The 126,222-nt window shown below is 39.8% G+C and overlaps 1 protein-coding gene across 8 annotated transcripts; it reads left to right on the top strand.

The window, feature by feature from the left end:
- Positions 1–15,254: 15,254 nt before the first annotated feature.
- Positions 15,255–125,605, top strand: kcnh5b (potassium voltage-gated channel, subfamily H (eag-related), member 5b). 8 transcript variants are annotated; one of them, XM_079370254.1, is made up of 13 exons: positions 15,255–15,456; positions 20,112–20,235; positions 23,616–23,722; positions 26,380–26,508; positions 33,209–33,324; positions 39,210–39,602; positions 50,621–50,778; positions 52,347–52,618; positions 80,386–80,585; positions 84,752–84,811; positions 87,140–87,332; positions 99,056–99,252; positions 123,333–125,605. In XM_079370254.1, the coding sequence occupies exons 1-13, from the start codon at positions 15,384–15,386 to the stop codon at positions 124,431–124,433; spliced, it is 3,123 nt and encodes a 1,040-aa protein (XP_079226380.1). In that variant the 5' UTR covers positions 15,255–15,383; the 3' UTR covers positions 124,434–125,605. The 8 variants fall into 8 exon arrangements, with proteins under 8 accessions (XP_079226380.1, XP_079226381.1, XP_079226387.1 ...); XM_079370255.1 differs by lacking the exon at positions 15,255–15,456 and adding an exon at positions 18,263–18,542; XM_079370261.1 differs by lacking the exons at positions 15,255–15,456; positions 20,112–20,235; positions 23,616–23,722 and adding an exon at positions 25,331–25,793.
- Positions 125,606–126,222: the final 617 nt, after the last annotated feature.

Here is a 126,222-nt window from a genome sequence, read left to right as displayed (position 1 = left end):
GCACTGCAGTTCCTCAAATGTCCACTTGAGGCTGGCTGCAAAAACGGAGGAACCCTATTAGATCCTGCTTTAAAACGCTTGTTGTTACAGCAGAACACGTTTTCTGCCCGGTAAACAAACAGTTTTTAGTCTCTATAGTTAATTTTTTTATTTTTGAAAATGGGGGTGCATGGGTTTAGAAAATGCGCGAATGCATCTCTTTTGATTTTTCCAATTCAAAATGTTTTACAAAAGTAAAGTTCAGTTGAGAACAATACAAAAATGAAAATTATTATTTTAAGGCTGAGAGTTATTCATAATTGAATATACTGTATCTGGTCTTGGCTGAGGTGTTTGACAGATGGGTTCTGTAGTTGTTTTTTCATGGATCCTTAAGGCCTGCCTCAACTTCACGTCTTTGTCTGATTTTTAAACTGATGAAAGTTAGATGGAGATATAACATCTTTCATAATTGAAGTGCTGCTTCAGAAATATGAGGGTGATATTACTGATTCTATGTTCATGTTTTATACAATATTGTGTTTCCTTAAGAAGTTTCACCAGTTTTTTTGGGGTGAATTAACTACTTCAATGCCCCTAATTTGTTATCATGCAGTGGTGATGTAAATTCGTGAAGGAAGAGTCTGTAAGGAAGGAAGGAGAGAAGGAACTGGGATCAGTTGCCTATTAAAAGAAAAACTTTTAGATAGATTTCTCTATAGAAAATCTGCTTTTAAATGTTTGTTTGTTTGTTTTTTTAATCCTTTTTATGCTCAATAACTGCTACACACTCCAGTCCGGTAGTTATTGCACCTGTAAATTAGTTTGTCAACAGTCAATAAAATCCAAAGAAGAAAAAGCATGTTCTGAGCAGCGAAGTTCTCTCGGCCAATCAGAGAGAAGGAGGAGGAGGAGGAGGGGTCCATACAATCAATGGAGTTTACACAGGTGATCAGAGGAGCTCTGCAGGGCCTGGTATGGTCGGAAAAACACGACTGCTTAAAGCTAAAACTGAGGGAAAAATGAAGATTTTGTAAGATGCAGATCTTGTAAATGGACTAAGGAGGGGCAGATTGCAACGTTTCTGTGGACGTTGTGATGTGTGGGTTTTTTTTTAAAACTGCTTTAGAATCAGCTTTATTGACCAGGTATGTTCAACACATAAGGAATTTAACTGTGATCTCGCTGTACAATGTAAACGTTAAATATTAACAATTAACTAAAAATATAAAAAAAATTGTTGGCATCAAAATATAGCCCTTAAGCTGCACCTCAAACAAAAATAGTAGAAAATAACATACATTAATTCTATGATCTCTGATATGATTTTTTTTTTTCCCATTAGAAGACAAACCAAAGAAAAACAAACGCTATTTTATTTAAGCAAGCCTAGTTGTTGCTTTACGAATAAACCTATCAGTAGAGCTTATTGGACAAAAATCAAACTCTCGGTTCGTGGAAGCAATTTTTTAAAGCTGTTTTTGAGTGTTTCTTTAAACAGATGACTTATCTTTAAATGCTGCAACTTATTCTTGTTGGACACATCTGCAGAGCAGTATATCAATCTGCCACCAGAGGTCAGCACAGGCCAGCAGTTTAATAAGCTATCATGCCCATCTGCCCATCAAGTTCCCAAAATGATCTTTAAAAACATTCCTGAATGTTTGGTGATAACCTTCTTAAACATCCTTGTTAGAACATTATGTATGAATGGTCTTTTCTTCTAAGTTCCCAGAATGTTAAAGGAAATGTTTTTTGTTTGGTGATGCTCTTGGGAATGTTTTTTCACTCGATGATTGTTAATGTCATTGATGTCTTTTTTTTGCACTTCAAAATAAAATAGAAATACTCTCCATAAAAATTGGAAATACACAGGGGGGGGGGTGATCCGGTACACTAATAAATGATTCTGTAGTCATGTACATTTAACTTTATCTATTTATTTGATGTTCAAGACATCAGTCCAAACTTCTATAATATTTAAAATATCTGAAAAAATGTATCCACTATAAATGCGTCATTGATTTTGTGGCAATTATTTAAGTAACTTTCAAACAAAAATGTTTAAGATAGTGTCTGATTATTTTGGTTGCATTAAATATAATGTTTATGTAATTATTAATTAAGAGATTTTTTAATGAATCCAATTCAATAGAATTAGCCAGTTTTTAGTTGACGAGCACTTTGTGCCTTTTTTCTGCTTTTGAATTCAAAAGCAGAAAAAAAGTGCACAACCAAAATAATCAGATACTATCTTAAACATTTTTGTTTGAAAGTTACTTAAATAATTGCCACAAAATCAATGACGCATTTATATTGGATACATTTTATCAGATATTTTAAATATTATAGAAGTTTGGACTGATGTCTTGAACATCAAATAAATAAATAAAGTTAAATGTACATGACTACAGAATCATTTGTCCAATTTTCAACACTGAAATACTGTTTTGATCTAAAACAGTTAAGAACTGTAGTTAGCAATGCATTATGATGCTCACCTTGAAGCAAACTGACAAAGGCCATAAACAGTAAACTGATGTTTTAAATTACAGGACACTACAGTATTTTTTTTTTTTTTTTTTTTTTTTTAAAGAGGATGTTGCCTTGAGAACTTGGAGCCTGATCATTAGTTTGGTATGTTAGGTTGTTTGTTTTTTGTTTATAAAAAATATGCTACTGCTTATTTTTTCTCAGTTTTTTTAATTAAACTACCCAAAGCCATCAACCCATGAATGCAGAATCTTTGGAGGATCATTTGAATAGCAGTTTTCATAACCTTTTAAATAACATTTTTACTAATTATATTCATTTTTTCAAGGAACAAAGGAGGGCCTACAGGCCCGGTGAATACCCCGGAAAGGTAAGTCAGCAGAGGTGTAAGAGTACTAAAATATTACACTCAAGTAAAAGTACTGTTGCTTAAAACACATTTACCTAAACACAAGTAAAAGAACCAGTTTAAAAATGTAGTCGTATAAAAATACAAAAGTAGCTCAAATTTAAATACATTTTAAACCCCCCCCCCCCCCCCCCCCCCCCCCCCTTTTTGTTATCAGAAGTGTGTTTTAATGATGGATAATTTAATAATTAAGGCTTACTGTATAATGTTAAACTAATCAGCTTTTTTCATCAACTCAACCTGAGATGAAATGTAATCCCTTTATTGTTTGTAAAATGAGCATGTTTTAGTTTGTCGGAGTTGTTTTAAGAGGAAACTGTGTGTTCACCTCTTCGCATGCACAGCAAAAAATTAAGAGTTGAAATTTCAGGGTTAAACATTTCAGAGTTGATTTTAACTCCCAATGTGTTGTTATTCATTCTGAATTAAATGGTGTTTAGTGTTGGAGTGGTTTCAGTGTTGATCCGTTGGTGTTAGGCCCCGTTTACACCGAGACGCTGTGACAGACGCTGTTAGTCTCACTCTGCACAGAGTTAAATAATAGCTTAGCTCTGCCAGGTCTCCCACACATTTCCACATTGTCAGTTGGAGAGACAGGGGAAGAGTTGAGAAAGTTTTGCTCCTAAGAAGTTCTACATGGTAAGTAAAATAGTCTAATTTAATGAAATAAAGTATATTAATTCTCCAAGCTACTGTAAAATTTTATATTTGTGCAGAATATGTATGGGGTCAGGAGAGGTCGCGCAAAAAGAAATAAAAATATGTTTGCATAAAATTATGTACATTTCTTTTCTTTTTTTAATCATACAATTACAAATTTCCTCTAACATGTCTGTATTACAAACTGTACTTTATTTAAATGTTAACTATGTTTTGCCAGATTGCTGTTGGAGTTTTACAAACGCTCAGCAAGTGTCATCCTTGTCCTCTGATTAAGTGTCGAACTAACATGTCTTGTTGATTTGGTTCAAAGGTTTCCCAAGAAGACAGATGTTATTGTCCAGAAGTATGTTATGATGAATATCCATAACACACTTGACTATGTAACACCAGAAGCATCTCTCAAACATTGCATTTTAGTAGTTTAACGTTCTTTTTAGTCAGTCCGTCAAAGGCTGTTGCAGTGTAAATTCCCATCAATCAAACCCAATCACACCATTGTTTCTTTATATTTTAATGGTTTACTGATAAAGAATGCAACATAATTTGCATCTATGATATGTTTTTTTTTTTTTAAATGATGTGTGCCTCAAGTGGGGGGGCACAAGCATTTATGTGAGCGGGCCCGCTGATAGTGACGGGTGTGCATAGACGTATGCAAACATTTTCACTACTTGTTAATTCATTCAGTTTTTTTGGGACTGTTGTTGATTTTAGGAAATCCCTCTTACACACAGAGACATTAAACTCGTCACAGAAGGAGACTTAACAGAAAACCTCCCTGACATTTTTTTTATTTTCTCTTGTTTTTTATTTTCTCGTTTTTTATTTTCTCTTGTTTTTTATTTTCTCTTGTTTTGTTGTCTTCAACAGGCTGAGTCATATCCCCTCTGTCGCCCACTTTATATTTTTGGAGTTCACCTACTTCCCCATCTCCTGTTTTGGAGACTCTCGCTCCCCCCTCTGCTCTGTTTTTTCCCCCCCCGTCTCTTTCTCTCTTTCTGCAAAATCATTGTAGAGACAGCTTCCTCTGCTCTACCCCCTCCTCCTCTTCCTCTGATTTCACTCTGCATCTCTTATCACCCATCTCTTTTGTCTGATTTCTGTATTTTCCCCCCCCACTTGTACCCCTCTCTCCCTTCCGTTTCTTATTTCCCATTGTTTCCTCACAACATCTTGCTCTTCCCCTTCTCTCTCCTTTACTTTTCTTTTTCTCCGATCCCATCCTTTCCTCTCCACCCCTATCTTGGCCTGTCTCCTTACACATTTTCTCCTCTCCTCTCCCACTCAACTTCTGGACTCCTACCCATATTTTCTTCTGTTTCTTATGATACCTCTCTACTTCCCTTTTGTACCTCGCCTTACTCCATACCTATTTTTTCTTCCTCCTTCAATTTCCTCCTTTCTTCTCATCTTTTCTCAATGAACCTCTTTTACTGATTTTTTTTTTTGTACCTCCTGTTTTTCTCCCCTGTTCACTCTTCTCCTCTTTTCTGCATCCTTGTTTGATTTCCTCCTTTCCTTTCACTGACATGTTCACTCCTCACTAAAACCATTACACAGTCATCTTTCCTCCCATCTCCTTTACACCTCCTATGTTGTCTCTCTCTCTCTCTCCACGCCTCTCTCTTCACCTTATTCATTTCATCTCTCGTCCTGCACCTTAATCCCCATGAAGTAATGAAGGTATATGAATGAATAAATGCATGTATATCGATAGAAGCCTCTTAATCCCATATTGCTTTGGGCTAATCTTTGACATTTTATTCTTCTCGATATAAAAACAAGAGACGCAGCAAAGAGTTCTATCCACATTAGCTCTCTGTGAGCAGAATGCACTGAGGACATCATCGCACAAAGAACGTTCTTGTAATGATAACGCGAGCTGAAAAAGTCCTGTTGTTTGTTTGACAATAAGATTACTGACATAAATGCTTTTAACCTTTTTTTTTTGTGGTCAATGATTGTACAGGAACGTTTTAGAACGTATGCAGCCTCCCACTCACCTGTTATAAATAATGCTGCCGAAGGAGCTACGAGCCCACACACACACACACACGCAGGCAGCGCTGAATGCACAATCTGTCATATACCAGCGTGTTTGTGTGGGACCCCATGGCTTCTGTGTTGACACACACATGCATGAAGCACGTCAAGCTTGACTCGCATGGCACATGCTGTTTTGTAAAACCCTCTCCTGTGGCTCAATGGGCAGACGTGTATAAATGTTTCGGAACATTAATTTACTGCTGTGTCCGGGTTAAAACTGCACAGTTAATTAAATATGAAAATGTTGTCCAACTTATAGGCCACCAGTACATGTTGCCCATTTAGGGAAAATTGTGTATTTTTATCCTGCCACATAAACATGATCCTTGTGTAAAACTTCTGTATTTCCCTGATATGGATATTCACTTGTCCGTGTGTTTCTAAAAAATGGATTACTAACCAATAAGATTCAGGAGTCTTAGTTGATTGAGCTCAGCTAGATTGTAACAAGCAGGGTTTCTTTCAGCATGACTGGACTTTCTTTAGAATAAACAAAATTCAAAAGTCCAGACCCAAAGCTGTTCACTCTTATGTTTATTAGACATCTATCCAGTCAAGCACTTATGCTGCTTCGGTGTGGGGTTAACAAACATGCATCAAAGAGTCAAACGTATGCCTTAAATACTGTAGTCTGTGTGTGAGGTGCCTGCTCTGCTGCCTGAGCTGAAAGGGTGCACAGTGGAAGGTCAAAGAGTTATGTTGGTTGGATGTTTTTTTGTTACCGGCCTAATTAAAATCTTTCTCTGACTAAGCTGCATGGATAGGCTGATACAACTGTTGGGAAAGAGCAGAAGACAAGATAAAGAAGCAGTGGCTCTTTTTGGCAAGCCCAGCTTTGATTATTTGTCTCTTTTGTATTTTCTGTCTGTGAAGATGAGGATGAACGAGCCACACAGTCGTTTGTGCTCGAGACCATCTCGCCACTTGTATTCAGATCTATTTACTTGTTATGTAATCGGTCACGAGGCGTCTGGAAACCAAGTGCAATCTGGGTGTGTGAGATAGTTGAGCAGGTGTTTAACCAGCAGGGGAGTAAGATTTTCTGTCGCAGATTATTCCATTAAAAAAAACAGCCTTCATTCAGACTGGCTGATTATTGCTGTTGTGTGCTTGTATCTATTTGTGACAAACTGCCAAATGGTCTTTAACGTGTCTTTTTATAACCACATGAAGACAAAACAGGTTAACTGAAGGGACATGTGAATACATACCTGACATTTTTTTTTAATCACACTTAGTTGGTAATAAACAGTGGCCACACATATTGGGGCCAATGAGATGTTGAGGTACGAGTCACAGGCTTAGTGGGACAAACATCCATCTGTTTTTTAACTTCATTATGTCGTCTGTAAAACCATTGGAAAGGATTTTGCCATGATGTAAACTCTCTATTCAAAAAATTAGATCATGTTAGAGATTGTCAATAAATCCCAGTGGTAAAAAAAAAAAAAAGTCCACATATATGAAAACTGTTGATGCTTTTTAGAGTCAGCTCTCTTTGATTCAGCACCACAGAAAGATCCGACGGCCATGAATGAAAGACTTGTTGATTTTCAGAGTGGTCAAGCTCAAACTTAATTTCAGTAGCTTTTCCGACGCTTGGGATTTTGTAATCAGGGGCCGTTGGAACAAATGCATAGCAATGGTTTTGCTCCTTGATTGTATCTCTGAGTGCACCATCGGACCGGCCTCAATCACATTTTTGCAAACCCCGGGTTGATATTAAAATCATTAAATACAACATGACATACCCAAAATACTCTTTGGGTGTAACGCTACAGTAATGTTAAAAATAGATACAGTCAAACTCTTGTTGGGCCATCTATTCTCCATGCTGCCTTCTTTTTCTTCTAAACCTTCTTCCCCCTCATTTCAACCATTTGAAAGCAGTGACAGACACTATGAAAGGGTTTCAGATGATGACACGAGTTGGGTCTTCTCATCTACTGATTCAGTGCAACCAGCACGCCATTTGAAGTCGTCTAATTCCTGTGTGTAACTTTAGCACGCCTCATGTTTATATCCGTCTGGATGAGAGGAATATCTGAATTGCCTCCTCCATATTTCATCAGCGTGATATTAGATCTGAGTGTGCGTGGAGCACACAGATGTTCAGAGACAGAAAGAAGAGTAGCGCCCTCCCACGCATTTACAAACAGCACGTCTGAGTCTATTTTGCTTTAATAAACAGCATGTTTTATTGCCAACAAGCTTGGATCTGGTTTCAGACGTTAACAATTTATTTTCATTTTCACTATTACAACCATAAATGCATAATTTCTAGATGATAGCAATCTGGGGCGTCTTAGTGGCTGTGTTAATTAAATTTAATTGTGACAAGCTTCCTTGGAATCTGATTAGTTCACATCTTGTTCTTTCTCACTTTGTCTCGTTAGTTCACAAAAATAAAATCAGCTAAATTTGGCCTTCTGCTTTCCTACATTCTCCTAAAAGTTTAATTAGGACTGAATTTATGTATCACTTCCTCGCCAACCGTAGCATATCCTCGTATGTTTCTGTGGAGTTAATTAATCCCAGTAAATGTAGCAGACGCTCTGACAGGAGTCGGCCTGTTTATAAGCAAAGCATGCTGGTGAAACCAGGATGCAGGCCAGGAGAGGTCAGCAATCCACCGAGGACTCTAAACATCCATTTTGGCTGTTTGGAAGCAGTGCTGCTAAATATTTAACTCGACTTAATGCACCATGCTGAGAAGCAGACTGTCAGAGCTCCCCTCCCTCGCACGGCGACTCACGCTCCAAATCCCTGACCAAGGTGGCGGAGCGTTTTAAAAGCCTGATTTCACTGTCCTGAAATAGTTATTTATTTTTTTTACTCTCATTGCTGCCACCAACACAAAACCTCCTGACCCATAAATCCAGAGGTTTGTTCACGCTCGGGTGCACACGTTTGGACAGGTGCAGGCTATGAATGGGGCCGTGAGGTTTCAGGTAGTTTGGTAGATATAATTATCTGTTGTTCTCTGACAATATACGTATACATGTGAGGGCAATGATGGAACTAAGTTCTGCTTTAAAATGTTGAATTCATCCAGTCTTTTGTGTTAGGATGCGGTTTTCTGTGATATTTTATCCTCATGAGGTGTCATCTGCTGCATATTGCTTATCTCAAACAATCACACATCCAGAGGTGCAGCGGTGTTTGGAGAAGTGGGTATAATCAGCAAAGGATAACCATCCTTTGTTATAAAATGTAAGACCACTCGTGCATATTTAGTTCACCTGCAATGCGCTTTTAGAGTTCGCACATTGTCACCAAACTGCTTCTTGACCTCAGGGCGTCACGAACATTGTGGAATTAAGATTACTTGCTGAAGAGGAGCAGATGTTTGCACATTTCGCTTAAGATAAAAACTGCAAACGTCCTTTTAAGGTCGGTGCAGCCGACAGCAGAACATTGTTTAAAGCAGACACTCAAGGTTGTGGAAAGTTCAGTCACTCTTGTGTTAATGTTTTGTATGTTTGTTCCTCATCCACTGCGAATCCAATGCACGCAGCAAAAGCAGCAGTCACATTTGTCAACAGAGTGCATTCACACACCCCTTTTTATCTAACAAGAAACCATGTTTGGGGAAAGTAAATGGATGTGTTTTGATTTTAGATTGACCCTGTGAGTCAGGGCCAATGACCTATACTGCAGATCGTCAGCAGGGGGAGCTCTAAATGTTTTGGTTTCACTTTGAGGGGACGCTGTGATGTTGTCTATCGTGATATAAAGTTGTGATTTATGACCACATTCTTCCATCTTCATTTTAGTTTAGCTTTGTTTTCCCTCTTTTTTTGCTCCTTTGTTTCATAGTTAACAGTTTTCTCTCATTTTGATCGTGTCTCATCTCCAAAAAAGTAAATAGTGGAGTGTCACTTCTTCTTCATCATGTCCTGTTTTCAAGTACTATTGACTTCCTTTAAGTATGTTTGCATCATCTCATTTAGCATACTCGCACGTGACTTGGCATCTTGTCTTCTCGTACACAGGACAATGAAGAGAAAAATGATCAGTGACTCTAGTCTCCATTCTCACCTTTCCGTCATGCACCTTGTTACTGTCCATTTGAACACCAGTCGTCCAGTTGACATGGAAACACAGCCGTTAATAGCCTGTTGTGGGCAACAAGGTGACTCACTGCATTTTCATGAAAAACTTCTCCTTGTAGTCACAGATTTTGTTTTTCTTGCTTCACATATTCATCACTGCCTCGGGTAATGTATTTTAGAACTCAGTTGTCATTTATTTCATCTCAAGACAATTGTAACGGTCTTGTGTTAATTTTCACTGTCTCCATACTGGCACAGTTACTTCAAAGACAACCAGGGATATGTGACAGTAGCTTTAAAAAAAGAACTCTTTCGCCTACAGTGTCGTGAGTTTGTCACTGAGGGAGGCGAGGCTGGATGGTGAGTCACCCAAAGGTCTCTTTAAGCAGCACGTCTGTAGAAGAAAGGTGTAGGTTTCTGTAACAACTACTTCATCTGTAACTGCTATTAAGATGCAGGGAGAAGGCAAAATGTTTGTTGAGGTCAAAAACCCAGCACGAACACCGTTTACTCAACAACTTAAATGTTAGAGAAATGGTTGTGAAATTCTATTTACTGTGGTGTGTGCTAGCTTGATGCTAGCTCGTCGAAAGGAGTCCGGACTGAAAGAACTGAATTTGAAATGTTACAGATATCATCAAACATAAAAAAAAAAAAAAAATTTGATTTGAAATTCATTACTTATAATGGCACAGTTTTTAACAAGTACTAGTCCTGGACTTGTTAGGGTTAACCTCTTTTTAATATTTCTGATATCAAGAAGTCACTGAGCATCGTCATCAAAAAGATTATAATTTGCTCAGTGGTTTTAAGAAATCTTTCCTCTGATTGCAGTGTATGATTGACAGACATACGTTATGCAACGTATAAAACTGCCATCGATTTCAAATGTGATTTTCTTTCTGTCAGGAATGTCAAAAGATCTTGCTTTTTTAGTGAGAAAGCAGCACATGTTACTCTTTTGAGTCTCTAAATGTGGCTCTAATTTTATGCAAAGCATTTATTTCCCCCTCCTCAGGTCTTTAATGAACTGTATCCTGTGTGTGTCTCCTTATGCCACTGGTACTCCAAGAATAGAGAGTGATTTGACTAAAAGCTACAAAATTACAGTTTCAAAAATAAGCCAGTTCAAACTGCAACATTTTTCGCCATTTAGATGGAGAATAATCCAGAAGAGACACACAAGGCACATGGAGTATTACAATTATAATTAGGGAGGAAAAGTGATCAGACAGGTTACCTTATACTGTATCCCTCCTCCAGTTAGTTGGAAGAAAAAATACCTTTGTGTTTTTAAGATAAGTTGCACACAGCAGGCAACAAACGGCAAACATGAATGTTTCTCTCGTCACTGGGCAAAAGGGCAAAAAATAAAAAAATAAACCCCAGCCCAGCTGCAGGTATGCTGTATACATTGGGGGGAAAAAACAAGGACGAAAGTAAGGGAAGTAAAGTGTATCAGGAGCTCCTTATTTAAAAAAACCAAAATTCTTATTCTCGCGTTGTCAGGCGGTTTGGGCTGAGCACTTATGTTTCACTTCCTGAGCAGTTGAACCTTTGCTTATCGCTCCTAAAAATACTTCTGTTGATGATTTCATTGACCCTTTAAAAATGAAAAATAGTTTCTCATCACATCTTACTCTACAGTTGTCATTTGAAACTAATGCTTTCTTTCTCATATGTGCGACAGCCACCGTCTGACAACAGTACCACATTACAACCAGTGCCAGTAAAAATGATGTATAATTTCAAGATTACATAAGTCACTTGAAAACTTTTTTTATTTAATTGATTTTCATATTAGTAAATAAGTTTAGGTGGAAAAAAAAAGGAAAAGATGGTCAAAAGGGGCCCAACTGCAAATGTTTTCCCTGAGGCCCCCTAACATGTTAATCCAGCCAAGAGAGCAGACTTTATCCATGATGGACTGGAGTGTTTTTACTTGACTGGACTTGTACAATATAGACCTCGGGCTGTTCCCCTGGCTTTGCAGATTTGCAACACAACTGACACATGCCTGTAGTAGACAAAACCCATTTACCACTCACCCCCCCCCCCCCCCCCCCCCCCCCCCCCCCCCCCCCACCCCGCTCTGCTACTCAAAGACTCACTGCAACCCTTTAGACATTTAAGACTGACTTCTCCATCGCCAAATGTCCTACAGACTCCCCTAGAGAATGAACCCTGTTTTGGAGCTCTCAGCCTGCTGGCAGTACAATGAAATCTGGTCTGGTGTTTAATGTTTAGGAGGTCAGCTGAGGCACTGATGTTGGTGTTTAGTTGTGTGTTCAAAGCTTTGACACTCAACCTCTCTCCTTTATTTCGGACCGGTGTGCAGACAGTCGACACTGGTGGAAGCTGGACTAATTAATACTTCGATCAATACGAGGGGGATGCAGCAATGTCTCTCTCCAGATGTGGAGGCGGTGCATTGATCAACTCAGGGGGGTTCAATACCTCTTTACCGCTTCCACTCCACAAATGAGGCTTCATGTCCCAGCGCTGCCTTTGATCTTCAAGTGATATGAACTCCTTTTCTAATCAATGTCCAGCTAGTAATAACTGATGCTAAGATTAAAGTTACTGAAGAAGCAGGACATCTGCGTTACAACTTGACATTGCAGGAGTTGTTTTTGTGAGTGTTTTTATGCTGACGATGAGGTGATTTCCACAAGTTTCTTGGTTCCTATTGTAGCTACAAATAAGTTCATCAGGCTAAACGTCTGGCATGTGGCTCTCTCTGAGGCTGGTGGCCATAAGCGCCTGTTCCACATGAACAATGTCGGCCCGCCTGCTGAATGCTGATTGGGTATAATTGGGGGTTAGTGATGTGGAGTAATTAGAGTGATTATAGTCATCAAATCCCTGGAGGGAAGGTCTTGTTGTCCTATGCGGCTGGTCTGAGACACGTGCAGCATTTTTCTAGTTAATTGCAAAAGTCTGAAGTTAACTCGGCGCAAAGGTACTTTAGTTTAGTGCTATTCATATGGGATCATGAACACAACAAACTTCTTATTACATTTGCTCCACAAAAACAAACACTACAACAAAAATGCAAAATTATATTTAAAAAAAAACAACACTCAACTTAACCTGGTTTGGTTTGGACTCAGTTGTGCTTCTTTTCCTTTTAAAAATATTGATTGCTTTTAAATAGCAGCCTTTATATATCCTTATAGGACTGACCAAAACAATAATTTTCATGAGAGATGATGATTTTCTAATTTTGTTTAGGTGAATAACTTTATCTCCAAGACAAACACACATGGAGTCTGGCACTTTTTTGTATTTATGTACGAAAAGTGCATTATGACTGCACAAAGGTGTGGGGGCCTACAGGGTGTAAGACCTGTACATCCTGAGCACTTTAATTCAATTCAGTTCATTCAACACTTTATTAGCAGAGAAAATGTCAAATGAACACATTACACAGGATCATAATAGCAAGTTAATCGTAAAGAAGATGTTTCTATGAAATGTTAACGATTCTAAAAGAAAGATGAAGAACATTAAAGGCAATTTTTTTTTTCAATATTCAAACAATTCAAGACAACAATCTGTAACCTACTTTTAACGAAGTGATCAAGTCTGTGAACTAGCTTTTGTTTCGTTTTACAGGTGAAGCTGAGGGTGAGTTTTGACTTGTCATATTTCTTGTCTCAGTTTAAGTAGTTCTGATAGCTGGTGTAGATTCATTGTCAGCCTTTCATTAACCTGGAAGTCCTCTACACTTTTACAGCTTTTTGGGGATACCACCAAACCAAACATGGTGCTACCTTTATCTCAGACTGAGGGTTTGTAAGTTTACAACAGTGAAGAGTGCGAAGTATACTGTGTCTATGACCATCTAGGACCATCCATAGCAATAAAACCAACTCCATCATTATATCAAAATCACTTTGCTTCTATACATTAATTCACACGGTGAGAGAGGGAGAGAGACGTTCAGTTCATGTAAGAGAGCGTCTGCAGAGATGAGCCTGTAGAGCAGATGGCAGCTGTCTGACCTGCACTGTCACATATGTTTGATACCCCATGATGCAACTGGGCCAATTAGGAGCGTCCCGCAGGAGCGTTTTGAAGCACACACACACACACACACACATACACATGCTGTATATCTAAAGGGAGGGGATGTCGGCAGTCTGCTTGACGGCATCTGATGGGAATCAGCAGGTGTTAACAGGTGCAAAAATGAGATGAGAGGTTTGTGAATAAGACTTTGAGATTCACTTTAACTTCAGAGCAAGGGTTGTCAACTGATAATGTTCACATAATATTTATCTTTGACACAATGGTTCATTTTGTTATTTCTTTTTAGTATTATGCCGTAGGCCTATTTAATCCTAATGTTTAGTAATATCACAACAAATAAATCCCAATTTTGGAAGAGGGGGCCGGGTGCTACCGAATAAAACGCATACGAGACTAGAGTTTTATAAGACTGCATCATCATTCTATCCTCAAGTTATTATCTAGATCCTCTTGTCTAAAGTAAAATAAACAGTAAATAAAATGTGTTGATGACTTGCATGGAGCTCTGGCTGCTGCCTTCGGCTCTCAGGGGCCACGTTAACCCTTCATTCACACTAATTAGGATTCCTGAGGGATCCCCGCTCAGACTGTTTTTACTGCTTCATGGTAGGAAACAGTGCTATTTGTTAAATACCTCTTGAATCAGGAGCTTTTGCTTTCACATGCGGTTAATGTCTTAAAGGAGTTGCTAGCCATGAGAATTTTGCTTTATGATAATATATATTCTTTGTTGATATGAGATAGGTTGATGCCATGTATGTGCATTTATAATGACAAGGAGTCAGGACAAAATTAGGTTTTTCACTGGAAGCCGGGGGATACTGATTGCCTCGCTTTGTCTTATGTTATAAAATACACGTGTATTCATTTTGCTGCACATGTTTCATAAAATATCAATATCACTGTACCAGACTATAAAGTTATATGAAACCTCACTTTATGTTCTCAAGAGTTACACAGCATAGACACAACCATTAATAATACATATTAGTGACAATGATAGGTTATCATGGAAATCAATCTGTTAAACTGCAAACTGCATTTTTTTTGTCTTTCTTAGTTCATTAGCATAGCATAACTCATTCAAGATTGAAGGAATCATGGTTGATTGAATTATTTATTTACCACCTGAAAACGCAAGATCTTATATAAAGCAGTATCACTATAATACTGTTTCAAATTACATGTTAAATGAACTGAAAACAGCTTTACAAAGGCAGAGTTCAAATGTATCAATCAGTTATGTCACGTTGGTCACGTGGGTTTAAATAGAACCCTTTTTCGTGTTTTATAGTCACACAAACTACAATGATCCGTATATTTAGGTTATTGAATATTTTAACCCGTTTGTGAAGAACAAAAACGAAATTTTAAATTTTTCATAAATGTTTTGACTGACATGAAGAAAACAAACATCTTAAACAGTTCATCCATCGAGCGTCTCTTCACGCAAAGATGCCACATACAGCACGTAATTATTTGGGGAACCGAGCCCACAGCGCATGCGTCCTGGCGCTCCAGTGTGGCAGCGGAATGCAGCGCCTCCGCCTTGGCTCAGTGCGCCCCGAGCAGCCAGAGCGCACGGTTACAATGAGCTTCTTCTCCATCGGCCCGACTGAGAGCCAGCGTCAGAACCGACCACAGAGCAGAAGACACTACGACACAGACCCGGACCGACACCAGCTCCGCCCGCCCGCAGCAGGATGCCCGGGGGAAAGAGAGGGCTTGTGGCACCGCAGAACACTTTCCTGGAGAACATTGTCCGGCGTTCAAGCGGTGAGTCCGCGCGCCGGAGAGAGACTTATCTTTGGGGGCTTTGGTTTCACGATGACTCGGACTCTGCTGGAATACAATGTTATAGCCTACCAGGAAGAAACCTCATAATATTAGTTTGTGCCCACATTGATTTTTTTTAATGTGGGCACAAATCTCTGTTCACCAGCGTTTATGGCTTTAAACACTTAAATAAGTTGCCTTTAAACTAATCTTAGTTTTAACAAGGAACTACTTTCCAGAGGAGAAGCGCATATTTCAGTTTTGAGGGAAACATTTAAACTCTGTCTTCATATTGACTGTTGTTTCCTCAAGATGCCCACGCCAGGACTTTACGCACCGCTTTATTCCCAATAGAATTGTCTTTGACTTCCAAGAATTAAATGACGTGATTTGGCTCTCCATATGATGCTAGTTAATCATTTGACAGCGGAAAGACGCGCTGATTGAATAGCAAAATTGTAGTTTTCTGTATGTATTTTAAAACCGGTAGCTGTTCAGCCAATGGAGCTGCAGCGCTCTGATACCATTGAATTAACCGCCTCTTCCTGCCATGCCATAATTTATAATAAACTGTCTCTATGAGGAGGTAGGCATTATTTAAATAACCTGCGTTAGTTCTAAACTTTGTTCTGCAGAGCTACGTTTTATGCAAACAAAGTGACAGGCTGAGAAGTAATTGAGTGATTTACTGAAGAAATAAAATATTGCTCACCTATAGGCCTATTCATCACCCAAATGTGTTCAGTGTTGTACTCGGATGGTCAATTATTGGTATTTTGTTATGTGGGTCCATCTGCCATATAGCTACTGCGTCAGATTTGGCACCAGCCTGAGAAACACGCGCTCTTAACTCTGATTAGATGGATTGCTTTCTGTTGTCTTTCCAGAAAACTCAACGGAGTATGTTGGCTGGAATAAAAGTCATGCAGGGCTATGGATGGGGTGCGAAGGCTTGCTTAGTGCTTGGAGATACGGTCAAAAAAAAAAAAAGAGACTGTTCTCGAAACATGTCTGTTTGTGTCATTGTGGTGTTTGTGCCTCTGGAACAGGCACGGGGCTTCTGCGCTAATTGGAGAGCCACTGGCTGGAGTCATAGTGATCTGTTGTTTTATTGTCTGCCTGAGAAGTCACAAAGCAATTAGCTAGATGTGAACAGTTCACAACATCCAGACTGAAACTTTCTGGTGGCCTTCGATCAGACCCTGAAGTCTGAGAGGTTTTGTAATCTTTGGATTTAAATCATTGATGTGGTCTGTAGACGTTTGTTTGTCCTTTCTTTGTGCTCTAGGATATTTTTTTTATGGAAAGATGATGTTTTACATAATTCAATAGGTGTCATAATACATAAACGCAGAGTGAGACATGTTTTTTTAAGGTTTTATTTTTATTGTTGGGCTTTTTATGCCTTAAATTAGAAAGAGGACATGGAAACTTTACATAGATCCCTGTTGTAATTTGACAAGCAGGGCCGGATTATTCTAAAGAGGGCCGGAAATGACCTGTGGCCCCCTTTTGGCCACCTGTATTTATTCAAACACAAATTTCTCCATGAACATGCCACTAAAATCGGTCAGAGAAGGCATAATAGCTGTTCTTGACATTGACATTTTACAAAAATGTAACAAGTAAGTATAAATTATACAAATATGTTGGACTCTTGAAGATTGGCATCAAAAGCAGGGAGAACACAAGAGATTCAGTTGCATTAATGGTGGCTTACTGTTTCAGAGATGTCTACACTTCTTTAAAGCAGATATCAATCTTCGTGCAGCCTGAATGGTCAAACCTTGGTCCATGTAAATAATCGGCTGTGCAGAGAGCGGGGCAGAAAAGGTCAAAATGACTCTGGAGTTTTTTGTTTGTGTTCACCAAACAGTACTGAAATCACAAAAATCCAAAAACCAGAATTATTTCAAATAGTTGCTGCTTTAATTTCAGAAAGTTTTGGGCCATATAATCTTTGATATTTTGGAAGCAGCTAAATAGCGGTCGTAATAACTTAGGGCTGTGGGATATAAGCAGATACATTCAGGTGTTATCTTTAAAGTAGTGATCTGAGAAGCTGATCCTTATAAGAGGACCCAGAAACAAGTGTGTATAGAAATAACATGAGGCACCAAAACAGAGCCATGAGGAACCCAACAGGTAAAAGGGGTCACTCAGTTTCTGTTTTTTCTCCACAGATGGGAAAAAGATCTTGTGATTTAAAAAAAAAAAAAAAAAAAAAAAAAAAAAAAAGTTTAGTGTGCTGAATTACATTTTTATCTTGCAACCCCCCCCAAAAAACATGTCCAGCTAATGACATAGAAACATCAGTCAGTCAGATAATGAGCATTTCTATTCCACGGTAACAAGATAATTCCTTGATGATCTTAAGAAAATGGCTGCTCTTTTCTTAACTGTTAAATATACAGATCTATCCTGGAATCAGCAAGGGAAAACATAGCATCTTGAAATGTACAACTCCACACTGTAAGGATTGGCTCACATTTCATCAGATCAAGATGGATTTTGTTAGATTATCTGGCTGCATACATGTGAAAATTCACTGAGCTGATGTGTGGTTTATTTTCAGTACAATACTGTCTCAATTGATTGATTTGTTAGTCTTTTGGTCAAAGCACAATGAGAATGGTTTGAATTTGAAGTGCATCTAAATCAGGAGTGTCGAACTCCAGTTCTCGAGGGGCCAGATACCTGAGACTTTTAGATGTCTCCCTGCTCCAACACACCTGCTTTAAACCAATGCCTTGTGATCGAGCGCTGCAGAAGCCAGGTAACGAGTCGTTCATGGGATTCAGCTGCGTTGGAGCAGGGAGACATCTAACAGTCTGAGGAAACCAGCCCTCCAGGACTGGAGTTTGACTCCCCTGATCTAAATGAGGGTTTTTCCAAGTTTGCCACTTTTAATTTCTAACACATTTTCACCCCGTGAATAGCTGTTTGTCGCCACAGTTGTTGACATGAGTAAAGTGGGGTTTTTTGGGGGGTTTTTTTAAAAACTTTTTTGGTGCTCATTGCTCGTTGGGAAACCAGCATGCAGTGGGTGGCGCAGAGCAGGAGTGAAACAAGAAAGAGGATTTAGGGTAAGCAAAAGTAGCCTCATTCTCTTGAAGAGCCATTGAAGATATTCTTTGACATTATCATCATAGTGTCATTTAACGCTCAGAGAACACAGAAAAAAATAAAATGAACTCTAACCGTTATTCCTGTGAGCCCCCTGCCACACCTTCATGCTGATAATTAACACTACATTAAAGGTCACTGTACTTGTATGTCCTAAAATAACATGCAAGTTTTTCCCAGTCTGTGCTCACTTGGCCTATAAAAAGAAAAAAAACTGGTACTTTTATGAACAATCAGATATCCTTTGAGCTGTAATGTCCATTTCTAGTATATTAGAAGTTTTTCCCCTGACTTCAGCAAGAACATTTTTATGACAGTTTTTTTATGTCATCAGTTTGCTGAGCAGTGAAATCAATGGACGTGTTGTTCTGGAGGGTTTCAATCCTTACTCTTTAACCTGAAAGTCTTCAGTTTTATTGCAGAAATGTTGTGCATTTCCATACTTAAAATGCTGTTTCAGTTGATTTTCCTCCCTGTTGTAAAAAACAAAACAGTGAACTGTGGGAAATGCTGCATGCTTGTGATGTTTTTGGGCATCCACATCGTCAAACCTGCAGAGCTTTTTCTGTCTTTTCATCCTAAAATTCACCCATTCTAGGCAAGCCAGCTCGGCTCTCGGAACACATCTCGACGGTGTTGAAGAACATTTCAGGCAGTTTTCTTTATCTAATGCATTGACCTTGCATATCTTTCAGCGAGACTGTTTTCTAAAACAGATTTATTTTTGATCAATAACTGTAGCCTATAAGTAGAACTGCCTAAAGTGTTCCTTACTGGTATTTCTCGTTCTTACCGAGAATCTGAACAAGCTACAGGAAATTAAGCTTAAACTTGTTGTTCCTTATGTTTGTATGTTTTCTTTGTTTTTTTGTTGTTGGGGATTTTAAATGACACCCAATCTGAGACTTATTGATTCAGTCGCTGAAGTCTTCTGGCTTTTCATTGTTCCACAGCTTACAGTTGTCAACTTCTTAACTTTCCTTAAATGCTCCGAGAAACCACCTCTGTTGTTCTGCCTGGTGACCAAAGCTACCACCGTGCACAGTACATTCAATGAATGATTAATAATCAATGTTATTGTCAACAACAGAGGAAAAACAAACATGCTGAATGTTTCCCTGCAGATGTTGTCCTGTGCTCAGGTCAACTGTCCGTTATGTATCCTACTGCAGCTGCTTGTAGCTCGTGCATAATAGGTCACTAGAGTGGTTAACACTTTGACAGTATGTTTAAAAAAAAAAAGCTTCAGAAGCATCCATCTAGAGGCCACTCTAGCTATGATGGCACTGTATTGTAGCTTCTCTTACTTGTTAGGCTCAAAAGGTGTCTTTCGTACAGTAATGTCCGTCTCTCCTTGGTATTAGTGGACCTCTCGAGCTTTCATAACCCAAACACAAACTGATCCAAAGCGCTTTTACATGTCTGTGTGATCTTCTCCAGAGGCTTACATGCTTTGCAGCCTTTTGTCGGTATTTCATAATTGATCACTGTTAGCTGATTTCTTCTCTCTGTCCGTCTCTGTCTTTCAGAGACCAGCTTTCTCCTGGGAAACGCCCAGATCGTCGAGTGGCCTGTAGTGTACAGCAATGACGGATTCTGCAAACTGTCTGGCTTCCACAGGGCTGAAGTCATGCAGAAGAGCAGCACATGCAGGTGAAGTGCATGATATTTCTTATTTTGTATTCTTAATGGAAAGCAGTGTGACTTTTCACTGTTGTACACTTGTTCTGTGTAAATCTGCCGGAATAAAGTCTAAGTGTGTGAAGGTAGCTGTAATGACTCCATAGTGTTGTTGCTTTGAGGCAATTACATTTAATGCAGTGTAACTAATTTGTATTCCATCCATAATAGGCATATGTCTAAAGTAACTCCTGCATGTGTATTGGACAATTTTAGTGCTTAACTAAAACTGACAAAAGCCAACATATTATTTTTACAACATCACTTCCTCATGAGTTAAAACCACACCACAGCACCCATGAGTCATTATTATTAAAACTTAAACCATGTCCTCCATTTATCCTGCAGTAATCACTGAATACGTCCTTTTTCTTATTCAGCTTCATCCATTATTCAAACACAGTTAAGATGAAAGTGTGACAAGTTTTTTTTGTGCCTTCCTGCTTCTGTCGCAACATAAAAGACCACGCTTCAAATCTCATAAAAAAAATGTCAGTTGTTGAATATTTAATATTGCCATTACTGTATGGTATCATAGCATATAGTTGTAACACACTGTGCCATACAGTTCCCTGTTGTGTTATAACGTACATTAATGTACAGTAGCTCGTAGTCAAAATTACAGTGCTGCACTTCAGAACAGTGCACGAGTCTTCCTTTGTAAAACACCACAGCAGCTCAAATGTCATGCTAAAGGAATGAGGAGTTTGGCAGAGAAAAACTGAAAAAAGGGACGGATAAAGCTTCTAGCATTTCTACTTGGGCTAATAAAAGAGAGAGGAGAGAGGGAGATGGTCTACTGCTCAGTGAGACTCTGAAATGAATCCAATTTAGAGCTGCCAGGGGAGCTCTGTTCGGTCCAGCTCGAGGACAGTGTCTTCCCCGCCTGTCAGTCAAGACGTTTTAAAAATTTGACTCCAAAGGACAACTCCTCTCCTCAGGCACCCCTCACACCCGCAGGGGGGGTGACGGCCTTGACTAGCCAGCGGCTGAAAAGGCTCCCTGGAACACTGAGCCGTGAGAGAATAGGAAAGGGGCTGTGAAAATGATCCGTCCACTCCCAGCTGCTGCTTTGGGCGGAGGAGGACTCTGAGATCGTACAATTCACTCAGACGTGACTCTGAGAGGATATCAGAGCCCGCTGAGAGCTTAAACGTACAGGCTGCTGCCAAAGTGATGAAGGAGGGGTGCGTGTTAACTGGGCCTGCTGCCATGTTGGGGAGTAAATTCTGCTCTTTTGACAGCAGTACAAGCGTTTGACTTTGTTGTACTGATGCAAAGGAATTAGAGTTGTCCCATGCCAATTGTTTAAAACTTGTATATGATTCTAGTAAAAAACAAACTATGAATACCTGTTTCAATACCAAGTCAACAGAGACGGTGCCAAGTTTTTACAAATGAAGACAAGCTCTGCACACTGTCTAAATTTCACAAATGTTGCCAACAGAGGAGCTCTCTCTCTTCACTTGTGGAAGCTTTTAGTAACAAAATATGACTGAAGATTTGAGGTTTTATTTTAAACTTGTGTTGTTTTAACCGCATTGCATCGATAAATGACAAACCTAAAATCATCATTCCATAATCTGAGACTAGCCAGAGGTCCTAAGTGTGCACAAGAATCATGAAACAGATTATCTGTTTTGAAATTCTTGACGTTCTTAAAATTAATTATCCAGGAGGAAGGACGGAAATACCAGTGCTCTGCTCATTGGTATTCATTTTCTTCTAATATTTACTTTATCAGGTGAAGCATGAGGTGGCTTTAACGGTTTGGACCTGAAATGATTCCAGTCAGGAGAGTTTTGAGCAGCTCATTCGTTAGTGGAAGAACGGAACACAAACATCCGCACAAACTAATACTGTTTTAAACCTGCGATGTTGGCCCATAAAAATCCTTTCACAGTTTTTTTCTTTTTGGTCTTTTTATGAAATTATTTTACCAATGCAGTCGTAGGATGAAAAGATAAACTTTTTCAACAAAACGCTGTAAACTACTTCTCAAACTATAACCTCCCTGTTACAACTTTCATTTTTGTAAAAAAGTAAAGATGAACTCCTCATACTTTGTAATAGTGTCCCCTGATTTCCATCCTACTTAATGTTAATGCCAATTGAAACTTAAGGTCCAAAATTTAATCAGGAAGGCTTGAATTATCATTTTAATTTTAACATTTCTCTAGGGCTCCAGCTCTAAATTGTCATCTAATTATTATACTGGGCTGTGTTCATATTCTCCACCCATTAGCCTGTTAGCTGAAGGATATTTAAAGTTACCACATCTTTCTTCTGTCAGCTGTAACTGCTGTTTATTTTCATACAAATAAACTAGCTATCGTTGCTCATCAACAAATTAAAGTTTCTGCTTTTTCAGACTGAAATGTTGACATAAGAATTCCTCGACTCAATCTGACTCATACCGAAACATTTTATCACCAACCAACAACAATCAAAAGGGGCTGGACTTACAGGGCTACCAAAACCAACCTGTCACTATCCTAGGGGAACATTTCGTAACCCAGCAACAATAAACTCCACTGAGATGAGCTCTCAAACAGCTGTTTGCGGCTGCAGATGCAAAAAGTGCCGTCAATGGAATCAGGCCCTTAATGGAGACAATTTACCAAACATACATTAATTTCACATGTAAAATTAAAAACAATTCCTGAGAATTTAAATCCGACAATAAATATTTGAAAGCCAACAAAGAGTCATGATATGAAATAAATTACAAAGCAAATGTTTTTTTCTGCAGTGGTCACATCAGTTCAGGAAGTGGTCGGAACTTTAGTATCATAAATGCACTTAAAGATCCAATGTGACTGCACACAGTGGTCGAGGATGATTGGATTCCTCATATAATATTAAACGAGTATACTACAAACACATTAGGCCAGTTAAACAAGTTAATGATTTTTTCTTGAAGCATTTTTTTGTGATAACACCAGAAAATATTCCAATGTTTTTGTGTTCCATTTAATTTGACAACCTTTGTGTCTGCACGGGTCCTCGAGGACACTGAGGCTGTTGGGAAAGAATCTAATCACTCAGACTAATTATTAAGCGTAAATTAAAATGTCCTCAGCCCGTTGAGGAATAATAATTACAACCATGCCAGGAAATGCCGACTGCACCAATTCCAAACCGATTCTCAGTCCTTCACTGTGAGTGGCATTTATGCTGCTGTTGTGACTCTTTACTCTATAAAGCAAACATAAAACTTAATGGACATGGTTACGGTAAGAAAACACATTGACAATGCCATTAAAAGCATGTGTGATATACTATAACAGAGGGGTAGGGATTTAAACTTGGTATTGATCGCTGCTGTCTTTTTTTTTTTTTTTTCTTTCTAGTTTTATGTACGGAGAGCTGACCGACAAGAAGTCCATCGACAAGGTCAGGCAGACGTTCGACAACTATGAGTCCAACTGCTTCGAAATCCTGCTCTACAGAAAGAACAGTGAGTGTCCATTACCTGACATTGGGTCTCCTCTGTCCTGTGTTTGTAAAAGTAGTTTATATTCATGAGAATAAAGTTAAGAGCTCAGATATAGCATTATTTTTAAATGTCAGAAACTAGTGAAAAATGCTGATCAAAACTTACACGAGCCAAAACATTATCTTTTATAGTGTCCAACCCACTCTTGAGAAAGCTCGTCGTTGCAGATAGTGTATTTTTTTTTAATGTGGGCAGTTACTTTATTTTCCTCTCTGGTGCCTGGTCGTGAAAATTAGTTGCACTGATCTCCAGTGGTTTAAACAATCCAGATTATATTATTGGACTTTCAAACGACTTCTTTTCCTAGGTCTCTTGGTGCTGCCAGGGTTTGTAACTGTAACACATTTAACTTTAAGAACAAAAAATGAAAAGGTATAATTGTTCCGCTTCGCTGGCACCTGAGCTATCTGCAGTCTAGCTTCCCAAGTTTTCTTGTAAAACTAAGTTAAACGTTACATTTTTTTATAAAAAAAAAAGAAACCCCTTTAGTGTCCTTATGCCCTGTCGACACTGTAGTTTCCTTCCCAAGCTTGCTTAAGCACCGCTTCTATTAAATTTCCTCCGGCTTTAAGTTGTATTTAGATGAGAATTTAGCAGATTTATTTAGCCATAGGAATAATGATAAAGAATGATTAATGAAAAAAAGTTCATACATTAATTCATCAGGTGCTTAATTTATTCATAATGCACCTTTGTTTGAAATGTATAGCCTTTTATTATTCATAAGCGTTTTGAGGTAAGACAGATTTGAACCATTGCCATTATTGAGTACCACATAACAGATGGTTTAAAATCTTTAAGGGAAAATGCTTCTAATGCAAATAAAAGAAGAAAAAAAATGAAGCATTTTTGGAATATAACATGAACTGCACAATGCAGGTAGAGACACATTCTTCTGTCCAGTGTGGTCGTGCAGCAAAAGAGTGAGCTGTGAATTTTGGATCTGTAGCATCAGAGAGGAGCACAACAGACAAAGGGTGCAGACAAAAATAGTTCCAAGTGTTCCTGTCTTCAAGAGTGATCACCCACAAGAGCAAAATGCGAGGCGGAGGAGCACGAGGCAGAGAGGGAGGAACAGTAAAATGTGAAAAGATCAATTTTGAAATGGCTTAAACTTGCTGACAAATCAAGAGAGTGCAGGCATGTATAGAGGCTGGATATAAATGAGATGGATGATGACTACTAACAACTTGTATCCACAGAAATTATGACATTAATTGTGCAACTTTGCAGAATATTTGCTCTGCTAAAAGTGTAAGGAGGTTATAAAGTCCCAAAAACCTCAACTGGTATGAGCAGAATTTGGGAAAATAAAACTAAATCTATTTGAGGGCTATTAAAACATGATGCAAGAAAAAAAAATAACTTGAAAAGGGAGGAAAGGTAGGATCAAAGTGTTCTTTATGAAGATTAAAAGGGAGATCAGATAAATCTCGCCAGCTGCTTGTACTGTTGGTACAAAATGATCTGTACTACAGAACGGAACAGATGAACGATTAATTTGTCATAGAATTTATCTCAAAACGTCTCAACTGTTTAAAAGGACACATGAACTCTCATGGTTGGTCATGTCATTTCATACTTGCAAACATTTCTGCTGTTCTGCACACTAGCCAAAGCTCCTAATCCAAAGCATAAAAGAAAATGAAAGCCAAGACTATAATGTCAAAATAAACATTGCTTATCTTTCCTACCTTGTAGAGAAGTCAATCTAGGCAGACTTTAAGTGCCCATACAAGGTTTATCAGGAGCCTATTACAAATCAGAGGAGACTCACACGCAGAATCAAAGGGCAGAACTGTGAATTTACTTAAGTTTTTAGCAAAGTACAGTTCAGTCTGATCCACAAGTCAAAACCAAAAGTCAGGAGAACCTGGCTGAAAATCAGGCAACAATTTCAAAAAGTAAAACAAGCACAGGTCTACCAATCCAAAAGGGCAAATGAATCAGGCTGGACACAAAGCAGGCAGGAGAACAAACTTACAATCTGGGAACAAGCAACGCTGATGGTTAATGAGCTGACAAGCAACAGGTGTGTGGCAGAATGTAGCAGGCTGGCAGCTGATTGGCTGAGGGACAATACAGGAAATGGGTGGAGACTTGGAACTGGAGGGAAAAGCTGGCAGGTGCTGAATAGAAACTGAGCAGAGGGGTGTGTGCAGGAGGAAGGGCTTGATGAGGAGCAGGAAGCTATCGCAGAGTCTAAGACAGCTAGCTTAAAATATATAGCTTCTTGCATTTTTATGCATACAACTCTTTGTTCTCTTAGAGGTCTGCAATGTTAGTCCTTAAGTTCCACAGCATACATTGACAAAATTTACCAATACTGACAGGATTGGCATGTTGTTGTATTGCTGTATTGGATTGTTGTAAACATTGATTTACAACAATTTTTGGAAAATTTTTATTCAAATAAAATTAGAAACTATTATCTGTTTTAAGCCCCTCAAGTCTGATGATTTGTGACTCAACATCAGGCTTATGAAATGAAATGTTGAGTACCAAATCAAGATGTTTGAAGATGTCAACTTGTCAGGTCATTCTTCACTGTTTTCTCACTCTGCACATCGACACATTTCAAATCAACAAAGCTGAGATTGTCTCCTGTTTTTTTACAGGAAGTCCAGTGTGGTTCTACATGCAAGTGGCTCCCATCAGAAACGAGAACGACAAGGTGGTCCTGTTCCTCTGCACTTTTAAGGACATCACTCTCTTCAAGCAGCCTATCGAAGATGAAACGACGAAAGGTGAGTGCGTCACTGCCGCAGGTCGGTTATTTTTCCTCAGAGAGGCTTCCCGAGAGCTTCTGTGCGCGAACAATATCTGTCTCTGTTCTTCTGAAGAGTAGTTTTTGTGCGTGGTTGTTTTAATTATTCCATAATTCACAACAGAGTTTTAGAAAAGAGACGTCATCAAGAGAATCATGTGTGACCTCATGTCTTTGAAATTAGTGAATTCATATCCATCATTTTTTTTTTTTAATCAAATAGGGCAAAGTAAAGAGTCACAGGGAGGTGTGCTTACATGTGACAGATTTTGAGTAGGGCGCAATGAATACATGCCTGGATGATCCAGGATTTATGCAAAGTACTGAAATGCTAGCAGTTAGTTGCAGTTCTTCCACATCTCAACTTCAACATTTCTCTTTCTACCTGTCACTTCATCTGATGCCTTGAAATGAGCTTTCTCTGTCTTTGTATTCTCCTCCTCAGCCTTTATGTTTCTTTTTTTTTTTTCCTTTTCTCAAAGTCCCAGTCATAGAATGTATAAAACGAACATAATCTCAGTGACGTCACCCACTGGTTGCTGAAGGGACACGATGGATGTCACCACATTAAAAGCGCCATCTCAACCAAACATTGGGTCTTTAACAGACAAAGAGGTGGAGCTGAGGTGGGCCTTAAGTCTTCTGGCATATGCTACAATGTGACCCCTAACAGTAAAATCAGTCATGCTGCTTATTTTGCACAACTTTTATCCGTCATAAAAATCAAAACGGATAAGTTGCTTTCACCCCCTTCCTCTATATTAATCGTGCCATCTTCCTACTGCTTGTCCTTAGACTCTATCTTCTTTTCTTCCCCTACCCCATTCTACCCCCCTTCATGCTATTCATTACTTTCCCTCTCACTATGAACTCTCAGATTTCTTTTTTTCTACTCCTTACAAATGTCCCAGTCATAGTGCGGCGTCGTTCTCGGCGCCGCTGTATGGTTGTGTTTGCCCTTTGACAACTCCCCCCCCCCCCCCCCTCCTTTTAACATACACACACGTGTTTGCATGTGTGTACACGTGTTGCAAGATGCACCCCCTCCTCCCCCCGTCACAGAGACCTGCCCTGAGGTGTGGTGTGATTTGTTTCTTCAGTCAGTATGTTTGCTCAGCCACACATGAATAACATGGGATGAACATGCAATTAGAGCTTCACTTGAACTTCTACTGTGACATCAATGTTTCAACATTTTTCCAGTTAACCTTTGCTCAAGTTGTCTTTTCAAGATCGACTTCCTTGATCGCTCATGATTTTGATTCTTCGAAGTATGAATATATTAGCAAAAATTACCATGAATTTAAATGCTTCTTATTGATTAAATCCATTTAGAATATCAATCAATTAGTCTTTATCTACACTGAAAAATCACAACAAATGTCAACAAAGACACTTGTTCTTACAAAAAGACCTTTATATGTTCTTTCCAGTAAGTGTTTTCCCATCATTTTTGTTAACGTGTGCAAATCTAATTTTGGCCACCTCAGAGCAGACAGCCCCCCCCCAGAGAAATTTAACATGAGAGCAAATCATGAACCAGTTTCCCCCTGGATGCCTTACAGCTGATCTTCTACATGCACACTTTATTGAATATGTCCATTTGCTTAGTCATTCGGTGTAACATGAGAGGGAATTCAAACGATCTGCTTATTTGTTGAGAACATTTCTACTTTAGTTTTAGTCTGTGTATAAAGTCACAGCCTTTTAGCTAAAATCTGTATTCTTCAGGTTTTAATAAGGTTTTCTTTTTGTCATAGAAATGTGCAACTTAGGGTCAAAGTTCCTCTGCTCTATACGTCTAACATATTTAGACTGGATTTGATTGAAGCATCAAGACAAGTTAATTTTTCACTAAATCTCATTTTCCACTGCCTGCTTTCTGAAATTGGCCTGCAACAGCAAAAAAAAAAAAAAAAGAAGGGAAAAAAAGAAAATGTCACCTCCAAAAAGCCTCCTTGTTCTTGGAAGTAATCACTATATTTTCGGTTTTAAAAGGCAAAATCTGTTTAAACTGTTTTGGTTATAAGGTTGAGTTCTGACCCATGTATTGTCTGATTCTCAGACAGCCCCCCCCCCCCCCCAAAGAAAAAAATACCATTTGAAAATCTACTGGATTTAACTCACCCAATGATGGAGAAACGGCATTAAAAAAAAAATCATGTTTGTCTTTGCAATGAGGGACTCACTGACATATTACAGCCTGACCAAAGTTAGCCAAATCACTACAGCAGTAAAGCCTTTATTGTGTCACAGAGCAGTGAACAAATGGCAGCATTTTGACCCGCCTGGCGGTTAGCTGTCCATTTGTGAGGGAGGGAGATTTGTCGCTTCAGGCGTCTGCAGCCGACTTTTCTCGTGCTGCAGACCAGAACTTGCTCCCAGCTTCGTCTTTGGCTGCTCCTAAGGATTATCACGCCACAGCACGTCAGCATCAGCTGAGCAGGAGAGAGATCACAGTCAGCTAAAAATGTCCATCCTCATCTGAAAATAGCAAAATAAATGCTAAATGTATTATCTGCACCTTGTGACCCTTTGAGTTAGTGTCCTCGGTGTTGCCTTTTGAAAACTGACATTTTCTAAGAGAGCTCCTGAGCTCCTCAGGACTGGTGGTGAGGATGACCTGCCCAAACAACTAATCTCCCCCTTTTCCTATCCTATCCTTCTTTCTGCATTTTATCACATCTCCCCCATCCCATTTTCAAGCCAAGCTGCTGAAGATTTCTGCCTGTTAAAGGGAAGTTTTTTTCTTGCCACGCTAGGACGGATTAAGCTGGGCTCTTGTCATATATAGCAATATGTAAGGTCCTTTACCTGCTTTTTGTGAACATAAAAATGAGCATGGTCTTTTTACCTGCTCTTTATTTAATGATAACGGACAAAGTCCTTTACCTGCTTTTGGTAATGTGTCTTGATGCTATACAAATCAAGATTGATTGATTGATTTTGTGATTCATTAGGCAAGCATATAGAGTTGAAAGATCTTTTTTTTTTTCTTTTTTTTCTTTATCCCACTTTAAGATCAAGAATCTTTTCATTCTGAATAATATTTTCTGCACACATGGCTGCTGGTTGAGCTATTTAGTTTGAGGGACTTGCAGCAGAGTAGGAACAGACGAAAATATTGGCATCACCATCGCAGAAAAAGCACCATGAAAAGAAAGCTAAACATGTGGCAGAGCACAAGTGTTGAAGGGGGGTGTATTTTTGTTGTCTTGCAGAGCTGCAGTTTTGACTCTTTGCTTTGTCAGCACCTGTTAAAGACTCACAGATGGCTGTTAGCCTCCGCCTCAGGTGACACATCATTTCAAGTAGGCAGCTAATAGGAACTAGTGAGGAGTGCTGAGGAAGAAACACAACAGCTGTAAGGTCACAGTTAGCAACTTAACCCTTACCTTCAGGCATTGAACATTTGGATCATACAGTTTGTCTTTCACTATCAAAGTTAACTTGATTTGAGAAAGTTCTCAAAATCTCAGCTAAACCACCAGCAAATCAACCTCGGCAGATTAAACATAACCTGTTGTTTGCACGTCGTTCTCCTTATTCTTGTGTTATCTTGTCGTCCTCCCTATGATCTTGTGAACCTGCCATGCTTATGGCTGCCCCACGCTGTGCCACACTTTACAAATGGACCCAGAAGGTTATGGGCAATGTGTAGGGCAGTGAAAAGTCTGAACAATAGGCACACAGATCCTGAGAGATCTGCAGGTTAGGTTTGTTACTCGCCTTTAATAAATAGCAGACGTGTTTGACCCAACCCTTTTCAAACCTGAGCAGCAACTTCTTGTGTTGAAAATAGCAACTCCAGTTCCTCACTGTCCACTAGGTTTCAGGCTCAAAAAGCCCTGTAGGTCACAAACACGGCCCAATCTAGAATGGCGTATTACAGCCTTGAAAACAACTGATTGAAGTTCTTGTTTTTTTTTTTCCGGCACACACGGTACAGGGGGTTATTTTATTTATTAGTCATTGGTTTTATTGAGGACTTTGGCGTAACAGATATGACTACAACGGGGATTGTTGTAGCTGTTTACCGGCCACATATCTACCTCCATTGTCTTCTACTATTTAACCAAAACTCAGGTTGAGACAGTCTTTTCAATATGCCGACCAGTAATGGATTGGCTTTAAAGAACATATGTAAAATGTAAGTATTACATGAATGATTTTTATTGTAGTGTCCTACTTTGTCGGGTCTGAAGCTGTGTGCGAGCACTCTTCGATGCTGATCAAAATCTTAATTTATATTTTACTTTTTTTTGTGTGCTAACCAGTTCAGCTCCTTGTTATTTTTAGCACAGGCTTTTTTACCTTCCTGTTATTCAGCCTCGACTTCCATTGAGCACCAGTCTGAAAAATCAAGCAGTGTTGCTTTCTTTAGGAGAGCCACGGCTTGAGCATTACCCTTAATGATGAAAAAGACCTCTTATTAACTTGTCCTGCATTTTCTCCTGGCGCTCTATGTGAGGTCCTTTTGTCCTTGTGTGTCAGCATGTATTTACATGAGTAGCACCAGGACACATTCTTCTAGTTTGCTTCATGATGAAAGTGGTTCTGGGTCTGAAAGAGAACACATTGGCTTGCTTTCTAAGCCGATGGAATGCTATTATTAAACACATCGAGGCATGGTACTCCTTCATAATGCAAGCACACTATACAGTGAATTATGCAACGGCAGCCACTGAACAGACAGTAAAGAGAAACACTCTTGACGTTTGTTTAAAGAAAGGCAATTACTTTGCCAGTAGAACTAATTTTCTACATCAGAAAAGGAAACAAGTATTTACAGTGAGCATCTGTGACTTAAAGAAAAACAGACCCAGACGCAGACTGTCAATGTTGAACACTGTTAGTATCCTCATGGTGGACTCATAACTTGTTAAAATGTTAGCGTAAAACGCTAACCACAATTATTTAAACTGGCTGCCATATGTCTTTTCCACACAAAATAAAACATGTGGCCACCCAAAGTAACTTCAAGTTCCAACATATTCAAGAGTTTGTTGCTCTAAAGAAAGCGACACATTGCACATGTTACATTGAGATTAACACAAGTACAGCTGCAGCAGACTCCTCTAGGAGAGTTCCAGGAAGTTCTATTTAGGCTAAGAACAGCAGGGCTTATTATCTGTGGTGATACAACACTGATTTTCCATATTACCATACAGAATATTAACGTAAAAGAAGCCTCTCTATGCACCTAAAATTGAATAGGGAGTTATTAAACAGCTGACACATCCGTTTTCCTCAGGGGAAATCCAGCTATTGGTTCTCAAAAAAAGAGAGAAAAAAAACTCTGAATAAAAGACATTATCTTTAGACCATCACTCTATATGGGTCTTAATATAGTGTTGTATTTGGCTTTTTTCACACCAGTGCACACAGAAAATGAATGGCTGAATTTGCCTCTAGAGTCTAGTTGAAAAAAGAATGAAAGGGTCGGGGGGGTATTCAGGCAGCTGGAGGCTTCAGGGTTAAAAGCTATTTCAAAGTCCACTTTCTATGCATAACGGTCTCTTCAAAGAGCCGGGTCGATCACGATTTGGGACTACTATACTTGGTGGGTCTCTGTTGTGCTACTCTTTGCCCTTTCAGGCATTTGATTTTATTTTTAGAGCAGGCTCATCTCAAACTGTGTTTGCTTTCATTCAGCAGCAGGTTGGTGAGCACCATGGTGGGAAAATGACCACTACTAGAAAGGCCATGTGTTTGAGGTTGACGGCTGACACAGTGATAGTTTCAATGTTATCCTACAAACTGAAACCAAGATTGTGCATAGAAATGGGAAATGGGAAAAAAAAGGCTAAAAAATTATGACTAAACATAGCAGTAAGTACTCAGTGGTTTATGTATATAGCAGTTTTTGAAAAACAGTACCAGTAGTAAAAAAAATAGAATAGTCATCTTTGACATTGTTATGAAAAAGGTCAGAGAGGAGACACATTTTTATCTAATTGTTATTTATTTTATTTATCAGGATTGTGTGCAATGACATTGATCATTTATACAAAGAATAATGTAACAAAGCGTAATTGTCGGTGAAACAGCATTGGTTTATTAAAAAGCTTTATCTTCTCCTTTTATTGAACAAACAATTCAATGTTATGGATTTAATCTCAGCTCATGGAAAGCCAAATTATTTGGTTTTATATATAATGTGATTTTTTTTCTTTGTTAGCAGTCTAGAAATGTAGACAGTAGCTTTATCCCGTAAGCGTGGTATTTATAAGTCAAACATATGCTAAATGTCCAAGGATTCCTGTGGTATTGGTCCCCTAGCAGGAGAAATTCCCTTTCATCTACTGTTTCCACACAGAGATCAGAGCACATCAGACAGCTATTGAGCAGAAACCCTGCAGCTTCTGGATATTCAGTTGTGTTCAAGGACACTTTCTGCAGGGCTAATCCCGGCCATAAAACCCAGGGCTTATGCTGCATTCACATCTTGTCAGGTTTATTGTGAATATGACCCACCAACCTGGAAAAACACAGTCCTCTAGTGACACGCACAATTGGAAGCTGTGGGAATATTGTGTAACTTCAGCATGTCCCTGTTGGAGACATGAACTGGAGAACTGTGTCAACAGTAGTGGCTGTTAGCCGACTGCGTTCTCGGAGCCGGTTTGGTTGTAATAAATGTGATGTAATTTTCTCTGCTTAATGTCTGCTCTCTGTAGGATGGACAAAGTTTGCACGGCTAACAAGGGCGCTCACCAACAACCGCAACACGCTGCAGCAGCTGGCACCCATCAGCAAACCTGAAGTCAGCCATAAACCGTCCAGACTGGCAGAGGTGAGTACGCACACACACACCGATACATGGACAGTTTTAAACTGTCGCTTTTATAGCAAATATATCCAAAACAAATTAAACTACACATAAACAGAGCTAAACTATAGCTATTATAATCACTTAACCCATCTTTATTTAATGAGCTCAATTTATTTTCTGGAGTGCAATAAACTAAAGGTTAAACAGTTTTTCACTTAATTAAATTTACATTTCATACAGGTTCTAGATGAGCAGTTAAGTGATTTGTCTTTCAACAAATCGTTTTAACTCAGAGGCCTCTGCTAGATTATTGATCAATTGATTATGCTTACATCAAGGTTTGCGCAGTATTCATTGTGTCGTATTGTTTTTTCAGAGCACAATAATTATTAACTACTGTCAGAACTGAAAGACAATTTCAACCAAAATCTTAAAAGTGTATCTGGAGAAAATGACCTACCCTGCCTTTAAGCTGACAACAACATCAAATAAAAAGAAGGCAAAAATCAAAAGCAGGTCGAAGCTGACATGCCCCGCCATTGTCTGACAGCTCATTATCTGAAATCCTACGAGTCTGTATCATTTCCCGACGGACTGACGGCCCATTATCCCAACACGAAGCCCAATAGGTTAAAAAATGAACGCAATAAAACAAAGCCTCATTGCTCATTCTCCCTGTAGGACTAGTTGTTTGCTCATTGAGTTCAGTCCCTCTCCATGGTGCTGAATCAGCCGGGACTAGCTCCATATCAAAACATTCTGCGTGTTCTTTAGAAGAGGTCGAATCATGGGCTCAATCACTCAAAACCTGAGACTTTAAGGGTCTATATGTCTCTTTTTAAGTGAATGAGTGCCTACTTCAGCAGATACAGTCATATTAAATGACCCGCCTTTGATATTTTTATCAAACTACAATTCAATTTGTGTCATAGCTAAAACAGCTCCCAACATGAAAATGTTTTATTGCAGCTGCAGAACTATGATTTATATAATTACCTATAATTGGCAAACATGTTACCACCTGCTAAGACTGTTTTCATCAAAGTAATGACCTCCATATTTAAATTCTCTGGATCCGTTGTGTTATTCAAATCATCAGTTTGATTATGTTACATACAGTATCATTTGTTTTGTTGATGTGCTTTCTAAAGAATGAGTTATATGAATTTAAAAAACCCAACAATAATAAGTTTAAGCGTTTGCCTCTTAAAGTTAAGATTGCAGGAGTAAAATAATCTAAAAAGAGGAAACGGAAAGTAACTGCATTTGAAGTTTGTACCTCTTTGCATACATTACACAGCATCTCGCTGCTCTTTACATTATTTCTGCACAAATAAACCCTCTTATAAAACATTATAATATTATTATAATATTATAAGTGCCACATCCAATTCATTTGACTCATGCTGAAGTAAAGCCGCCACACAACCAGACAAATGTATTCATGGATTTACAAAAGCATGGGAGCAGATTGTACTTTGTCAAACAGAATACAGAATAGGTCCGCCCTCCCTGACTTACTGTACAATTTTCTGCTAACTTCCCAGCAGTTGTTTTAGCCAGTGGGGCTTGTATTCCCATGGAAAGGATGTCATTAATATGTCATGTTGGGCGGACTGCGAAAGAAGGGAGCTGTGTGGGCACTCCCAATGATTGTGACAGCTTCTCGAACTTTAGCTAAATTGATTTCGTAGTGTGGGGAGAAGATGGCTCAATGTCGTCTATCACCATCCCTCACCCATCTGTTTTATTCATGAGGGTCTGAGTGAGGTGTATCATCTTTAATCAGAATTTGTATGAGTTTCAACCCCTCTTAGCACACAAGGCAGGGGACTTTTGTGGGTTTTTAGCAAAACTGTTACTTTCAGGGTGGTTTAAAGGTGATGAGGGCAGGGGGGAGCAGTCAGAGGAGAGAAGGCGAGAGACTTGGCGGAAGGGGGAGGAGGGAGGATTGAATGGAAGAGGAGCACATATGAGATATGGGAAAGTGCAAAGAGAGGTAGCTGAATAAGAGGAAAGAGGGAAGTAATGAATTAAGTAAAGAGGAAGTGGGAACCAAGAATTAATAAGGGAGGTGGGAAAAGAAGAAGGACAGAAGGAAAGAATTCACCCCGAAGAGATATAAAACTGAAGAAATGTGAGACCTATCTGGTTTTTGGGACTTGGTTCTTTTTAGCGGGTGTGCTCAGAGTTAAAAACTGGTGCTCCAATGAAAATGTAAAAGTTGAATTATGCACGAACTGAACAAGTAGTTCAAGAATTTTATCTGCACTTTAAAAGAGGAGTATCATGCTATTCAGTGTAAGATTATCGTATTACACATTGCCAAAGTTTCAAATTTGAAGATTAATCTCTTATTTATTTTAGTCAACATAGTAAACTGCTGAAACACCAAGTTTTGTATTGTTTATTCTACCTTGGTAAATTTGTGACATTAAAAAGTCTTTGATGAACCCTTTTAATGTGAAGCACTTTGTTTGCTCTTGAAAGGAACACTGCCTGGCCCCTCTTTTGTAGATGAAAATAAGAATTAGCCTTTGAACCAATTCGGATACATTTACGTCTGAATGTTGATTTATTCTTCTTCAAATAAATTCAGATGGTTAATCCTGATTAACGCTGACAGCCTTCTTATAGATATTATATAACCTTAGAATCTCTTGTCTTTTTACAATTTTGTCATGGAAAAACTCCCCCAAATAAGTCAGTTTGATTGTTGATCAGTCACTTGGAAGTAGTGAACTAGAGAAACTGAACTTCTTGTCTTACTTAGGCTTTCTGTTAGAGAGTATGTTGTGCAGACAAAATGCTGGGGGTAAGATTGAAAAAGACAGAAGTAGCATGTACAGTAAGAGAGAGATAGCTGGTAGGAAAGAATAGAGGGGAGCAAAGGAGAGTAATGTTGGCAAAGGAGAAAGGGAAAAGGGAAAACGCATCATCACTTACAAGCCAATACACACCCTCTTTGCTACTGCAGCCTTAGTTGCAGAATGTTCTGAGCATGCTCACTAGAGTTTGCAGGTGATACATCGGCTCTGCAGCCTGAAAGGGACAGCTGGCTTCTTCCGTCGAGGACGCTGTCGAGTGTCACATAAGCAGGGATGTTTTAATTTTTCTCCTCATGATGCCGCTGGGCTGCTAATCGGCAGTCACATTCTAAAGAGGCTGTGCTGTAGTTGACCTGGGTCTGTTTGATTGGCAGCTCTGATGATAAGATTGAGATCAGATGCAAGCTGTGAAAAAAGCCTGCTGTTAATCCTCTGTGTGACTTCACATCTCACCCTGTCCCACTGTGTGGACAAATAAGGCTAATCAAGGCCATCCAAACGGTGCTAGCATTGTGTGTTTTCTTAATTTTAGACTTATGTTAGTTTGAATTTCCATTGAAGTGATCAGTCAGTTGAATTAGAAAAAAACTGTAGCGTTTGTAAAAATTAAAACATAGCTAAATAGGCATCAATGTTTATAGCATTATGGCTATATAGGGGTAAAAGTCGAAGCAGCAACATAACTAGTACAAGCTAGAGCAGAACTACAAGTAGTAGAAGCAGCAGTTATGCGAGTATTAGAGGAGAAGAAGAAAGCTTACTATAACAGCAGGGAATCTATAGCAGTAGCAGGAATAGTAGAGAAAACATGCATCAGCACAAGTGGTATAAATGATATAAAACGCAATACTGGGCGTAGTAGTGATAGCAGTAGCCTGCTCGATGTAGACCTATATCAATAGCATTGTTCTGCAAACACTGTGTCACGAACAGGTAAAGAGACGTGACACACTGAAAGTATCAGATGCAGGTTAAAGTGGCGTTCAGGGGCAAAGCAGCATAAAGTAAAAGAGGATATACTGCAGCAGCATCATGCAGCAGGATGAACTATCAACAGTAGCACCTAAATGGATTTCAGTAGAAGTAATTTAATCGTCTTCATTATTGTCAATAGGAGCAGTAGCTCAGTATGAAAGTAATAAAAACTTCAGCTGAAGTGGCAATAACATTTAAATATCAAATATATTATCAATATTATGTCTACCAAAAGCAGTCATCATCATTTCAATCTTTTATCGTATATATATATATATATATATATATATATATATATATATATATATATATATATATATATATATATTATGGAGGCTTTTTTCTATTGAACAGCATAAAGCGCTGTGATTATTACCATTTAGGGAAACTATAATCATGGATTATATATTTTGCTCTGTAGACAGTATCGCAGTTTACCTTCTGTAGCAGCTGGACACAACCAGAACAATGTGCCATTGAGTGTGAGACTTGTTGAAGGGTGAATGTGTGATCTCTGCAGATGAAATTAAACCACCATTAAACCACACATATAATAGCTGTTTTTTCATGCCTCTTTTTTGGCGAAAATCTTTCTCCATCTCATCTCATTTTTTTCTTCTTCCCATTTCTGTTCTAAAGATTCCTTTTTTCTTTTTACAAACCAAATTTGTTCATTATGCTGTTTTGTCACAGAGAGCTTCAAGGGAACAGCAAAAATGTGAGAACAGATGAAATTTGCAGAAAAAAACATTGTAGACGTGATTTACTCTCCTCGCTTTATGTCCATCTCTCTTTAGACGTACAGGGGACAAACATGACAAGAATAAAAAGCTAACTTTTTCCTTCTTAAACTTTGTCATCGGTTTACTTTGTTTTCTTTCCTTTTTCTGTTAATCCTAAGAGACAACAATCCGTGGTTGGTTTACGCAGTAGAAAAGATTTTAAGAATAAATACGAAAAAACTCTGATTCTCTGACTTCAAGAAAAGTTTGCTGGTTCATTAGAAATACAGTATATAGCAGGCTGAAGAGACAAAAACTGCCTCATCATCAAACTACAACTTATGTTTGAATTTATCAATGGATCTTGCTTTTATCTAGCGCTTCATTTAATCCATGGAAGTAGCTGCCTTTTTTTTCTACTTTTTTCTGTTCATGTGTAAATAAGTAATATTGTGGTTATTTGTCAAGGTTCACTATTGTTACTGTAACGTGTTCGCCCTTTGAGGATTTTTTCCGAGGGGAAAGTGAAAATTCAGAGATTGTACTGAAAAAATAAAAACAATTGGTTTGTAATGCTTAATGTGCTTTTCCTTTGGAGGGTTACAGGGCGACTGGAGTTGGACTCAGCTGTCGTTGAGGAGTTCACCTGTCACACAGAGCTGACACAGAGAGAAGGACAAACTGACAGGCTCACATTCACACCTAGAGGCAATTTAACTCCACACAGAATAATCCCTCACACCTATGTGGAATTAAAACCATTTGAATTAAAACCAAAACTGTGAATCAACCTTCGTAAAAAAAAAGAAAAAAAAAGAAAGCATTTTAATGATTACATTTCGAGAAACAGTTACTTGTAGAAAGGTGTATTTCTATTATGATGTTTTTATGCTTTTATTTGAAAAAAATTGTTTGCATGTAAAAGTTTCATATTCACCTGTTATCTTATAAAACAAGTATTTCTTTATTTGTAAATCATTAAAAAAAAGGGGGAAATAGGACATGCTATGAAAGAAGGTCATTTACACAGGGTTTCAGAAGAACAATGAAATGTATAAAGAGACAGATGGTAAACACAAGGAAGTAAACAAGATTCAAAAGTTGGCAGGATCAAGTGCTGATGAGGACTTTTAAAGAATGATGGTTCTGACTTGGCAGCTCAAGGCAGGCAGGTCTGTGATCAGCCTAAAAAACATGATATTCAGTTCTACAGTGAATCTGAAAAAGAAGCATCTACAGTCATTTGTCAAATCCTTAAATTGCATGCTTTTCTAATGTTGATAATGTTAATGATTTTTTTTTTAAATAAATGCATTTAGTTAAAGGAAACCTCAGAGACAGATTTGTTGACTTAACGCTCGGTGCTCTGTCTTATCACCAGGTCTTACAGCTGAACTCAGACATCCTCCCAACGTACAAGCAGGAGGCCCCCAAGACTCCGCCCCACATTATCCTCCACTACTGCACCTTCAAGACCACATGGGACTGGGTTATCCTCATCCTCACCTTCTACACGGCCATCATGGTGCCCTACAACGTCTCTTTCAAGACCAAACAGAACAACATTGTGTGGCTGGTGCTGGACAGTGTGGTGGACGTCATCTTCCTGGTTGACATCGTCCTCAACTTCCACACGACCTTCGTGGGGCCAGGCGGAGAGGTCATCTCCGACCCCAAGCTCATCCGCATGAACTATCTGAAGACCTGGTTTGTCATCGACCTGCTGTCCTGCCTGCCCTATGACATCATCAACGCCTTTGAGAACGTGGATGAGGTATGCTTGGGTTTTTGGTATTTTTTATTTTAGTTGTGAACTTAATTTGTAAAGGAGGTAATGTTAGGAACTATTGTCTGGACTGTGGCGATGGTGTGGAAAAGCTATGACTATGACAGACATTTTTAAATATATTTAGACTGTTGCAATGTTTTCATACTGTTAATCAATTTAAACCATCTTGCTTCTTTTGGTTTTTCGCCCACACAGTCTGTAAATATTTATAGATGAATGAACAGTCAGTTGTTTGGATGCCAATAGGAATCCATTGTAGGTTGACAAGGGGGCTCTATGTTCACAAATTGCCTAACTGGAGGGACGGACCCGAATAATCCTGCTTGACGTCACATTTTAGTACAAAATGGAATTGCCAAATTGCCAAATTGCCAAATTGCCTTTTATTTAGCTTGCTTACATCCCAAAGTGTAACGGGTAATGCTTGTTTCTGTTACCGCCTCTGAGTTTTCTGTTCCATCAAATGGCATATCTGCCAAGAGAGAAGTAGTTGAGGTGTTGAGTAAAACCAGGGTAGATGTTGGGTTATACATTCTTACACTCCGTCCCATACTGACAAAATAACATGCGTTTCTTCACCCACTTTTTTTTACTGGTGAGGCTGTTGGGTAATAAGCGTGGGTAAGGGGTAGAATGCAACTTTGATTTGAAACAGGATGAAGCCAATAACTTAGTTTTACCCACAGATGATTTGACCTTCACTGAGACGACCTCAAACCTCTTCTTACACCTGTCAGGACAAACACAGCAACAGCTCTGGAAATTATTTAAACAAGCATCTATACAGAAATAATTAAACCTGAGTAGTTTCTAATTGAATCTAAGGCAGATTATAGGTCACAGCTCTACAGAATTAACAGTGTGTTATATCCAGATTGCCTGGATTACAGTCAGTAGTCTCAGGAGGGGATGATTCATCATGTCATTATGATAACTGCTTCCTGCAGTTTGCTGATTGTCCAGCTTCCAGCTGCTGGCCTCAGAAGACTCTCTGTGGATGTCTGTGACCCCATTTAGCCTTGCTGTTAACATGTGGCAGCTTATCTGGACCAAGAAAAAAGTCAGGTGGACAAGGTGGAAATGCATGCAGAATGAATGTAGAGTGGGGAAGACGTCATCCTAGTCTTACTCGCATTAGACGTTGAAGAAGTCTGTTGAGTGTGGCCACATTTTTCAAAGCCCCGTAAGGAGTTTTTAACTAGCTTATGAGATAGACTAAAAATAACTGTGGCGCTTCTTAATGACTTACAAAAACAAATGGGACCATCAGCAACAAGATGATCTGTTTCTATATTCAACATTTTAATGGTTATAATTGCTGGCATATGATGTTTGATGTCCATACTGGGGGAAAAAAAACAAAAAAAAAACGTCTTTGACATTTTTCAAAGAAACAAAAAACAGGGTTATGTGCTTGAATGTAGGATGAGAATTTGTTATCAGTAAACACTTCCTTTGCATGACGTAGACAAGACAAGCAAAGAGTTACAATGTATTGCATATGATTGAAAAACTGACATCTGAGCAGGTAACCTGAATTCAGACTACAAGAATGCTGTCTAACGCCATCTAATGGCCTTTGAACTATCAATCTGAGACACCAGTGGGACAAATATCTTAAACTATGATTCAAAATGTCTCCAAACATTAGTCTGCAATAAAATATGATAAAAAACGGTAACATATTTTCCACAAGCTGCTGCTTTGTCTAAATATACGCTGTTTTATACTCTGGTTTATGTCAAAGACCAGCTAAACTATTGGCGCTTCATCCATACAGTACTACACATTTTTTTCTAATCCAATTCTTCAATTATATGGGAAGTGTAGTTAATCTACTCAACAACAATGCATTATCATGTTCAACTGATGTTTTAAGCCTGGTCCAGAGTTGCATTACTGCGTGTACAGAGTCACAATCACAAATCTGGTAATGTGACTGTTTGTCTCTTGTTTGGCTGTGCGACACAACAGCAGGTTCTATTTTTAGTAAATAAGCTCGTAAAGCTCCTTGATTAATTATTGATGGTGCACTGCTTTTTATTCAGGCTGAGATAATGAAAGGCAGCTTGCTTGTGAAGTGTTGAGGAATAGAAATCGTAAACTTTCCAGCAGTCTTGCTGTCCAGGCCCTGTTAGCGTTGATTTAAAAATTCATTATTGAAATACGTCAAAAGCTGATTCCACATGATTATTCCTGGTCCTCATTTTGTGTTACTGTCCCTCTAAACCTTGACCCCATGACATTTTAATGGTAATTGGACTGCAGGTATGATTTATTTTTTTCCCCACTGTGGCTGAAGTGTCTTTAACAAAAACAAAAGTCGCTGCTGCTGCTCGTATTCTGATCGAGGTTTTGACTGTGGAGGAGAAATCCAATTCTTCTGCTTTTTCTAATAAGCCCTGAAAGAGCACATTGATTTGGAGAGGTTTAGTTTTCTTTAAGCAGTTTAAGAAAAGGTTTAAGTTAGCCCCTCTGGGGTTCGGGGTTTGAGAGTTTTTCTTTTAGATCATGACCCTGCCGTTTGAATTCTAGGAGAGGTACGCGAGGGATCAAGCCGACTCTCAATGATTTTCACGCCAATTTACACCCGTCAGATATCGAAGAGTTATATCAATATGGCCTGAAGTCCATTATAGGTGCTTTTCTACTTGATTTCCCGCTGAATTAATTAGACCTCAGCCTGAGTAGAAGGACCGGTCTGTTGGGTCCAAAATGGGGGGGAAAAAGAACAAATGCTGTCTGGTCATGTTGTACTCTTGCTCTTCTCTGTTTTTCATGTTTAAATGTTTAATCTTTTCACGAGTGGGTGCAAAAAAGCAGACGTGTGTATATGCACATGCTTGTGAACACATGGTGTGGGTATGTGCCTGTGCACCGACAGGCTTCATTGTGTTCCTGTGTGTGTGTGTGTGTGTGTGTGTGTGTGTGTGTGTGTGTGTGTGTGTGTGTGTACCTGTCTGTATGCCAAGTGGGGGCGTAATCACATGAGTTTTTGAGTGCCAGTAATAATAATAATACTGTAATACCAACATTTAAGCTGCCAACGGCTCAATTTCTACCATCTATTAATGTTCCATGCCAAACATTAATTTCACTCCTCCACCAGAATGGAAACTCTGCTTTGAATAACAGCAGATGCAGAACAATGCACATAAAATAAATATACTTCATTTATTCATGTTTCTATATGAAAACATGAGTCTGTGCTTTCAGGACGCTCGCTCGACAAAACCAACCAATCCAATAGTTACACTTACATGTATGCACATGGAAGTAAAAATTGTTTTTTGCTGACTAGTGTCAGCGTTTTCCTTCTAATCACAGGAATGATGTGGAAAAAAAATCTCCTGGCATACAGATGATGTGTTATGTAGGCGAGGTAAAGCTTTGTTTTTTTTTTTTTATCTGGTACAGAGACCCTGTTCTTCTTAGCATGTGGTTGCGTGCCAGCCTCGCTTTGTGCACTCAGATGAGCTGCTTCAGTGTGTCTTAATAATGTATGCCAAGGAATACGTGCCGTTTGGATTTCAAGATTTGGAAGTGTCGGCCAACGTGGTTGAATAAATTCATCAGTTAATATAAGTATCACAGATACACGCAAAGAGTGTATTGATTTATTTAAAACTTGGGATCTATAACCAGCCACAGGACTGCTGTGCCACACGGTCTCTGGCACAGTGAGGTCTACTGTTTATTTATGTACAGCTACGTACGAACCAGGAATGTAAAAGAATAAAGGACTTCTTATTTTCGGGTCTTTAAGCAATTAGGCGAAAAAGATTTAAGTGTTGCCCCTGCACTTTTACTTAATAAAGCTACAAATGACACCATTACATTAATTTGGAATGGGGTCCTCACCATGACCTCCCACTCCCCCAAAATAAAGACACAATTGAAATGACCATCTCCTCTTAATAGTATATATTGAATATTCTGTCCCCTCATATTGACAGCAGCTTTGGAATGACAGACATGCAGCTGCTTTGTCTTGTCAAGTATCTAAAGTATGTCAGGAAAAACACCAGTAAGAAGATACAGATGTTTTGTCTCGGAGACAGAAGTTCTGTTTCTGTTATTTCCTGCAGTGAAATAAACACTTAGCATGGAAATACAAAATCTGTTCCCCAGATTTGTGTTCAGATATCTTTTTTCTTCAACATCAAATAAGTTTACCAGCACTGCTGTAATATTAAGCATTGTGAATGATAGAACAGGAACCGTCAGGCCTTGAAAGAGTTTATGTTATGACACTCCTGAGGTTTCAGAAAACGTTATTTGGGGAATAAAGAAAATGTTGAGAGAATGTGGCTCAAACCAGACAGACGTGTTTAAAATATTAATATTTAATTTTTGGACTTTAGTGAAGCCCGTAGGTCTCAGTTTATTCGTAACTGTTTAAACCTGCTCCGCTTCATGTTTTCGTGTTTTCTCCTGCTGCTGATACCGTTTACCCCTTACTGAATGGCTCATTGTAACGAGTCTTATTCTTGGTTCAGGTGTTCTCGATGCCAGCCACTCTCTGCGGGCCGCTGATGGATTCGATGCGTCCCCGCTGGGTGGAGTTTTCCGTCCCTGTCTTTTAAACAGCAAGCAGGGCGAGACGGGCTGAAGTGAAATCAATGGCACATAAATTCCCTGCAGATAAACAGGACTGAGACAGGGTTTCTCTTCCCCTCTTTTCTAAATTGACATTTTCTTTTCTGCTTTCCCGTATTAGCAGAGCAGAAGAATAGATGGCTGCTGACTGAGGACAGTGTGTGGGAAGCTTTAGGTGCAGTGTGATAGAAAATAGCAAAGATTATTATAGACTTATTGCGGACTGAATTCTCTCCGGTTCCTGTCTGTGATGGCTGAAGTAGGCAGGAAGTATTTTTGGTCATGTTTTAATTCAGCTTGGAAGAGTCTGCCAAGCTGGTGACATGCAGGCGCTGCCAACTCCGGGACCTTGATGTACATACATATTCAATACCTGTGAGGACTTAGAAGTCATTACCAAGTCCTAACTTGTAATTTCTCTACAGTGGAAGACTTTTTATTTATTTATTTATTTTTTTACAGCTGTTTTTTGTGTGTGTTTTTTTTCAACAATCACGTGGTGGTGGGGTAGTATTTTACAATTCAATTCAAGGCCACCAATTATTTGTTAAAATAATCCTCTAGTGTGTGAAGCCAATACATTTATTTTACTGCCCCAGAATGAATCAAAGCCTCCCTCATTTGGAAATCTTACATATCAAGATTCCAGACGATGCTGCCTCAGACGGAGTACGTGTAATAGTCAATGAGAGCAAGCAGTCTGGGAAGCGGTGCCATTGGGTTTAGCATAATTTTGAAAAGATTGAAAATGAAGACCAGCTTGTGAAATAATGGAAACAACATGCATGCCTTTTTATAATGTCCGAGTACCGCAATAGCAATGAATAATATTGACCATGCTCCATGTTTATTTTTTCTCTGAATTCAGAATTGATCATGATTGGTCTGTGGAATCACCATTGTGAAATCTGTACTACAAACAGCAGGAGAGTGGTCTGGCCGAATCGTCTAGTGCGTGAAAGACAAATAAAATAATAACCCCCCCCCCAAAAAAACAAAAAAAAAAAACAACTCAAGACCAATCATAACATTTCAACAACTTTAAAGGGTGTTTAAACGGTTTACATGGGTTACTAATAGTATGAATAACCTAGTCGATGACAGTCAGCTCATTGTCTGTTTGGAGGCCTAGCTCAGTACTAGCACAGTTGCTAAACTTTGTAGTACTATTTAAAGGGCTGTATGGCAAAACTTTAGGTACCTAAGAAATGCCCTCCATGTAAATAAAACATAGTAACAATGTATGTTAAATAGTTCTATATAAGTTACTTTAGCCAAAAAAACGAGAACAAACCTTATCCACGTTATACATATTTCTCTCTGTTACTTTCTGTTGAAATATTGGACTTTGGTTTTTTATATCTCAGGAGCAGGAACACCTACGCTGAGTCACATACAGGTCAGCTGGCACATCAGCACAACAACTGATGTACCATAGTTTAGCTTTGGCTGTAAAACCGCAAACAATGATGTAACATTCTCCTGTGGAGTTCTGTTGGTGTTGCTTTAGGTTACAGCAGAGATAGGGTGAGGAGATGGAGCGTGTGTGTGGTGGTGGGGGGCTTGTGTTTGTGTCAACGAGGGACCCCCATGGGTCCTGATGCCACCTGCTGTCACCGAGGATCCTGGCAGGCTGAGGGGAGCTCACAGTGCATGTCTGCAGGCGCCACCGTGACTCGGAAAGGTCTAATCCAGGATGACCTTTCTGTGTGCCGTGCTTGTTGCCACCGCTGTGGCCTTCCAAGCTGGGAGGAAGCTGTGCAGCTTTGGGCGTGGTAATAACACTCCTTATGTTATCCTGTTAACACGAAGAGAGGCCAGGTATGATGGAAGAAGAAAGATGGAGTTGAATGTGTCCTCTGATTGCGTTTGATAGTCCAGACGAGATGTCGGGATGAAAGAAGACAGAATGATCGGAGGTAGTATTGTCAACCAAAATGCCTCCCAATGCTACCAGTCAGACTAGGCTAAAGGTTGCTGGTTCCAACATTTAATCAAGCAGGATTTTAGTTCAGCATTGGTCTAGACTTGACGAACTGCAGGATCTTGCACTTCTGTATTGGCTTCATTTTTCACCAGACCATAATTTGCTGATGGGTTTGGTCAAACCTTAATCAGGGCAAATGGTATTCCATCTAACCCAGAATGGGCCCAGACGACTTTCCCAGAGCAAATAAAAAAATACCTTTCAGATCTATAAAGATCCCAGGATACATATGTCAGTTTTTTTACCGTATCATTTCATGCATCTTTTCACTGTTTGCAGAGTTTTCAACAGCTATCTTCATCCCTTATTACTTTTCACTTTGTCTGTCCACACCGACTCATTATTGTTGTGATTACTCTGCTGCCACAGACATTTTCTTTTTTAAGGAACAATCATCTCTCTCATCATCATGCCACGGATGATTAATACCAAAATAGCAGAATGTTCTGTCTGTATTTTCTTCTCTATATACCTTGCTGTGCATTCGCTTTGGATGAAGCTCTTCTTCTTCTTAAGACATGCCATATGGTTTGTCAAAAATAGCATAGCAATGAAATTGTTTCAATGTGTGCTCAATGTACTCCATCAGAGCTTAAAATATAAATGCTGTGTTCAGGTGATGTATAGCGTGGGATAATACATAACGCCTCAGGGGTTGAGTGGCCCTTTTATGTATTAGGCTATTCCACCTTTTTTGCTGATATATACAATATAGAACAATAGAATGTTCTTTTTTTTTTTACAGAAGATATTCTGTTTTCTCACAGCAGGTGTAATTAATAGCTTTATTCCATTAAGGTGTGCATAGTTCAGAGACCAGGTATAATGCATTGTGGTGAGCTGTGGCTCCTTTCCTGCACATCATTCCCTTTAGAAGGATATATGCCGATATAAACATTTTGTCCCACCACTAATGAAAGGGCACCTAAATGAATCAAAGCATGAAATGATTGCATCTAGGAAAATGTGCAGGAGTGGAAAAACAGTCCGGATTAGCCTGAGAGAAGAATGAGAACCAATGGAAACACCAACTCTGGAGATGTCAAGTCCCTTGGAAACTTTGCTCTTGGTCCCCTGCACATTTTCAGTTTCATACACTGTAAAGGATTTTTTAAAAAAAGAAAAGTTTTTTGTGTGTGCTTTTGCTTCTTAGTGATGGTCCTGCTTTTGGCTGCTGTTGCTGCTGAGTGACAATTTAACCGAATTGAGGCATAGCACTCTTTCGCTTAAAGTTGAGACATTTTCAATGATTTAATGCTTGCCGGATTGAGTGCTGAAAACACGTTAAGCTCCCAGTGCTGTCAGGAACATGCAACAGTGCCTTCTGCGCTTTGAAAATAATGAGAGAAAAAGCCGGCGCTGAGAAAGGAGCTTCCCGATGGACGTGTAATCTGTCTGTACGCCGTTTCACTTCGCCGGTCTCTGTTTGGATAAACAGGTGCTTATGAGCCATGATTTTACATGCGCTGTGCAGAGCGACTCATGCTCTTTTCATCAGCGTTGCTCTGGCCTGTGGCGACTTAATTTAGAGGCATCTACATATGAGCTGGGAGCTGTCCGAGTCCCATGGGAGGCCTTTGAAGCTGCTGCTGAGAGAGGTGGAGAGTGCTGGCTGGTGTGACATCAGGAAAAAAAACCTGCATCAGGAGCCTCAGACAAGGCAAAAGCACAGTAGAGATCTGCTTAAGAATGACATGAGTTAAGAACAATTAAAGATAAAGAAGGGTCTTATTAGACAGCTACACCAATTACCAACAACAGATTCAGTTCATTTAAAGGGATACTTCACCCATTTGCATGAAGCTTTGTATCATTAGAAACATGGTAGTAGTGTTGAATGGTCGTCTATCCAACCCTCATTTTGCCCTGAGACGAGAAAAATATGTTTTTCTTTGCCTGGAAGTTTACTTCATGTGATGCAAAAAGCGTCATATTGCATCACATGAAGAAAACTTCCAGGCAAGGAAAAACATATTTTTCTCGTCTCAGGGCAAAATGAGGGTTGGATAGACGACCATTCAACACTACTACCATGTTTCTAATGATACAAAGCTTCATGCAAATGGGTGAAGTATCCCTTTAAGTCCTTACCAGGGGCTTTCTTAAGGCTGATTCTGTGGTATAGTAATGGCTGGCAGCAGGACTACTTGTTTGACAGAACTCGGTCTAAAACCTTTACTGTGCATTGTGGGAAGCAGCTCACCCTGTGGTTCATTTGGCAGGGGTTTAGACTTAAAAATAGATATTTGGGACGATTTGGGGTCTGAATCTCCCTTCTCACAGAGAGCCTGGCCCACGAATTGGAAAATGTTTATGACCTCACACATGTGAAGAAATACCCATAGATCTTAAAGTTTTGCTTTATAGAGTTTGAATGGCAACGCTGCACACAACACTGTAAAGAGTGGCGTACACGGTACCATTTTTGGCCGATTTTTTTGACAAGTTTGATATTTTGGTAGTAAGACTGCACCAACCTGCACAGTGAGAGCAACAGCCATGAACCATTTTCCCGGCTCTTTGTTGATTTTTTCTAAATGTACATACACAAACTAAAAGACTGCATCCAAAATCACCATGGCAACAGCTGGCAAGCCTGATTAATCAGGCTCCCTCCTCCGATTAAGAAACGTCGGCAGGAAACCTCTGCAGACCTCCAGCTGACGGGTTAAAGTTTATTATGAATTAGCTGCGTGCGTGCGTGCGTGCGTGCAAAAAATCCGGCTTTCTATATGTACAGCAGAGTATCGTCAGACTTTTTGAAACTGCAGGAGGAAATCTTGTCTTGATTTGTTGCAGAAAAGAAACACTTACTGAGGTTGAAATAAGGTCAAAATGAGATGGAGAACTTTGTGGAGCAAGTTGATGCAGATGGAAACATTGAGGCTGAAAAAGAACATCAGCATGGAGGTGAAAGCTGAGCTGAGAGTGAGGAGCTGGAAGGAAGCTGCAGAGAGCACCACGCCTCGGCCTCAGCAGTCTCCTGCTTTATTACATAACACCAGAGCCTACAGCATTAGATAACCCTGCAGGTTTTGTTCTACAACGTTTCTCTTTGTGCTCCAAGATGAGCAAAGTATTATTATTTTTTTTTAATGTGTGTAAATATTGAGCTTCTGAGTGTACTGCGTTAAACCTCTGCTGCTCTGAGCGCTCGGCTTTGTTAATTGTGTTAAATCGTATGGTGCAGAGCATGCCGACGCCTCGGGGTGCTGCTGCTGCTCCTGTGGTTCTAAACAGTCTGTTGTGTTTATTTTTAGTGGCTCTCTCAGCTAACTGTGTTTGAGGAAGTTTGTGGTTTACAACGGTGTTATACTTGTTCAGATGATCATCTCACCTGGAGCAGGAGGCTGTGGCTCAGTTGGTAGAGGCAGTAGGTCGGGGGTTCGATCCCCAGCATCCATTGGATCGGTCATTTCTGATGGTCACTTTACACTGCGACCTCTGCCATCAGCGTGTGATTGGGTAAAGTGTAAAAAAGTAGTTATCTTTTTCAGAGTGCGATTCCACAACATCACTTTAAAAGTGCTCCATCATTACATCTTTTTACATCCATATTGATGATAACAGTGGGTCTGAGTCTTTGAATTCACATTACGTAACAACTTCATGAAAGTACGATGTGTTGCACACACACACACACACACACACACACACACACACACACACACACACAGAGTGACGTATGCACATGCACACACAGCGTTCTCCCTTTGATGGTTCCTCTGATCCCATCTGGCCCCTGTACTGTTACAATCTTCAATAGCAGGAGTATATAGAAGTATATAGGATAACTTCATTTCCCCCTTTATGAACGTGTGTCATTCTTAAAGGTCAGAGAGGCGTAAATATGGAGCATTGAATAGGCAGTCTCCAATAGGGCTAAGACTGTATTACGCCAATAAAGTCAAGTTTCTCAGAGTTCGTTTGTGTGCGTTGGTGAGTTTTGTTCTACATGCTTTCCTTGTAGCCATGTTTCAATGCTTAGATGGCTTAGAACACATCAAGGCTGAAAGAGAAAGGCCCAACATGTCCTCTATATCTGCTGAGTAGAGCACTGGTTCTTTTTGTTTCTTTATCCTATTCAGACGCTCTGACATGTAACATAAGGCACACATGTTGTTGACGCCCCAGGCCTTGCACTAACACTAAATCTGGATAGTGACTTTTTAACAACTCCAAGCACACTAACCTTAATTCTTTTTTTTTTTTTTTCTCTCCTTCACTTCTCCTACAACCTCCTTCCTACATGTCTCATTCTCCCATCTCCTATATCCTCGTCTCCTCTCTCTATGCTTCACCTTTTCTCACTTCTCTTGTTCTCCATTTCTTTTTCCAACCCCCCTTCTCTCCACTGCTATTCTATAAACGTATCTCTCTCCATTCTACCCTCCTCCCCTCCCTTCCTCCCCCTCAGGGCATCAGCAGCCTGTTCAGCTCTCTGAAGGTGGTCCGCCTGCTGCGTCTGGGCCGGGTGGCCCGGAAACTGGACCACTACCTGGAATATGGAGCAGCTGTTCTGGTGCTGCTGGTGTGTGTGTTCGGACTGGTGGCTCACTGGCTTGCCTGCATCTGGTAAACTGTTCTTTTTTGTAAACAGTCATTAAGAGACTGTCGATTTTGTGACATTAAAAATCTCCTGCTGGCTGCTGTGATTCAACTTGTTTTTCCAAACTGTTCCTAATTAGTTCTGTATGCTAAACAATGTCCCCCCCATCTGTACAATCCAAAGGATCGGCTGCTGTTTTCGCTCAATACAAGCGCTGTTTTTTTTCTCTTTCTTTTGTCTTCGAACATTCTGTGGTTTAAACGTTTAGTTCAGTCAGGACCACTCTGTCAAAATGGATACTTTGATGCAATTATTTATGTTTGGCTGTATGACTCATAGGGATCTCCCTGCCTTTCCACCTGCTTACGTGGAAAGCATTTGGCAGTAACAGCACACTCCCCTGCCCTTCCCATGTATACACCCAAAGCTATAAAGCAGGGAGATAAGGAGCAACCCCCCCCAATCAATGACAAGCATGCATGACGTTGATTAAGCCAGAGTAGCATAAATGGAGGAGGAGGAGGAGGAATGCAAATGCACTTGTAAATGCAGCATGCAGAGGGAGCAGAGAAGCATAGGTGTGCTCGAGCGGTTTAAATACGGCGGCATAAGAACTATTTGGCCAATAGGATGCTTTCAGCAGATCAGCTGGCCATCAGCTGATGAGGATTGAGTGAGATCAGCTGACACAAACTCTGGCACAATATTAGAGCGTGCCTCCGTGGCATGCCTGAACGAACGCGAGGCTCCATTAATTGCTGGTAACAAATCATTTCTGTTCCTACAAAAGAAAGCCAAACCCATTTTAATCATTCTCTCATTAGACAACAATGATATGTTTGTTCTCCTGCTTTGAGACTGAATCTGAGGTCAAATCTGCAGTTTAATTTCACATGAATGTCCAAACAGAAGAGTTTATTTCATCCCCTAAAGCTGTTTAAAGTTTTCATGTTATGATGAATGTGAAAAATAAATTACTTTAATAACTGAATATGAGCCTTGACAGACCAAAGTGAATTTTCTTTCTGCTCCTCCATCTGCTCTTACCTAAATGATTAATGGTTTTAATAACCAGATTTAAGATCACTAAGTAGCTTGTCACATATTCGTAAAGCAAATGAAGAGACGGAAGGATTAAGACATTTTTTTGTGTTTGAGTTGGCGTTTTGTCCTCTAGTTACAAGGACGTGCAACAGAGAACTGCTTTAATGCACTTTTTTAAAAGAAAAGGTAACGTTGCCTCGTCTCATCTATTACTCATTTGTTTTTCCAATTAAATTTGAATAAGAAACATTTTTGGCAGGAATGTGTCGGGTTACATCATGTGACTGCCGGGAGGTTTTCACTTGTTATGAAACAAACATAATACTGGCTGTGTCGAGTGAATGTTCATCACTTTGTCTGACACCTTCCCTGGCTAAGTAGTTTCAGGGGTATACATAACTGTAGAAAAACAATCAGTCTTAAAGCTGATGGTATTGTTTGCTTTAGTTAGTCATGAAAGTATAAAATCTAGTTTGTTTCATTATTAGGAGCTTTAAACTTCCATCACACCTGTTAAGCAGACTAATTCTTCTGATGATGTCCTCAATAGGTACAGCATAGGAGACTACGAGGTCATCGACGAAGCGACCAACACCATAAAGATGGACAGTTGGCTCTACCAGTTAGCTATCAACATTGGATCACCTTACCGCTACAACGCCAGTGGATCAGGCCAATGGGAGGGCGGGCCTGGGAAGGACTCTCTATACATCACCTCTTTGTATTTCACCATGACCAGCCTGACGACCATCGGCTTTGGAAACATAGCCCCCTCTACGGACGGGGAGAAGATCTTCTCTGTGGCCATGATGATGGTGGGATGTGAGTAGGAGATTTTCAGATTTTCTTGCTTTTTAAATGTGTTGCAGCTGTGGCTTGCTGGAGGCCAGACCGTATATGTTGTTGTGCGTTTGGTGCATTGGAGAGCGTGAAAAATGACACGAGGTCAGGTCGATTCAGAAGATAACACTGTAATGCTGTGCAATGTTGAATACTGAGCAAATCCACTGAGGCAGCTCCCTGTAGGGAATTCGGGTGGTGGAGTCTTTTATGATGTGTTGATGTTTGACGCAGAATGTTGTGCTGTGTAAAAGTTTTACTTCATGCTGGTTGTGTTGTGTGACCACTGTAGCCTACAGTTAAAATGTTGGTGTGTCTCGATTGGCTCAAGAGTTTGAATAGTGAGTGATACATTATGCAATTTCCACTACAGTACATGAGGTTCTCAAAACATTATCTACAGAAGGAGCAAAACGGTGAATTTCAGCTGCTGTCTCTTTAAAGTCCTCCTTTGCGCCCACTTTTCTTCAAATGGCCAGCTCCTTTTGCAGCCGCAGGGAAAAGTGCGATTTTTGGGTGGGCGTGTCCTACAACTTTGCTCCATCTCAAGGAGTTCTTGTGATGTCTCGTTGAGAGCAGCAGGAAAATATTTCCTGGGATTATGCCAACAAATGTGTATCTTCTGTTTAAAAAGACGTTGCTAAGGTTAAGTGTGGACATCCAACATTGTAACATGTTTTTAAATAAGGGTCAGAATAATTGAACTTCTTTAAAGATACAACGCATTTTTTTTTTTTTTTTTTTTTACATTATTCATTTTACTATATGGAAATGATCCAGCGGGATTTAATGGAGCCTGTTAGCTGGAGCGTTGTTGTTAATTCAGTTGTACAGCACACAGAGGCTGCACACAGATCTGCACAGCAGGAGACTCCTCACTGACGATGAAAGAAGCTGAAAACTGAGCGGAATAACAAAAGAGAGCAAGTGACAGACATGATTAATGGCAAACTGAGCTGCCTGCGGTTAATCTTAGAAATAATTTGAATCTGATTTTACTCTTTTTTAAAATAAATGTCAGTGTCTCGAGTAGGAAAAAAAAACCCCTAACTTCAGTATATTGTGTTACAAAAGATAATGTTATTTATCAGGGTTCATCTTCCAGTTTGTTGCAAAGCTTCACAAATTACATTTGTGCGGTAAGACTGGAGTTCTCATCCAGTTCCAAACCTGCAGTTAAATAGTTTTTTTCCCACAACCATTATCACTCCTCCTCACATCTACTTCCAATCAAATTAGATGCAGGTCCACGCAGTTGTTTTTATGAGGGCTTTGATTGGTGGAAAAAAAAATACCAATAAATTGTTTGTATTTGGACTGCAGTTTACATTAGAGACAAAACAATAAATTAATTTCTTCTGCCGTCCTCAGATTCATATTTCTTTAATAATGGACTTTATCGACTCTTACTCTTAACATTTGAAACAGCACCTCCATTTTGATAAATGTTGCAGGTTGGTTCATATTGCAGTTTGCAGATCCATGCACATTGAAGATTTTCTAGCCACAGACGAGAGTCCCTCCTGATTAGTCCTAATCTCATAACCACCTGTGTAATATTGTGTTTGTGCCCCTCTCATCATACCCCATTCGATCGTTGAAACTGTCAGGATCTTCTAGTGGAAATATCAGGCGATAAATACTTAATGCTCTTAACAGTGTACAGTATTTGCTGTTTTATGTCTTGTAGTGATGGTTTTACAATCTTTCATAATGGAACACTTGCAGTCGGATTTGGGAGATTTGTTTTTCCAAAAGTGGCAAATTTACAACAGAAGTGTTTCTCTCTGCTGGCCTGATGGAGCTTGTGTCTATATCCTGCAGGAACACTTGCTTTCAGTGCATCAATTATTTAAGTTTATGTAGAGTCTGCAAGGCTCAAAGTACATAATCTGACTTTGAGTACTTCCTTTTTTTTCCTACCAAGTGCGCTCCCTTGAGGCTTTCACAGAGGAAAACAAACAGAAAAGTTTTTTTTTAAGGATCAGTTCAAAGTTGAGGAGAGATGCAACTGCATAGATGTCTTTTTGAAAAAGAGGATTGAGGGTTTGTTGTTATGTCATTGATAAAGATATGCCGTTAGGTCTCTGCGATAACATTTCAGTCACCCTTCCTTTTTACAGTTCAGTTCCAGCTTTCTTACCTCGAGATGTTTTACTTCGTAATGTCATGGAACCTTCATGCTACAAGTCTGCTGCTGATTGCACAGATAAGTGATCAATAACAGTCAAGAAAAGTACTGATTTATTTCTTCATAGTTTAAACTTTAAGAGGTAAATTAAATAATATCGGGTATGGTCAGGAACAATAAGCATAATAAACAAAGCCATTTATTGTAAATTTGTTAACATTACTCGATAAAGCATGTGCTGTTACAACATAAACCTTTGATAACTGACATGGTCTTCTTGAATTATCGGGTAATCGAGGAGACGTTTCTGTTCTTGCGTATAGTGTCCTGAAATGTACACAATGATATCTGAGTTATTGTCATCTGAAACCAGTCAGAAGTCTGCGGTACTTCACTGAACTTATCGGTAATGGAGAAGCTTTTTCTTTGTAATTCAGCTGTAGTTACCTTCTTATTTCCAGCGGTATTACAACATAATTATCGGATAATTACCCAATAAGGAAGTACAAAAGAATGGGTTACCAAAATGTGTTTTCCATGTATATCTTATCACAATAATTGTGTGCTAATGTATAAGGTATATGCCTTTTTATTACCAACTGACTGATTAGCAGGCCAGATGTACCGGCACCATGAATCTCGTACCTGTCTTTTTTTCCCTCTTTCTTTCGTCTGCGATTGTTCGTCCGTGTTTGTACGTTGTGTTTTGTCCTAGAAGCTTTCTGCCTTCAGGCCAAAGCAGCTGTACATTATTCAACACATTTAGTATGCTTGGACAGTCATGAGGAGCGTTCGCTTTTGTCTGCCAACATGCAAACCTGCTGATTTGGAACCGTTTTTAGATTTGTTGTTTTCTGCTCAATAAACTCGGAAATGATTCTGTGTTGATTGAGCAACAGGGAAATGATTCCTCGAAATCTGTTACAGCATGTGAATAGGAGCAGAGTTTCTTTTTCCATCGGTGGTTCATTTTCAGAGTTGCTCAGTGTATTGTTGTCAGAGCAAACGTTCAATCAGATTCATAGATATAATGTTTATTGGCCTGTTTTGTTTATGTCCCAGTTTTCTTTTAAAAACGTTTGTCCTTTACAAAGCGTTAAACTGTTTGTGCCTTTATTTTGGTCTATCTGCTGCTTTACACATGAGCAGCTCAGGAGTACTGCATGTGGTGATTTATGTTAAATAGAAATGTCTAAAGTAAGTGAAGGAAGTTTTATATGGTAGCAGAGCAGAAGAAAGAGGCGAGAGGTTTGTTTGCTTGATGGGATTATAACATGTCTGCTTCTTATACAACTAATGGCTGCTGGTCAATAGAGGGCGCTCGGGTGCTGATGAGCAATTACCTTACCAGAAATCTAACCGATATGATATCAACATTTGAGCATGCCACCCTGAGTGTCACAGAAACATTCAAACTGATGCCCTAACATTACCCTCAATTTGACCACTGTGCAGTTTGAACTGATTAAAAAAACCCCAAGCAATTAAGTCCAGGATGTTTCTGCAGCAGTCTGTAAATAATGTTTATTTCGGCTTTAAAGATGCATATTTTATCATGGGTCCTAATGAGGATTCCTTTGTTTTTGGAGCCAGCCTTATGCAGACAGTCACAGAACTGCAGTCGCTTGCACTTCAGCGTTGGCTTCATTTCTGAACATTAGAGATTGGTTATTTTCAAAAATATTTGATTCGTTATAATTCCGATACACACAATTAGGTCTCGATTGAAGTCTATCTTCTTTCATGTCTTTGCCGGTCACTCTTCCCACAGTGCCAGCATTCTGAACCTGAAACACTTTCAACTTTTGCCAAGTTTTGTGAAGCAGAAATCAGTGCATCCCTCTTTTGTGGCGGCTCATGTGGCTGCACAAAGTTAAAGGCTTAGTACATATAATAAGTGCCCAAAAAGAAGCTCTCTCCCATAAGACTAAACTGTACTTGCAGAGAATCCATCATAATGTCTGCATCTGCCCAGTAATCTACAAGAAAAAGTTGTAAAAACTAAACAACTTGTGAGTCGAGAAACAGAAAGCAAATAGCCAGTTTTTTATTTTTAGAGACGTTCTCACATTATTCCTTTAAGTGTTTGGCAGGGAACACCAGTGTTCCTCCTGTTGTATAAACCTTAAAGCCAATTTTCAATTTGCCAGAACTCCAGAGGATCCTCTCTGTGCAAAGTGTTATGATTAAGCCTTTTTTTTTATAAAGCACTATATTGATAAAAGATGCTGGGTGAAAACAAACGTCTTAAAACGGCCAAATCTCATTTTGGAACAAAAGTGTGTTTGTCCCGGTGCAACCTTTTTTCGGTCTTGGAGTTTAGTATCGGGCTGAGCCAGAACCTCCCTGGGCTTTTCTCCATATTGTGTGTTTGCTGGCAACTGGACAGCGAGCGGCCTCAGCTTGCTAGTAAACAATACAGCGACATGACATGCTCCTCAGTGTCACTTCTGTCTGGCTGTGACTGATAGTCTTCCTGGCGTGGACGACCATCGACAGGCTGTGTGGGCACATTTCTGATCTTAGTGACTGAGAGCTCATGTGTGAGACAGACACAGACATTAAGCTTGTTTTGCAGATTGTTCCATGACTATAAAAGTGCATATAATACAAATGAGGCTCTTTACAGCATTGTAGAGCTGCAGCAGAAATGCTACATCTGTGTTAATGGCTGATAAATCATTTACTGAAGCTCTCCTGCATAGTTAGAAGCCGTTAATACAAATGATAGGTTGCCAGGTTGTGAAAAATAAGGTTGGCTGATGTTTATCCTCCTCAAGCACGACACTTGCTTTGTCTTTATTGCGCCGTAATTTGCCAGGAGGGCCATCTGCTCATTCTGCCGTGATAAATATTAGTATGTCTCTAGGTATTCTCACTTTCAAAGTTTTTATTTTCTTCCCACATATCACTAAGCACTTATGAGCCAGCCAGCAGTTATGGGTCACCACTGTGGTACTATTGGCAACTGTGAATGTGAAACACCTACACTCAGCAAAGCCATCTTTAGCTTTCTGTTAAAGGCATTAAAACACTTCACAACATATATATATCCTCCTGCAAAAAATATTTATGCATTTAAAAATAGGACTGTCTAAAAATGATATACCTGTTGCAATTCTTAGCATTAACCAAGAATTTGGTGGAGTTTGAAGCGGGCTTGTTTGGCACCAGTAATCCTGCAGTGATGTCACAGTGACGAAAATGCATCAACCACCGGTGTCAAAAAACGAAGTCAATGTGGAACTTAAAAAAACAAAGAAACAACTGCAGTCCTACGAGTTCCCACTCGAGGCCAACTGCAAAAGCTAAGGACTCCCCATGTAAACATTTTTACAGCAGGAATAAACATGTTTACAGCCTGGTGCAAACAAAAAAACAACACCCGCTGTGATTATCTCTGCATGTTGTGGTGTTGCATTGTGGGTCAAAAAGATAGGCTTGGCTTTTTTTGCATCAAGTCTGGACATCATTGTTTCATCCAATCTCTTAGGGTTGCTCTTTAAAAAAGATTATGGGTTTCTTTCTGTCTCATCAGCACTCGTCTAAGTAAGTGAGTCATTGAAGGGAATTCTGATTTCTGCACTGCTGCACTTTCCTCGGAGAGGAGAGCGGTTATTGAGGAAGTTCTGAGCTTTAAGATAAAGAAATGTAACACTAAAAATGTTCATCTTAAAAGATACTTACTGTATATCCACAAATGTTTATAACATGTCAAAGATCTAACAAGACTCCTGATTCATTTAAAAAAATGAACTGTCGACATCAAATTTTAGCCAAAAGACTAACAATGGCCTGTGATGCTTTTTCCTTTAGTTGACGGTCATCAGGCTATTTGTAGAGCTCAATAACAATGGCAGAGGTAAAATGAAACCTTAACCTTCAGCAAATAATGTTAGAGGCTATTGTTCAGGCTGTCATCTGAAAGAACGGTGTCAGGATCTGTCAGACTCAGCAGATCACAGTGATTGATTTATCAGGCGTCGACACAATACATTCACTCTACCTCCTATCAATCAAAGCAGCATGCTGCATGTCAGAGACGGACAGAACACCTGACCAAGTTAACCAATTACGCCCTCAAATATGTATTTATTCTGAAAGAAATCCTTTTTAGTGAGTTGTCGAATATTTGGCTGAGCTTTTGCATGACGCTTGCATGAAACCGGCGATATCGTCAGTGCAACAATGAAACAAACATTCAGTTTTGAAAAAGACAACAGTTGGGAGAATGAAAACAAGAAGAGAGAATGAAAGATGGGGACCAAAGACCAAGTGTGGGTCAAGTGCTGCACGTCAGATTCGCTGCCTGTTTATACTCCTCTCTGACCCTCTTCTTCATTTCAAAGTTAATCTCGCCTGACGAATGCTCTCTGTTAGAGGCGCAAAATTCCTTAGGTAAAATGGCAGCCAGTTTAGCCCTATGACCTCTGGTTGGCCTTGTGGTTGATATTTATTTATTTTTTTGACCACTGGCACACCAATAATGGAGGCAAGAGGTTATTGAATGTCTTAACTATATTTTAAAAATAGGAACAAGGACAAATAGTCAAACCTCTTTTTTTGTTTCCAAAAATGGCTGCACTTATTCAGACAGTTGCAGGGGCGATTCGTACGCCGCAGTTAAAACCACTCTTTCAGTGATCACAAAGGCACAAAACGACGAAACAACGAAGTCAGAGATTACCGTTGTAACTTGAATGTTTTAAAATAAGGTGATTTGGATTCAGGGCACTGAATGATAAAAAAATGTCACAGCTGAGGACCACACAAACATGAACTCATGTTACAACATGATTGCTTACAACTCAAACTTCTTGGTTAACAAGAACTTCATGTAATGAGTCGTAGATGTCAGATCAGAACAGAACGAACATTCTCCTCTCTCTATCTCTTACTTCTTTATTGTGTTAACAATTTCTGTCACTACTCATCTGGCAATCCGTCCCTCTGTCCTCTGTTGTGTTCGTCTGTCCTCTAGTCAGTCTGCCTGTCCACTGTCTCCTCATATAATCGACCCAGTCTGAACCAAAGGACTGTGTGTATACTGATATCTGAATGACTCCTCTTCCTATTAGAGGCCGATCAGTACGACTCCTCTTCCATACATCCCCTCTGTGCGTCTCTCCTAGCTGTCCTCCAACATGTCTTACACCCTGTTTGTCAAAGACAGTTCAGGGATTAATGGACCACTTAACTCTAACTGCCACCATCAGCAAAAGAAATGAAAAGCTTTTCTGAGCCAACGCACAACTCCCAGTTAGAGGCCTCAAATTATATTTAGCACAAAATGTAGAGAAAAAATAACTAACATGTGAACCCTTAAAAACACACATCCATAAATACATGCACATTAACGCAGCCCATGAATAAAAGTTAACATTTAGGATCATACAATTTTCATCAGCACCGTTTAGAAGCAATCAACATAACAGCTGATGACGTGATATGTAATACATAACACCATTAGCAAGTTGTAGAACAATCCTTTTAAAGGTGTTGTGGCAACTCGTGGCTAATTCCACCTTCAGCACGTGATCACACTCAACAGGGGGTATAAAACGCAGTTTTTACAAATGATCAGTAATATTTACAGTTCACTGTGTTCCCCTCGTACAAACAGCCTCCATCTGTGCTGATAACACGTTATAGTCTAAACTGTGAATACATACATTAACACGAGAGGGTTATAACACTGTCTTCTTCTTTCTTAGCTATCTAAAGAAAGATTGCCAAATTTAATATTTTGTTTTTCGCGACATATTTATCTATATAGTTTATATATATTTATATATTTTTGTCAATAAATATTCCCTTACCAAACATTATACATTTGCCAAAAACCCCCCCCCAAACAATCCCTTAGATTGTACTCCATTCTCTTTCAGAAACAACATTAAGACTGTGCCGACATATCAACTCCAATAAAAAGAGTAAAAAAAGTGAAGTGTTTCATTTTTAAATTCAGACGTGTTTCCGATGCTTCGTTCTTTTGACAAGGTTTTCTTGGTGTTTTAAAGTTTAATAATGTTCCTTTATGAAAAAAAAAAGCTTTGATTTGAGCATTATTGTATGGAAATATAGAACTCTGCATCAAGGCAGCCCATCATACATACTGTATATAAAGAGTGTAGAACCTTCATGAAGCCGCAGAAGCCATCTAATGCAAAGGGACACCTTTTTGTTGTGCTGTAAAATGAGCAACACAAATAACAAAGGGACCATAATGCTCCTGTTCAAGCAGCTCCGCTGTCACACATAACTTCACTGTATTGTTGCTGTACAGCTTGTCATGATAGATTAGTTTCATATGTACATTCGCTTTGCTGGTGATGCTAAATATTCTGCACTGAGTAGATGCCTTTTTCCATTTAGGTTTCTTTTGGTCTCGGAATCCAGGTCCCCAAACCTGCAGAATATAAAATACACCTGCAGGATGAGTTAACCCCTGAGGTGTCTGGTGATCAGAGTAAAAAGGAGTGACATAAAGTCCACAGGAGAATAGGGATATAAATGGGATTTCTGTCTTTAGTCAATTGTGATAATACAAATATAAACAATATAGCATCTGGTACACCAGCCAACCTTCCAATTAAAGATCTAACCTAACTGACAAACAAACTTAACTTTAACTTCCAGAGGAGGAGTTAGTGATATTTCTTGTTATCATAGATTTTAAAATCACAATCATTAAACCATAATAATATTAATACCCACGATCTGTTCGCAGAAAATTAAAAAAAAGATGGTTCTGCCATCACTTTTCTTTGTTAGCAGACTGAAACTGGCACTTAAGAGAATAATAGGGACTTCAGAGCACTGGCAGAGACTTCAGTCTGGAAATGATTGCATGGTTTTTTTACAAGACCTTTTTTATTAAACTGAAATGGCTTTGTCTAATTCCTACAATCTTCCCCACTCCAGCTGACACCGCCATTTAGTGCATTTTTGTTCCTGACACTAGCACTGACAAGCTGAAAAGGTTACAGAAACACAGCTCTTGATTGATAGGTAAAAAAACACAATACTTCCAGAGTGAACTCAAACCTCCACACTGTAAACCTTCTAGTTTGTTACATGTTTTAATTGGCGGGGGAGAATTGTTTCCTCTTTTGAACTCTATGACCATGCTCTTCTCTGTGTTTGTTAAGGTGAAAGACATTTCCTCACAAATGTAGGGAGAGAGAAACAAAATCATCAACCTCTGTTGTTGCTGTCACCCTGGTTGGTTTTCTTTTTTAATAACACAGAGGGAGAACGCTGTGAAAGTGTTTTTAATAGGACACCTGGATCACAGAGGTGAGGACGGTTAAGACCACAAAGCGATGGGAAAGGCCCGCCGCTTTGATCTATCACTGCAGCAGTAAAGCTGAGCAAAGCCTCTAATTGTAGTGCAAGAAGAGAAATCCGACCCAACAGGTTATTCAGCGTACCATTGAGTCTTTCTTTTAACTCCCTCACAAACATGTCCATTGTTGTGAGACAATTCCCCTTGGTTTTATTCAAAAGTACTTTTTGCTGATACATGGACCTTAAGATTTTGTTCTTCGTAAATTTTATCCCTAACAAAAAACCAAACTTTTTATACTGGATATTTAATCCAACAGAGATAATCAGACCATCCATTTCTTGTTCATCAATAATGAAAGAATATTTGGAGACGACTGCTTGACACAAGATGATTCTTGCAACAGCAAACGGTTAACCTGCTATGAAGAAAAAAGACAAACGTACCCTAATGGTTAAGTCTTTCCTTCACTTTTTTTTATTTTTCTTTTAAAGATATGTTTTGGGCTCTTTATGGCGTAATTGTGGAGAAGTGATCGTGGATAGAGTCAGAATCAGGAAGGGGAGAGTTGGGAATGACATATGGGAAAGGAGCCAAGGGCTGGATTTGAATCTGGGCGTCCCACTTCAGGAACCGCAGCCTTTGCACACTTTTTGACCTGATTTTGAGACTTGACACCAGATAAATGACTTGGAAAGTTGGGCAATTTTTTTTTCAATATGAAAAAAAAATACCCCAATATGTTTATATATATATTTTCAATATGAAAAAAAAATGCGAGGTATGTGATGGCAGGATTTGAATACCAAACAATAGGGTTCATTTTCAGGGGCTAGCTTACAGGCTAAAATGGGAATAACCTAGACTCCAAAGGGTTTTGTGGCTCCAGTGATGTGTGCTGCTATGCGGAAGGTTGTGCTAGCAAATGTAGCCTGATGGTCTTGCATTCTAAGCGGAAAAGGCTTAACAGGCTCAGCAGAAAGAGAAAGAGGACAAAGACAAAGAAGTGGGTAAAGAAGGCCTGGAGGATGGTGTCTGCTTTGGCACTCTCCTAAGTGTTTATTTGACTTTAAACTCTGCCTGATGTTAAAAGGGCTGTCGCAAGGACCCTCCTGGAGCCTTGAGCTGTTTCCACACATTCCCATAATAAGTTTGGGTTTCACTCAGTGGATTGGAAATCCTCCAGACTAACCCTGTGCACACGTATCCAACTCTCCACAGGGAGCTGAGGAGTAGATGGGAAGGGAAGAGATGGAGGTTTGATGAAAACGATGCTGGGGTACAGGAGGAATGGGGTAAGATATTCGAGTGGGATGAAGGAAGAGTGCACATGTGGTAAACATGAATGGAAATTGGGTAAGAGAGGAGGAAAAGAAGCAGAAGGAAGGAAGGAAAAGGATGGGAAAGACGGTGAGTAAGAAGCATCTCGGAGTATCATTTTCCCCTCTGCCTTCTCAACTGAGATACTCTGATTAGTTTGGAAAGCACTACAGAGAGAAAGGGAGAAACAAATCCACTCAGAAAAAAAATAGATGGTGAAGGAGTGGAAAAGAAGGGGCTCTCTATTTTTCTGATCCTGTGGGAGTCTGTCCGGTGTGTGGTCTTTCTTTGACTGTGAGGCGATTAGTACACTAATCCTTAAAGAGCCATCTTGCGCTTTTTTTCCCTTCTACTATCCTTTTCTCACTTTTCCCCTGATCGAGCCATCCCTTTCTTCTTCCCTAATGCTTTCTCTGTATGCTTCTTACCCTTTTGTCCTAGGAAGTTCCACATCTACATCTCTCCAGCGTCCCTCTTTTTCCCATTTTCTCTCTCTCTCTCTCTTCTTTCCTCTGACTCACTTACTCTGTGGACACTAAGTGGCCAAATTCAGGAGGCACTCGGCCCTGAAATCAGATCCATACTTCCCCTCAACCAATAATCTTCAAGTATTTTACATCAATTAAATACACCTGTCTATCAACAATGTTTGATTGTAATTTAAAGAATAGGTTAAAAACAGCTGGCAAACCACAGAGATTTATTGTGCCAGTCTTCTCCAAGGGACTGTGAATGCTCTAATGCAGCAACAGTTAATCATCATCCATCTACTTCCAGGACAGTAACCAATCTGTAGAGGGTCCAGGATTTCATCAGTACCAGGCTTGATGTCGGATTTTATCAGCGTTGTGAGTAATACAATCAGCATAAAAGAACATTGTGGCTACACTGATTTTAAATCCTACACATTTAACTTGTTTCATAGTCTGCCATGCTTTGGAAGTTGCGTTTGAGCTTTTTGCAAGATTTCCAGTTTTCAGAGATGTTAGTGTATGTGTGCTGCTCTTTTGCCATGTATGGAGTTGTGTTTAATGTCTTATAAGTCGTATTAGTGTGAGCCATTTAAATAGTCAACAAAGAATGCAGTGTATTGTGATGTTGTGAATGCTAGACTAGTGCTTCAATCCAAGGACAGCTCGTATGTGATGCAGTCAAAACAACCCTACAGGGCCTCAACACTTGATGGAGGCCATGTTTTGACTGTCCTCCACTCTGTCCTCACTCACTTCACTGCAGGGATGTATGCTGTGGCAAGTAAGATGATGTAATCAGTAGACAATCCAAGTCAAGTGCATGAGTGGCATATAGGCCTGAGGAATTAGGCTATAACACTCAAGTCGCCCCCAAATGATTCGTCCATTAAAAAAAAAAAAAGTTTTTGGTTCCTTTTCGAAACACTCATTATTACATGCTACATTGGCCAGCCAAGTATGAATTAATGCTATTGTCGGCATGTCATAGTGTTTGTTTTTATAACTGACCAAAATGCAGTGACCAGATATTACCAAATATCATAAGAGGCATTGAGGTTAACCTCCTGACCAATAGTGGTTTGTGTCGCAGCCCTGCTTGACATCCTCGCCTGCATCTGCTTGACATTGGTTAAATGTTTTAGAAAGGCAGATATTTTTTTATCTGCAGATGAATTTAAAACTTTAAAGAGCATATTGCAGGTTAAAAAAAATTTGTAATTAATATTTTATATAGTTTGTTAATGGCTGTAAAATAAGTAGGTTATTTTTTTAATATGTTCTACAACACATAAGTGCTCTAATTTAGAGGAGAAAGTGGCTGTTTTAGCATAGCCGTTTAGAACGTGCTTTTTTTTCAACAACGCGTCATATGACGTAACATGAGGGAGTCCCGTTCTCTGACTCTGCTTTGATCGGCTTTATGCGTCCGTGTATGAATGAATGAATGAAGCCTTTATTGCCCCTGGGGGAACTTGTCTTGCACCGAGAGCATCAAACACTTTACAAACAAACATTTAGAAGGCAGCACAAAAGAATTAAAGCACAAAAAAACAGGCTAAAACATGATTAAAGAGGAGTAATGATACGTGGTAGTGAGTGAGAACAGACAGGATGCCTCCCTGCTATAGTTTGTAACTTGAGCGGCGCACATTCAGGTGCACAGTGTAAGTGGCTTGATTATTCATAGTGTGTTTTGGTGAATTATTCTCACAACCTCAGAAACGATCGAACAGACACGTTGAATATTTCGGTATCAGACACAAAAACGTTTCCTTATTAATGATTTAAATCTCTGGCTGTTTAACATAAAATATTATATACGCAGACAGAAAGCGTTTAATGATTTGATCTGCTGGAATCCTCTGTATATTCTCTAGTGTGAGCGTAATAGACACCGGACAGTCTGTTTTAATATATGTAGTCATACGATTTATTATAAATCCAACTCTGTTACAAGAGAGCGCGTGTGTGTGTGTGCGCGTGTGTGTGTGTGTGTGTGTGTGTGTTTGTGTGTGTGCGCAGTGGGGAAAGACGGAACGCGCAGTTTGGAAACGAAACGAAACACAACCTTTACTTCTGTCGGTCCTTTATCCCATTAAAACTTTAAACTTTTTGTAGTAGCCTAATATATGTGCACGCATTAAACTGTGGAGTGTGTGTGTGTGTGTGTGTGTGTGTGTGTGTTTGTGTGTGCGCAGTGGGAAAAGACGGAACGCGCGGTTTGGAAACAAACAGAAACACAAGCTTTACGTCGGTCCTCTATCCAATTAAAACTTTAAACTTTTTGTAGTAGCCTAATATATGTGCACGCATTAAACTGTGGAGTGTGTGCGCTGTTGTGCATGTTTGTGTGGATTACGTGCGCCGTGATCCTGCACCATACACTGTATTTTCTATAACAACGTGAGCACTGGGCTGCATGAGGAATAAACAATTAAGACATGGTGCTGCATTTGCACAGGCCGTGTAATCGGGTTTTATGTCTGTCTGTCTGTCTGTCTGTCTCTCTCTCTCTCTCTCTCTCTCGCTCTCTCTCGCGCGCGCACAGCGCGGCACCGTAATACGTTGTACAGATTTGCCGTTTTTACAAGCAGCTCCCATACAATGTAAAGGTGAATGATCGTCACTTGCACCTTCTACAAATAGTTTTTTAATTGATTGAATGTGATTACAAACTTTACATATGCTGATGTGAACACAGCACTCGCCCATATATGGCGAGCTGACACCTGTCACTCAGCAGGACGCCTGCTCCGGGTCTCTCCTCACACCACAGCTTCACTTCTCTCCTGAGGCCGTTATTCCTTTAATCCTGCCTGTTTCTGCTCTCTATCACATTTAACAGGTTCAGAATAATAAGCCAGTGGACCATTATATGTAAAGGAATACATGTCTTCTTCCTCTTTATTGACGGGAGTGACACTCGGATCCATGATTTTCTATGTTAAACAGACGGGGATTCAGCGGGACTCCCTTATGTTACGTCACAGCCGAATGCGGAAGTAAAAAGCAAAGACGTGCGAAAACGTACTAAAACGTTTCCAGGAGACCCTGTGGGTTATTAATTTCAGAATTTCTTTAAAAACAGTATTGTTAACGTATTTTCCTATGATTAGTTAAGTTTTGTCTTTAACCTGCAATATGCTCTTTAAACAGTAAAAAGGTGAATAAAGAGCTGAAGTAATAACTATTGAGTTGTATAAGTGCTTATAAATGTCTATCTCATAGTCATTTATTTGGAGTAATTGTATCTGCATCACAAAGAATATACATAAAATGGAATTGGATATTGGAATAACATGCAAGCAAAAGTAAAGTTTGGTATTCTTTCCAACTCTGAGGTTTGTTTGGGAACATTTTATCATTTACATTTCCTCCTATATTTTCAATTTTCCAGCAGTACTCTACACAGTAGTACCTAACTGTTACGCCTGGGAGTTTCTACTACAGTATACTATTGTTGGAAAGGACACTGCATCTCTCCTGGAGTTAAGTACTGCACTCATTGATGGAAAATCAGCACCAGCTTTAAAGGTTGAGCACTTCTTGATAATCCACTTTCACGTGGGCTTTTTGCATGGGCCATCCATGGATAGTCACAGTGACTCTGTATTCCTATCCTACTTTTTATTTTTTACTTGGAGTCATGATACTATAAGCTTGATCACGAATCTCCTGACTGTACGTGTATTCAATGCTTTGTCCTCTGGAGGTTGCATTGCTATTCACAGTCAGAGTCGTATTCTCCTCAATCACAAAGCCATCCTCTACTCAGCAGCTTTAGAAAGTCATGGTGGTACTTGTAACAGAATGCTAAACATGGAGGAGGGAACACACTGGGCACCTTGGCACACTGAATAATAAATGTGATGGGAGGAGTATAAGTTTCTTGCTTTCCTTACTGGGTTTTGAGTGTAGTGCTAACCAAACATGGATCTTGTCATTGAGATGCAGCATGCACCGGAGAGACGCATATCGTCTATTTTCGCTTTTGGGTTAAAGTTTAAGTCATATGTGTTTGTTTAATTCATTCATTAGTAGTTGAACTAAGCATTAACACATCGCCATTAAAAATTAGATGGACAAAACACATTTACTGTAACACTAATGAGGATGCCATGCAAAATGCTTGACATCAGGAGCAACCAAAGTCTAGTCCCATGCCCAAGATCACTGGGGTTGGAACCAAACCACTCATTGTGTAATCATTTGACCACAAAAACACCTTAGAATTAGACGTACAAGTGTAGGAATCCCAGGTTGAGGATTAAAGGCCTTTCACTTGACGCTTCGCTTCCCTTGCTGTAACTTGATTGTCTTTTGGTTGATTCTTGCCAGGTAAATCCAAACACCTTTCACACTCTTAAAACAGTAGGTTTTGATACTGTCAAATTTCATACAACTGTTTTCCTTAAAATATATAATGCGTAAGTTTGATCATGCATGTGCCATCAGAAAAAGGCAATGTATTCTGCCAATTAGACGTATTGAAGAACTTATCTTGGGAAAGCAGCTGTGGTTGGTGAGAGAAGTAGGTCAGGGTATATGAATGCTCCTAAACACAAACTGAGGAAGCAGTCATTGAAACTTCCATTTTATGAAAAAAAAATACTTTAAGGGAGGTTTAGAGAATATGTGAAATCTTGTTCTTGCTTTAGAGCACACTTCCTGGAGGGATTGACTTGACCATTAGTGTAGCCATCCCTGCTGCGCTCTCAGCTCTCTCTCTTAAAACCTGACATGCGGATATCACCATTAGAGGAAATTAGCTTACATCTACTGGCCACAGAGCAAATCAGGTCAAGTACGGTGATTCCCAGACCAGAGAAAAGATACAAGCTTTCAGGTGGATGGATAGTTGGGCAGAAGGATGTCTGCTCAGCCTCCTCAGGCAGAGTCGGGCTGTCAGGAAAGTCTATTATCCAAACATTTCACTGCAGAAAGAGGGGAAATCTCAGCCTTCTTTCACCCTGACCTGCCTCACTTAACTTGTTGACATGGCAACCACAGAAAGTACAAGAGCCCACACTGAGACTCTATTGCTGCTGTTGAGTGAAAATGACCCTTATCTTACAGAGTTTATTACTTCTGTGGAAGGAGCGAGTTCTGGGCTTATCAAACATTTTAATATATTCGTCTATGAAGTTAAAACTGCATCTGAAACTATCTGCAAAATCATGAAACGTTAAAGCCAACAAAGGGATAAAAACCTAAATAGGTAGCTGTATTGCATGAAATCTCTACGCCAGTCACTGAAATGTTTTTTTTTTTTTTAAAGTGTTTTATTATGGTCAATCTAAATCTGGAAATACAGATATAATCAGCCAACTTTCTCAAGCATTGTCAATTGATAGTACCACAAAGCTCTATTTTAGGACCAATTTTATTTTCTGATAACCTTTTTTTAGAAATACTTTGTTAATCCCTGAGGATATATGTTAGCGACATGCTTCTCACACACAATGGAGAGAATTTAAAGTGGAGCTGCTTTGCTATGCAGGGAGCACACCAGAGCAGTTTTTGGGTTCAGTGCGTTGCTCAAGGGTACCTCGGCAATGCTCGAAGTCCCCTGGAACCTCTTCAGCTACCAGACCAACTCCTGTATTTTTGGTCCATACCGGGACTTGAACTGACGACCCTCCGGTTCCCTACCTAGGTACCTACAGACTGAGCTACTGCCACCCCCATGATTTCATATCTTTGCTATGCAAATGACACTAATCTGTACTTGTCCTGACACTTTATTTAGTTTACATGTTATTAAAGACTCTAGAATTAGATATTTTAGTATTTGAAAGATGAATAAAAAGTGTTACTTGAGCTTCAGCAGTTACTGTCTGGACTACTGTGTTTTTACCAGCGGTTTACACGGGTAAACACACAACTACGCGGCTACATGGGATCCAAGATGCAGCCGTCAGAAATTGACCTAATCACAAAAGCATGATCATATTTCCCCTATTTTAGCTCCTCTTCTTCACTGGATGTCTGTCTGCTTTAGGGAGTATCTTAAATTTCAGTCGTGACTTTTAATGGCTTCAGGCTTCTTGCTTCTTGCTGAGCTTCTCAATCTCTACTCTGCCTGAAGCTTGATATGCTCACACAAGGCCCTCTTAGCTACCCCCTGAAAAAGACTGAAGACTATGAGAGGGCTTTTACTGTAAAGCTATTTGATTCTGGCCGTTTGGAAGGGCTTACAAGACTTGATGTATCTAGATGTATCCCTAAATAGTAATTGTTTTATGAAGAAGATCCTTTAAAAGTATTTTGCAGATTCACAAAGCTGAATGTTGAATTGTTGACACTGTCGGCCTTGAACTGATGAATCTCTTCTCTTCCTGAGTTCGAAGCCTTTGGCTGTTGTTCTCAGTTATCATACAAAAGTGTGTCTATATAAGGTAATACACAGAGGTCACTCAGGAATGAAAAGAAAAGCAGAAATTCAGAAGTAGTTGTATGTATGTGAACGTGACTTCCAAAACTTTTTGAGCCAGTCTGAAGTGGACACTTGAGGAACTGCAGCTTTTTACACTTTTACATTGGCTTCTTTTTTAATTACATCAGAGGTTTGAGTTTAAGTCTGCTTGCTTTAGTGTGCATCTGAAAGTGTTAATGTGATGCTTTTACATTTTACTTCTGCATATTTACAGATTAGCGAACCCTAATTATTCATAAATGGATAGTGTATTTTCATTTATTTATGATGAGCAAGCTTGTGCATATACAGTATGTGTGAATACTGTATATAAATGCACATTCATTGGCTCATGTTTAAAAGTGTGCTGAGTCTCAGCATGCTGTTCGTGCCACTTTAGAAACAAAATACTGAAATTATAACCAGGCATGAATTTCACAGCATTACACTCAGCCATAAATAATTAACGTCAGCTTTATCTGTTTTATGTGTACTGTGAAAATCACCCGGGGTTAGGTTAGGCAGTGATTCACACACTATTTCCATTATAATCACCAGTTGCAATTCTCCTTGCTGTGAATCCCTTCCTCGCTCATTCATTTGTGTGCCCCATCTCCCAGTAGCTCCCACAATGAAAAGCCTGTAAATGTGGGCAATCACGCTTATTTATTTTATAATTTTAAAAATCTGCTCTCGTCATCTAAGCTGGAGCTAGACACGTGGATCCTGCAGTCAGACGGGTAGCATGGGGATAATTGAATCAAGCAGGTGCCAGGAATGATAGATTGGTCCTCCTCCTGTATAATTGCTGACAGTGGTGAAAATGGGGCCAAGCTGTGATTACCCCGAGCCTCAGTGTCAGTCTAAGTTTTAAAAGTGGCTCTGTACCCGTTTCACCTGCTGATCCAAATCACAGGGGTTAAAAATCCACTTCACAGAAGCAGGGGGTGTGAATAATGCCCTCAGATGTTAGATCCCCTGACTTATTGTCTGCTAACTGGTGTCAAAGCGACCTCCTATCCACCCTGAGCTGCGAAAGTCGACTGCTTGAACCAAAGCCAGATGATACCAGGGGCTGGAAGGTCAATCAATGTGTGCTGCAGGTGTTATCCGATGCTAACACCCCATACCAAGCAGACTGAAGCCTTCTGATGGACCACCAGGGACTACTAAACAACTTGTGCAACACTTTTAGCCTTTATGATACATGCATACAACATTTTTAACCCATGACCTTTATCTGAATGAACTGCAAGCATTTAGCGTTCTTACATATTTATTTTCAGTACAGAGTAAACAAAAGAACCAATAATTAAGAATTCAGTTTAAAAAATATTTGGAAAGTGTCAGGAAAATGAAAGCAGTTAAAACCCATTACGCTGAACTAGGCTTTAAATGAAAAGTTGTAAGGAGCCCATTATTGTGCAACTTTTTTGTTGATTGCTGGTGTTGTACCAGTTATTTGAAAGGATCAATAACCCATCAAGCCCCTGCAGATATGTGTGTGAAGAATTGCATGCAAGGGTCAGACAATATTAGCCTAAATAATTTTAGTTTCAACATATCCAAAGTACACTGGGCAAGTTTATGAAGCACTTCTAGCCTCAACCTCATTAAAGCTGCAGAAGGCAACATTATTATTCGTTGGCATGGTAGCTTGTTGCAGCTACTGCATCAGGACTGCGTTGACACCGCCAAGCTCTTTAAAGGAGCTTTTTGTTCAAATTAATAAAATAACATGGCGACCTGTGGAAGTATCTGTTATGTCGACCTAATTTTTTTAATCTCGTAATATAATGGAACCTGACTTGAAGACACCGACATTAATGAGAGCTCGATACACGAAAAGAGAGGAGGGACTTTCTTTTTTCTTTTTAAATTGGGTTAGCTGACCCTTTAATCCCTGGCTGCCTGCTAACCTTTGCTCCAATCTGTTTCTCATTTTATTTGTCCATATCTGAAGACAACCTTCCGACCTCGCATATGATTGCATCCATTTCCTGACATATTGACTGGTATTGCACAGCCAATATAAGTACAGCGTCGAGCAGAGATTAAGCTGTTCCCAGCTCTGTGCCCCCTCATGAAAACCAGTCCATTGTTTACCAGGTGCTTGTGGTTCAACACAAGCAGTCCTCCATGACTTCATTACTCCTGGCTGGCGGTCCAAAGGGAACCCTGCTGGGCCCCTGGCGGCCTTGTTACCTTCAGCACTTAGACCTCAGAGGCGGGATATCTGTGCTGTATTTTAATTCCGTCCCATTAGTGAAACTGCAACACTCCTTTCTTGACTTCAAAACATTAGATGGACAAACGCCTGTTCACAAATAGCAAAAACAAGACAAGAATTCATTGGTTCTTAGAGTTTGTATTAGCATATTTTCATATTCAAAAGGATTCACACTCAGCGATAGAGTAGAATAATGAAAGGATAATCCCTCTCTCTCATTATTGCTTCACATACTGTAGTTGGCAAAAGGACAGCTGTGACCGTATCTTTAAAAAAAGCCTTTAGCTTTCCTTCATTAAGTGTTTGAAATACAGATAACAAAACCTGGAGAAATGACATTAAAATCCCTCGTCTGTTTTGATTATAACAAAGCTAAGAGTTATGCATAAATATTCCCACTTAGAGCCCTTCCTGATCTGACTGACAGGCAGGCGAGTTCTAGCCTTTAGCCAGGAGGCCGAAGGCAAGTGTGACAGTGAGTCCTGAGAGCATGTGACGCGATAGAGTGTCAGCGACAAAATCAGCTTGATTCCCTTGTTTCCTATTTTAGTGTCCTAACAGCCCATGATCGAGGCGACACGGCGTGATGCGCCCTATTTACCCCAACGCCCAATTTCTATCATTCCTATCGCTTTCACAGACATTGACAAGAAACCAGGAAAGAAGGGGCTGTACAAGACACTGGCTGTATCTTTCTTTGATCTTTCACTTTTTTTTTCTCTCAACAGAGCTTCAGAACATGTTTTACAAAGTTTATCCACATTTAATACAAGAAGTTACCGGCGGCTGTGTGGACAGTGAGCATCCAATGCTGTGTGATGCAACACCATATTTAACATATTTAAATCTCCCGCCATTCATACATCAAAACAAATGTGCATGTTTTTACACAATCTATGACTTCAATACATATATCAATTGACTGTTTCCTGTGCTGTACAACACATAGGTCACAATCTTTCCTAAATTTTAATGCATGTTGCCATAAAAAAACCCCAAAAGGGTAAAAAAACAGAGCTCATCAACATCTAAGGGAAATGAACTTCAGATACGTGATGAGCGATGAGCACCTATGCTATTATTCAGTAAAGTCCCCCTGTTGCACCTTGAGCAGTCCCCAACGCATTATTTTAATCAAGATTTATGGGTGTGATTAAAAGAGTTAGAGTGGCGATTTATCTCTGAGCTCTATGTGTTTGTCGTCAGACATTGAGATGCAATTACACCGTTACTTCTAATTGACTGGAGAACTTGTTCATTGTTGTTTATCAGCCATTGACTGCTGCTCTTGTCTTAACGCCTTTAAAGTACCGCCGAGCTTTAGGTTGAGGATTTGAATGTCTCATACTCATTTTTTGAGATCCCAGCAAGAATTCTTTGGGAGATTTTTATCCTCATAGAATCCACAGACCTATAACCTCCATAATATCTGGAGTGTAATATACACTCAACAAAAATATAAACGCAACACTTTTGTTTTTGCTCCCATTTGTCATGAGATGGACTCAAAGATCTAAAATTCATTCCAGATACACAATATTACCATTTCTCTCAAACATTGTTCATAAATCTGTCTAAATGTGTGATAGTGAGCACTTTTGCTTTGCTGAGACAATCCATCCCACCTCACAGGTGTGCCACATCAAGATGCTCATCAGACACCATGATTAGTGCATAGGTGTACCTTAGACTGTCCACAATAAAAGGCCACCCTGAAATGTGCAGTTTTGTCTCACAGCAAAATGCCACAGATGGCGCAAGCATTGAGGGAGCGTGCAATTGGCATGCTGACAGCAGGAATGTCAACCAGATCTGTTGCTCGGGCATTGAATGTTCATTTCTCCACCATAAGCCGTCTCCAAAGGCGTTTCAGAGAATATGGCAGTACATCCAACCGGCCTCACAACCGCAGACCACGTGTAACCACACCAGCCCAGGACCTCCACATCCAGCAGGTTCACCTCCAAGATCGTCTGAGACCAGCTACTCAGACAGCTGCTGAAACAATTGGTTTGCATAACCAAAGAATTTCTGCACAAACTGTCAGAAACCGTCTCAGGGAAGCTCAACTGCATGCTCGTCGTCCTCATCGGGGTCTTAACCTGACTCCAGATCGTCGCCGTAACAGACTTGAGTGGGCAAATGCTCACATTCGATGGCGTCTGGCACGTTGGAGAGGTGTTCTCTTCACGGATGAATCTCGGTTTACATTGTTCAGGGCAGATGGCAGACAGCGTGTGTGGCGTCGTGTGGGTGAGCGCTTTGCTGATGTCAATGTTGTGGATCGAGTGGCCCATGGTGGTGGTGGGGTTATGGTATGGGCAGGCATCTGTTATGGACGAAGAACACAGGTGCATTTTATTGATGGCATTTTGAATGCACAGAGATACCGTGATGAGATCCTGAGGCCCATTGTTGTGCCATACATCCATGAACATCACCTCATGTTTCAGCAAGATAATGCACGGCCCCATGTTGCAAGGATCTGTACACAATTCTTGGAAGCTGAAAATGTCCCAGTTCTTGCATGGCCAGCATACTCACCGGACATGTCACCCATTGAGCATGTTTGGGATGTGCTTGACCGGCGTATACGACAGCGCGTACCAGTTCCCACTAATATCCAGCAACTTCGCACAGCCATTGAAGAGGAGTGGACCAACATTCCACAGGCCACAATTGACAATCTGATAAACTCTATGCGAAGAAGATGTGTTGCACTGCATGAGGCAAATGGTGGTCACACCAGATACTGACTGGTTCTGAGTCCCCAGACCCTCAATAAAGCAAAAACTGCACATTTCAGGGTGGCCTTTTATTGTGGACAGTCTAAGGTACACCTATGCACTAATCATGGTGTCTGATGAGCATCTTGATGTGGCACACCTGTGAGGTGGGATGGATTGTCTCAGCAAAGCAAAAGTGCTCACTATCACACATTTAGACAGATTTATGAACAATGTTTGAGAGAAATGGTAATATTGTGTATCTGGAATGAATTTTAGATCTTTGAGTCCATCTCATGACAAATGGGAGCAAAAACAAAAGTGTTGCGTTTATATTTTTGTTGAGTATATATTTTTTATGCTCGGGGTCTAGATGTAAGGAGCAATTTGTCACACATCATTGCCCCGCTACCTGCATCCCAGCCCACTCAATCTGAAACCTATTATCATTCCTGAATGCCAATAAAGACTCTATTAAGCTGACCTAATGAGCAGTAAACATTGGGATGTTGCAGAAAAAAAAAAGTGATAAAAGAAGCTTATTTACTGAGTTAGAGTCACAGTAACAGAAATGATCCCCCCCATAACACTGGGATGCTTCTGCCCATTTTTCGGTCAATAATAATTTGAAGACAATCAGCCACAATGTTTTTACTCACCCAGAGAGCTCTTGATGCACAATTACTGCTTGTCAAAATAGATTTATACAATTCCTTTTTTTTCTGGGGCTTTGGACTCAGCTGACTGGCTCTTTCAGTGTTTGGCTGGGGGAGTGCAGTGTCCCGTCCCTCTGTAATGTGTTGTGAAGCAGCCTGGACTCTGACTTGGCTCACTGAGCAGCAAATGGACTGGGCTCAATGGCTCGTGATGGAGATGGCTACTCTAAAGGGCCTTGGCTGCTTTGTGTTGCTATTTCCGTTTGTTTGCGTCACCAAGGTGTTTTAGGCTTTTAGGTATTGAGCTTCGCAACAAAAGCTTTCAAATGTGCAGTGTCCATCTTCTGAAACGGAACTTCAAAATCATCTGAAGTCACAAAAAGGAAGAGCTGAGTGCTCAAATCTATTGTGTTAAGGATTTTTTTTTTTTTTTTTAAGGTTGGTGTAAAAGCTGTAAATCAAACAGTTATAGTGACAGGAAAGAACATCACATGTGCAATGTTCTTTCACATTACTATTGCTGTCGTGCTATATACAGTACATTTTCAGTGTGATCACAACCTGGACCTTGGGTCTGTCTGAACCGTCAATACTTCCAATAATCCCAGTACTGGTGTACTTTGCTTACTCTGTAACTTATTTATTATACCTCTATTTATCCTTCATGGCATAGTAGCCACTTACAGTAAGACTTAATAATACAAACATCATGTTTATACTGTATATTTCACTTTAATGCTCTTTTGTGTTACCCATCTTTTTACTGTATGTCATTTGGCATTATTACATTTCCATCCTCTGTGTTATCTTACACAGACGGGCAAATTTAGGAAACGTTAAGAACTCGGGAACATTTTTTGGAAAGGAGTGTCTGTTTTTAACACGCAGTATGCAGAACTCGGCGTACGCAACTCAGTAATGCAGTTGATTCCTTCTATGTGTTGGATATTCACGTTTGTTTAGCTTCTAGTCAGAGCGCTGAGTCTGTGTCTGAAAACGTAAATCAACAAGGGGCGGGCTCAGGGTAAATTAGGTGAAGGTAAGCTACATGCAGGTCTGTGTGCTTCAAAATCTTTGCAACTCAATGTCTATGTGTGAGTAGTACTTCTTGTGTTTTTTTTTTTGAATCGTGGAGTGGAGTTTTGAGTAGGGAGTCTTGTGACATCAGTATTGTTTTCAGACCTTAAATAGCTTTTAAAATATTCTAACGTTTGTTTTCAGACCTATATTTCTACTTATTGCAAATGACACAAAAAATATCACAATGACTTACACTCATCATGAAGAAACAGCAAATTAATATAAAAGTGAGTAGTGTCACTTAAATGAGATCAGTGCCGCCACACAAGGCCAAAATGTAACTGAATGATCGTTTTGAAAAAGAAAAATTCACTGTCACAGTCAATTTGGAGTCAAACTTCCTGCAGAGATTCACACCCTACTCGCTCTGACAGCTTCTGGTCTTCCCTCCCCCAGGGCTGCAGCTCCATCATTTTATAGATATGTGGTAAATAAACTTTTCATCTGCCCTCCACCACCACCCAAAACTCCTAAAACAGCACCTCTCTCCCCCCCCCCCCCCTCTCTCTCTCTCTGGCCACCACTTGGGGAAAAAAAGAGGGATCAAAATAAAAATTTGCCACAGGGGACACATATCAGATTTGAAGTGTAGTGTTAAAATGACAGCTTGAACTCCAGCTGGGGTACTCTGACTGAACTGTCCAAACTCATTGGGTTCTCTGTGGGACTGGAAAAGTGTACTGCATATGCAGAATGGTGCTTATATGATGTAAACATACTTGTACCCAATCAGCAGCCCTTCAGAAGTATTTGAAGAACCACTTGATATTTGAAAGTTCTACCCTGTCATTGGGAGTCTTTCATTTGCTGTGTTTTTTGTATTTGAACAAAATGGAGAGCTCCAAAAAAAAAAAAATTCGAGTGTGATGACCCTTTTTTGCAAGCAGAGTTTGTACTTTCGAGTACAAGTAGTCTCTTCACATGAGGTGCACAACATATCTGACGGGCTATCTGGCGCCCCTCGATGCGTGGTTTTGACGAAAAAAAAGTTAGCAAATTGTTTTGAATGGCAAAACCTTGGAAAATCCAAGACTCAAATTGAAAGGTGCTCCATCCATTCCAAGAAATATTCACAAGATGCCCATTTTGCTCTTAATTCCCCATTTAGGGTTGGAATCTAAAACTTAGTTGAAATATTGTACCTATGTTTTTGCAATTTGGCCCTCCATTAATGTTAACCTGACTAATAGAAAACGTACAGACACGTAAATGTAAGACAAATGTTTGTAAAACAATAGTCACTTTTTAAAGGTCAAAACATAACATAACCCATTAACTACTTTCATATTGGTAAAAGCCTTTTTTGCAACAGCTAGTGTTAGCATTAAACAAGTCCCAAGAATTCTTTTCTACCTATTTCGGGATAAGAATACTGTTAGCCAGCATACATTATTAGCTTTTAAATGAAACATCATGGTTTAACTTGGACATATTGAATGATGTCCTTGATTTTCGTTGTCTGTTTCAGTGTACTGTAGATTGATCTTTTAAAATTGAAGCTGAGAAGCTATAAATATTTGCGTAGCATTCAGGCATCTCATTTTTGTAACCTTAAGAAGTAAGTACTACTGTTCGTTCTCGTTGAAATTTGGTCTGAACATTTCTAGATGATGTATTTTGGGTTTTTTCTTGAACGTCGATGGCTGTGTTACACTTTAAAACAACAACATTTTGCACGATTTAGGAGTGTTCTCAGTACAGTTGTTAATGGTCTCCTTTAATATCATTAAAGAGACATAGAGCTGCTTAGCATCATCAGCTGGAATGAGCGAAGCTTCGGTTGAGAATAACGAGGTTGCTAGAAAAAAACCTCCAGCAGCTGGAATATAAAAAAAGGCTGATCATCTTTCCATTTCATTTGGCCAACTTTTGCAAATGTATGGTTTTGTAGCTTTTCTATCACAGCTCTCCCCATAGCGCTCTCACTTGGATGTGAGAGTAAAAGGTTTTCTTTGAGTTACCTCCAAACTTTTCTTGTTAGTGTCTGACGCTCACTTTTGCAGGTGGCTACGTGTGGTTTCTAACAGCTTAGTTCAGACTTCTTCCCGGATAAAGTAACTGAACTGAAAGCTGATTTGCAAAAGAGTTAGAATTTACCACTTCTAATCCTGACAAACGAGAGGTCGTTTCAGCTCAGCAGAGACGCTTCCATGGGGGTCAAACATCAGCCGTTCTTTGTACTGATGTGTGACAGTGGCCGGCCGCTGAGCCACCAAATCACCCAATTAGGAATCTTGTGTTTGTGCTGTGTCTCTGAGCTTTCAACTCAAGTTTTGTGGTGTTGTCAGAGTCCTTCTTTACCAGCTCAAAAGGCCCTGGAAAGGTCATTGAGAGTCCTAGAAGGTGGCTGAATTTCTGAGAACTAAACTGGATAGCTATTTATTTCTAAGGCTTACGTGATACATTTCTCAGTCGGTGGTTGAGGCTTTGCCTTTTTCTCTTTGTCCCTCATTCAAACACAGCCTTTCTCTTTGTATATGTTTATCTTTCTGTTCTTTGTTTTTGTTTTTAGCATCAAAAGACTTACGCAAATGCCTCTGATTGAAGAGTTTTCCTTGTTCTTTTTCTTTGGCTTTCGTCTTTTTACATGTATTTCTGTTTCCCTTTCTCTTACCTCCCAATGATACAAAGTCAGTGGAAAACTTTCAGTACTTTATATTGGTGCTAGCAAGAACAGAACATCTAATCTGCTCAACTATTGGTACAGGTAATGTAAAGTAATAATAGTTCCTGTTTCATGAATAGAACTCGCTAACCTTTGAACATTTGCAAAGCTTTTCAAAGAGTGTTGTTATGGCAACGCAGAATATTGTGAGATGTTTGAAATGTGAAAAAAGGAAAATTGCTTTTCATGGTATAACAGGTAATTTATAGGGGATTGCTTTGTTTAGAAGATACCTGTTGGCTTCTGTTTTTTTAGCTCGTCTATAAAATGCTCAGAATGGGAGTTAGGCTATCAATAGGTGATTGTTGAAGTTTTCTCAAGGTTCCAAGGTGGTTGATTCAATTTATAGATGTCATCAGTGCATCACTTGGAGGTTGTTTTGGATTTTATGTGTCTAGCACCTCATATGAGACAGATTTGTATTTATTAAGTGCTTTTGTGGATTTAATCTTCACAAAGAGGAACATTTCCAAAGAAAAGTTACAACAAAGCAGACTGCCAATTTTTCAGGATAAAGAGCCTTTGGCTGCGTGTGGGTGTCGGAGTTTAAGTGGATTTTCTTTTCCAGTCAGAGTTATTACTTTTATGAAACACTTTAATGAACCATGTCTAATAGCACTCATCAAAGAGCACCAGAAAGACAGAAAAAAAGAAAAAGGTTTACACCAAGAAATCAGGGATTTTATAAAATAGAGTCACACGTGAAACATGCTTCTTTTAAAAAAAATAAATTTCATTCCTCTCCTCTCCTGTTTTTCACTCTAGCTCTGCTGTATGCCACCATTTTTGGAAACGTGACTACCATCTTCCAGCAAATGTACGCCAACACCAACCGCTACCACGAGATGCTCAACAACGTCAGGGACTTCCTGAAACTCTACCAGGTCCCCAAGGGGCTTAGTGAGCGGGTCATGGACTACATCGTCTCCACCTGGTCCATGTCCAAAGGCATCGACACGGAGAAGGTAAGACAGAGACACTGATTATAAGAACGTCCAGTCATATTTGAGGAATCAGAAACTAGATGTCGACAGTTTTAGGAGAAGTTTTCAACACAGAAAATAAAGTCAGCAATAAGGCTGTGAACCAAAACAATAACAACTGAAGTCTGGGCTGGTGGGGAATCATGGGAGTGATTCTCTCTGGCAATTCTCCCACTGGAGCCCAGCCCCCCAGCAAGACTGACAGAGTCCTTAAAGTCAATCTTTATCCTAAAGTTACAGGCGGGTGTACCCCATGAAACAAACAAAAAAAAAAAATAGGGAAGGGGACAGGGAAAAAACCAGGTAACAAAAACAAGTCAGTGACAAGCAAAAAGGAGAAAACAACACCAACACGATGCCTTAAAGTCAGTGAGCATTCAGAGACTGTTACAGCCTAATTTGCCCAGACACACGCTGAGTGCTGAACTTTTGACCAGCTGCTCCCAGAGACGTCAAACTGCTGACGAACTGTGGCCATGTGGAATTCAGATTTCAAATGTCATGTTATTTCGGAAATGTATTAGCGTGATGAATGGCTATGTTTTGAGTGAGTGAACTTAAAGCCATTCCGTGAACAATGTCTACATTGGATCCCTCGAGTCTATTTGCCGCAGAGAAATATAATAAACCCTACCCCATGCATGCATGAGCCCACACTCGAGGCATGAGCTGAAATCCGCTTCTGGACCAATAGCGCTAGTGCATGTAAGTGAAGGGCATAGCTTTTAAGGTAGCACAGAGGGGAGGGGGTGGGTGAAGACGGAGCACGGAGAGAATAATACTTACAAAATCATGCTAGTTTTTGAAAAATATTAACCCTGCCTTTAACTTGCATGCAACCTCCACATATTCACAAATCTCTTTTGGTATACATATATTTGCCATTTTTACACAGACTTCACAAGACACTGTTCAAACGTTCCACCCAGAGCGTAACATCAGCAGAAATATGCTGCTATTCTGTGACTGCTATGAGCAACAGGATACAACACAGAAACGGTTTGTGGCAGGATAGACTCAACTTTAGAGAAACGTCTATTTTTATTTAAATGATGGCCTGACACTGTAGAAATTAAGACTTATTATAACCTTTTACCCAAATGGTAGAGATGCACGCTAATAATCTGTTGGGTTTGATAATGTTTTAAATATACATACTGTGTTCGAAGGCTGGTCCCTGAATGTAACCTAAATGACTTAAAAACAGGCCTTCCACCAGACAGGTTGAATATTTTTTTCTCATAATGGGATTCTTCACTTGACTGTTGTCAAGAGTTCCAATATAAATAGTAGTGAGCTGTATTCATTAAAATGTCGGTGCAGCTACTGCAGGCTTGAAGTGATGGGCTGTGAGAAATCTGACATGGATGTTTATTTAGTTCTTACCTTATTTTGGAAGTGGATTTTTACAAACTAAAAGTGTCCAACTTTTTTTTATTATAACATGTTCTAAGAATAGAATAATCGAATTAGATAAAAGTAAAATTCAATTGTTGTGAAAATTAAACATTTTCTGTCAGCTCTAGTTTGAGTTAATGCAAAATACATGAGCGATACAGCCTGCCAAGTTTTATATGAGATTCTTATTTATTTTCAAGCTCTCTACCAACAAGCCATGTCAGCCCTCTTTCTGCGAGCACCCCCCCATTTAAAATGTAAATTACTGCTCAAAACTGAAGGAAGAAGACATAAAAAACACACAGCTCCAGTATACACTACGAGGCAGTGCAGTTATGAATCCACTGAGATGATTCATCCTTCCTCAATCTACTACTGAACGTCTTCATGAGCTCTGATGTAAACCCCAGAAAAAACACAAAGTCCTTACATGTAAACTTCTGCAGCCATTTATTAAGTCATGCAGCTAGTGCAGCATAAGCAGCATTCATGGCAGGGCTGAGGCTGCAGAAAGAAGAGGAAGATGAACACGATAAACTGCGTCTTTTCTGGTTTATACATGATTACAAACCCCCGAGTTCACTTCGGCATCTTTGTTCTCTGCCTTTGCTTCAAGTTTGGCTCTCATCATGCAGGTCTCCTACTACCTTTAAGCATGATGGGACATATTGGATATTATTTTGTTCTTTTTCCTTCATCAGATAGGTTTGTGGATAGGACATTGGGTTCTGAGAGTGGAGAATGACATGTTGTAAGGAACAGCAGTTTGGACTGGAAACCAGGCCCCCCCTTTTGGAGGACTAAAGCCTATGAATATGGACTGCAGCCTAACTGCTAGGCCATCTGCAGCCACAAGGAAAGCTGTTTTCACATATGCAATGCTGAATATTTCAGGCCTTTCCCTGAGCTGCTTGTTCCCACTTGGACCTCACAGCTGGAGACTCTGCGTGTTGGACAGGAGGGTGCTGGAGGTCTCAGGAAGCAGGGCATAAAGATTTTTTTATTTTTTTTTGACTGCCGATGTAGTTCGACATTCATACGGAAACCATAATGAGGCAGTTTTTGGTACATGAATGGAGACCACACCAGTTGTGTTGCTCCCTTGTGGCAAATGTATATACTTAATACATTTACTGCTGTGCTGTCACATCAGGTGGAAGATATCCGAAAGCAACAATTTAAGGTGACGGCGTCGCCCCAATTAAGCTGTTTACAGTCAGACATGAAGTTTTCTGAAGTTTCGTTCACTACTGAGATTTTGCTTTGCTCATTTGGGATCTGGCAAATCATAAAATCAAGAATTTAGATGTCCTTAAGGAGCTTTAATATGATGTATAGAGGTCCCAGAGTTAATGCATTATTCTTTAAAATCTTCTCGTTATATTTCTTCGTGTTAAATGCTCCTCATCTACTGTGTTTGTACATTTTCTCTCTTTTTATAATTCCCTCTCTCCTCTCAGTTTAAAACTTTGCACTTAAAGCTGGAGCCAATTAGTGGGTATTTTCTGTAACTTTGCGAGCCATTATACGCTACACATTCATCTGTTTGTGTGATTACAAGCCACAAAAAGACCAGCAGCTCCCAAAAGCACTCCAAACATCCTCCACTTTTAAATTGAGCAAAAATGTTTTTTTCAAAAACAGTGTCACTGCTGCAGACACTTTTAGTTAATTTATTGTTTTTCCACTCGGTTAATTATTTTCATTATTAACAAACGCTGAATTTTGGAGGAGTAGATGATGTTGTGTTTTTATGTTTTACCTCAAAGCTCATGTAATTAGAGAATTCAGGATTTTCAAAGCGACTAATATTTAGGCATTCAGGCAGATGGAGGTTGGCGATAACCAAGGAGGGACACAGTTTTAATTGGGCTTTAATATGGAATGAATGTTGTAAATAACACCTCACTGGTTCAAATGTAGTTTTGTTACTGACTTTATGGTGGTGGTGCAAGGGTTCAAGGTCAAGTCAAGGATATATAGCAATAAATCTCTGCCCTCTGACAGAAACAAATGTATTGCAGTACAAATGACTGATAAATAAAGGTTTAACGTTTTTCAGGAAAGCTTCTGTTTGGACTCGAACTCGCATCCATCCAGCTTAACACTGATAAAGTTAGAGATGTTGAGAATTTGTTTAAAGCTCTTCACCCTCTGGTAGGTGACGATAATGTTTTGTACGGATTGTTATGAAGAAAGGGGTCATTTGATTATACATGTGTACAATATATTTGTATTGATTCTAATGGAGAATAGTAGTCCCTCGTGTATCTGCACTGATGTGACAGAAAAAAAATTTCGTCCACGATTCTGCCTTAAAAAATTCACCAGAATGTTTTTTTTAAATTTATTATTATTTAAAAATTCTCACATTGCGAACAAAGTTTGACCTACTAAAAGATCTGAATCAGCCTTCAGCACCATAATGTAGTTTGACAGTTCTGGTTTTAGACTACGCTTTGACCTCCTTGTGCTCTGGAATCAGGGAGAGCAGAATTTTGGGGCATTTAAAGGATTATAAAATGTATCAACAGCTTTGCATCTTCATTACCTTCCAACTTTAAAAGTTTGACGTTGCTGCCAGCAGACCTCCATCTAAACTTACATTTGAATATGTCTTACTGTGTTGTTTCCCTGAAGCAAAGATTGGTTAAAACCCTCCACCATTTTTAGTCTTGCTGATGCCAAGTTGATTGATTATTATTTTTTTTTTTAACTGCAGTGTGACCTTCTTACGTCTTTGTTTTCAGGTCTTATCCATCTGTCCCAAGGACATGAGAGCCGACATCTGTGTCCACCTCAACAGGAAGGTATGTGTCCACAAACTATTTACAGATTCTTGGTTTAATAGATTAATAGAAAATAAATTCTGAAATATTTGCTCAAGGGAACCTTTGGCAGCAGGGGCGCTTCTAGGGTCTGTTGGGGCCCGAGGCAAACATTACTCGGGGGCCCCTACAACTAGTGTCCATTATTAGTTCATTAGCAATAATGCACGTGACATGCAGCAGGGCATTGAGAGTAAGTGCTGTTAGATGGGGCCCCATTTGGGAGGTTTCCTACTGTCATTGCAAAATTTCCATTTTGAGGCACTGCTGTGGTTTGTCAGCTTTTGGGTTGCCTGCCATTCCTATTGACAAGCAGCGCCTCTGCTTGGCAGTACTCAGGAAGGGAATTTCCAGATTTGGTCAACAACAGGAGTCGAACCGGTGACTCTTCAGTACAGACTGAGCTACCGCCGCCTTCATTCTGTGCCTGTTGAATTCTATCACAGGGTACTTCAGGGTATAGAAAATGAAAGTTGAAGAAACGTTGGGGGTTAAAGGACCAGGTGATACATGGCTGTTTCATAAAGAGTATAATTGAATGTAAAGGCTTTGATAAAACTTACAATGAACCAAGATCTAAGAATACATTTGTAAAACAGAATGACCTTTATAGACTTAAAGCAGTCGACTTTTGTACCTTAAGCTTTTCCAAACACCTGAGTCATCAATTAAAACCTTTCTGAACTCTCCTCACACGAAGAGATTTTTAGGTTTGCTGGAGCAGGATATCTATTTCACTCCTATGAATACACTGAATAGCAGTCCTGTTTAATTGCTTACATACCTGAACTCAGACAAGATGTGTTTATTAATAAGCTCCTGGGCACCACTTGACACCACTGATATTGGTCCCACTATTGGCACACGGAAATCGCTGAGCTGGCATTGAATAAAGGACAGCTTTAGTTGTGTAACAACCAGCGCCAATGACAAATACTCATAGTCATTATTCTCATCATTCAGAGCGGCTGGCTCTTATTGTGACTCAAATCTCTCTTTCTAAAAGGGAACGGATCCCACAGCACTTAACCCGGGACATTTAAATCAGAGCCTTTTAAAAATTATTACTAGAGAGAGTAGAAATATGTCCTTGAAGCAGGTCAATGTCAGGTTATCTCACTCAGAAGCCATCAGGTTTGAGCTGAATTTCTGGCACATAATTAAGAAGATTTAGCTTTATTTTACAGAACAACCTCCTACTCAAAAATTTTTTCCAAGATTTATTTGGGGCTTTATGTCTTTATTTACATAGGACAGTGGCTAGAGTAGGAAATCAGGAGTATTGTGGGAATGGCTTGCAAGTCTGTTAATTGGACCTGGACTGCCTGTGCAGGTGTAGCTACCATACATTTTTATTACAGTTTATGTGGCCTCTCCACTAAATCTGAAAACATCACATGCAAATTGTTTCACAAAGAACCAGAGTGAGCGCTCCACAAAAGAACAAAATCATAGAGGAACAGAGTTTTTTTCTGTAGATTGTTGGCACCAGCTGGCTTTTCCTTCATGGTGTGTAAAGTTTCACCGAGTCATCAGCATCAAAGAGTTCTCCCACTTTTAACACTTCTGTCGCTGTGATTTAGCTCATTGAACAGAGTGCTTCCCGCTCTACACGAAGGTCCTGAACACAAAAGAAAAGTCTGAACAGTGAAAGTTTGCGAGGAACATGTTTTGAGGGTTGATTTCCGAATCAAGACTATCATTTCATTCTGACAGTTTCATTGATTGACAGGAAGCACTGATATGACATAAACGCTCATGTGAGTGAAAGAACAAACCAAATTCAGTGTTTCACTGTCTCTGTGATGGATTCTGTCTGTGTGTGGAAGCCGTTTCTCATTTTTCACATATAAATGGATATCAGAAAAGAACTTCTTCTGCAGACAGGAACACAATAAGGTGTAGAAATATAGACTGCTGTCCAGAATATAAAATAAGGATGACCTGTATTCTCTGTTCAGCGTGTTGATTGTGTCCTCTTGAGGAAGTTGTGACTGGAAGAAAAGACAAAACACTCGATCTTCGACTTGAATCAGTTCATGAGTCTTTTAACTTGCTGATCAATAATAAAGTTTTGAAAGACACCTCATTTGACCAATCAGGACCTTCCATTCAGTGTTCCCAGGCTCCTTTAGCCAATGAGAGCCTGAGTAGAAAAGGGGTGGCGGGCATTACACGTGATATCGATGTCTGTTTAAAAAGGGAGAACAAAAGAGTGTGGTATGTTGTCGAAAGTCTGTTGTTACAACAGTTTGACTCTTGAAAGAACTTGCTCGTAAATGCATTTCCACTTTTTTCCCTCTTTCTCAGGTTTTTAACGAGCACCCTGCGTTCCGGTTAGCCAGTGACGGCTGCCTGCGCTCGCTGGCCGTGGAGTTTCAAACCACCCACTGCGCTCCAGGAGACCTGATCTTTCACGCTGGAGAGAGTGTCGACACCCTGTGTTTTGTTGTGTCGGGGTCACTGGAGGTCATCCAAGACGATGAGGTCATCGCCATCTTAGGTATGTAGTCATGTCAATAAGTAGGTGTTGTTTATTGATGAAACGATAAAAACTACAACCCCACAAAGCACTAGTTAAAAACATTTAGTAGTACCGTAAATCAACAACAGAACCTCCTGACCAATACATTTTTATTATCAATTTCAACTCCAGCCTGGTCATTGTGAGGATTGGCCACTATTTAAAGAGTAAAATGTACAACATATTTGGTGTAGAAGTTTGTTCGAGAAAACAATATGGTAAGACCTGGTGGACTGTTTGCCAGGTTCATCACTAACACCTTTGAGATGATTGTGATGAATTTAAACACCAACAGCAAAAAAAAAAAAAAAAAAAAAAAAGCAAAGACTCTTTACGAAGGAGGAAACGGATAAAGCAAACAAGCTGCTGAACAAACCTAAAAACAAATACATGCCAAAAAATTAATTGATTTCAAAAACAAGAGTGATAGAATTATACTGAGTGTGTCTGTCTCAGGCTGTTCATAAAGCCCTGACAGCTGGTTTTGGAAAAGAAGACAAGAATAATATTAGCAGAATTTAAGTAGGTCACACCAAACAATAGAGATCAAAACTGAAAGTGACATCCATGGAGTTTTGAGCTGTCTGTGAACAAAATAAATAAGCTAGTTGTTGTATGTTTTATATTTTTTATAAAGCAATGAAACTTGCCATGTCTCTTTTTTTTTAATTGGTTCTATGAATAGACTGTATGCGATATGGACGTAGTTTTCATTGACTTCACACAGTGGTTCCCGAAGAACGATCTGAAGCCTGAAGCTGACAGGGAACTTGTGGGTATCTACCTAGCTTTCGGACAATCCAGACAAGTTTCCTTTTTTCAGGCAGTCTTGAGTGGACACTTCAAATACTGCATTATTTTGCACTATACCGCAGTGACCTCGGTTTTTTTTTTATCTTTGGAGTGTGCCGCTTGATTGTGAGACATTTTCAGCCCTTTTAACCTGTTTGAAGGACTTTCAATACAACAGCAGGTCAGAAACTTCCACTTCCACTTTCTTTTAACCGACATAAAAGTCACTCGTAGAACAGGATTAAGTCAAACGTCCCCGCTATTTTTTACCTTCTCTCTGTAAATGTAGAACATTCTATAAAGTCAGCAAGTGGATGAGCACAGTAAAAGGCTGAGTCACTGCAGTTGTTATATTAAAGACAGCAGTCTGCTGAAGTTGTTTCTGACTCTAAAGCGTTTCAAACAGACTCTTATCTGCTGCCGTACATATTGCTCTGCAGCCTCTCGCTGCAATATTCATGAAGTGGGAGAAGAACGAGGAAACAGGAAAGGCAGAATAAGAGGCAAACGGAGATAATGTCAGAGAAACCCCTTTTTATTGAGACGAGCACAGATAGCACTGATGGTGAAAACGGCCTCAGCAGCCGCTGTAGAGCGCGCTCTCATAACCATCAGCAGCCCCTGATGAGCGTTTACTGACAGAAAATAACAAGAAGGGAGAGATTATTACAGCTGAGAGCGAGAGCAAAGCTTCGCAGGGTAATGTGTTGAGATCATTTGTGTGTAGAGGTTTGGCTTCTTCTCTCACATACACACTTAACTAACATGATAAGTAAGTCTGTGACATGCACAAGTAAGGTATTTTCTTTTGCTGCTTCCAAGCTCATGAGGGAACATTTCTTTATGACAGAAAGGAAAAAAACATGAATGGTTGTTTCCTGTAAGGGAATCCGTCAAACCAGAAGTAGGAGATCATCCTGAGTCCAAATCCTGGTTTTGAAAGTGCCTCTGTTATATAACTTCACATATACAGTGCACACATCTCAGGGAGACGATATTAGCCTGGCTGCTTGCTGAACATGAGTTTGAGCTACAGGAACTGCCCACAGGATTTCTAATCAAAAGAACATGCTGCAAAAAGCAGTCACAAACGCATTAACATTAAACCCACTGCAACAATGCAAAGTCAAAAAAAAAGAGTATTCACAAACTGAGAAAACCGATGAAAGGAAACTGTGAACTGAAGCGTGTCTGACACCGTGGCTTGAAGCATAGGGCCGAAGTTTGGATTCGAAACCCACAGTCGCTGCGAGGACTATGTCCTCCGTTTATAGGGCACGTGGACCCGGGCGCCCTGCGGGTGACGACTTAAACATTATACGGTTGGTCTCAGTTTTAACTCCCCAGGAAAACATTGCTGTAGAAGCAATGGTTTATTCAGAATCTGTTGCGTTTCATAGCTCAAATCACATAGTTTGAAAAGTTGTTTGCTTCTGCAGCTGCCTGAAGCATCAGTATCACTTCATCTGGGTTTATATAGGTCACAGGAAATAATACATGACAAGTATCGTTTTTATTGTAGATTGGCTCATATCTTTGGAAAAAAAAACAACACATCTAGATCAGAACCAGTACTGTTGCAGAAACAGATTACAAGATTAGATTTGTGATAGTGTCTCGTATGCAACAATTAGCCTACTTTAGACCCGTGTGATCCTCTGCAGCAGATATGACAAGCTGTCGCTGCTTCGGTGTTTGAACAGAATAACACATGCACAGTGAGGGAAAAGAAAAGGATGAAGTGAGGAAAACAAGGCTTTGATAAAATGTTAAACAAGATGATAGATAGTTGATAGACCGTGTGGGAAGAAGGTGGTGAGGCAGTGGAGAGTAAAACATGACAGAGTGAGCCCTCTTTTCGTGGCCCGTCCCTGCGGCCTCTCCATTTGTGTCGCATCTTCACTTCCTTAAATTAATTCTGAGGCCGATTTCAGACGAGGCAGCATAAAGAGCACATCGAAGGTTTGATAAAGCGTTTCACCATGCCGAAGATATGAATCGATAATTCATCAGCTGCTTGTCATCAGGAGCTGCTCAATCTGTGGTGAGAGATAGACGGGGGCCAAAGAATTTTTCCTCAACACTCACGATCTACATAATATCTTTTGTAGAGAACAAAATTTAAGCTTTTAGGCATTTTAAGGTCGCTGCTTTATTTTAACAAAATGAAAAGATCCAGCTGAATGAAGGAAGCATATCCACTTTATTGTTGAGGGAAAGCAAACATGAGTACACACTTTTGGACATCGTCCACCAATTCAGTCCAGTGAATGTGCAGTGTTGTCCAAATTTCAATGATAAACTTCTGATCTGATACATGAATGGATTTATGGCTTAACACGTTTGGAAAGTTTTCAGAAAGATTTGACAAGAGGATTCAAAAATGAATTTCAATGCGGCACATGCAGTGTCTTTTTAAGCCGAGTCATCACTCTTTAAAAGCAGGGAGGAGGATCTTTATCTTTTACGGCTGCGTTCATTTTGTTTTCTTAATTTTCTTCATTCTGGTTGCTTCACTAAATGATTTACAAATTATTTTCAAACGTAAACTCCCTTTAAAACATTCATATTAATGCAAAGGTATTTTTTAAAGAATCGTTTAACTCTCAAAAAGTGGGTTTAACCTTGAAGGGAAGAAGATTCTTAAATGACCGCATTGTAAAATGAATAGTACTCAAGCACTTTCTGCCGTTCAAAATTTGCAGCTTTTTAAAAATGGAGGGGGTCGAAGAGATAAGAGAGACTACTAAAGAGGTCTGCTCTAACCACATTAAGTATGAAACCCAAAATGAAATCTTAAAAAAACAAAAAGTGTCCCTTCACATGTTCTAAAAATCACATGTATTTGTTATGAGCGACTGAAAAGCCTTCATTCTCGTCACACAGACTCGTTTTTGGCTAATGACTAAACCCCTTCATGCTAATTAGCTAGCTCACAAGTTGTTGCTTATTTTATTTATTTTGCAAACAAACCAGAAAATGTTCCACCAATGCTTACAGCTGCATTAGTATTTGAGATGGAGAACAAAAGGAGAGACGGAGGGAGAGAAACAAGGTGGTGGAAGGAGGAGACTTGGAACGAGGGAGGGAAAATAAAAGGTTGAAGGAGAGAGAGAGCATGTAAGGAGAAGCAAGATAAGGGGGTTTGTTTGCGTGCGTTAACGGCATGAAAAGGACGTCTCTCTAAATATGGCTTCCCTCTTTAAAGTTTGTTTTTTTTTTCTTTCATGTGACAGCTGCACCTTGTTCAGCCAACTTCTTTGTCTCTTCTGCTGAGAATCTGGGGAAGTTCTGCCAGCTCCAAAGCTCATGCTAAGAAACATAAAGCAGCAGAGAGAAAAAGAGAACATGATTGGAACAATACAAAGACATTTATCATGTCAGAGCATTCATTGTTTATATTGGGTTTAAACGGCATCTAAAGAGAGAGAAGCACAATGGAGAAAAGTTCTTTCCAGAACATTTCTTTTCCATTTTGGAAAAAAATATAAATAAATAAAAATATTTTTTTATTTGATTTTTAATCTTGTCTCATTCAGAGACAAATTTGTGTCTTTACTTCAGATTTTAAAGATATTTCTTAGACATTGATTGCACATGCCAACTAAGTTATACTTAATATTGATGGTAGAGAATTTTCAATCTTTGATTATTCACACACATTCAAATATAAATCAGATTTTAGTCAATAAGAGCAGCTAAAGGCAGAGAAATGGATGAACAGAAGGTCTTGAGGGGGATAAAGGGATGGGGTCATTTTTGAAACTCACCCTCTCAAATAGTTGTTGCTCCTTTTTTAGTATCCCATAAAGCTTAGAGAAAATTAGATTTTAAGGGAGGAAAGAGTAGAACCGTGGGAATGAATGGAGGCTTAGAAAAATGATAGAGATGGTGCATGAAAGAAGGAGAGGTAGTGGTAAAAAAAAAATGATTGCAAGGAAAGAGGCAGAAAAAAGAACAATAGGAGGTGATTTGCAATGAGAGAAATGGAATAAAGACAAGGAAAGGGGGTGGTGAAACATTTCAATTAGAAGGAGAAAAGATGTGAGGATAGGCATCAGAGGCAGAGAAAGAAATGGATTTTTGGAAAGGGCCCGAGAACTTCAGAGAGAGAATGAAAACGTAAGGCAAATGAGGCAGAGAAGAAGAAGTAGAGGGGGAGGAAGGAAAGAGAAGAAGAGGATGCAGGGGAGTGTGTGCTGGTCATGGTTTTAAAGCCACTGATTTCCCCAGGCTGCTCCCCGTGGCTGTAACACACTCTGCTCTCATTAGTGTCCTATATGGCATCAGGTGGACACATAAATGCACACACACACTAACGCACACACACACGCACACACACACACACACACACACACAAGCAGCAAAAGTAAATATACAAAAGCTGCTTAATGTCTCTATCAACAGGCTGTGAAAATGAGTTTTCTCTTGAGGCACAATAAAGTTTCCTAACGCACACAAACAGACACACACAATTACACGGCCACAACAAGCGTAGACACGTAAACACACAAAAACCCAATACTTTCCCCGCTGTAACAAGGCAATACTGTAAATACTCATAAAGTAATAACCTGCTCGTTTCCCATCATGCACCAGGCTGTCGGTGTCCCTGACCAAATTCACTCACTGGCTGCTTTGATGTGTGGAAGTGAGAGGAGATAATGAAGATGTCATTGAATAAGGTTTGACTTGATTAAAAAGCTTCAGAGAAGGAGGCTGAAGAACTGTACAGAAAGCTTTCATCTGACGTGTTGCAGCCGGATATGACCAACAAATAAAGACAAATTCAGATGCCCTCTCATGGATGGATGGATGGATGGATGGATAGAATCGTAACATATCCTTTCATATTTTGCTGCGTGGTTTGTTGTATCCACAAGTTTTTCCGATTGTCTTCAGCAGTGACTTTTTCGTTTAGGTTCATCGTCTTTTGCAGTTATCATCTTTGCGATCCTGAAAGTCTACACAGTTTACTTACTCTTACTCAACTTGTTCCTCTGATTGTTCAGCTTTAAGTTCCCAAATGGGTAGCTTGTTAAATTTTTTTTTTTTTTTTTAATGTTTACGTTTTTTTATGTTTTTTATTATGTTGTGTTTTTCAAAGAAAGTGTGTCCATTATAGCCAAATGAAATATAACACTGAACAGTTTTAGCCCTCTTTTCTTTCATTTGGTTCTTTACATTGTTTTTGTACCAAAGTATTCCCTTCGTGTCGGCGGCTTGCTTCTATCCAAACTGTCATAAGTAGTTGGTGCTTTGGCAGTGAAAGGACAGCCCTATTAACAGACGACGGCACAGTCTCGGCCCTTTAGCCTGAATTATCTATTGATGATTCTGCTCGATCTTGAAGAAAATTCACTCAGCCTTTCTATTTTTTTTTTCTTCTTCTTTTTTTTGTTTTGCCCAGATGATGAGCTGATTAATTTCCAAATCCATTATTCATGCTCGGTTATGAGAAGGGGATTTTCAGCCTGGTCTTCTATTCAAACAGCAATATTTTTCTGGCCCAGCAAGCAATTCGTCTGCAGTGAACGGGAGGAGATGGGCCTGGGATCACATGAGACTGTCTGCATGACAAGACCCAGTAAATAAGAATGTGTGCAGGAGCGGCTCTGATGTGGAATACATTAGCAGAAGAACATATTTAGGGAGCAGGTTAAAGGAGACGTGATGAAAGGAAACTTCAAACAGTCCGATTCTTGTAAGATTTCTTAATGCAGTTCGGCTTTCATCATTCTTTGAAATGACTGACACGTGTCGCTTCATACAAAAATCTCTTCTTTCCTTTTATTTGACAGGGTTCACACAGAATACACATGGCTCGCTTATGAAACAGCATGTGACGTGATGAAATATTGGTCTACATGTAGGTTTGATTATTAAAACAATGTCCCAGAATAAAAACTACACAATCACTTTAAACAGTCACTTTTGATGAGTCATGCTGTAAGAATTGGCTGTACTTATAGACCAGGCATGTTGGAGTTTTAGATAACCATAGACTGGAAAAGTGATGATGTATTTTTGTATAGACCAACCCGAAAGTAGTTTTGCCATGGGTTTGAACAAGAATTGGTCTATGGGATTTTTTATTTGATTTTGGATCATTGCAGAAAATGGTAAACCCACGTTTCTGATGTGTAGCGAACTACACCCTGGTCGGTTGATTTTGACGTCACAACCGTTACGCTTCATCGATCTATTCACTGGTTATGACAACTTCCATACCATGGCCACAGAGCGGAGATAAGGTAGACGTCAAATTTGGCACAGAACAAACAAAGAAATGAAAATATAGCTATAGAATCACCTCTGTTAACACATCTAATTCTTTTTTTTGTTTTGATTGCCAGGGTTTCAGCTCAATCAATTAGTCAACTCGATGTGTACAGTAGCTCTTTAATAAATGGAGCTCGGAGCTCAACAGGAGGGTAATTGTTATTTTAACAGCCGCCCTAATAATCAGGATATAAAAGAAAAATGAATAATCACATCGAGTTCAATTCTCGCTCAACAGTCGAACACAGACAGGGTTGGAGTGTGATAGAGATCCAGCTGGATCTTAATGGAAAGAATGTTTTTTTTTTAAGACAGAGCTTTGAAGATGTCAGTACAAAGTTTGTTTTCCAGTGTAGAAGTGCTTCTCTCATAATTAATACCAGATTTATTTGTATTACTCTCAGGAAAGCTTTCGACTCCAGTTTTGTAAATCTGGTGTTGATGTGAAAAGATAACAGGCTGACAACAGAAGCAGCAATCCGATTATTAACAGACACATTAGTTGTGCTAAGGAAGGGGAGCCTTTGCTGGCTGCTTGTATTCTTTGAGCAAAAAACAGTGCATTTTTTTAAAATCACAAGTTAGGGACTGATTTCGCCGTAGTTTTACCACTGCAATATATTTATCTGTGTCTCATAATCCCCTGGAGTGCTGACCAACTGCATGTGCTGCTGCTATAAAACATTTTGAAGGACCATGATGCACACATTAACATATTCATCTACAGGGGAAAAAAAGGTTTAAGCAAAATAATTTGTGACTTAAAGCTCATATAAACACAGTTCCTGAGTTGTGAAGATGCAGCAGCATAAGTAATTCATCAATTATCGTGATTAATGGCCTCATTAGTCTAAGTGATTGTGATGAACAGCATGCTGCTCGTGGTGGGACATTCTGGGAGATAGACTTTTTTTTCCCACCATGAACAAGTTTAGAAAGCTCATTATGCATTCATCAATTAATATCGAAAGTGGGAAAAACTGACTAACTTCTTGGTAACCATTTATATGTCGGAGGAACAACCTTTTTTTCATTCTCTAGAAGCACGACTGGAGGGCTTTAAATGTTTACAGTACTTCTAATTCAATAAGGTCCATTAATACTGCTGTCAGTGGATATCCGAGTCACGGAGAGCAGCGGTATAACTCTCCCCACCCACTCACTTTTCCCAGATAATTGTCTGACAGGAGTAACAGCAGCATCAGCTGAAAGAAGCAGCCCGAAATGCGTCTTACCGGACCGACGTCTGGCGAGCTGCAATGTGAGATAAAGCAGTGCGAGGGTGCACAGCCGCCCACAGGCAATTTCTTTTTCTGCTGATGGGGGATACAGGCTGCGGCGGCATTCAGCGTCATCACCTCGTCTGAAGGATGCTGGTGCTTCTGTAGAGCCAAACAAAATGTCTGTCAGAGTTTATTCAAACCATATATGACTCATCACCACAGGCATAAATAGGATCCCTGTATTTGATTAGTTTAGTTTGTTTGTATTTAAATGTATCAGTTAATCAATCAATCAGACTTTAATTGCATAGCACTGCATAGTAACAATGTAGCACAAAATGCTCAACCACACATCTAGAACAGAGCAGGGTAACACAGGATAATAGTATAAACGGTTTCCCTGTGGTCAATATGATATCAGAAAAATGTTCTTTTTCTGACAAAGGGTTTTAAGATTTTTTTCTCAATATAGCCTTTTTTCCACTGAGCATTAAAGAACTGCTCAGCCAGCTCTATTTACACCTTTTGTACACGTGTTGTCTGGTCAGTGAGTTTGGTAAAAGCACACTTAGAAACAATTGGGATTTTAAAGGCTGCACCAAGGGATGAGATTGAACAAGAAAACCAGCACAAAAAGAAGAAAAGAGACAACTAAATTCAAGGTGGAGCGTTCCAAATGCACCGTGATTTAGGACTTAGGCACTGACAGCTTTTTTTGTGTGTGTTGGAAGCGCTAACCACCTCAGTTTGAGAGCGTGGCTTGTCTGCCTTTACTGTTGCTAGGTTACGAAACTTGACATCTGCTTCCATAGGTAAGGACCGTTGGGTCTTTTTAAATAGCCCTGTGTGCTTAATTAAGTGTGTTCTATTAAAAAGTAGCAGAATTTCAACAAGTGAGCTGTCTATACGTGTGCTCTAATCTCCCCATGGAAAGCTCCTTTTTTTTTCAAAGCTACAGTATTGGGATTCCTGATTTGGGCAGATGTTATCCAGAGGGCGGATATTGGCTCATACCAGTGCTCATAAGATACACTAAAGCAGCCCCTGACATACAATTTATGAACTAGAATTTAACATAGTTCACAGGGATTCCAGATTGCCAGCAAACAATATTAATCCACATTCAAAAACAATATATTAAACTGGCATATTCTGTCTGATCATTCCCTTCCGGTCTTTTTGTCTTGCTTTGTAAGGTGACCTAGAGAATTTGGAAAGGTGCCTTTAAATGAAATGCATCATTATTATTATTAAAATACTTTGTTTTCAGCTACATTGAGCCAGAGAAAGAAACGCCTGTGCTAACTCAAGTCCTGTACTGTAGCTTTTACATGTTCTGTGAGAACAAAAAAGAGGCTAAAAGGACCTTTATAACCCTCATGTTCAGTGTGCACATCGAACAGAAGTCCCTGTGAGCAGTCTGGCTGAAAAATATCACAGACAGTGTAATCAGTAGCATTACAAAGCCGGCGGACAGGGGTCACAGCACCCATGTATCCATCTCCACCCAGCCAATCCTAACAGTCCTCCCGGTGGTTTTTAACCCCGCTGTAAAAGTCACACTCGGCGCACACAACCACTAACACCTTCACCAACCTCGCGGCCCATGTGACCCAGTCCACATCTTGACGGCTAATTGGCGGGGAGCTGCAGATCTCTTGGGAGCTCATTCCAGAGGAGCACCGACTGCCCGAGCTGGTGAGAAAGGGACCCTCAAGGGTGCAGAGGAGGGATTGTCGAGATGAGATCCACTCACACACACACGACCACTATATACATTTTGCTATGTTGTGTTGGAGGTGTTATACGTCTGTTTCTTAGGGTGTTTTGACAGCTTGTGTATCCGGGTCATTTGTCAGAAAAACGCTGAGCTGGTGGTTGTGGCAGGTTTGACACAGATTTGAATTCTGATTAGCACAGATTTTTGTGTGTAATATTCGCAAAGTGGAGCTGGATCTCTTCATGGAAATGAATAGACTGTACCTGCATATTCTATACACATTTAAAAAAGTTTTATATTTGAATCCCTTTCTTCCTTTCTTGTCTAATTTGTTCATTAGAGTGTAAAAAACGCATGTTTTTGGACCTTTTAGTCCACCTTATTTGAAAAATATCCTCCTTTTTCTTATTTAAAACCTACCGGCTTTAGACTGCATATGAAACATTTGATGTTGCTTCTTATAACTAATTATCTTCTTTTTATATCAGAACAAATGTTGCGTTGCCAAGGAGACGCTCACAAGTGTAAACATGTGTTGATATGATACGGGTAATTTGCATGGCTAATTAATGTTGGCAGTTGATAAGTCAAGTGTCCAGGTGGCTGCACAGATCAGTCGGTCAGTGCAGCAAACTATAATATTTTAGTATCAGAAAAATACTCACTCTTCTTAATAAAAAAAAATCTTTTATGGAACGCAAAATTCTACACAAATGTGTGTGACCAATTCCAATGTGAGAGATTTTCAAATGTCAGTGTTAAAGGTTTTGTCCATTAGTTCTGATCTGTTTGTCTACAAAAATACATAGCTTATAGTTAAAAACAAAAGAAACGTGCAGTATAAGAAGAACATTATCGATATAAAACAATTCTAGCAATTAATGCCACTCAAATAAAAACAAATTTAACGATAATCATGTTAATTACTTCTGGGAGGGCCAGATTCCTGATGGTGACTAAATTGACTTTGATTGATTCACTTGATGATATTCTAAAAACTGTATCTTATATCCAATAGCACCTGAAACATCCCCAGTTAGTGGAACAATATCTTTAGATTTCCAAAACTTTCTATGCAATGGGGCCTTACAAAAAAGAAACATTATTAACATTATAACAATATTTTAGTTACACTCCTAGGGATTTAAAGTATTTTGTCTTCATGCAAATCAATATGCATGTGCATTTTGACATAATAAACCAACCAATAATTTTCCTTTTCAATTACTCCGCCAATGTTTAATATCAATTGAATGTCTGCTCTTCAAATGGCAAAGAAAACCGTAAAATAACCGATAATTATTCATCTTTAAACTCTTTAACAAAAATGCATCTCCAGTATTTTGTCCTGCAAACATTGCTTAAAACGGGCCTAAGACATCTTAAGGCACTGGGCTTTTAACCAGAAAGTATGATTTAATTTACAGTAACACAATATCAGTAACTGAATAATAATGATTTTGTGTAATAATTTGCATGTGAAATAACACCATAAATGCATCATGTGCAGCTGTATATCTAAAACATCAGCCAGTTCATGATTTGTTGTTTCATTACTTAAAAACATACCTTGTATTTGTTTTCTAAGGAGTCACACCTCAAACAATTGCTGTATTACTAATTTAAACCTTTGTCTTTGCTCCATGAAACTCTAAACATTGTTCTCCTGTGCGTTTTGTTCTCAGGCAAAGGTGACGTGTTTGGTGATGTCTTTTGGAAAGAAACCACCCTTGCACATGCGACTGCTAACGTCAGAGCGCTAACGTACTGCGACCTGCACGTCATCAAGAGGGAGGCTTTACTCAAAGTGCTGGAGTTTTACACGGCCTTCGCCAACTCCTTCTCACGCAACCTCATCCTCACGTGCAACCTTCGCAAGCGGGTAAGGTATCTTCTTTGTGGACTTGCTTACAGTACACACATGCGCAGAGAATTGAATATTTAACACAGCTTTCCGTTTACTACATACATGCTGAATGTACATTGTCATACATTGTGATTGGATATTGCATAAATACAATTCAACCTACTTGTTAACAGAGATGAAAATGAACTTCAATCGTTTTGCTGGTGCAAATGATGTTTTTAGTTGCTAGTAAGTGTTCCTGTTTTTGTGGCCAAAGACCTGGCTTTGGCTCCAGTTTGCCACTTCTGTGAGCTAGCTAGGTAGCTGCTTCAATTTACAGCTTGATTAAAGGTACGGTATGATATGTAACTGATAGAGAACATGTCCAGTAGATGTGGCACTTAAGCTCCTCTGGATAGAAATACTGCAAGTGATGCAGAGGGAAGACTGACTCGAAGCCTTCCCTAAAGGACTCAAGCTGTCTGGATACGCCTTCATTCAGAGTCCAGTACACCACCAATCTGAGATCTCGGTCTATAGAGCCAAAAAGTGCCAACCCTTCAGTACATTGCTCCTCTCTTAGTGCAACTTTGTACAACTGAGCGCCATTCAGATAATAACATTCAAAATTCAGATAATCATCCCAAAGTTGATTGTACTCTTATTTTTTTTAGGTATGTTATACCACCCAAAAAAGTTTGTACTTCAGTTTGAAAAGTCTGTCAGTCCTCCTTGAATTGTTCTCCTGCAACAACACTAATCTTGCCTCTACTGACTATCCTCATGAGTGAGTGAGACTCTCTCTCTTCCCCCTGGTGGTGAGAGGGCAAATAGTTGGACAGGAAGCGACAGATCAGGCTAAAGGAAGTACCAACCCATACTGTATGAACACAGAGCTGAGAACAACAAGGCAAGAGGAACTTCTTTCTTTAGAAGCGTTGCTCACAGATCTGATGTCTATAATGGTTATAATGTTGCACATTAAACCTTTGACATGTCTGAAGGAAAGAGATAGAGTATTTCTTTTTACCCTCATTTAAAGAAAAATAGCACACTTTTAACGCGAGAAAAATTGAATGTGTTAATTCCTACCTGAATCGCATCACAATTACATGCATAGTTATGTAACCCTCTTTTTTGTGCTGATTCGGTATGTTGGGAGGCTTTATATAGTACTATAGAACTATATTATTTAATTTTGATTGCTGTAGAAATCAGAGCTGTGACACAAAAAGACTGACTTCTTGGTGTCATGTTGGATCCAAACAGAATCTGTGTGGTTTTAATTATTCAAGCATTACACAAATAAAATGTTTTTTAGACAAGCAATGTGTGGGAAGGTCTTAGAATCATCAAGGATGTCTGTAATTATCTACCTCTATGAGATAAAATACAGGCTTGAGCCCACAAACACCTTTCAGAGGTAGGTCCTGATGAGTCAGCTGGTGTTTACTTGTCCTTTAGTTGTTTTTTCTTACTTGATATTTCCTCAGCTCAATAGGTGTTTTTTCCTCAGCGTGCCTCAAACACAATAAATTATACATGCCACGCTGGTAGCCTCATTATTTCCTGTGCCCTTTAGCCGGTTCTTACTGACGTCCTAGCAGGAAGTCTGTTGGCTCTGAGCAGCAGTTTTCATACCCCATATTTGTTTGTGTGTATTTTTAAGTTCATTGATTATTATTTATTAATGCACATATACATGTATTTTATCTATCTAAGTATGATTGTGAGTGTATATGTGCATATCCCAAATGTATCCAGAGAGTAACCGTGATCCGGTATGTGTCGCCATTCAGACAACACTCAGAAGGAACATTGATTTGACTCCGGCTCCATCCTGAGTTAATAATGGATACTTATGAAATAAAACACACACATATACATCTTTATTGATCGCTGTTGTCCAAAGTAAATTATCCAAATGCATGCTGCAGATAGTGGCCATGCCTGAAGGACATGCTGATGGCAGCATATCGATCCAGTTCTGTGGTTTTATAGCTGTACGTGTACAAGCTTTAGTCGAGCTCCAGGTTTCTGCTCAGGCTCGAAGCAGCTGTCAGATTTAATTGCATTGAATTAGATTAGATAATGGATCCTTTCTCTCCATGTTTGTTGCACATGAAAGTGTCATTTCAAGTCCTGAGCTGATAATTCTTCCATTTGAAAAGAACTTGCTGCTAGTTGTAAATGAGATCATGATGTGTATATTCTGCTTGTTGTGTACTTGTAACGTTTTACATGATTAACTCCTGTGATGATTCAGGTTATGGAATATTTGATATCTTAGCTTTGTCGGTGTAAGCTGATGCGCCCATAAAATCATGAAATTGATTTAAAAAAAAACTTTTTTTCCCAGGCAACTCTGCTCAACTATTTTATTGTATGCGTCTTTTATTAGATCAAACAGCCGAGGAGAAACGTGTAATGTTGAAAGGAGAGAGAGTCATCTTTTTTCAGACACGATTTTGGCTCCGTAATCTGAAAATTAAACATTAAACACAGAAACCTTGCACACTGAATCCAATGCAGGAACTCTCCAGTTAATTTACAGTTGCATGGTCCTCCCTTTAAGAAAATGATTGTAAAGTACTGGACCCTTTACAAAATAATAGCCACTTTAAGATAACCATAACACAACTTATTCTTCTTTTCACAAATGGAATTGGTGTTATGTTTGCTTGAGTAGCCTCATCAGCTGCAGAGAAAACTTTAGGATCTTTCAAAAACTTCATTTGGGAAAAGAATTCATGTTAATAAGAGAGGACAGGATGCTTATTTTCATGCATCTTCTATGTGTGATTCAGAGTACTTGCAGCATTTTATTTACAAATCAACTAAAGTGAGTCTTTAAATGAGATAGAAAAAAGTAAAACGCAACATGAATTAGATAATGTATGAACTCTTGTCTCGCTTCATTGTGAGAAGGTAACTCCTCCTGCTCCAGGAACAGTTTTGTGATTCATGAAGACGTCTTGCTGAGCTGAGCTGGGAAAGAGAAAACACGACAAACACGACATCTTGGCTTGATATGTTCTCCAAACAGAGCGGATTGTTATGATGGACACATTTTTCCTTTTGCTGCGTTCACAAGAATGTGACCCCTTCATGTGAGCACAGAGAAAGCATAGTGATGTAGTCAGAGATCCGTTCGCTCTCTCTTCCCGGGATGCGTGACAGCTGCTTTAGAGCGCCGCCATGATGAAGATGAACAACTTGTAGCGAGAGCTCAAACGTGGCCTGTGGGACTGTGAGGAGAGCAGAAAGTGTGTCAGCCCAAACTCGCTCTGTCACTCATGCAGTAACAACTGTCGAACAATCTGCCTCCATCAGCACTTTCCTCTCTCTCTCATCAGACCAAGCTCCGCCTCTGAGTCTTTATCTCTCTTTCACGCTGCGATTGTTATTTTTATCTCGTGATTCTCCTCTGACAAAAAGCTTGTTTGTTGAAAGAGAGCCTTTGCGTATCTCGTCTCTTTTCAAACCGCATGACGGACAGTGCTGATTGGGCTGAAACCACTTCTCCCAAGATTTTTCATCCCTTCAGTGTATCTTCAAAGAGAGGCTCAAGAACCTCTTCATCATTTTTAGAAGTCTTTAGAAGTCATACTTATTACTGTCGGAAAAATCACGTGTCATGAAACAGACAGGGACAGACCCGGTAAAGTTTTTGTTGACTTGATTTTGAACGTTGCTTTTACCTTCAAGTGCATTATGGGTTTGTTGATGGCACTTCAGTCAGTTTTTGATGAAGAACTATCGAACCATTCATCCTCCTGCTACAGTAAGTACTCTGATTAAGAATAAGGTGGCCTCTCTACTTGAATCACTTGAACTGATGTCATCAAGTGGAATGGAAGCTGTTGTTGGAGTGCAAACTGTAGCATCACGTTGGTTTTGTACCGTATTATGTATTACCTAATTCAATGGTGATGCCTTAATGTGATTTATGATTTACAAAAGCAAACAAGAACATTAGTAACAAGATTGATGATCTGTATTCAGAAGAGATGTGTGGCTAAACGGCTAAATTAGATCATCACACTCGCTAGTCAGCACCAGAATTGCTAGTCAGTTAAAGGTCACATTATGCAAAATATAGTTTTGCATGTTGTTCCAATACTAATGTGTGTCCTTAGCCTGTCTACATACGGTACCTTCCAAGTATGAAGTATTTTGCCTTCTTTACTTTCCAAAAATGGGTGCTCAAACAGGCCCTTTGGAAATGTTCCCTTCATGACATCACAAAGTGCAATAAGCCCCTCCCCCAGGTGGGTGACACTCCAACAGCTAGGTGTTTGTTCTGCCATCTGACTGCTTTTTCAACGTAAACAGGACATGGCGCAAGAAAGCCTGAGCTACTCGAGCCCCTCCAGAGATGGGCGTGTCCAAACACAGCTCATTTGCATTTAAGGCTACAGACTCAGAAACAGCCTGTTCTGAGCAGGGCTGAAATAGAGGGGTTTATAGGCTTGATCAAATACTGGATCCGATTGGAATTTTAAAAAGAAACTTCACACACATATTTTGGGGAACTCTAAGACTTATTGAAACTGTTTGAAAAGGAGAATAATATGGGACCTTTAAAGTAATTCTGAATATGTTGATATATTGGACCAATAAGGGGGTTAAATTATTTGTCTCAAACTGTGTCACAGCCTTCTGCCACTAGCTGGGGCTGTAGCCATATGACTGTTTGTAGCGACAGATATTGTTTTTTTTTTAATTTGATATGGAAATAACTTCTTATGAATTTCTAATTGTAAGAAACTAAAGGGGTTTGAAACAAAACCCAAACTGTGGATACAAACATTTTAGCAAAAGTCAGCAGTCCTGAAGGAATATTCCTGCAAAACCTGAGGGCTGATGATTGGGGTGGTTGCCATGGAAAAATTAACGAGACGCAGCAAACTGCACTTTTTTTTTTTTTTTTTAATGCGGCACGCTTCAACAAAAAGGCCATTGTGTGGTGCCTTGCAATTTCTGATCTGGGCCTAAAAGGGCAAACATTTTTCAAACTGACACATACACTCTTGAAAGTCTCAAACTACAATCTAAAACGGTTATAGAATTTGTATATGCATTGTATTCTTTGTAACAGCTCAGCTTTTCTTAACATACGAGCACAACGTGAAAAATGACCAAAGCATCCATAAACCTATAATTTATGCACATATTAAGGAGAAAGTGTTACACGTGTGTTTGCTTTCTCTTCCTCCTTTTAAAATAAAAGTCCTCCGTTATTTTGCAGATCAACACCATCTATGTATATGGTTGTAAGCAGTCTTTCTCCTGTCTTGTATATCACTCTCAGAGATGTACAGTAAACTTGCAGCAGGTAGGCAGTGTTGTTTATGTTCCAAACATCAGTCCAGTCTAGACTTGGAGCCAGCAGCTCAATACTTCTGATTGATCACAGCCAAGTCTGCATCTGCAGTTTACCTCTCACAGGATCTTTTGGATGCAAAAGGGCTGAGAAGAAAACCCACATGATGAATATTTCAGGTTATTTACAGGGGCTCCATCTCAAGGACATTTTATATGACAGGCTCACATCCAGACACTTGTAGATGAAATACAGACGCCTTAAGAAATAGATATTTTATACGCTTTTGGAGCATTCTCATGAGAAAATAAAAATCTGTTTTCTTGATGAATTTAATAAGATAATTATGGGTAATGTTATTAAGGGTAATGTTTGTATCGGTCACTAGCTCAGTCTGTAGGAACCCAATTTCCTACAGACTGTTACCCTAGTGTTAAACAAATTAAGTCATCATATGCCTCTAGATGTTTCTGTGTTTGCTGGAAACACTAAAGTTGAAGTTGTACTAGTTTTAAGTTGACCGGGTCGTCGAAGATGTCCTGTGTTATCGAGGACACATTCGGTCCTCACATTTGCGTGCATCACATTAGTCTTTGTGGCAGATTAAGTGGAGAGGTAAATACAAAGTACAATGACGAAATGCAACAGCACAGCGGAAGACATGGCGTGATGCAGTGCAGCCAAACCTCCAGTCACAGTGGCACTTATTACGTAAATACTTCCCCAAGAATGTTTAACACCTCTTTACCTGAGTTGAAATGGCATACTGTGTATCGGCTTTTTTAGTGTTGCTGAAGAGCTTCTGCAGGTCTCAGGTTACATTTGGTCCACTGTCCCTTTTTTTAAGCACAAATGTCCCCTGTCATCACCTGAAATGCTAATGACTTTTAATTATATTCAGAGTCTCTTTATTTGTAAAGTTCAGGCTGAGTCCAGTCCAAGAATTTTTAATTTGGTGCATAGGATTAATTAGAGTTAAAAGTTTCACAGCATCGAACATGGAACATTTTTTTATACTTATAATGATGCCCCTAGGACAAAAAAAAAAAAAAAAAAACTCCCACAAATGCAATCTGAGCATTCTTTTAGCCGATTTTAGTTTTTCTGCATGAGCTCCTATAAACTCAACGGTTTTCCTCAAGTCCAAACAGCAAACAGACAGAGGTAGAGACCAGCTGGCGATGAGGGTAGGGTGACCATGGTTTCCCTCTTTGTGCAGGACTGTACATTAAGGCAACATATTTATGTAGCACATTTCAACAACAAGGCTCTTCAAAGTGCTTCGCACAAGACATCAAAGGCCTCATGACAGAGGCGGATCGTATTTCCATCACTTGTCCCGAGTCCCACAACACGATATGATGTCCCAAATTTGATTGGTTCAAGTGCAGGCCCTGGCTTTCATCCAAAGACTGTGTGGAAAGGAAGCGAAGGTAATCTCCACGGTCGGTCTCAAATGTAAATCAATCAGCCCACACGTGGGGTCAAGTGCTTGCCAAACTGTCACCATCCTTGTTGCCTATGGTATGCCCCACTGTCTTAAAGCAAAGACAAAAGCTACTGGGATTCAGTCTTGACTGATAGAAACTACAACAAAGACCGCTGATGCAGTTACAAAAAAGTCCAGAAAAGTAATTACCGTAAATTCCGTACTATTGAGCGCACCTGGATATAAGCCGCACCGGCTAAAAATAAGTAAATAAATGTATTTGTACATATATAAGCCGCACTTGATTATAAGCCGCAGGTGTCCACGCTATAACAAGAGCTATTTACACAGACGTAGGCTACCGGTAACATCCGCAAATACTGTAGCGTCCGTACGGACGTTAAAGGACGACGAATAATAACAAATAATAACTTTTAATAACCCGATCACTGTCGGCCGTGACCACGCCGTTTACAGCAGAGAGCAACACATAACTTGCCGTAACAATCCAACTCTCTCCCCCAGCGTTCTCTCATACAGCCACTCAACACGTTCTCGCTGGTGCATTCACTGACTCTCCACATAATCGGAATTATGAACACATTATCAACTACTGACTTTACAACATGAACCGTTACAATACGAAGCCTAGCCGACGGTGTCTGTAACACGGCTGATGAAAAAGATGACCGTAATATATTTCACAAGAAAAAGTCCATCCATTCACTGCCTCAGAATGACCTCATTACTCACTTCCTCAGTCTCTGTTGTCGCTGTCAGTGTCATCTTAACGTGCAGCAGCTCTGTTAGCTTCCTTGACAGCCAGGTCGATCGCCTTTAACTTGAAAGCTGCATCATATGTATTTCTCCGTGTGTTTTCCATCATGAGGGTGCGTGCATGAAGCGCAAAATGACTGATATTAAGATCCGACGTGACGAAGTCAAAAGTTTTTGCGGCAGAAGCTCATTGTCCCCCATAAAAAATCCATGCATTAGCCGCACCGGAGTAGAAGCCGCAGTGCTCGAAGTGTGAGAAAAAAGTAGCGGCTTATAGTCCGGAATTTACGGTACTCTTCCAGAAAGTGTTTTGCAGCATACGCCACAACTTGTATACTTTCGATGGCGCATGGAGGAGAATACGATTTTGAAGTGACGCACTGCATGAGAAAGCTCAGAAAGAGAAATGTCGATCAATGGATACATTCCCCCTGAAACCAAATGAGGATTGCCCGACAGATAAGGTAGCAGCAGCTAAAATAACTAACGTTGACTGCACAGCGTAGCACTCGCAATCATACAGATCAGCAGACCATGGCTCCATTGCTTTTTCAAGGCTCAGAAATTGCACACAAAAAAATGTATCCGATTTGGCTCATTTAAAAAACCTCCATGAACTGTTGAGCTAATGTAAAAGAGAAGTTATTTGAAATATTTCTTCTCAATCATAATGTTTAGAATATTTTTTTATTTCTATAAATGTATTTCCCTGAGTTGTCTGTAAATTGAATGTTGCAAATCGAATTGATAGTTTTGGCAGGAATGGCAGTTTTGAGAAAATGTGCCTAAAAAACTAGAAACCACAACAAACAGGCTTCTGCCAGACTACATCTAACTCATCTCCATGATAAATATATCCTCCTTCTATATAACACACAAAGTACATCCTTCCAGAAACAACAACAACCAAAACAGAGTGACAGAATCAAGAAAAACAAGAGTGTATGCATGCATTTCCTGACATATCGAAGGCTTGTGAAACATGCACAGTATCATTCACATACCAGCTGTAAACAAACCATATTCAAAAAAACAGCTCTGGTATGTTCTCTGAATAAAACATGCATCAGTATCAAAATATTTTGGCCCGTCATCTCTCATGTTTCTTACATTTATATCCCCATGTTTTGGGGGCTGGAGCCAATCCCAGGAGGCATTAGATGAGAGGTGGGGTACACCCTGGACTGTCCACTAGTTCAAATATATGCAAAGACTTATTTTTGAAACTTTATTTATCCCCATCGGGCAATTCAAAGGCACAGAGAAGCAACAAGCGATCGACGGCAGAGCAGTGACCCTTCACACAATAATACGCCCCTGACGCAGCATGGGGAGCAATTTGGGGTTAAGTGTCTCGCCCAAGGACACAAGACTGACAACCAGACACATTTACATTAACACATACAGGCAATTTAGAGCAGCCACCTAACAAACAAGTCTTCAGACTGCGAGAGGACCCACTGATGTACAAGGAGAACATGCATACTTCAAAGAGAAAGGGATTCAAACCAGGAACCTGCCCTCTGTGAGACAACAGGGTTAACCAATCCACCACCATGCAGCCATCTTTGAATTGTTACTACTACTAGTGGGTACTACTAATAGTGGGTTGCGAGTGTCTGTGTTGGCCTGCAGCTGTATAATATTAAATAGTCATGTGCTTTGTTAATTAATGTCTCATGGAAGAGGGACAGATTCGTTCTGCTCCATTTCATTCAAGATTTGAGATTGTATGTTAGTGTTGAATTGTTTGGAAGAAGTCAGGTTACATCAATAAATTGCAGATCAATAAGTGGTAAACATGTCTGGTAACTGTGTTTTTGGATGGGGAGTTTAAGACTTCACAGGCTGCACTCTGTTTTAGGACAGCTTGTGTGCTCGGAGGGACAAATTTCAGGGCTAAAGCCTGCAGACGCTTTTACCAGCCCGCTGCTGGATTATTCATGTGACTGACAATAAAAGACAGTGTGTATGGTGAGTGTATACTACAATAACACACACAGGAGTCTGGTGGTTTGAGTGTTTGCTGGTTGTCTCAGTATGGTAAAAATTCATAGTGACCATTAAGGGCCTGTTAACAGAGGTGGGTTACTAAGTATTCTGTATTCAACACTTTCAGTACTTTCCTCAATATTTTCACTTTTAGGACGTCAGCAGCATAACAGGTGTATTGTTGTTTGTTACTTTAAAGATTAACAATTAAAGTAGGCGACTAAAGTATAGCATGTGGTAATCTTTAGAAATAAAGATTACCACATGCTATACTTTCAACTGTGTCAGTTGAAGAAAATGATTAGTGTGATATTTGTTTTCCTTCCATTTGGAAATGTGATGTATCAGAGAGCCAAAAAACAAACATACCTGAACACAACTGCGCTTAATGCATCCTTTACTTAAAATTAAAACCACAAACTCGATGTAGGAGAATACTCGATGTTTCGGCCGCATTGCAAAAACCCAAACCTAAGCAATTTTATTCATTTATTTTAGAGTACAAACTATGTCATTACATTTCTACGTTTCTTTTAAACCATATGTACCCTACATGTCCAGAATAACAAATGATTACAAAATACAATAAATAAGGCAAGAATTGTTTGCAATAAGCAAAAATATCTGCTAATAGGGTGAGAGAATTTGACTTGATAGGTATCTTATTCTGAGTTGTTCTATGAATTAGTTAATACATCTCATTTAGGTTATTACAATCAATTCAGCGTTATATTTCTGAACTTGTTTGGTAACTGTGCCTTATTATAAGTGCTAAAGACAACTTTGACTGTAATTAAGCCCTATCAAAACTCAAAAACAGTTCTTTATGTATCAGTCTAACTTTGACAAACAGCACAGAAAAAAGGGTTTCAAGGAGATGATCTGCAACTGAAAGGTGTTCTTTATGTGCATGAATGCCCTCACACCCAGCTGATGATGATGATGATGTTGTAATCAGCGAGTTGTCAGAAGCTCTTTTTAACAGGCTGTTGGTCAGCGGCTGGCTCAGGGCAGGGCTTCCCAAAAGCTCCATCCTCACTTCGATCACTCGCAGCAGAACAAAGGCTAACGTGATAATTAATTGATCGCTGAGAGGAAGTTATTTCTGCTGTAACAAAAAAGCTCTTCCTTCTCCATCAGATGCAGGCCGTTTACATTTATTAGGCCAAGATTTATGGCTATGGGAGTTGTGGCCTGTGATAGAGGTCTTGTACAGAGACATACAGGTCGCATTGATCTGTTTTAATTGTTATTTCCAGGATCGATGTGTGGACAAGAACCTCACGTCTATTTGAACTATGTTTGTGGAGAGAAAGTCAGGCTGGACATACACATATTTCTAAAGGTCAGAAGAAAGGATGTTGTAGAAGACAACAGCTCTAAGGTGGCACACCAAAGCTTTCTATTGGATATTTTTATTTTTCAAGTTTTGGAAAGTTTTCAATAATTGTAGTAATGTAAGCTCTGCTGATAACCCCTGTAATACTCGCTAAAAGTTACTGCATTTGTAGAAGGAAGAGTTGAGGCATTGGTCAGTGTAGCTTTGTCTCTCATTTATTCCCATCTTGGATGAAAACAACATGCTCAAATACATCCCTTTTACATGATCTGATTTCTAAAGTAATAATTCTAATATTTTGTTCTTATAGACAGATAATGCAGGTGAACAGAACAGGAACTAAAAGTCTTAAAATATGTGTTTCTAATTTGGTTCATCAGCTTCTATATTTGTAACTGTTGCAGTTAGCCTCAAGCTAAAGGCCCTCTGGGACATTCTATATTAATCCAAGACCTATGGGGCATGTCGTCCATGGCACTTACATCTGTGTTCCTCTTTAAAGTAGGCTATCGCCTTGTTTGGCTGCTGGGTTAGTTCCAACTTTCCAAGACTAAAAATAGAAATGCAAAATGTTACCACAGGCTAGCTGGCGTATCGTAAAAGAAGGCTAAACAAAAGCTGTAGGCTAAATGTTAGCTAACACAAGAGGATGTCCGCAGGCTATGGAAACAATTAGCACACTACTTACCCAATCACAGTAATTAGTGAGTTTCTCCAAAGCCTTCTGCCGTCTTCTATCTTCTCCACATCTGTTAAGTCAACTGCTAACATAGCATGTTTACGGATAAATCTGCAAGTTGAAGTAAGAACAATCAAAGAAAATGTTGACTAAAGGAGACTAAATTGTGTGGTGGTTGTTGAAACATTTTACTGTGAACCAAAGGTCTGAACCAAGTGAGCCACCGACCAACATTACCAGAGATCCATGTTGTTGCCATGGTGTGTTTGGCTCTACCAGACAGATTTTCCATTTTCTTAAGCTCCAACAGTGATGCTGATGTCTACAAATGCTGATCCTTTCTTTCCTCCACAAATCCAGTTGACGCATGACATTCTGCTGCCCATTTCTCTGCTGTAGATCAAAACTGTTCTAAGCTTGAAGCGTTTCTGAGGTCGGACTTTTAATAATGAATAAACCTGAATATGTGTTCACAGGGGTGTGTCCCAGGGAGATGATAAGAACTGCTGTATGTGTATCCAGGCTTGCAATTTTGTATGCGTCTGAATCCATGGTTATGTGTGAGGTGTATGGTATGTATTTTTCATAGAGATGGCGAGCATAAGATCAGATATTTCGGTTTAATTTTGTCTACTAAAGATTGCTTTTGGAAAAATAATAAAATAAAGAAATAGAATAAATAAATGAAGTTGTGGAGTTCCTTAATGTTCACCTTAGGAAATTAAGCTTAAAGTCTGAAGTCAGCACTATTTCCTTTTGTAAATGCACCAGTTATTGTGCATTTTTAAATTAATCTGCTTCAGGAATTCCATGTTTTTTAAAGGACAACTTATTTCTATAAATAATATTTCAATAAAGGAATCAGTGGACTGAACAGTCTAATCAAAGCCAAATGGGGAATCAGGGTGCAGCCTCAGTACATTCACCCTACAGTTTTCGTGTTCTTGGGTCTGTGTCTAAATGAATGTGAGCTTTCATGCGTATCAGACTTTTATATGTGCCTATAGGAGAGCAACTTAATGCTACTCTGTGCCTACATGTGTGTGCCTGTGTGTGTATATTAACTTTGCGTGTGTGTTTGTGCACGCCCTGTTTGATTGCACGGAGTTGGTAGGAGCTTTAGGGACGACATGCAGCAGAGAGAAGAACAACTCATCCATGCACACAGTCTCATTTCCTCCTTCTCCCCCCCCCCCCGTCTGGTAAATAATGAATCGCTGAATTTAAGAGGGAAAAGTAACCCATTTTCTTCTCCTGTGTTTGTCTCTCTTGAGATGTCAGAGCTACGCTAAAGAAGGACGAGGGGAGATCGTTCTCTCTCTAGGGTGGTTGCAAGTAAAAGGAAAATCATGGGATGCTAACAGAGGTGCACAAAGCATCCATAACTTGTTTTTTTTTTTGTTTTTTTTTATCAGTCCTTTATGAAGTAATTAAAGGAGCAATATGTAACTCTGACACTTAGGGCCTGATATACTAAACGTTTGCGTGTATTAAAACGTGTGCAAACTTGATACCACCAGCAAAAAATGTGCTGTCTGATTTACTGTGCAGTGAGGATTGCGTCTTTCATATGAGTAAAACAACACGTATTGTCCAAATAGTACGCTTGCCTTAATGAATATGCAAAACGAGGCGTTTCTGCCTCAGCGTGCAAAATACTGGGAGGAGAAAATGCAAAGAAGTTAAGGGTGTATTTACACCAGAAAAGTCCTTTAGTCTGCTTTCTTTGGTTCGGACCAAATACAATGTTTCTTTTTTGGTTTGGTGCAGTTTGTTTTCACATTGCACTTCTCGCAAGAGGCCCAGAATTCATAAACAAAACCAGGTGTGCAAAGATCGTTAAATCATTGGATAGAAAAGGTTTAGGGCGGGGTAAAGCGGTAATCGCAAGATGAAAGTAAACTATCATGGAGAACCTGCATGCTGCACTCGCTGTCCTGGTATTGAACATTTTAGCAACAATTTCATCCATTTAGTACAGGTATGAAAATATTTGTGTAAAAAAAAATGTAGCTCTATGTGTGGGCAATCAAGCCAAACGTGCAAACTTTTGCAATGAACACGCAATGTAGTACTCTTTAATTGAGATCTTAGTAAATCAGGCCCTTATTGTTTAAAATTGGTAAGACAGTCGGAATTGGAGAAAGCTTTCTCTCCTCCCCGCCCCCTCCTTCCTAGAGTGGAAACGCATGCAGGTTGCTATGTCGCAGACATTGAAGATTAAGTGTTTGACCAGCTCTACATCAATGTAGAAAACGTTCTTTGTTGTAACGTCTTTCCATTTTTCAGAATCTTCAATATGTGTCTTAGTTTTACCACTTTTTTGCTTATGGAGCTGATAAGAAAAATGGAGAGGCTTTTTAAAATGGGTAGAATCGGTGATTTATAAACCTGTTCGCTTGCCCACTTTCATCGCTGCAAAACCTGTTGGTTTGCCATTTGCCTGGTCCCGTGTGGGATGCCTTATAAATTGTGTACCTTCTCTGGTCCAAACAAATGGAGACAATCCCTGACCGTAATTGAAACTTAAAAGGAGTGGAGCTTTTAAGAGCCTTATTAGACTGCCAGTCTCACAGACCGAGGCCACCGAGCGTTTTTTTTGCAGGCAGAAAAGCACTGGCTGTGCGCTCAGAAGCGTGAACGTTTAGTGTGTGAGAGAAAAAGCGCTGCAAGTCTCTGATGACAACAGTTTGTTGACAACTGCCGCTGTATGAACGACACGGCTCCGTTACTTTTTACGGCATTATTGTATGAGCAATAATCAGAATATTCTCACCTCCTACTTTGTCTGGATGATGAGTTTCATAATGACGCCCCGCTATCACGGATACAACATGATCGGTAGGAAACAACATTACGGGGAATATCCCTGCCTTTCCAGGAGTTGCTACTGGATGAAGCCCGGTTCTAGTCTTATTTCAGGCTTAATAAAATAAATAAATATGAAACTGAAACAGCCAAGACCAACTTCTACTCTATTGTTTTTGGTAGCCAAGGTGATAAAAAAGCGCTGGTGATGTCAGCACCATATTTTTTTATTCTTTTGGGTTTGAGTGGATAACATTTGCTTTTTAATTAAACTATGTGTTTTTATGAGGTTGAAATAAAGGAGTGAAGCTTTAAAGCCTATATAAAATCTATTTGTAATGCTGTTTCAGAAATATTTAAAACAAGGATGCTAGTTTGATTAGCATGGTTTGCAATTATTGTTACTTTAATTGGGATGAATGCAATACCTCAGTTAAGTGATCTAACTTGTTTCCCTCTCTGAAATCAGAGGATTTGATCTTCTCTTGCAGTTTTCTTCCTGCCCAGCAGCCTCCTGCTTTCTCTCTCTCTCTCTTTCGCTCCCTCCCTCTCTCACTTACTCTTTCCTGCTGTTCTATTTTTAGAAGCTTTATGATACGAACTCCTTCGATGTCTGCCAGAGCGGAGCAGCAGCCCCTCGCCGCCGCTTCCTTTCACTCGCTCTTATTGTTATTTCATTTTCTCATTCATGTAGGATTGCAGTCAATAGTCAGATCCAGCACACGCATCCAGTTTAGATCCTTTAATTCAGCCCAGCTATTGTTGTGAGAGCCAACCGAGGGTCTATCCATCACTTTGACTGCTGCTGCATGTGTTTGTGTGTACGTGTGTTACAAAGAACCACAACTCAACAAAAGGAATTTAATCAAGTGCGGGATTGAGTGAGCTGACACACATTTCTTTCACTTTTTCACACACGCACATTCCAGCATTGATTATCCCACACCTATCACCTTTCTCTGAGGTAGTAACCCACTTCCACCTGTCATGGCGAGACATGCAGCAATCTCATCACTAGAACCACTTGGCCTAATTGATTACTTGTGTATGTGGTCTAACAGGGTTGGCGAGAATACCAACACATGAACTGATTGTACTGTAATGTCGGACAGAAAAAAAATGTATTACTGGGATTCTGGTAAAATGATGATTACATACTTGAATCTAATAAAAGCAAGATAAACACCGTCAAGTCTCCCCTCGAAAAAATATTGATACTGGCAAATTAAAGGCATCTTTGGGCTTGTCCAAAAGACTGGAAGTGGCCTCTTGGTCTTAAGGGGAGGCAATGCAGAGGGGCCTTTAACCTTCCTTCTTTTTAATGGCTAACAGGAGGCAGCTCCTCCGATTGCAAAATAAACGTTTGATTGCAGGGAAGTCCATTACAAATTAAAGCTACACTCCACTTGCAGAGTTTTTGGTCTCAACTGTTCTTTTTAAACCAGTGTATTCACCCTCTGCTGGTCACTCAAAAAATAAAGTAGCCTAAATTTGAGACACTTTTGCATTGACTGAGCTTTTATATATTTAAGACCCCTTTTCGTTGATGGGACGTCCATAAGAAATGTAACTAAGACAGTTCCTGCTCAGCCACACCTCCAAACTCTTTCTGCTTTGTTTCTTTGAGACCATAGTAAATATTCAAAGACACAAGAGGTTCTTGTCACGTTGACATACTCGGCTCATTTACGGAATTTGAGCACAATTAATGTTGTCATATCTTCAGGAGAACACACTTCTTTTAGTAGACTGTAAAAACGTCTGCCTGTCGGATTCTGTTCCTTAACATTAACTGTAGCAGACTGGAAACAAGCTCTCATTTTGCCTGAATGCCTGATTCAGATCTATAATAATTAACCATTTTATTGTCATGTGCCAACCTCCGCACCTCCATCAGCGCCCTCAGAGTTTACAGCCTCCTCCTACAACCCAAAGCCTGTTGTCATATAATCATATAACTCAACCAGCTGTGTCTTCATTTGGATCATTTTTCCTGTTGCCTGTTATTTGAGAATTTAAACGACAGATTTGTGCTGCTGCAAACCTTTTTCATTTTATTTTAATTATTGTAGAGCTGCAGCTAATGTAGGATAAAAGCAAAAAACTGTCTCCCCTGCAGTTAGTTCATGTTTTATTAGTTTGAGTACTTTGTATAATTTACACAGTTTGACAGACTGCTGGTTGGCGGCTGCAGATGGAAGTGTTTGGACGTGCTGAGCTGGCTTTGGCTTCCTGCAATACTGCCGGCACTTACATAAATTCTGTACTTTTACATCAGAGCCTTCAGAGTGAAGCGAAAGAACACAGATTTAAAGCTTTTGTCCGTCATTAGGAGATGTATACGATCAAGACGCGGTCAAACACACAGCTCATTTGTATTTAAAGCTACAGACACAGAAACAGCCTCTTCTGTGCGGGGCTGAAATAGACGGGTTTGAAGGCATGATGAAAGACAGGATCAGAGAGGATTTTGAGCAAGAAACTTTTTCTTGAGGAGCTCCGAGATTTGTTTAAAAGAAGTATAATATGTGACCTCTAAAAGAAGGGTCCTACTGAAGACTCAAACTCAATAACTCATCTCATGTGATTCTAGAGGGAATATTTAAAAGGAAAATTAAAGCTGAATACAGAATCAATCAAAAGTCTAAGTCCATTTAAAAGTTCTCTTTCATCGACTTACTGTATTTAGAAGCGTGTAATAACTCATAACTGTGAAAGACAGTTATTCACTTTTCTGTTTCGGTTCCCAGCTTCCAATCTAAAATCTTACGACCTTCTGTGACCTCATCTCCTCAGTTATTTTTTTTTTTCTCGAACCTTTTTGTGATTAGGTCATTTTATCTCCTGATTCATTTAATCATCAGGGTGGCAGTTAAGTGAAACATATTAGAGCCACACTCGTCGCGCACTTTGATTAACAAAAAGATCATTATGTCTGTTTTGTTAAAGGGCTCCGACACACTTGTGAAGATCTTTTTCAGTCGGTTATAGACCTTGTCAAAATAGAACGCTCCTAGATGTGTTTGAGTTGCTTTTGTGTTGACAATGTGTAACCTTAGATTTCATCATTACGTGGGACTAATAAAACAGTTCAACATAAAATTTCCCCTCTGCTGCCCGTCCTGTTGAAGTTGAAGTGTGCATCCGCTTCTCTCTGCTCTGACGGTCTGTGTTGTTTGCCGGTTTATCTGAATGTGACCCGTTACACAAACAAGTCACGCTCCCTTTTAATGGGCTACTCTGTCATTCCTTCACTCCGCCATGACGCTCCCTCACTACGCTGACACATAGCCGCTTCATGCCGGATGATTATGGTGATGAATGAGGGAGGGAGAGACGCCATGTGAGCGCTGGCGGCTTCGCAGAAACAACACGCCATCATCAGTGGAAAAAAGAGAGAGTGATTTCCTCCTTCCTGCTAAAGTGAGAGTGATGTCAGCGGAGGGAAAAGAGTGAGAGTGAAAATCAGGAGAAGAAATTATTATTATTTTTCACCCTTAAGTCTTTCCAGTGGATTTCTTGCTGTATAGCAAACGAGGAATACAGCAGTACACCACTAAAATATTTTAGGGAAAAGAACGAGGTTACAACCTAAGGTTTCTTTCAGACTTTCTCTAACCCTCTCTGTCTCTTTCTGTCTGTCTTGTAAATATTGTTGTTATTGCAAGAATTAAATTACAAGCATTTATACAGAACAAATCAATATGCTGGCAGATACAGTACCAGAGGCCAAATGAATTGTCTATTTGCATTTAATACTACGCAATATTTCCTCTCCACCGCTCTCATTCTCTTGAATAGATTTACAGTGTAACCCATAATGTTTTCTATTTTATTCCTCGCCTCCGGTCAGAATGAGCTGGCTGAAATGGAGACATTACTCTGCCAAAGCCTTGTCTCTGTGTGAAGCCCTAAATAAACCCTGACACTCTGTTTCTGTTCTGTTTCTGAATATTTAAATCTGCCTAACATAAATTCAGTCAGCTGGTTAACATACAGTATATAGCATGCATTTGTTGTGTCTGTAGTCTGTAGCTATGCTGGAATCGAGATCATATTTGCACCATCTTTATCACGAGAGCTTGGAAGTCTGAGCTTGGTGCCACAGCTGTTTGTGCAAAAGCTTTTTGTAGAAATATACCTAGTCATCTTTTTTTCCCAGATTTTAAGAAATTGATTAAATTACCCGACTCGCTACTGAATCATTGTCAATAGTATTGACAATTATAGAGCAGCATGACTCTCCTCCTTGTAGCAAAACAAAGTTTCTCTAGCAATAAAATACACCATACTCATGGGTTATATGTTCAAATCAAAAAGCCCCAGAACATGTTTATTTGCTGACTCAACAGAGCAGGAGGTAACAATCTTCATCTTCCTCCCATACATCACGCCTGCACAACTGTAAGAAGAGAAATCTTATAAATCAGGAGGTAGCTTCAAAAGCATCAGCCAATTAGTTCCTTTCACCTGGTATCTCAAGAGTGAATCAGACCCTGATCTCCTGGGTAATGATAGTACCTGAGTTATATGGTCTTTGCCTGTGATGGTCATGGGCATGTACATGATGTGCTAATCCACTAATAAACCTCATTGTGTAGATGTTAATAGGATAAGTAAATGTGGAAAACCAACTGTTTCAAATGACTGTTTGTCAAAAAGAGTAGAGCAGCATAAAAATGTTGGTTTGCTCCAACCAACAGGACGCAGTTGTGAGATGAGATCCAGTTTTAGACGACAATTAGAAATGATCCTTCTGTACAGTATATCAACAATTGAGAGACCAGATCAGATGCAATGCAATAACAACATTTATTCTCTTGTAATTTTTGACAACGGCTTCAGGTATCCATGGAATGAGCTCGTATCGGACCAACTGATGTCTTCTGATATCTGTAGGATGGCTCTCTCTGAAGGAGTTTCTGTTTGTGGAAGCCATTTCCCCAAAGACCCTGCAATCTATCTTTTTCCTCAGATTAGCATATGCATCCATAAATCTGCATATGCGGGCTCTCAGGAGAAAACCCCAGGCTTCTCATGGGAGCTTGAGGTGAAGTATGAAAGGACTGCATGGACTGTATACATATCAGCTCTTGGATAAATACCACAGTGAAGAGTTCAACAAACTGAAGAACTGTCGAGAAGTTATGTGCTGCAGTTATAGACAACATGCAAAGTTGAAGCTGAAGCTGATGCTTGTCACATAAGATTCGCCATTTTGTTAAACATTTTTACTGTGACCTACCAACTTGTGCTGAGACATTCAGCATAACTACATAAAAAGTTAGTCCGAAGTATGATGCTGCATTGCTGTTGAAGGGCTTCATTAGTTGTATTTTATTGACACACCTTGAGGGATTCAGTTGTATGAGCTGGCAGGAAGCATCTCTTACACAAAAGGCTTATTTTAAAATGTTTCAGATGTTTGTTTTGTCTGAGATTTGTGTTTGAGGTTTGTTGGGTGTTTCCAAGTGGTTGTGGTCCGTGTTTGTCAGCTACGTACGTGATATACCGTACTCACCCCTGAAATTCTTGATGTCTGAAAGGACTTCATTTTAGATATATATTAATCAACTTTATAATATCTTAAGAGAGCTGTTGTAAATATACAACCTTTGAATGAGGTGGAAACCGAGTGTTGATCTGACCAAAATAACTGACAATAAATTGATTTCACATCTCACGTTAGCTTGATGACAAAAGCCAACATTGGGTTGACGCTACAACCTATCGATGGATTTAAGTCAAAGACTTGATATCCGATTGGAACCAAAACATTGAATCGACAGCAAAACTTGCCGATGGATTGGTCTCATATGTTCTGGGACAGATCTCTACATAGATGATTTATAATTGAGCATTGTGTTTCCCATGATGTCCCATAAAACCAATATTTGAATGTGCCTGCAGTTCAGTTGAGCTGTTCCTGAGGAGCAGTTTTTACTTTCCCTTATCTCTTGTGTCAGACGCTGAAAGGATCAAGCCATTCAATATGATAACTCTGTGTTATCCTGTGCATGTTTCACACAGGGCAGACACTTCACATAGTGAATGAGGCATGTGAACACTGGCTTCTGGGCAGACAGAAGGACAGAATAATTGGGTCAGCAGAAAGTAGGCTAAATGTGATGAGTCAGGCTTATCGGCCCGATGTCTTGCGGTCAGAGTGTACTGGTGTAAGTGGCAACCATTACCACAATGACCACCATGTTTCATCATGTTTTTGTCCTGTTTGTGCCAGCATAATGTAACCGGAGCTCTTTGATTCAGGCACCTGAGTCAATACTTGTCTCTGAGGTCAATAAAGGATTTCTGATTCAGATTAACAATTAAAGATTCCCACATTTTTATTATCCACCTTCCAGACAAATAGCAGTTTGCATTGATCGTGGATGGCGTCATCTCCTTAGATAGCTATAAAAAAGAAAGACGTAAACCAGATGTTTTTTTAAAATGCCTCTCCAGAGTCCAATGTGTGGTGGAGATGTCAGGTTGACGAAAATTGGGCTAGATTTTTGTCATGGTGACCTTGTCTTCAATGAGCCCAAGTTGCCCTACTTGCAAAATTTGTTGACATTCCTTTCAGGCTATTATTACGACGGTCAGCATGACAGCTCCAAACTAGTGAAGCCACTTTACTAACTGGTTCCGCCTTCTCCCTGGTAACAGATGGTACATGGACAATACTTTAAAACCAGAACACATGTAGAATAAGTTTTTCTCAAACATGGTTTCTACCTTTGAAGTTATTTCTTATACAGCTGATTTATGTCCAAGTGCACATTTTCTTGGGAAGATTAGTTTTTGTTAGTTATTTGGCTCTTTAAAAACAAGTATAATGCCTTAATTGACAGCTCTGTTAACGCATGACAAATTCACATTTAGTGTAACGCTAGCCTGAGTAGCAGAGTAGAGGAGATATGGTTGGAGTAAATGTACCAAAGACAAACACCATTAATAGTAATGTCTGCTTCAAACTGACATCATATAGCAGAACGGTTGGAATAGTGTGACAGTTTTTACAGGATAACTCTGACTCCAAATCAGTCATAAGCACAATGTCTTTTTCCTTTGCAGGGGGTTCTTTGGATTTCACTTTTGCACAACAGCAGGAGTTGAAGACACATCATCCATCTCGATGCACTTAGTCCTCCTGGCTAGTTGGAAATATCATGTTTAAAAAATGTGAACGACATAAGTCGGGTATCCTAATACAGATGAAAAGTTAGGCAACATCTGGTCAATGGCATGAAAAAAATAAACCCACAACATTGTCTTAACAAACCATATCTCCAATCTTAAGTCTGTTGCCTGCTCCTGCCGCCAAGCGCTGGATGAGATTCATATACAGTAATAACACAATTGAAATGAAACATTCACAAATAGAAAAACAACTTAAAAAGGAAAATGGTTGATTAAGTAAATTAAAAATATTACAATGCTAATATTCTAAATTCCCTTTCTTGATTCTCTTGATTTCTTATTCTATCTCGTTTTCTTAGCTTGGATTAGAAAGTGGACGTTGAGAACAGACTGTTTTTGTAGCGTTTGGGAAAAAGAAGTAAAAATGGAGTGTAACTTACCCATGGAGCATCTTTTTATAACCAAATGACCCTTGAGGACTGACCATTTTTTAAAGAGAGAGTGCGTGCGCGCGTGTGTGTGAGCAGTTATATTTCTGGTACGTCAGTGTCACCATATTTTAGGCGCAGGATGACGAGCGGCCAATTTCTGCCATTGTTAGCAAAAAATGGACAGAAGCACACAAAAACTAGACAGTCATAATTGGACATATTTGAATTTTCCGGTGAGCTGACACCAGGCTGAGAACTCATTCAGTTGACATGATGACGACCGAGCTTTTAGTGTGACTCACACTCAGGATGCTTTGGTTTAAACAACAGTCCTCGTCATGGCAGCATTTTTTACATCTTTTGTGTGTTTACAGATTTGTTTTCTTCCAATGTCTGTTTAAAGGTTTAGTATGTAGAATTGCATGGCAATGTTTACATTCAAATATGTAAATTAAGATAAAAATTGACTAAGCCTATGTTATATTTTTGTCGAGTACTTACATAACCTCAAATATCTCCTCAATTATTTCCTTTCTCAGGTCGGTTTCGTGCGTACTAACTATGATCAACACTGGGGGGAGGATTCTCTGCTAGCCTCAGAATCATTTGTTGTTTTTATTGAGCGCCCCCTGGCACTGGATTTTACATACTGTGCCTTTAAAGGTTACATGTGTGCTTCCTTTATGAATGAAAATAGAAAAAGTACATCTGAAACAATATAACTGTCATTGCACTTCATGTATATACCCCCACGCAACCTTTACGTTTGGATGATTGTTAAACAATGCACCCACTAGAGGGTGCAGTCTCACACCGACCTCCACTTCTCCTCTGCTGCTGTCGTCTGACATTCAGTTCCCATTTGATCTCTCTCTATGCAGCTTTATTAATGTCCCTGTGCAGGGTTCGAGGCAACATCAAAAATGCATTTAAAGTTTCTTACCAACTCCAACTTTCCATAAAAATTTTACTATTTTCAGAGCATTCGGCTTTGGTAAGGTTTTTTACTTGTATTTAAACCTGTTTTGTGATTTACATTTTACATGTGCTTCACGGAACAACATTTCTGGATTCAAGTTCCATCCAAGTGAATGCTTTAGATAAATAGATACAATGTTGGGTCAGTCACGCCTTCTGACATTTCTGATGTATTTTCTTTGTTTGCCTAACAAGACAGGACAGCAGTAGCTGAAGGTAATGCAAAGTGATAGTTAGTTAATAAAAGTTCATCATATTTGATCCCGTCACATCACAGTCATCCGCTCAGTGAAGACAGACTCGTCTCTCATTTATGCACAAAGACAGTCAAGTCCTTGTTCTCCCCCAAAAAAAGAAAAAACGAGACAAGTAACCAAACAAAACCCAGCGGTGCCAACTTTCGAAATACTTTGAATCAAATCATGCTCTGCTTGTTGTATTTAATTGAATTAAAAGTGTTAATGTTCCAGTGTACGCCTTCAGGTAGCCGTGGAGATTTGAAATGATTGACGGGGTGTCTCCATCGCCTCCTCCTCATTTCTGCTCTTCTGGCTGAGAGCACAGTTTGCTTGGTTTGGCTCAGAAAGCTCTGTGCAGTGGAGGTTGCATTAGCAGGAAGTATAGACGGATGACTGAAAGGAGGTCCAGGAGGTTAAAAGCAGCATGATCGGTGGGTCATGAGATACAGAAAGGTGGGCGACTCCCTTTCTTCCTGTCCTTAACTTAAACAGTGACGCAGCTTGCCATCTATTGGGAGAAAGATCATTTTAAGCAGGGGAGACGTTTAAATGTGCAGTTGGATGGCTGCTTGCCTTCCAGGGATTTCTGTCATTCCCAATGTAATTACTGTGGAAGAGGAGCCAGGAGAGAGTGGCGCCAATATGGCTGAATAATACAGCAGGAGGTGTAGAAACATTGATGGATGATTTAACACGAATATCCAGAAGCCAAAAGTACCTGAGTGCACTGCAGAGGGAAACTGACACGAAATCTGCTCCAGTGAAGAAGTTAAACAGACTGACAGATTTCCATAATAATAACTCTCTTTTTTTTTTTTTTTTTGGCATGCGTAAAAAAATAGCCCTTATCTGCAATGATTAATGTGCAAGCTCAGCAGAGAAACACCAATGGGAATTATTATTCATAGTATTCATATGTAATTATAAGTGATCAGATAAGAACCATGTTGTTATTTTTTTCTGTTTCCCCTGCAGATCATTTTCCGCAAGATCAGTGAGGTGAAGAAGGAGGAAGAGGAGAGGCAGCGGGCGAAGAACGAGGTGCAGCTCACCATCCCGCAGGACCATCCGGTGAGGAAACTCTTCCAGAAGTTCAAGCAGCAGAAGGAGCTCCGCAACCAGGGCGCTACGTCCGCCTTGCAGGTGGACCTGGAGAAGAACCAGCTGCATGTGGAGCAGCAGCACCACCACCAGCACCTGCACCCGCAAAGCCTGCAGCTGGGCCACTCCAGCCTGCAGCACTCTCTGCCGCTCAGCCTGCAGCGGCCCCACTGCTCCATGCAGAATGGGGCCCCGCCCAGCAGCAGCGTGCTCACTGTGTCTCAGGTCACGCCGATGCAATGCTCGCTGGCGTACAGTCATCCAGGCGAGCCCACCGCCAAGCAGAACAACTGTGACATCATGGAGCTGCAGCCCAGTTCTGCGGGAGGAGGGGAAGAGCAGACAGTCAGGGTCAAAGTCAGCACCAGCCCTGCGCTGGGGAAGCCGGTCGTTAAGGCCAGCGGCTGGATGCGCTTGAAAAACAACACAGCTCCAGTGGAAGCCAGGAAGGAGGGGCTGAACAACGTCAAGGCTGTATCCGTAGAGATGCTGTCCCAGGAGGGTAAGGGCCAGGGAGCAGGAGGGGGCGGGGATGCGGAGGAAGGAGGGGTGTCGAGTAGTAACCCCCTGCGTAAGACGGACTCCTGCGACAGCGGCATCACCAAGAGTGAGCTGCGGATTGATCGAGCAGGGGAGGCGAGGACCCCCGCTGCAGTGACCCCCCTCCTCCACAGCCCTCTCCCAGGAGGAGCCGGGTCCCCTCACCCTTTCTGCCCCATCCCAGAGCAGGCCCTGCAAGCCGCACTTCATGAAACTCGGCTCGAGCTCAGGGAGGACATCCAGAGTCTGGGAGGCCGTCTGGGCGCCCTGGAGAGTCAGGTAGCTGAAATTATCAAACTGCTGTCCGACAAAAAGCGGCCGAACACGAGCGCGCCATCGGCCTCCATCACACCCAAAACCAAAATACAACGTCAGGACATTTTCACCGTTTCCAGGCCTGTTTCTCCGGACTCGGAAAAGGACGACAGACTCTGAAGGAAGCTTACCCAGTGGTGTGAAGTGAATACGCAAATACACAGCGATAATGCAGGTTGTTCCACTAAGATCACATTTATTAGATCAAGGTTTGGTCGTTTTTTTTCGGGGCCTCCGGCTCCGTCCGATCCACTTGCACCACTGGTAACAAACTGTCTTCTCTTACATTTGCACACAGACTTTTATCTCCAGATCGTGTGAGGTTTTAAACTCTCTTCAGCCTGGAGCCGTTTTCTGATTGTACATACCTCTCTATGCATGTCCAGCTGGATTCTGGCCTGCCAAAGAAATAACTCAACATACTTATTGCCTGTATATTATGCAGTTGACTGCATGCAAATGGAATTTAAAGACATTTTATTGAGCTACACTGTACATATAAATATTTTTCATTGATAATTTACTATGTGGACATTCAGGGTTTGCATACTGGTAGCACTATAAATATTGAATAACAAAAGGGTTTACTATCAAAGGAAATGTGCATGGAACATTAATGAGTAGAAAAATAGAAAAGTACTTCCTTTTTGGTTGCCTGTGAGACAAAATAAGCTCTCGCCTTGCCCTCTTGCCCACAGTGAAGAAACTTTCTGGTACGTTTTATATTCACTAGTGATTTTGCTTCTTATGATGATTTCTATTTTTGATTACTGAAACGTCCATGGCCTCAGTTTGATGTCCGGTAAACCCTTAAATGTATATTTTGTTAGAATCCTCTATGTGTCTATGCATCGCTCGGGTACGCCGCTAGAAATATTCCGAATATTATACCCTTGTTGTCATGTTGGTGAACGACGGAATGCATGAATCAGGGATGGCAGAATGCACTTTGTGTAAAGCTGGGATGACAAGAACGCTTTGGGGAAATAAAACAGAATTCAGTTCACACAAGAGTCCACTCAGCACAGTGACATGTAATCCCACAGCCCCGGCACCGTAGACATTAGTCTGAACCAGCCAGCATTGCTATGAATTCTATTAATGACTGCAGCTTCACCACAAAACACTCGAGGAATAAAAATGGAATATCGGTTTTCTAAATCTGCATGCAAAAGAGCAGTTTTATGCTCCAGATTGCATACATAGCTACGTAAAAAATGTGTATAAGCTCTCTCTGTTTCTCTGTCTCTCACAAACATACACACACACACACACACACACACACACACATACAAATACACGTTGAGAAGACACCTCCTGATGTAAAGCCTGAAGGTCTGGAGAGACTTTGCTTCGCAGGAGGCAGATCTGTCGATTGCTCCCCACCACCACCCCCCTTCACACGACACATAAACGATCATGTTCGATAACGCAAAATAGAAACAATAAAGCAGATCATAGATGTAGGCTAGCCATCATAGAGTGGTTTAAAGCACTAGATTCATGTAATTTCTTCTTCTGCACGATGAGTGAATCAACAGGTAGGAGAAAAACGGCTCGCCTTAAGGGGCTCAAACTCACCAGATGGTTCAGGGTCTTATTGGAGGTCAGTAGGTCTTTGGTACATTTTTCATGTCTTAAATAGATGAAAAATGGAAAAGATAGACCTATACGAGTAAGATGAAGAAAAGATGGCAAATCAAACAAACAGAGAGAGACGGGTTTTAAATCATGTTCAAAGTAATGATGTAAAGGCTTTTCCCTTGGGGGGGAAACCAGGGCACAAAAGGTGGTTGGATTGCTTAAACAGGAATAGACCAGCTAAATCTCAATGTTTTCCTAGACTGTCACGCCACAAAAGCAGAGATGAATTTTTAACCGAGCTCTAATGCTAATGGCTAGATCAGAG

The sequence above is a fragment of the Symphodus melops genome, assembly GCF_947650265.1.
Source record: "Symphodus melops genome assembly, chromosome: 19".
NCBI classification, from domain to species: Eukaryota; Metazoa; Chordata; class Actinopteri; order Labriformes; family Labridae; genus Symphodus; species Symphodus melops.
Note: the sequence above shows the minus strand (reverse complement) of the source record. Positions and strands in the feature narration are given on the sequence as shown.

What these genes read in the sequence shown, in the direction of transcription:
- kcnh5b (XM_079370254.1), top strand. Translation starts at nt 15,384, where the DNA reads ATGCCCGGGGGAAAGAGAGGGCTTGTGGCACCGCAGAACACTTTCCTG. An exon ending in CATTGTCCGGCGTTCAAGCG is followed by an intron (nt 15,457 to 20,111) that starts GTGAGTCCGCGC and finishes TCTGTCTTTCAG; the next exon opens with AGACCAGCTTTCTCCTGGGA. An exon ending in GGCCATGATGATGGTGGGAT is followed by an intron (nt 52,619 to 80,385) that starts GTGAGTAGGAGA and finishes TTTTCACTCTAG; the next exon opens with CTCTGCTGTATGCCACCATT.